The following is a 144,179-nucleotide window of genomic DNA, read 5'->3' on the forward strand; positions in this document are numbered from 1 at the left end:
AAAGAAAGTGATTGTAAATTAGTTGAGTCCTTTGGCCTTCTTAATGATGATTAATAATTAGGGCCAATAATAATAGACACCATTTATTGAGTGCTACCCGTCTGCCAAATTCTTAACATAAATTAACACTAATCCTCACAACAACTCTGAATACATATTATTCCTGCTTTGCAGGTGAGGAAATCAAAGAGAAGAAAGGCTATATAATGTATTCAATACTTCATCTTGGAAAAGTTGCTGAGGGTGGAATATAAGAGCCATGTCTCTCTGGTTTCAATGCCCATCCTCTTTGACTATCTTGTCCCCCACCCCTAAACCCTTCCATACAGCCAGCTCCCACAATTTGGAAAATGTAAAATTCCTAATGGAGTTTATATGCTCCCTAGTTCACTTATAAATAAGTCTTTTCCAGGATGCCTGGGTGGCTCAGTTGGTTAAACTTCTGCCTTCAGCTTAGGTCATGATCCCAGGGTCCTGGAATCCTCAGGCTCCCTGCTCAGCGGGGAGTCTGCTTCTCTCCCCTCTCTCTTCCCCTCTGTGTGTGCCCTCTCGCTGTGTAGCTCTCACTGTCTCTCAAATAAATAAATAAAATCTTTAAAACAAAGTAAGTCTTTTTCTATAAACCAGTCTTTTTCTTACAGATAGTTTTATTTATTTATTTATTTATTTTTAAGATTTTATTTATTTATTTGACAGAGAGAGAGAGACAGAGAGAGAGGGAACACAAACAGGGTGGGTGGGAGAGGGAGAAGCAGATTTCCCGCTGAGCAGGGAGCCCGATGAGGGGCTCTATCCCAGGACCCCAGGACCATGACCTGAGCTGACGGCAGATGCTTAACTGACTGAGCCACCCAGGTGCCCCTCTTACAGATATTTTTAAATAGGACCTTAAATCCTCATTTTTTTTGGATCTTATTTCAATCTTCCACATTGCATCAAAGTGGATAGCTTGACCTCTGACCCATCCCTCAATTCCCACAGTGAACACGGATGACCCCTTTCTCATCTGGCCAGTTGTTTATAACTGTGCTTGGAGAGACAGATGCAGCCTCCAGCTCCTCTGGCCAAGTGGGAAGCTTGTCTCGCTCATTTCTTATCTGCAGCATCTCTCACAATGTCTGGCACTAAATGAATGGGTGTTTTGTAGCTAATTGTTTCCCTACCAAGACCTAGAGCTCCTCCAGTGTCAGGACCACATCTAAGGGTTCTAACGTGTCTGCCTCAGGGCCTAGAGGGATAGAGCCAGCGCCCACACCCACATGGTAGAATGTAAGGAAGGGATGAGTTAATCACGCAATCAAATGATCAACTTCTTGGGCAGCAAGAGGCAAAGCAGAATAGCAGCCCTCCTAAAACTACAAGGAGAATGGTAAACAAACCAGCAAAAAGTTTTGCCACCAGCTGGTATTTTTATGGAATATTTTGGATAATAATAAACTAATACCATTAATAATAATAATAGCTCTCACTCAATGTCTTATTATATCCCTGAAACTGTGCCAGAATCTTTATATATGTTACCTTGTTTAATTCTTAGAAAAAAATAGATCGTATTTTTCTGTTTTAGAGGTGAAGAACTTGAAATGCGGAGAAGTTGCTGCTATGAAGTACCAAGCTACAATTTGAACCCAGGTTTGTCTTCCTTTAGTTCACAAGCTTTTCCACAATACTGAATCTGGAATTTGTCCAGGAAAATAAGATGTTCCTGCATCTTATAAAATACCATTGATACTTTCACGTATGCTTTGTATAGTTGCAGACTTACAGCTATTCAATGAATTTTTATAAACTGTTTATAAACTTAAAAATATAGTGTGCACCAAGTACATTGTTATTTTCATGAAATTATTAAGTGTGCCTCCAAGAATTGGAAGCTAAATAAGGCAAACATTGGGCACACTGATATTTTTAGGTCTGTTTTATGGAGGGGGGCGATGTATGCGTGAGTGTGTGCATGTGTGTGTGTGTGTGTGTGTGTGTGTGTGTGTGTGTGTGTGTGTGTGGTGTGTTACCCACAATACTAAGAGAGCTCAATTCTTGAGATCAGTGATTATTTCTCATTTATCTCTAGGGTTAAGAAAGGAGGAAGGTCCTCAAAACACATCATTTATATCGTAAGCAGCCTATGCTCTACCTGATGAAAGACAAATTGAGAAACATTTGAAATGTAGGCAGGCATCAATTTTGGGTGATATCTAGTAGAGCTGCATGTAACCTTATTATACTATTATCCGAAGAAAAGATGGATATAGAAGGGAAGAATATAATGCTAAGCAAACAACTTGTTCCTTACCCAAGTTCATCCTGGAAGATGTCTCCTTTCTGGTTCTACTTTTTATTTTAACCTCCTAATTCAGTTTGTGTTTTTTTAATTATTTATCCATTTCAGAAAGAAATTTACCAGTAAAATGACTAATTTTTAAAAAGAAACCAAATAGATTTCAGAGGCTCTGCCAATGTGTAATGTCTTCTAACACTGGCCAAAAATAGCAGTAGACTAATTTTGAAATAACTGTTTTCTCTGTAGAATTCTCAATGTTATTCTCATTTGCCCTCCTTTCTTGAATCCCCCACCTCCAAACTCCCACCCCGGAAAAAAAGAAAAACAGATTACAGTAAATTTTGGCAAGGAGTTCTATTTGCATCATTTTCTTAGAAGTCACGTGCTTTGGATTTCCTCTTGTTTATGATATATTAAAATGCCTTCCAGATGTTTTTAATTATGAAAAAAAAAGTTTTTAAGAAAGCAGAGTAATCCAAATAAAGTTTCCTCTTTTTTTAATGGCCAATAAATTAGTATATTCCAGCTTATCAAACTGCCCCATAATTCTGAGGATGACCTCTTTAAAGAAGGTCAGGCATTGAGTGAGACAGCTACATTTGGGCAGAGGCAGGGTTTTACCAAGAACACTTTCAGTTCCTGTTTCCAATTGAGCCTGCTCCCTGCCTGGGGCCTAGCCTGATGTACAAGTCCATTGGCTGGGATTGCTTAAATGTCCCACACAAATATAAACACCTCTACAGTGTTGGGAAGATGAAAGGAATCGCTTATTGATATTGTATATGCTAACGTTTGGATGTGGGACAAGAAAGACAGCATTTAGCTGCTGGTATGCAATGCTGAAGCTGGGCTGCATGAAGAGGTTTTCATTTACTGATGTTGGACGCGTGCCCAGACTGCCATAGTAGAATTCAGGGAGAAACACAGAAAGGAGGAGACCCACAGAATGGTTTTCCGTGAACATCCATGCAGGGCAGAAGAATAAATACATATGAAGACCATGTTTCCAGAAATGAAAGAACTGGCCACTGGGGAACAATTGTGAGCCACCCCCCCAAGTCCCAACCTGGTCCTCTTCATTTGTACTTGAAGGTAACTGTTCATCCTAATTTTGAATTGGAGCATGAGTAAGACTATAATTCGGCTGAAAGAGAAAGACAGTCAGGGCAGGGCAGGAAGAAACCTTAGCTTGCTTTTCTGTTGTTGTTTTAAGCTTAGCAAGGAGAATAAATGTGTTTTTCTTTGACTAATGTTACTAAAAGAGAAAGAGCTTTGTGGATTATAGACATGGTAGCTTTTTAAAATGTATCTGCTGAACATCTGTCATGTGGGACAGACCAGGAACCTTTTAGGAAGTAGAGATTTTGTGACTCACTATGTGAATTTAAACTTAAATGGGACATTCATTGGCCTCACTAAATGGAGCATTTTCTGATAATTAACTCTCTCATCCTCCTAACCCCACCTCATCTCTCTGTTTATAACTTTAAACGTATTTGCCAGCGAAGACCAAGTGTGTTAATGATGATAGTTTTGGAGAGATAGCTCATCAAAATAGGTGTCTGCCAGGAAGTGGCACTTGAGAAAATTTTAAATAAAGAAAGTAAGACAGTGTGACACATACAAACTAGTCACTCGATCCTCATTTACTGCATTCTGACAATATACAGAGAAGAAATGGAATCCTGTAGAAGAGAGACATTAAAAGAAATTTTACTAGATAAGAGTGGGTTGGGTGACAGAGGAAAGTTATGAGATATTCTAGAGGCTTCCAGTACAGAGGTTAAGGAGATTGGAATTTACAGGAATTGATTGGTGTCTTGAAGAGAGAAAAGGAAGCTAACCAATGGGTCAAGGATAGTTACCTTGCTATAGGCATTCAGAACTTGGGGTTTTGTGACCATGCACAAAATAAATGCCAGATGGGGCCAAAATATTATTTGTTTCTTCAGTCAAGATGTACCTGGTGGTGACAGACAGAAGACAGCAGAACAAATGAATATAGCAGGGGTACCTATTAATAGCAGTGTCATCTGCCATGATAGCAATGAGGTAAGAAAGCAATTAGATTAAAGAAAGCATCACTAGTGGCCATACATGATGACCACTTGATGCAATTTGAATTTAAAAACTGGAAGAATCTTCGGGACAGTGTCACTTCTGGGAGAAGAACAGGTCAACAAATGAATCATGTGAAATCGGACAAGTTAGGAAACTGTCATCCTCACCGAATTGATGAGACTTTTGAAGTTACCAATAGCATCCACCTGACGAACAGAGGTAAAGAAACATAGATCGAGTGGTTCGACAGCTCAGTTTCGTGAACATTTATTTCTGACTTACCATGTGTTAGGCAGAATTCTGAGTACTCTTGAGGAAATAAAAACTGACACTGGAGCAAGAATTCCCTTGGCTGCTCTAGCCAGAAAATGCACCTGCTGATGTGGCTTCAGCCAAAGGACATCTCCCTCAGATGTAGGAAGCCCACTGTAATCATTCAAGCTTTCATCTTTGGGAGGAACGCAAGTAGGGCAGTGAGGGAAAGAAAAACAAGCCCCAGCTCTTTCTCCTGCCAAATCAGAGCTGTAATCCTCGGAGAGATAAATGGCCCAGGCAGATCACTCTCATATTCAAAGAGTATTGCCCGCATCCTCTCGACAGTCCTTGCCCTAAGAGTTCATCGTTTCACATTCCAGGTATGACTTGCTCAGAAATAACCTGAATGCAGCCCCAGGATACCTCCTTCTTCTCTTCCTTCCTTCCCACCTTGCTCTCTCCATTCTAGGTACAGTGGCTTTCTTGCTGCTCACACTAAGCGTGCTCCCACCTCAGGTTGTTATCTTCATGATTCCTTTTACCTGCATGTATGTTATTACCCTCAATGTCTGAGTGGCTTCTATTCTTACTTCTAGAGGTATCTGCTAAAATGTGACTTTATCAAAGTGGCCCTCCCTGACTACCTTCTGCAGAACAGCTCCGATTACCCACTGCTATCTCCATCCCCTTTATCCTGCTCTATTTGTCTCCAGATTATGTATCACCAGCAGATAAACTATGTCATTTGGGGGTTATGTCTTGCCTTCTGCCACTTGAATGGGAACTCCATGAAAGCAGGACCTTTGTCTCTTTTACTCCTCACAAGTTTCCCAAACCTAGAAGAGTGGCTGGCTCACAGTAGGTGTTGAATAAACATATGTTGAATATAAGAATCTGTGTCCAAGGAAAAGCACAAAATGCTTTTGGACACAGATAACAGATAGTGGTTCTAGCTGGAAGTTCCATGAAGGTCTTAGGAAATATGATGGATATATCTACTGTGTGTCCAGGTCAGCGGTGGTAGGGCAGGGAGGAGAAGGAGAGGGAAAGGGCCAGAGACAGGGACAGAGAGAGGGAAAGAGATTCTTATCCAACAGTATTCTTCAAAGGCTATGCAATGTCCAATCATAACGATATCTGAGAATAATTACTAGAACTAGTAAAGGCTTTGGAAACTACATCATTATGAAAGGTAACTTAAGGAAATGATAATTTTCTTGATAACAGTCTCTGATCTCAGAAGGCTTAGGCCTCCTTTGGAAGGGTAATATGAGCAGAAGTGGAACAATTACAAGAAAATGGATTCAGTGTGCTATCAAGTTCTAAAAACAAAAATTTAAAGCATAGAGAAATCATGGGATGGAGCCATTGGGAAAGCTTCTCAGAGAAATGGTGGTTTAATGCGTGCCTTGTAGAATGGGTTGCGAATGCATACTTGGAGAGGAGGGCGAATTTAAGGCCAAGGAGAAGCAGTGTGCATAAAACTTTGGACCAAAACAAACAAACAAACAAATAAAAACAAGAATGAGGGTAGGAGAGGCCAGTGGTGACACAGAACGCAAGGAAAAAGTAGAAATCCTTCTGTTTGAAAATCATGGCACATGATCATGGACAGGAAGCGGTCCCATTGATAGGACCGTAAAGGCCACAGCACAGAATGTAAGCTCACTGTCACAGGCTGTATGGAGCCATCATATATGCCTGCCCAAGAAATGGGCATCAGGAGAGTGGCATTTCCGGTGGCATTCACTGTTAAGTCAGGTCAACAAAATCGACTCTGAACATTTCTATTATCCTAGCCAACAGAAACTCAGAGGACAGCAACTGACATTATCATTCTTTACGTATTTCTTCAAGAAAAGTCTTTTTTTAAAAACAGATTTCCAAGGTTGTAGGGTTTCTTCTATTCCAAATGAAGACTTCTCTCTGTGGTTACAAATAAATACTTAGGTCCCTGAGAATTTCAAGTGGGTTGGTGGCTTGGTGACCAGAAGGTGAGAGAAGAGATTGATCTTGACTGGTCGCCACAGGCAGATTCCCCACTGACAGCCATGGGGGTTTGGCCTATGTCTGGGTTCTCGGATCAGGCACCGAGATTCCTTTCTGAGTATTAATCTCTATGAGACCAGGCACGCTCTTCCGAGAGATGTCACGTCCGTACCATTCTCCCCCAACCAAAGAGGAAGGCATTTTTGTGAGATCTATTTTTGCCAGCTCGTCCATCAGAGAATATTTATTTGTTCATTAATTTGTTTTATGAACATTGTACAAGTTACACAGTACAGTACCTTCTGATCATTTATTGCCCAGATTTATGCTCCATGACTTGATGGAAGGAACGTGCAGCCCCAGCATGGAGCTCCCTCATTCCCTGTGTAAGTAGTTGTGCCGCGATTTACAGGGTAAAGACATTCTTTTTAGACACTGTAATTAGCACTTGTCTTATTTATACATCTTCCTTAACACTGTGTCCCCTTTAAAAATATTTTTATTTAAAATGGCATGCAAGGAAATAGCTCAGCATGCATTAGGGGAAAGAAAGAAGTAACAACAAACCACTGATAAATCCATCTGTTAAAAACCACAGTACACAAATTAAAAGAGTAAGTTAACATTATATGTCTTAATCCCCTAGCACCATGGTTCATGCTTACTGTTTCTTGTGGAATATTCAAAAGATATTTTTTCCAGTAGACCAATTCCTTTTAGTTCCTTGTTTTAAAACAAGTCCCTTGTTTTAAATAGATCCATTATGCTCTCAAACACCCACATATTTACTAAAGTCCGGTTTTAGTAAAACTAGCTATATGGTTTTCCTTCTCTATTATTTATTTTGTCTTCCCCAACTCTCCCTTCAAACAATTCTTAGTTACCCAAAGATGTATTAAATTCCTCACCAAAGTTTGCCTACTAAATGCAAACTGATTCTGCCTCTAACAGAGCAAGATGCAGTAACTCAACAGTTCTAAGATTTCTTGCTTAATTCTTAAATGTTTCCCTTCCTCCATCCCTTGTGAGATAGGTGAGAAAAACAATTGCCCCCACTGCTTAATGCATCACAACTCAGAAACTCACTCCATCCTTGCAAGTCTGAATCCCAGCCCAGCTGGCGGTTCCTGGATTCCAGGCTCTGAATATGAGTTCAGCACTTTTAAATCAATCACTCTGAACAGTATTTCTGTCAAATGGAAACCTTTTCCTCTTTGGCAGAAAAGCTTTCCTGATTTTGACTACAGCCCTGGAGAACTGAAGAGTCTCATAAAAGAAGCCAGGATGTAGGAGAAAAATTAAACTAGATATAATTTTCTAACGTTGTCATTGGAAGAGTCCTGTTCCATTTACTGTTTGAGAAGATGAAGGCATCTCTAGGCCCTGTGAGATTTTTCAAACAGTTTCCCCATTCCAGGTTAATGGCTTGTTGCAGTTTGACTAGCAAGGGGTTACTTGGGTTAGGTAGAAATAGAAGGGGGAAATGAAATACTCCTTAGATTCTATTCATCTAACTTCAAATTCTCCCTCCAAGTGTGAAACTGTTTTTAGAATCAAGTTATGTCACAAATTTTGCTATTTATTGCTCTTAGCAGATTATGTCCTCCTCTGACAGTCCTGCTAGGGGTGGGATGGATCGGGTGGTACCGAGGCCTCTGGGCTTAGCCAGAAGGGACAGTGACACAGCAGCTTCAGAAATAATGCTTCTTCCGTTTCCCTAGGACAAGTTTAAATCCCGGAACTTGAGAATCAAGAAATAATGTCAAAGCCCTGAAAATGATGTAAGAGACTGACTCTTTGGGGGCTTTAAATAATAATAAGTCAACAAAAATCTTTATAGTTTTTACCCTTCACGGAGTCAACTATTCCTGACTCTTGACATGTACCTCCTGTTGAGTACCACGTGTGCTCTATTGCACCCAAACATCGAGGTAACACAGAAACTAATGCTTCCTATAGTCTCAGCTTTCTGCTGTGCTCTTTCTTTTGTGTATACATGGGCCTCTCATCACCTAAAATGATATAAAATATGTACAGAAATATAGACAGTAAGATTTATTGAGAAAAGCCTACAGAGAGGTGCTGATTTCCTCTGCAAGAGAGCACTGGAGGATATTGACAAATGCCATTTCCTGCCACTTTTCATACAATGACTATTTCGTCTATCTTGATTTCTTCAAAATGCCCCCAATAATTCATATAATTCCTTAGATACCTTAAAATGATTTTATCTGTAGATAGCCATTGATTTGTGGACATTCAAGGTGAGATTTCTGAGTTCTAAGATATGTTGGCATTGGTTGTTAATAGGTAAATATGAACAGTGAGGAAGAAAGGTTTCAACATATATGAGCACAACTAACACATTTATGGAAATCATATTGCAATAAGTACATTCATTCACTCAACATTTATCCAGCACTTATTCATTAAGTGGTTACTACTATTGAGTGCCAGACCCTGTGTTAGCTATTGTATTTCACCAGTAAGAGAAACAGACATGGTCCCCAACTTCATGAATTCTGGACATTGACTTCTTTGAAACAGGAGAACCAAGCTCTTAAGTTCTTTAGAGAAACATCACTGGACTCAACTGCTATAGAGTTCTGAAAGTCTAATTTAAGGGTGCAGCAGTAAGCAAAGAGCACTAAGGAAGGGCCATATAAGAGGTGTGTTTCAAATGGATGGCTAAGAAAATCATAGAGCATTTGAGTTAAAAAGCACCTTAAAGATCTTATATCCCAACCTCCTTGTTAGAGGAATGAATTTCTTGTTTACGTTAGCGCAGTGGTTGATGGCTGAGTTGAGTGCATAACACACATCCCTTGACATCTAGGAAAGTACCTAACCAATCAGTGCTCTTTTTTGAATTGTTGTATGATAAATTCAAATTCAAATGTATTCATTGCACAGGAAAGTGTAGTGGGTTGAATTATATCCTCCCTCCCCCAAAGTTCATATGTTGAAGTCCTACCCTCCAGTATGTTAGAATGTGATATTAGTTGGAAGTAGAATCATTGTAGATGTAATTAGCTAAATTAAGATGAAGTCATACGGGCATAGGGTGGACCTCTCCTCTAATATGACTGGTGTCCTTGTCAAAAGGAGAAATTTGGAAACGGACACGTTCACTGGGAAGAGGCCATGTAAAAACTGGTATTATACTTTCACAAACCAAGGAACTACCAGGAAGTTAGGAGAGAGGCTTGGAACAGATCTTCCCTCATGCCTTCAGAGAGAGCATGAACCTACAGACACCTTGATCTCAGACTTTTAGCCTCCAGGATGGTGAGACAATTAATTTCTGTTGTTCAAGTCACATACTTTCTGGCCCTTCCTTACAAGAACCCTAGGAAACTAAGACAGAAGCCAATTGTATTTTAGGCTTACTCAGTTTGCTTTTCATTCATCAAACATCTATTTATTAAGTACCTACTACGTGCCAAGCACTGCACAAAACAGTGGAGATACAAAGATGAATAAGACCCAATCCCCCACCTCAAAAAATACATGAATATACCAAAGCATTAAATAATGATGTTGGGTTCCTCCCACCCCAATCTGCGATCCACTTCCATCTGTGTGGTTCTTTCCCAATAAATATGATGTATTCCCCTAATCAACACTGGAAGACTAGATTCCACTTCTATCTTGGGCCCAGTCTCTTCCCTGGAAATATGTGAAACTTGCTTCCCAGGCATAGTAACCCTCTCCAATCAGTGAGTCATGGGCTGGGGGTGGGATTCGGGCCAGTGACAATCCCTTAGTGTGCTATTAAACCAAGCATCTCAAATCCACCCACCAGAGGAGTGCACAGAGGCCAGCACTGAGTCCCTGTCAAGCTTTATCAGGGCCATAAAGTGAGTATTTAAAATTTTAAAGTTTTCAAATGAAATATACAAAAGTTGATTATTTAGCAATTTATCAACATTACCCCCGCTGTGGCAAAGGGAACAGACGATAAAATTATTCAAAAGAGGATTCAAAACTACTTTCTGCCATTTTACTGCAACTTTAAAGAGGTCTAAAAACAAGTCTCCCAGAAGGCCCCTGGCAGGCTTTGCTGCTTGCACCCCTGAGAGCATGTTTGCATTCCTACAGCTGATGCTGCTGGAGTCAGTCCCTGTCCATTCCCACGGGGGCGGCGCTTGGTGGCGCCTTCCAGGGCTGTGCCTGTGACAACCAGAAGCCGGAGCAAATTGCGAGAACTCTGGCCTGCAGAGTCAACGGGGAGACAAATCGTGATTTTTGGTTGTCCCTACTTCATAATAACCTGTTGCCTTTCTCCATCTCCCGGCGACCGTCTGCCCCAAACCTTTCTGTCCCCACTGCCATGATGGCTGCTTTTGTGCAAAGACCAGTAAGGATGGAATGAAAGGCATGCACAATTAGGCAAAAGTTATGATTGCCCTTCAATAGTTTCTCTCTATGGGGATGGTAGGATTCCCACATACACATGACAGGAAACGAGAGAAACAAACCACGCTTCTCCCAAGTTGTGAGGAACATCCACACTATTTATGCTTCTAGAAATCCCACCGGAAGAGCCTGAAGGATGAACTTTTAAGTGAATTTATGAGGGTCTAATTAGCCATGAATTTTAGTGCCGTTGCTATTTTTTCCTTGAGGCCAACTCTGCTTAAATCTTACCTTTTTATCTAGAAAAATAAAATATACAGACTCATAACATCCAAAGTATCCCTTTTAAATAACAGAGGATAAGCCAAAAGGTCTAGTACATCTGAGACCTCTTTAAGGCCTCTTGGCCCTTTTGTGTTTTTGTTTTATTGTCTCTTCTCAGCTGCTAGAGAGCACAATGGGAAATCAAAATGTTTCCCCCTATGGACTTATATTGGACTTCCTGGAACTAAGCCTCTGCCATGGTGGGTATCCTACCCTCACTTGCTACTCTGTGGAGGACAATGGAAGCATGTCCAATTGCACCTAAAGAGTGACTGACCCAAAGTGAATACAGACAAAAATCCAAGTTCCAGCACATGGTTATGAGATCACAGAGAGAGGGGAAAAAGGTAAGGAACATACTATTATTAGAGTTAGGTACTCATTCACTCAGTCATTTATTTATTCAAAAATGCTTATTGAGCACTTAGGATGTACTGGGTACTGTGCTTACCTCTAGGGATATGATGTTGCACAAAAGGAGACATGCTTACTATCCTCGCAGAGCTCACAGTCTGATAAGAGGGAGGCCTCCATCAAATAATGATAGAAATTAAGTAATTAAAAATACAAGTGTAAGTGCTGTGAACAATAATCCTATAGTGTTACTTGGGCATAAAATGAGCCAGTTTTACCTAGTCTGGGTGGGGGGAGGTCCTGGGAAGAGGGTCTCAGAGGAGCCTTGCCAGAAAAAAATCATCAATGAACTAAGATTTGAAGAAACTGAAGGACTCAATTAAACAGTCAGAGTTGGAGGTGGGGTTTGGAATGGGGGAGAGAACATCCCAGGCAGAGTACGCAAAGAGGTCATGCATCCTTTGTCAAAGGAAGAGGGCACATTTCAGGAACTTGAAGACCTGTGTACCTAAACACCTGGAGGGAAAGGTGGGAAATGAAGCTGGAGTGTAGTGGGAGGCAGCCAGTCCATGCAGGGCTTGGCAGACCCTATTAAAGCTTTGGAAGTGATCCAAAGAGCAATGGAGAGCTATTGAAAGGCTTAATGGAGAGAGAGTAACATGAGGAGGAAACCATTGTCCTGCTAGGATCAGGTAGAATTAGCTGCAACCCGCGAAAACTTCATGCTGCCCCCTAACTCCATTCCCAGCCCAGAGCCACATCTCCTAGAAACCCAGAGTAACAGTTTACCATGAGAGTCCTAAAGGCTCAAATGATTTTATTTTCTTGCGCACTGATTGAACAATTTCATATTCCCCAACAAAGGGGACAGTGAACTATTATTTAAGATGCAGCGATCTGGACTGCATACCTCACAAGATTAGCGACTACGAGTAGATTTAGAAAACAAAATATTCCATTTGGAGTATTTCAGCCGAACCACCTGCTAGAAGAGCAAGTAAAACTTGCTGAGAATATTTCTGTATCACCTTGAATTTACTTCAATCTCTATAGCTAACTTCTAACACAGTACATATTCCAGACGATCAAAGATTATCAAAAGTGATAGTAATGTAATGTAAGATGTTTACCTTCAGAAATAACGAGCTGATTCATAATAACAGAGCAATAACCACACTTCCATGTTACTGGCCAAGAAAACCTGGCTATTACCCAAATTTGGGTAAATCACACCACAAACACATGTTAATTTTGGCTGCCCCTCCTTACTTAACTCAATGTTTATTTCAAATTATCTGAGCTCCCTGCCTTCATTTTCATCCCCTCTTCAGTACACTGTGGATGGAGGGCTCTTTTCAAAACTTGATTTTGCTCGTGCCATTTTGCCACTGGCAGAGCCTTCACTGGTTGCCCCGTTGCCGGGGGTGGGTGGGGGCTGATGGCCAAACAGCAGCAGGGCCGTGAGGAAGCTCCGTGTTCAGCCCCACCTATGTCTCCAATTTCCTCTGGCCCTGTGCTCCCCACCACTTTCTGTACCTGGTGTTCCATGGGAGGGGAAAGAGTGCTGTGAACGAGATCCAGCCTCTGTCTTCAAGACTCATGTGGTCTGGTGAGAGATGTTATGTTACATTACATGGATTCCATTATTGCTATGTTAACAGGCAACATTTGACACAGTTAAATGCAGGATGCTAACAGAGCACAGGTGACCAACACTTAATCCAGGCTCATAGTATCTGGGCAGTTTTTCTGGATTCAGCGTCCTCTAATACGTAGCTCCAGGGATGAAGACCACACAATTGAAAACTTAATTATATGTGTTCTGATGCAGGCCACTCTTTTTTTTCTTCTTCTTCTTCTATGCTAATCTTGTTTCCCAAATTATATTGTCAACTCCTTGAAGGCAAAGACTATTACTTACACTTATGTATTCTGAGCATTGTCCATATAGTGCTGACCACAAGGTACGTGCTTCTAAATATATGGTGACCAATTAATAGGACTGTGAATTCTTGCCTCAGAGTCTGAGAGGCAAGGGAGAAGTGGTAAAAAAGCTGGATATACCATATCAACAAGGAATGGAAAGCATTTTTTTTTTCAGCTTAACAGTGATGTTATAATGACTGTATGATTTAATTGGCAAGTAGGGGCTAGGAAAAGACCTCACTAAGTCACACTAATGAGAGGTAGGCCCATTGCAGTCCAACGGAGGTTGCTCTTAGTAATTGATTTTCTATTTTTAAAATATGTGCTTAGCTCTCTCTGGCCAACCTACACACCAGTTGACTGCAACACAGAATACACTTTGTTCTTTCGTTTTGTCAAGTGTGGTTGCATTTTAATTATTTATGATAATATTTAATAGTATATTAGTAAATGTCCTGTAGTGTGGCATGTAAAAATAATGAAGTTTCAGTAATATGAGAACATGATAGAGCTCTCAGCTATTAAATCTTTGCTGAGAAGTGAAATGAGGCTGCGGGGTTCTTTGTGAGAATTGGGGGTTTGCATATTAGGGAAGTGAAAATTAGCAAAGTTTTTCTGAATTACATTTATGAGGTATATATATATGGTGGTATTTTAAAATGCATTGAATATGACTAATATGTTTGAGTATGACAAATATGTTAAGATATATGGTTCTTTTATGTAGGCTGCTTAGTAGATATTAAGACTTTAAAAAAAAAATAGGCCTCAGCTGGTTTTTTACTTGATGGTGTACTTTTATACACTTTATTTTTATTTCTGACTCCCACAAAACACATTCTATTTCCAGATTATTAAGAACAATTTGAGCATGTGAAGGTTTTTTAAATTTCAAATTAATCTTTCTTATGGTTATGGATGGAATTATAATCATTTCCTGGGGAAAAATAAGATTAATGTTTTAAAAGTTATATAAGACTTCATATTTTTGCTATTGGTATATTTTACATATTTTTTTTACATAAATATTCTGTTACATCCAACTTTCCAATTCTAAATTCCAGAAATAAATTTTACAAGATTCAGTTGAATAAATGTCTGCCAGAAGACTCCACCAAATTCTACCTCCAAACACCATCCCCCCTGGAAAAAAAAGGGGGGGGGCTCTTTCTCTGCAGCAGGCTCTTTGTTCTTTTCTACCATTTTAGAAGTGTTTGCCCAGTTTCTTTGTCTTGGTAATTGAAAATGTTTCCCAGTCCTTTCTGGCCTTCTCTGCAGACCGTTTCTTCTCATTCTTTGAATAGCTCCTTCTTCATTTCCTTGCCATTTTGTCCTCACACCCATGTTCTCTCAGAGCTCATCCCTCATTCTCTTAAAACCCTTGTTGGCACCATGTTCCTGTTCTCATTGGTTCTATTCCCTCACCCACTAATTTTGTGAGTTCTTTTTCTCTCTCATATTCATCGAGGACTAAAATAAGAGTTTTGTCCTATTACTAAAAGATTGAGAGTATCTGTGTTTTGAGGTTGTACATTTCAAGTGGCCAATTTTTATGGCACATTTTGTATCATGACTCTAAGCTAATTGTTGAGAGAATAGGAATTGAATGCTCATAATAAGAACACTCATGGAAAGCATAATCATATTGTAAAAATAAAAATTCAGAGATAAAGAGGTCTTATCTCTACTTTACAGATTGATAGCAAAGGCAACCTTGCAAATAAATTTCAAAATTATTAGCCCAGATTAATATTTTGGCAGCTTCTGTTTATGTGTTTTGTTTATAAAATGAAGAGAATATGTATAAATATACATTTAGTCACTCACAGGGATTACAGTTTTTATTTGCTTTATACAAATATTTAATAACTTCTCTGGAAACTTGGTTATAAGCACTCACGATACCTCTCACGAATAGGGAAAAGATATGTAGGTCTGTGGCGTCTCAAGAACATGGCTAGTACAAACAACTTAGAAAATATGACACACTAGGTTTCCCAAGAGGAGGCCCCAGGGCCTCAGGTCAATAGGAAGCTCATAGAGGTAGAGAACACAAGGTAAACAATACTTGGGAGAATCCTTCGAGAGGCTTGAAGACAATTGTAGTACCTCTATCATCATATCAGCAGCTGAGGGGAAGTATTTTGTTCTCAGGGCAAGACATTGGCCAGCAGAATCAGATTCAGGGCTAGGGTATTTCCAAGTAGGGATTTTCCAGACAGTGGGCAGAAACTAAAACAAAAGCATACAAACCTCAGTCAAGGAAATTTGGGCACATGAGGTAAGGCATTCACTCAGGAGCTCAATGGCCATTGTAGGAGCACTGGGTCCTTGATCTAATTACTAGCAAACAAAATGTAAGAGCACAGTGGTTAGGGCTGAGGTGATGAGATTCCACTGCACTAGGATTGTGAGAGGAAAAAAAAATATATTGATGGCTTTGGGAACTATGGTGAGTGTCACCCCTCAGGAGAAGTAATTAAGAAACACAGCTGGGTAAGACAGAATCAGAGGCTGACAAGCAGTGATTTCCAAAGTAAAATATCTATGGCTATATATGTATCCATTTAAGTACACAAATAAATATGCATTTATGATAAGTATGCACATATACCAACACAACACAGCTCCTTTCCATCTTGCATCAGAGAAATTTGTGCCATAATGGGTCTAGGCTAATATGTAGAAATACCACTCCTTTATATACTCCAAATGCATCCAGACACCTATGAAATTTGACATGTTCGACATTCTTGTGCTTTCCAGTTTCAAAGTAACATAGGTACATACTAGAGAACAAAGGAAAGAAATTTTTTTTTGAGAACTTCCATTTCCAAACAATGACAAATCAGATAGCTTAAAAACTCTCCCAGCAATGAAACACCTAGAAATTTTAGCAAAACAAATATATAACACACATCTTTTTAAATGGATAGGCCAGGAAATTGATTGATAAGCAGTGCAGTGAGCTTAAGCTGATACTTCAGTGCTAGTAGGAAGAGGTTACCAGATTCAGAAACCAAGGAATAAGAGGCAAGGTGTAGAAGCCATAGTAAAGGAGAGAGTAATAACTAAGACCTTATTTATAAATCTGAAACCAGACAGCATAAGTTTAAGGGCCCTGCCCACCTGTGCAGAAAAATAAGGATGCTTTTCTGTATAAACATAAGCTCTAAATGGGAGGGGGAGGGAATTACACACTTGAGAATTTACAATCTTCTTCTTTCCATGAGGCACATGTGCTCTCAAATTTATACTAGCAGTGTGAGCAAGAACCCCCTCAAACCAAGAAATGTACATGTCATGGGTCTAAGCTGGGATGATGTATACAGTCAAACACACACAAAAAAATGATGAAGGGACAGACCCTCCCAACAGGCTAAATACGATTCTCACAGATAAATCTTTATTCAAAACCAACTCTCACAATTCAGAATTTACAAAACACATGAGAAAATAATTCACAATGAACAAGAGTGATCACACACAGGAATAACAGGATTATATTTATATATGCATCCTACTGTCACATAAGAAGTTTAGATACTGTAAAATAATTATGTGTAAAATAAGTAAATACTTTCAAAAGCAGTGAGAACATGATACAGGAATAAGATACCATAAAAAAGACTAGACAGCTATTGAAACAGTGGAAATAGAACATGTAAAATTTTTAAATATAGTCCTTAAAAATATAAAACTAATGCTCCATTTAAACACAAGATTAGATCTAGCTAAAGAGAGAATTAGGAAACAGGAGGCTAGATCTCTGGAAAATATTCTCATGATGTAGTATAGAAAGATAAAGAGAAGAATAAAATGGAAGAGACTTTAAGAGACATAGAGGATCAAATTAAAAAGTCAAACATATATTCTGAAGGAGTCCAGAAGAAGAGAACAGAGAGAATGGAGATGAGACAATATTGAAATGATAATTGAGAAATTGTTCCAAATTTATATGAGTGTGAATTATCAGATTCAGGCAGTACAAGTAATCTCAAACATAATAAATATAATTGAATCCACACCTAGACACATCATACTGAAACTTCAGAACACCAAATTTTTTAATAAAGGTTTTATGTATTTATTTGAGAGAGAGAGAGATCATGAGCAGGGGGAGGATCAGAGGGAGAAGAGCCTGATGCAGGGCTGATCCCAGGACCCTGAGATCATGACTTGAGCCAAAGGCAAACACTTAACCAACTGAGCCACCCAGGCACTGCAGAACATCAAATTTTTAAAAAGCTTCTAAAAGTATCCAAAGAAAAGAAAGAACACTTTTGAAAGAATAAAAATATACTGACAGCAGAATTATCAATAGCAATACTAGCAATCAAAGAGAGTGCTTTCAATATGTTGAACCCAAAAAGTCATCAACTGAAACTATGCTGTTGTAATCACCCTGCAGAGATGGATGAAGTCTCCACCCAAATTTCAGGTCAGATATCATGACTGATGGTGCCACACAAACACCAACAGGGTATGAAAAGATTTATTGATCACACAATGAGGCTTTATGAAGAGAATAGACTCCCAGGCAGTTCTGAAAAGAGCCTGGGAGAGTATGGTATGGAGACTGTCTTATGATGGTTACATAGTTCGGGGCTGAAGTGAGGATTTCCTTGCATGATCCAGGGTTTACATGGTTTAAACTTTTTGCATATGAGGACCACAGTGTTATGGTTGTAGTAATCCATCATAAGACGTAGTAATCCATCATGCTATTCATTCTTTCCAGGTTAAAAACAGACCAAATTGGATTTTTAAATAAAAAAATGGTGAAGATGCTCACCCTTTCCTAATCAGTCTTATATAATAGGTTTCAATCCTTAGAAGCCTTATTTTAATTTATAGTGGGCATATTGACTGTGTTAAGTGGGGGCAGGGCGGTGAAAATGTTCATCAGATCTTTTTTGCCAAGCCAACTCTAAGTCCCAAAGAATTTAATTTTAATTTATTTATCATTGAGGCAGAGTATTTGTCTTCATTATGGGGTATTTTAGGGCACTGAGTAATATGGTTATGGGAAATTTAAGCAAGGTAATAGTTCCAGCGGTTAAAATGTATCATATCTGTTTGTGCTCTATATTTTGTTCAACAACTCCCCTAAGATTACAGGCGGGATATCATCCTTGGAATCTCCAAAGATAACTGTAATCTGAGCCCCAGTTTTGATTAAGGTCATGAAGTGTGCCCATTGACATATCTCAGTAAATATAAAAGTTAATTCATAACCTATGTTATAAAGGCACAAAAACCAATCGGTTTTGTCTTTTTGTAAGATAATTTCTTTTAGTAAGTTTGGATTTCTAACTGGGTCAATGTATAGACTTTTGTGTCCATATTTTTGTTTCCTTTACCCTGTATTCAGGTTTTTTTAAATTTAGGGTTTTTTTTGTTTGTTTTTGACTTTATCCCTTTTATTTATTTTTATATTTTATATATTGCATTTTATATTTATACTTATATTTCTTCATCCTTTGAATTTTATGTTAGTTTCAACAGGGTTAGGGGCCTCCCCCGTGGCAATGGCTGAATTTATAATGACTTGGGTGTGCCACAGGGGTGTCATGGCTGTTAGCCCTATAATCCTGAGTATCAAAATCTTTTTTGGTGACAGGGGCATAGTTAGCAGCAGTAACACTGGCATTTTGTTGGATCCCAACAAAATGGATGCCATTTTGTTGGATGCTTGTTGGAGCATGGATACCAGCTCCCCACATGGTGAATGTTGTTCTTCCTCCATGTGAGTGACCACCGAATGGGCCTGTATCATGTACTGGGTATCTGTCTTTCTCCTGAGAGCTCTATAGGATGGGAACCAATACCTGTTTGAGAGTCAAAACTAACAGGTAAGAGTTGTTCCCATTATACTAGCATTAGTCATGGCTTATGATGGAATCAAGAAAAACAATTCAATCTGAGACATACAGTTAGGTCTGTGCTGAGCACACAATTCAGGGTCCCTGTAAAGAGGGTCCCAATCCCACATCCCTGTCCTTAAATGCCAATCAGCAAAGCTTCCAACTTAGGTTTAGTAGGACTCAGCAAACCCAGTATGAAGAAGCACAGTTCAAGGCACAAACTTTCCAGGTTGCAGCCACACAAGTAAAAGAACATCCTAGTCAATGGGCAGCAGTGTCATTTAGCAAGCCAAAGCAAGAGAAGAAGTCATTGCTCAGATACTTTCACCAATTGCCATGGTCACTCCTCAAAGACAGAATGGATCCACTCTCAACCAAAATGTGGTTGAGATGTTGAAACTAACAATGCCACACATCCACCAAGAGGATATGGAAAAGATATGGGGAGAACGGGGCAGCTTCTCCAGCAGGTCCAATATATGGTTTGATAGCAGAGGGAGGCAGATGGCTTAGAGTTTATGGTGGGGTTAGGAGCTGTCTATGGGTTAGGAGTTCTCTTGTGTGGACCATGTGTGCATGGTTTGAACTTCCTGTTGACTCTAAAAGAGGGAGCCCCCAGGCTTTCTCATCAGCTTTCACAGATGAGTGGCAGGAGGAGCTGGGCAAGTGGTGAGACTTGAAAGGGACCAGTAGTCAAACATCAAGTATGGAACCAGACTATTATATATATAATTAATTAACTATTACTCAAGAATGGGGATAAAGTCAAATGTTCTTAAAAAATACTGAGTTTATCATAAGTAGAATCTCAGTGAAGGAATGAGGATTGAAGAATATACTTCCGGTCAAAGAAACATAAAACCAGAAGGAAGGTCTGAGGCGTGAGATGGAATAGTGAGCAAAGCTATGGGTAACGTCACCTGGGAGAGCCTATGATGACACCCAGTTCTCGCAGCTCCTGCTAACTTTGCTTCAACTCATCAACTTATTTGGTTACATTCACAGAGCACCATGTTAGTTGCTGACCCTGTGGCAACGTGCAAAGTACGGAATGTCCCAGACCTCATGGAATCTACATTCTCATGGAGAAAGGAAGGCTGTGTGCATCCAAACTGGCTGTTCCTGCTGCTTCTGCAAATTCTTGTGGTCCCAACACCATATTCTGTTGGTTCTTGTTCTTTGATTTGACAGGCTGTTCACCTCGGGTGCAAGAACACATCGATTGCTCTGCTACGTCCCACAAAACAAAGTGTGCTGGGTCTGATGTGCACAGAGCCTGGGGTGTTTACTCTGAATCAGAAAGGGGAGAAGGGCACCTCTGTTACTGCAACAACACCCAATCACTTGAAACTGACGCTCAAGACTCTTTGTAACATCTTGAAGTCCCTGAAACAGCTATGGATCAACAGCGATCAACAGTCACTTCCTAATAAAGCTGTTTAAAATGGAGTATCCCTTTCTTTGTTCTCTCAACCAACTTTTTCCTACCTTTTCTTTAGTCTTTATTCCAATCTGCTTCTATTATTATTCATTGTATTCTTGGTGAGCCACGATATCATGATCCTAACGAACATGATTCCTGAGTTTAGAAGATCTGTGCTTGATTCCTGTATTGCCTCTGTATCGGTTGTGTGATTTTAGGCAAGGTTACTTAATTTTTCCAAGCCTTAGATTCCTAATCTATGAGATGGGAATACTAATAGTACTTAACCATATAGTGTACAAAAGATTAAAAGTGATACAGCCTACCATGTGTATTGCTCAAAGCTTGACACAAATGACAAAAGTAATGTTAGCAAATATCATTGACCTGTTTCCCCCGCTGAAATGTAAGCCTTTGAAGGTGAGAGAGTACGTCACAATCTGCTTGATAAATCAACATCACTTAGGACTGTGATATGTGTGTGTGTGTGTGTGTGTGTGTCTCAGTAAAATTAACATTTATTCTCAAATTCATTAAGTTCAAATTCATATTTAATCCTACCACTAGATTTATGCTTCTCTCTGCTTCACATCCCTCTTTGTTTTATCTCGATTTTTTTTAATCTCTTTCAGTTTCTTTACCTTTTTGTCTTCTCAATCTCAATAGTCATGAAAGTCCCAAGAGATAGGTGAGAAGAATGATTTTAAAAAACCCTTTTCATAAGGCAAAGCAGTCATGGAATCTAAATGAGATTTAATTTTGGAACTGCACTGGAATAAGGACGTCTAGGCATAAACTCTGAACTCCTAGCCACAGCAACAAGCCTGTGCCCCAGCTCCCCAGTGGCGGGCCAGTGTGGGGTGGTGTCATGGCACAAAGGTAGTGAACTGTGGCAATGGCTCGGGTCAGCATAGCGCCCTGTGTGTAGTTGTCCTCCCAGGGTCTGGCAAAGGTATCAGGAAGTTCTGTCTCCATGCTGATTTCTTGAGTATAAAACTTCAAACTCTATCACGGTGGCTGACATTACCTGATGAAATCAATTAAGCGAGCAGCACTACCTGCTGAAACTGACCTAGCAAAGACGCAGGAAGGGAGGGCAGTGTAGAAAAGATGAAACAAAAAGATAGTGAGCCGGCTTTTCTTCGGGCTGTGTTTTTAGAAACGCATGTTCCATCAACGTGTTCTTTTACACCGCTTTAACAAGTGCTTCCCCAGCAACGCGAAACAACCCCCTGCTTGGCCTCATTCTTGAACCTCACTAAGTTATTACAGTTAATACTGTGGTTAATGGTTTCTGAAAGACGATATGTACGAGCATCTGAGTGTACACACTTTGGCCTAAATATTGAGAAATCATAGGTATGTAATGCAAAGCCTGGGTGTGCCCGCCTGTAGAAAGTAGCTTATTAGGATTAATCTTTTACAGAGTGACTAATGCACAGGGAATGAGGCCCCGTCCTCTCTGACTCGTAGAGGTTTCGTCCAAGTTCTCAAACAGGTCTCTTTGGAATGCAGCTGGTCGCTGTTGAAGACTCTGCTCAAAGATATGGAACATAAAAACCTTGGGGTGTGTGTGTGTGTGTGTGTGTGTGTGTGTGTGTGTGTGTTAACTTTTGTATACTCTAGCAAGTTCTTGAAAATCAAATGGCAGAATCTAAGCAGAAGACCGACTGCCAAAACGCATGCCCAGTCAGGGAAAAGTATGTGGGGAATCATACAGCATACTTCAAGAGCTACAAGAGCAGCCTGGTAGGACTCTGTATTACCTTCTGTTCGGATTCCTGAGCTCTGCCAGACTTTTGTTTGAAAAAGCATCTTTCTGAGGCAGTACATTTGTTATGTTGTATCTGAGAATACTTTGTTTTCACCTTGGTTCCTGCTTTTAACTTGAGTGAACTGACTTGCTCTCTTGAGCTGCTCTTAGAGGAGAGACCAAAAGGACACAAGGCAGGTGACATTATGCTGGGGATACCAGGCCGGCCTTATTAGGAGGATATTGTTTTCTGCTAAAATGAGCATAAGACAATAAGAGTTTTTGTACTAGTGCTGTAGTCAGCTAATAAAAGTCAAATCCTCTTCCAGGGAAAAGTAATTGTTACTCCTTGTAAAAAAAAAAAAAAAATAGCTGTTTTATCAATAAAAGCATACAGAGCTGAATACCTACACAAAGAAATTTTCAGTATAATTTATGGCATTTCATCACATTGAACTGCATTCCAAGTAATTCACCCTGGCAGTTTTACTCTCAAAATGGAAATCTTTATATTTTTCTCGCCTTCATCAAATGAAATAAGTTTGTGTTCAACCATAGTCCATATACTTGATAATTTGTCTGACTGGGTAAGGTTATTAGCAATTTAAGAAATAAACCCATTTGGATTTTCAGAGAGAGTTAACAGAAATAGGAGATTGCTATGATGATCTCTTAAAAATTACAATGTAACACACAACAGTGAGATTTAAGTAACAAGATTTTCCATACACCAATAACACCAAGGAAATTCAAACTCAAATTCCCTAGATTGATTTCCAGGGATTAAGAGGTTGGTATTGAAGTCAATGAAAGAGACATTTTACAAAGCTGAGAGGTCATTCAGTTCAGAAAAGCAGACCAAACACACACTATCTTTAGAGTTTCTGTGGTTAAAATGCACTCGGATCAGTTGGGTGAAAGATTTTATAAGATTCTCCAGTCTGCTCAGAATGAAGTAGATGGAGGCAGTCACAGTTAGAGGATCCTGAAAGTCTTGACTGATAAAATGTGAGGCCTGTGAGGGCACCTGAAGATTATTCAGCACAACCCCATACTTTTATGAAGGGGGAAATCAAGGCCTGAAGAGACTAAGTGACAAGGCTAACCCATTCTGCTGGTCTGTATAGGTGCTCACTGTCTTGCCTTTCAGAGAGAGATCTTCTAATTCTCCCATCAGATTCTTTCAAGAATTAATGATTTTCTTAAATTTTATTTTGATTCCTTTTAATTTTGTCTTTTGTAATGAAGATGATAATTTTTGGGTAAAATACTGATATAGAAAGTTTTCAAAATTGTTACTCTTTTTAACTTCCATTTAGCCTCTTGTGACATTACCAAGAAATGCCGATGGCATTTTACATTTGGATTCAACTCTTCAATTTACAAAATACTTGAATATCTAAGACTTGCCATAATATAAGCTACTTACTATTTAACCAAATGAGGATGAGCAAAATTAAATGACTTTGCCAAGGTCACACAATCAGGCAATAAAGAAGTCAGAATTTGAACCCAGCACTTTTTATTGTTTACACCACATAAACCGTGGATGGGTAACTAAGGTAAAGGGGTCAACTCATAAGATTCTCACTGAGGAGGAACCGAACTGTTCGTTTGCTATCTTTCTGTAAGAGCTTCATTTGGTGAAGAGATTTAGACCCAAACAGAAATCTCATTTTTACCTTATACTAGTTTAGGGACATTGATTAAGTGATCTCTTTAAGTCACAATTGTCTGTTTAATGATGATGATAACCATAGATTTTTCTGTAACTATTACATGACTAGAGAAAGAAAAAGAGAGTTGTGTTTCTATGAATTTCAGTTAACACTGTTGGTAATTATCCTTTATATCTTTCAGAATGTAAGCCCCTTCAGGGTGAAGATATGTGTTTTGTCTTTAATGCAGAATATCAACAATGACAAGATATGGGCAGCTATATATCCCCAGAACATAGCGAGTTTCTAGAAGAGAATAGGTGTCCAATAAATAGTTGTTTTTATTGTAGTAGAATTTAATATTGACTTTGAAAACAAACCCTACCCTGGGTTGACTGGCTGGTTGGCTTCCTATTTCTGTTTTTATTTAAGTATGAGATGAGAAGTGTGAATTTTCTTTCTTTTTTATTAAAGATTTTATTTATTTATTTGACAGAGAGAGACACAGTGAGAGAGGGAGCACAAGCAGGGGGTGTGGGAGAGGGAGAAACAGGCTTCCTGCGGAGCAGGGAGCCCAATGCGGGCTCGATCCCAGGATCCCGGGATAGTGACCTAAGCCAAAGGCAGACGCTTAACGACTGAGCCACCCAGGCACCCCGAGAGGTGTGAATTTTCTATTCTGTCTTAGGGTCTCATTTCTCACGTGCTTCTCAAGTGGTAAGCATCTTGCTCTGCCATTGTTTCTCTGGTGTTTAAAATTAGAGTATGTAAGTCTTGTAGCACGCTCTCTAGCTATTTGTCTGGCAAGATAACCATATTATCTGATGCTCAACCAAAGAAACTACCTAGTCCAGTGGTAGAGGAAAATTGGCTATGTGGAACTTAGTGATAAATTAGACTATACTTACTGTTACTTTTTTGAAATTTAAGGGTTTTGATGATATACAATTTTTAATTTACATACCAGCTTGAGCTACCTCATGAGATCCAGCTTGACCAAAAACTGATTTTGGGGGTTTTACTTATTTGCAAATCAGACTGAATATAAGACACAAATATATACACATGTATACATGTATATTTTGTATTACCAGTTGACTGAGAAAGAGAAAGCTCAAGCCTAGTTTACAGATGTTTCTGCATGATATTCAGGCATCACCCAAAACTGAGCAGCTGCAGCACAACACTGCCCTTTCTGGGACATCCTTGAAGGACAGTGATAACGGGAAATCCTCCAGTGGATGGAACTTCAAGCAGGACACCTAGATGCACTGCACGGTAAATGGCAAGAAGTGGGGGTTCATATAGATTCATGGGCGGTGGCCAATGGTTTAGCTGGATGGTTAGGGAATTGGAAGGAACATGATTGGAAATTTGGCAACAAAGAAATCTGGAGATGAGGTATGTGGATAGACCTCTCTAAATGGGCAAAAAAAAAAAAAAAAGTGAAGATCTTTGTGTCCCATGTCAATGATTACCAAAGGGGAACTCTGGCAGAGAAGGATTTTAATAATCAAGTGGATAGGATGAGCTATCCTGTGGATATCAATCAGCCTCTTTTCCCACAGCTACCCCTGTCACTAACCAAGGGGCTCATGAACCATGTGGCCATGCTGGAAGGGATGCAGGTTATACACGGGCTCAGCAATATAGACTTCCATTTACCAATACCAACCTGGCATCAGCTATTGCTGAATGCCCGATATGCCAGCATCAGAGATCAACACAGTGTCCCTGATATGGCACCATTCTCTAGGGTGATCAACCAGTTACCTGGTTGATTGCATTGGACTGTTTTTATCATGGGAGAGGCAATGGACACTTGCCTTATTCTTATTGGAATGGACACTTGTCCCGAGTATGAATTTGCTTTCCCTGTATGCAATGCTTCTGTCAAACCTACTATCTGTGGATGCACAGAATGCTTTACCCACTGTCATGGTATTCCACACAATTGCTGGTTGGGAGGGTGAGGGAACTGCCGCTGACCTCCAGTTTGGTAGCCAAGGGTGGGGCAGAAGAAACACACACTCCACACTAAGGCAAGTGGATTTTACCAAGCAGACCCTGGAGATGCACTGAAAGTTCTGAAATCGGGGGATGAAAACATCAGACTTGCACTGAAAACATTTAACTCTAGCAGAAGCAGAGATGGAGTGACGTATCACTTGTATATTCCAGGCCCTAATACCCCAGGGGTATAATAGGTTTGCAGGAACATTCACAAGGCATTATTTTCCTGACCATGCACAGACCACTCCTACCAATTTTTTTTTCATAAATAGATCTGAGAATCCTCAGCGATGTCTCCTTGTGGTCAAGTCCCTTTGGCCATTTTGTGATATTCACTATTCCACCTCTTCCCTGTTTAAGTGTGTCACAGCAAGGGCGCCTGGGTGGCTCAGATGGTTAAGCGTCTGCCTTTGGCTCAGGTCATGATCCCAGGGTCCTGGGATCGAGTCCCGCATCAGGCTCCCTGCTTCTTGGGAGCCTGCTTCTCCCTCTGCCTCTCTTTCTCTCTCTCTCTCTCTCTCTCTCTCTCTCTTTCTGTCTCTCATGAATAAATAAATAAAATCTTTAAAAAAAAAAGTGTGTCACAGCAAGGCTGCCTGGGACTAAGTCCTGCCTCCTCCACTTCCTAGCTAAGTAAATACAATCAAGTTATAAGGAATAAATAAGTTAGTATATGTAGAGTACTTAGAACAGTGCCTAGCACATAGTAAATGTTTAATAGATATTATATCTAACAGTTGTAATTCTTATTAGGGAAGTGTTTTTATACTATGGGTCAGAATCCATTAATGGTCCATAAATCAATTTAGTAGGACCAAGCAGCATATTTTTTAACACAAAAGAAAGTAGGATACAATATAACAGAAAATATCAGTTGAATGTAGAAAATATCAGAATGCATTGTATGGCAAGGGTCAGCAATTTTTCATGAAACTTGGCTTTGGAATACATGGGTAGGTGTGTATATATGCATGTATGTGTACTCAACTTGGATAGAAAATACATTTCTCACTGTACTTAATTATCAGAAAGGTAGATGTGTTATTTTTACTGCTTTATCCATAACCCCTAGTTCTTGGAATATAGCAGGAACTCATGCATATTTGTTGGGATCAGTAAATGGATGCATGAGAACACTGGCTAGCTGTGGTCATGTCCCTGGTTGTTGTCAATGTCCAAAAAGACAGTTCTGTTGCTAATGCATAGTCAAGGGGCAAAGCCTGCTGTTTCTGTGGCTGCCCATTGGCATCTACACCAAGGTCACTGATGGAACTGAGGTCTTTACCAAGGACACGTCTTCCCCTGGTGGCAGAAGATGCTGAAATCAATGTTGCCAAGGGCTACCCTTCCAGTGTTCTGTTGAGACTGAGGTGAAATTAAGTTGTGGTTTTCACCCATAGCCACCTGAGACTCAGACAAAAGTCTGCAAGGCTGGCTGCAAGACATGGACTGTAGATATGCTGTCGTCTTCATAATCATCTCTTTCCTCTGACGTTAGCTCATCTTTCTTGAACCAAAACTACCTTCTTTGTTTCTATCTTCCCTGAATCCTTTCTCTTTATTTTTTTTGAATGTACTTAATCTATCATAATAATAGAGCCCTGTAAGCAGCCCTGCCAACCTAGACCTATCTCAACATGCTTGTATCCTGTGGTGAACACAAGTGATCTCATGCCATTATCAGGGCCTTTGGCAATATTCTTGGCAAGATATGACTAAGGACTGAAACAAGTCGACGGCAATGTTAATTGAGACGTAGTAACATTAACCTGGGGAATTTAGGACACTGTGCATCCTTTCATGGATAATATTCAAAACATGTAACAACCAGTTTGGGAAGAACACTGACCAACAAATTTGATGTCACAAACAATCAGAAAAGACTCCAGACATAAACAACACTGTAGCTATCAGTCATTGTGCACTGGATGAATCTCAGCTTTAACTTCCATGATCATTTTGGGTCATGGTTTCAAAAGTTCAAGTTAACAGAGATTTCTGAGCATTAGCATGGAGGATAGAGGACAAAAGAAGAGTTTAATTATTAAAATGCCTTAGCAGAGGGCAGGTAGCTGACAGAATGATCAGTGGTTGTGTTGCTATGAATTGGGTCTAAATGAAGCTGTATTTGATGATCATAGCTTAAGAACCTCCAGAGGAGGCCTACCCTTGAGAATTCACCAGCAAGTAACTGCCTATATCATATACAGAGTTTTCCAAATCATACAAAACCATATAGTGCACAGGCATTTCGCCTATTGATCTGACTTCCCTGTGGAGTTAGAGAAGACAAGAGTTTTTACAATTCATGAAATTAGAACATCATTCTTAAGTTGATGATAAGCCTGCTAACTGTTCATTCTGACTTGGCCCAGAAATGCCCTATGACATTTTACAGTGCTAGACCTTTCGAACTGAAAGATTAATTCTGATATGGAAAAAAAAAAAAAAAACAAGTCGCATTCCTATTGCATTTCATCTTTGAGACAGTAAAATTCCTGATTATTTGAGGCTCTAAAACTTTTTTTTTTTAATTCACTGACCTTGCAATTTTTATCAGGACTACAGAGAACAAATAACTCACCCGATCAATGCCAACATCTCCTTTAGATTCTCCTAAGTATTAAAACATAACTTTAACATTTACATTGGTAGGAGTTGTATGTTTTTCATTTTGTCTCTGGATTAAACATTAGCTATTTTTACCCTACCCTATTCTGTTATCACATACAGATACAAAACTATACTTGTTTGTTGACAGAGAGAGAAAGAAAGAAAAAAAAAGTTAATGACAGAAAGCATTTTGTAGGTGTTTTGAGAGTCCAAAGAGGAAACAAGAATGTTGTTTGCAATTTTTCTGTATCTTATCTCCGTCCTCCCCGACTAATATTCTTTCTTCTAGATTCTTTAACACATTTTTTTTTTAAATGTCCAGTTCCTCCTTGTTCCTCATAAAAGAGATGTGGAATGGGGATTCCGACTCGGTTAGGCGTGCTCTGACAAGAACACTCAGAGCAACACATAAAGCACAAACCTGTTAAGGATTTCACCTTTTAAGAAATGACAGAATAATTACAGGACAACATGTCCTTCATGAGTAAAAACAACTAAACTAAAGTGCTTTCAAGGCTGGCGTGGCCTACTTCTCTCCTGGCAAGCTGCATAAATCATCCACTGGGAGAGGACTGTTTCACAGGCGCGCGTGCGTGTGCAGGCGCGTGTGTAGGCGTGCGTGCGTGTGTAGGCGTGCGTGCGTGTGCAGGCGCATGTGTAGGCGCGCGTGCGCGGGCGTGCCTGGTGGCATGCGCACGGACACCTCATGGGTTAATACACTTGGTTTCAGGTTAGTCGGAACTCTGATAATAAACCCCCAGTACATTTTATGTCCATCTCTCTCCCCCTTAATCTTTAAACCTCAGGCTTCTTTAAGGGGAAAATTTAATCCAAATATGCCTGCCTCATTTTCATTTAAATCGTCAAAAAGTTGTTTTAGAAGAGTTCTTTGATGTCCTAGACTCCCTTGAGCTTTTTCTTAGCCTATTTTCTTAAAAACAGGAATTAGCATTTTCCCAGGTATGGAGGGGCTCTAACTCTCCTCCTCCCCAAACACAACCCCCACCATCCTCACCCCAGATCTCAATTAGAAAAAAAAAGTTTGGAGTTACTGAGGGAGTGCTGGTACAGAAAACAGCTTATCTGAGGATCAAAAGCATTTACAAATATGAACTCTTAATGCAGGGCCCCACATTGAGGTTAATAATTAACATTTCTGCTCTTTTGGGACCTCATTCTACCCGGAGGACCTGCCCGGGGAAGTGCTCTTTCTCCTCATACTTGACTGGTGCCTGCCTTCTGGAGAACTCAGAGATGTGGATCTTAATGCAAGCAGTTTTTTCTGCCTTATCATATTTTTGATAGACCTACAGATATGCCCACGTTGAAACCCATATTTTTTGCCTTCCAGGTGGTATTTTACTTCTTTGCTTTGCACCTAATGTGTATCATTTTATTCTGGTTTTCACATTCAGGACAGACTTCTTAATCATTTTTAGATACACAAAAGTAGGCATATTCCATTTTACTGTGCACAGTATTATCCAAAGAGTAATCTATGTTTGGCTAAAACTCAAGGGTTCCCACAGTGAAGTCCTAACTTTAATCAATGGATAAATCTCAGAAACTTGTTTAGAAGAAATGCACAGTTAGAGAAAGAGAGCAAATGTTATAGTCCCATATTTCTCACTTTTTTGAAGACTTTTAAAATAAGGGAGTTAGATTTCAAATATATTTTCTTTTTCCTCAGCACTGTTGAAGCTTCCCATTTCGGATTAAATTCAATTAATATCAGAGGGGATGAATCTGTGATACTGGCTTCTATGAATCATCCTGAAAAAATCCACAATCATCATATACGAAGTGGCGAATCATTTTGGAATCTGGATATAGGATTCTAGTTTTAGAAGCTCAGAATCCATGGGGGGGGGCTTCTGTATTGTTTTTGAAATGCAAGGCTGATCATGCCACCCCACTTAAAATCGTCAATGACTGCTTGCTACATCCAGAATAAAGAGCTAAATTCAGCATTAAAAAGTCAACCAAGCTCAGGGGCGCCTGGGTGGCTCAGTCAGTTAAGTGTCTGACTCTTTTAATTTTGGCTCAGGTCATGATCTCAGGGCTATGAGATGGAGCCCTGTGTCGGGCTCACACACTGGGCGTGGAGCCTGCTTAAGATTCTGCCTCCCTCTCCCTCTGACCCTCCCCCCCTTAAAAAAAAAAAAAAAAGGTCAACCAAGCTCTGCAGGATGTCACGCTGTAAGTGTCTCTGCTCCACCTCCATGTGTGCTGCCAGAAGGCCCCCCTCTTCTTCACTGGCAAATCCTTGCCTGTCTCTGCGCCTTTGTGGAGGCTGGTGCCTACCTTAGGAGTGCTCTCCTGCTTTTTGTGCCTGCTGGATTTTTCTGTCATTCAAGGCCTAGCTCCTCTATGTAGCTTCCCTTAACTCCTTCAGGCAAGTTGATTATGATCTGTCTCTTTACCCCTTGGTCTTCCCCATGACAGTGGAAGCTTTTGTGTTGTTGCTTTGTTCCTTTTTTTTTTTATTATTATTATGTTATGTTAGTCACCATACAGTACATCATTAGTTTTTGATGTAGTGTTCCATGACAGTGGAAACTTTTGGAGGGGAAACACTGTAAAGCATCAATTGTTATATCTGCAGCACATTGCATGGTACCAGCCAGAGTGATGTTCTAGGGATAGCAATCTGCACACATCCTATCCACAGCTGTAAGCCTCGAATGCTGCCAGGAGGAAGCCAGACAGGCTGGGCTTAGGGTCCCCCAGCCCACTTCAACTGGAGTAGCCTGGCTTTCATCGATGTGCATTCTGGGCTTCAACAGCAGCACATGTTAGGCACTTATTGGGTATTTATTAAGTGGTTGGATGGACAAATGGATGGATGGGTGGATAGATGGATAATTACAATGCAAAATCTTAGAATACAATCCAATTTGACAAATCCACAAATATTTTATTAAGCACTTACATATACTATTTCAGTGCTAGGTCCAGTGAAATCTATAAAGAAGTAAATAATTCAACATCCACTTGTAGGAATTTGGGATTAGATAGTGAGTCTGAGCTTCACTACATAAAATTAATTAATTAATTAACAGGAATCCCAGAGCCAAACAATAATGTAAGCCCCATGGGTGGCTTTTGAGGCTAAATTAGCAAATGCAATCCAAACTGAAATAAGAAGTTCTAGTGGTGCTCTAAATAATGTCTTAAGTAGTATAGAATTTTTAATTTGCCATATACTTTTCCATAGATAACCCTCTCTAAAACTCACCACTACTATTCCTTGTAAGTATTGCTATGTATGCTTTAAGGAAACATGAGGTAAAATAACAACACCAACAATAATAGGTAAGTTAAGTGACCAGCCCAATTTTCACAGCTAGACGGCAGCAGAACGGAGAAAGAAGGATCCACCTCTGTCTACCAGGGGCAGGTCCAGCTTTTGTGGGGCCTAAAGCATATACAATTTGGGTGGGGGAACATCTTCACAAAAGAAAGATAGCATTACCAATACAAAATTAGAAAGTAAATATTTCTTTAGAACAAGAAAAAAAATCACATTAGATTTTTTATTAATTGCATGACATACATTAATGATGATTTTTTTCTCTACATTTTTTAAAGATTTTATTTTTAAGTAACCCCTATCTATACCTAACATGGGGCTCGAACTCATAACCCCAAGATCAAGAGTAGAATGCTCTACGAACTGAGCCAGTCAGGTGCCCCACGTTTTTTTAGCTGTATACTCTGTTCAGACTTCCAGCCCTGGGGTTTATCCTGTATCCATTTATCAGGACCAAAATTATGGTAATAAACCAGTTAAAAACAAAACCACTAGACTGGGTATAAGAACTGGACTCCACTCAAGCTGTGTGCAAGTTTAGAATGTCGTACACCATTCCTTTATGACCTCACTTGCTGCTTCCCTTAAGGGGCAGTCAGATCTGAGTACACATTTAAAACCAAAAAAGTTTGTTTGGAGAGTCATTAAATCATCCTTTTGATAATCAGAAAGCCCGTGGTGCTGGGATGGGGGACGGGTGTCATCTTTTTCAGAACTGCGTCATTCCTGAATCAATGTTAACCCAAACAGTTTCTCCAGACTATCACTTATTATTTTATGACCAGCTCTAAACACTGTACGTGGCATGCAGACAGCACGTAAACCATAGTTGGCCAGCAAATGAAAGAATGAATGACAAGACAGTGTTTTATATTAAAGAATATCATCCAGAGCAGTGATGCTTGAAGCACTTGCTCCTGAGGCCCAGAGAATTTGGAGGAGGATTCCCTACTAGACAGTCGCTGGGAAGAGGCATCCAACCATTGTCTAAGAAGTAGAACAGTTTATACAGAGAACACAAGCAGAGGGAAGGTAACGGGGTCAGTCCGTAAAGGACCAGGAGCTTCTGGACTTTTACGCCGTTCTCTTAGCTGTACCCATAGTAAAATTCTTCTTTTTGTGACATAGAAAATGGAGGCTCTGCTAAGTCAGCAGATATTTCGGTTGGTTTCATAAGCTTCTTGTTGATCTTCTAAGAAGACCTGCCCTGGTTCACCTTCTGTGCGTGTTGCCATCTCTCTCTCCAGCTTCCACACCTGTTTGTCAACTGGTGACATTTTTCCCCAGCCCCAGAGAGTTGATGATGTCACTAACGGCCCTGTATGCATCCTCTACTGCACTATCCCAAACCGAGGAAGGCATTCCACAGGGAGCAAGGCAGACAAGCTCGCTCTCTCTGCCCTCCCCGGTTGTACTCATTGCGGTCATGCACTTCCAGTTCTTCGCGGCAGCCCCCTTCTCTTGCTCAGCATGTGACACGGACGGCAGCCTCCTGCTGACTCCGGTAATCACTTCCCAAATTACTCCATGTGTAATGACATGGGTCCAGTGCCTCTGTAGTTCCTTGAATTTTTGGTCTTGCATTTATCTTTTTTTTTTTTTTCCCAGCCATGTAACTGCAGGTTTTCTGAGGCTCCAGATGAGGAACACCCCTCGATGCCCTGCATTCAGCTTTTCCTTCCACAGAGCTCAGTCACTAACTTGGCTGCATACCAAGACTTTTTGATCTTGGTTACCCTCTCATGCACCTTTTTTATTCTTCTCTAGTGTATATTTCCTGTAATGTGATATTTGTGTGGGAGCCTAACCGTAGGGTTGCTACGCTCTGACCTTTGGTGTTCAAATCATTTGTGAAATCTGCTGCATGGCCTTTTCACTTTCAGTTTTCCATCAGTACTTCCTTCCGTTATTTTGCTTCATTCACATCTGTGTTTGCTTATTGTGCACCCAAATATGTCTGACATTTTAATGGCGAAAGAAAAAAAAATACACAGACATACTATCATCTTCTTTTCTAAGTTATCATAGGTTGTGATCCCTAAACAGACTCCAAAGGACTCTACAGAAGATGGTTATTAAATAGAACAATCAAATACAGTAGAGACTCCGTGAACTTCTTGATGAAGTAGGCTGGCCTCAACATAAGGAGATAAAGAGCATTATGAAGATCTTTTGGGGACATTTCTCATGCAATGTTTTCATCATTTATCCCCCAATCTTTGCCTAAACCACTTCTGTTGGACCCTCCATTTTCAGATTCTAAAGTGCTTTGCAGAGCTTTAAAAACACTCTTCAAACTTAATAGTCTGGGGTCTGTATCTGCCTTCTCCCCCGCCTAACACTGTGGACTCCACAGGAGCACAAGGAGTTTTTCTGCTTGTTGACCGTTGTATCCCTGTTCTAGAAGATAGTAGGTGCCCAGTGCATGTTTGTTGAAGGAATAATGAATGGACCTCACCTCATTCTTCTCATTGTCATTGATCTTCAATATGGACATTTTCTGTTTTTTACTTCCTTTGTTCTAGCTAGTTTTCTCTTCTCTTTATTCTTAGAGTTGTAGCACTTTCTGACCTCCACTTCAGTCTTGCCTTATCTTTAATGTTCTTTTTCTTTTTTGTTGACTTTCAACTTCAGGGGAATCGTTATAATATATTTTCCTCCCACCATTGTCTACCACTTCCCAGGTCTCCGGGGGTCTAGAATAGAATCAGCGGTGCCACTTGGAGAGCAATAATTCTAAATTATGATGCAAAATTATAGATGGGCTCCTGGGTTGGAAAGTCAGCCTCTGCCCACTGAACACTTTTCTGTCAGTTTCTCTTAGAAGCGGCAGATGATACTGTGTAACCAAGATGCTGAGAATAATTCTGAAAGCAAACAAATTTACTTTAAAGTATCATTGAACAGAAGAAGGAGATAAAAGTGGTATGCAGGTGAAAGGGGTTGTGATGATAGATCAGCAGAAGTAGGAATGAGACAATAAATTTGAGAGTCAAGACTTCGGGAGCTAACATCCGTATGGCTCATGAAAATCTACTATAGCATAGAGATTAACGACTTTTGATTTATAAAGGCATGGGTTTCATTCATTAGCTGTGTGACCTCAGGCAAATTACTTAACCCCTCTGTGCTGCCGTTTATTTGTAAAGTACTTACCACACAGGGTCTCTGTACTGTTTAGGTTGGTTGATGCGTGATCAAGTGCTCAGTAAATAGCAATTGTTAGAGTTACGGTTGGTTTGAACCATAAGAAAAACCTTGGTTCAGGAATTACAGAAGAAGAGAAAAGAGCAAGAGGGGAGAAACGGTAGTAACTAAACCAGCTCCTAGTTTCCTTGGCATTACTCTACTTTCCACGCTACCCAACCACCACTCCCAGCCAGGAAGCGATGGAGACAGTAGAATTTCTAGCTCCTGAAGGCCTCGTTTCAATGAATGAGATGAAATGCTTGCATTCCAGGAGCTGACTATTGTCCCTGGCCAGTGCAAATGAGTCACAGCAGATCAGCTGGAAATGAAACATGGGCACACAACAATTCTCCCTCAGAACAGCATCACCAAAATGATGAGGTTCACATTGCCCAGGCCATGATGAGTTTGCTTTGGGGGCCCCTCACTAGTGGACGCTTGGTTACTGATGCTTTGACTAGAAGGCTCAAGGAAAAAGCCAGCTTTGGTCCTGTGGTTCCTCGCGGGAAGACTGGAGAAGCTGGAGAGGCCCATTTTTCTAAGGCAGTTTGCCTCCAAGCTACAGACTATATCATGTTGGTAAAATGATAAACACTGATGATTACCACCCACATTTGCATCTATATTCATAAAGCAGAATGCATTATATGTAGCAAACCCAGCACCCTTGTTTATTATTTCTTTGTGCAACATGAAACAGGGATCTGAACGAATAATCTTCCCCTCATGTTTAATCCTTAGGCTAGTCTCTTGTTTGGGGCTTTTAGACATTCTCGAAATGTTCAAACGGCCTGCTAAACACTATTTCTTGTCCTTGAAATATAATATTTTGAACTCTATTATTCCACCTTCATCTGCTTCCCATGTAATCTCATAGCATGGAGTAATTTAAAAGAAATATTGTTCCTGTGTGGCTTTCTTGTTCTAACTTAAGACCAAATTCTGGGCTATTGTAAAGTTTAGAAAAGCTACCTCAAACATCTGACTACTTAGCTAACTCACCACATAGATTTTTTTTTTTAACATTTCTTCAAGTACTAAACTGTAGGCAGCCTTGTCCTTTCCATTTCTCTAAACATTGTCTCCACAATTCAGAGGTTATTTTCAATGGCCAACACACAAAGTATGATTATATGAGACATTTCTGCCTATTTCTTTCATACCATGGAGGCTGGTCTCTTCCGGCCCAGCTCTGGAAAACCAGGCTCAAGGAGATCAGAAGAGGCATGGGAAGTCTTCCAGGTAAAGCTCTTGCCCCCACAGGGACAGCTGTGCTGAAGTGGGCCCAGCGTTCTCTGACCTCTCTATGAGTAGTTTTGGCTTGGTGTCAAATTTCTGATGTGGTCCTGGGATCCGCTAAGTATCTTTTGCTTCGGTCCATAGTAAGCCTAGGTTTTATGGGATTTCTGCAAATTGGAGTAAAATGTCTGAGCCTATTCTTGGCCTACTTTAGAACTAAACTCATTTCATACAGGTTATGGCAATAGGCCAATAATTACTCATCTCCTTATTTATTATTATTATCACTTCGGGAGGAGGGATTTCTTACAGGTTTCGTTTAAAGTTCCCTTCTCTTTTGCTTCTTCTGTCTGTATTACTGCCTATGAATCTTGAATTATGGCATGTCTTCAGTATGTATCTGTCTTCAATATGTATCTGCCTTTAATATATAACATTGAAAGTTACACATAGCTGTAGATGTCACTTATCTGATGATCGAAGAGCGAAAGGGGTAAAAAGAAGTGTCTCTTTGGCCAGACATGACAGGATGAAGCATCATTAGGTTGGTCTTGGTTTTTGAGGGTGGGACTCCTTTTTCAAACAGGGTAGAAGAAGCTGTCTTTAAAATGCATGGCCAGCCACCAAGGCAAAGCAGGACGGATGCCGTTTAAAAGGAGATTGTATCTCTGCAACAGCCAGTAAACTTTTTTTTGGAAAGAAGTGTTCATCGAGGACTTAGCATCAACTTTGTATGTAAATGCATACTAAAAATAAACCATGCATTATGGATGATAGGTACATGGCTCTGTCTCAAGGATTTTGCAGACTAGTTGGAAAGCAAGCCCCTTACCTACAAAACATTTCATCCAACCGTCCATTTCCATATCCAACCAATGTGTTGTGCTGTATTTTTTTTTCCCTACAAGAACCTCCAGACTAGCTGTCGGGGTGACAGACACTCTGCCTTATCACTAGCTCCATGTAGACCAACATATGGAAAAGTAAAAAAAGGATCTGCAGCCCAAACAATGTGCTTCTGTTGCTTGTTTCTGAGTGTTCTGTTGGGCTGGTGCTCTAGCTGTCCCACTGATAATGTTTTCTGGTCTTAAAAAGTGATGAAACCAAACATAAGTTAGAAAAGTATCCAAGAGGAACAAAGGAAAATGTGGAAAACATCTGTGGTCTCAAATGATATGTTTTCATTTGATTTCATTGAAAATGTTTGCAGATCTACAATATTTGAAATGTATGGCTCTCTCTTGGATAATTTAACTTTCAATATAGGCAAGTTCCTCAGCAAAAAACTCTAGAGGTATTAGTGGGTGACAAGTTAACACAAACTGACTGTTTTTGAGAACGCACTTTGAGCATTCTTAATATTTGACACTATTGGGTCTCTTCTATGTTTTTTTTTTTTTTTTGGCACTGCAGAGTCTCTTATTTGTTTTTTCCTCTCTTTTTGCATATTTGGCCTCCGCTTCTGCATTCAATATGTAGATCAGTCCTTTCGAGTAGCCCTGGACCCCAACTGGCAACCCCCAGTTCTGAGCTAAAAAGTTATTGTCCACCCCAATGTTTGGCTGTCCATTCTGAAGCTTCAGCCATATCCTATGTGTTTGGCAGAGGGACTGGCATCCAAGATAGGCTCCACCCTATCTGTGGTTAGAAAGCTGTGGAGAAATTTGGTTAGAAGCTGTGGAGGTTGACTGCCCTCGGGAACACTTTAATTTGGTCCTTTAGGATCCCATCCTGGAAGCGCAGCTGTGCGTGCTGTCTGCATTGCACTTTTCTAAGCACTGTTTAGGTAAATGGAGGTTCTTTCTCTGGCAGAGAAATTCTGACCCCATCCTTTGCCCCATTGGCTGAGTACATTGACACAGGCAAGAGAGGCTCAGTGCACAGATGATCAGCTTTCGAGAAATCCAAAGGGGGGCCAAGATGACAGCCTCTGACTCAGGCAGGCATGGCAGAAGGGCATTAATTATCCATAACTACAAGCATTTCCATGTGCACGCTTTCCACCTGCTGGGTCTAACTCTGTGACAGTCTGACTTTACCCACTGTGGGAATCTCTAAAAGGTATCATCCTTATGAACGTTCTTTGAGCACTTGCAATGTGAGAACATTATGAGAGGTTCTGCGAATCAAAAAGAGAAAAGACAGATCTCCCACTCTCTAGAGACTCAGAGTCTGGGTGAGAAAGAATTGAACAAAAAAGCCAAGATACCGGGGGGTCCTGTGTTTACTGCCATGCGAATGATGGAAATAATTCAGACCACAAGACTTTGGGGAAGGGAAGTACTGAAATCTGGAGTGTGGTTCTACCCAGATCTGAGGGTCTTGGAAAAGGCCATCACGTCCTTGCAGACAAGGACTTTGGTACAAAGCCATGGACTCTGACGGGGTTAGATATCCATAAGCTAGAAACGATAGGCTCTTAAATAAGAGCTTGCCTGCAGGTTAAAGCTGTACACACTTTTCATGGAAGTAAGAAACTAGAATATGGAGGTGGTCAGCCCTGTCTCAGAGTGTGTTAGGTAGAGCTGCTGGGGAGCCACGTAGATGAAGCTGCTGAGGCCCTTGTTTGCACAGGAAAGCCTTGGTAGATAAGAAAAAACACTGGGGCTGCAGGCTCCTGCTTTGAACGGTGCAGATGTGAGATGTGCAAAGAATGTTACAAGCCCCCTGCTTTGACACAGATAAGAGAAACAGAGAGAAGATAGAGCCCTAGGTCAGAAGGCTGAGGGCCTCCAGCAAAAGCAATGCTCACGCATTTCAACCAGCGAAGGCTTCTAGCAACTAGGATATGGGAGAGTCGGGGAAAAGAAGCATGCCAGGAAGAACTGCAGAGGGACGGATATATAGTGGCATAGGAAAAGCCAAGCATCTGGGGATCCCACTGGCCTTCTAGAAAAAGCATTTTTGCCTGGAGACCTCATACCCACACCGAGGATGAACTTTCCGAACGAATTTCTATGTCTCTGGCCATTTTCACCCTGGCTGCAGCCTAACAAACTCGTAAGCCCAAGGTGTCTGCTTGACCCATTTGATCGCATTGAAACTGAATTTCTAATTCCCCAGATACTGACCCAGGATTGACACCACTCCTTCAGATTGTATGAAAGGATTCAGTGTGTCCCCGGAATCACACACATTTTCAGGTGCTGGTGCATGTTGGCGCTTTATGTCAGTCTGGGAGAGCTGATGCCTTCTGAGAGACATAGATTTTCAAGTATTAAATTTGTCTTATTCTAGCCCAGGCATGATAGTGGAGACTTTAGTAAATTTTTAACTGGTCATTCAAAGTGCCTTTCATATCAGAATTTTCAAGGGCACTGATAGATGCACAAAAAGAAAAGGCAGACATAGGAATTATAAAAATAAGCAATCATTCCTTCTGAATACAAAAGGGAATGTACCTTTTTCAGGGTGTTCCAAGAAATTTTTTTGAAAGTGTATTTTTGCTGATAGATTACTATTAAGGACACCTCTAAACCTATCAACCCTAAGAATATTGCTTTATCACATTTTTGTTAAGAAAGAAAATGAATGAAGTTAGAAAATGTAAAACTTCCAATGTGTTTTCAATTGAAGATCATGGCACTTTTGTCCCGAAATTTGGGGAAGATAACTTTTAATTACTGTAATAAGAACCACATGGGCAATGATTGATGTGAACCTGATGTGTCCTATTCCTTTATTAATCTTTTTAATTAGAGGCAAAGAATGTTTTATCTGCCGAGAAAGAGATGAGATGGGCCTGATACTCTGCTGCACTTTGGGGCTGGAGAACCTGATTGCTCACCATGAGTCCCTGTTAACCTGGGGCCAGAAGGTGACGGACCCAGAGCTGGGAACACTTGTTTCCAGCTGGGAATGGCTTTGCTTATATCTCTTGCTGCAAATCATCTGCATGAGCAACTTTTTTTTTCTTTCTTTCTGTTGGATTGGTTTTTGCTGGCATTGTTAAACTAGGGAGTTAGGGAGGGAATTTAAATTGTTGCCACACCAATGCTCAGAGTTCACATCTGCCATGGAAGTAAGGAGGAAGAATCGAAATGGCAGATGTCAGGGAAGCTGGAACGGGAGCCCAGGGTATGCTAGAATCATGGTGGAAAGTGTACTTAGGCCACAGAAACAAAAATAATGAGGTCAGCATAACTGGGATTGCTGGCTAATGACAGAATTGACAAAAAAAAAAAAGGGGGGGTGGAAAGAATAAAAAAATATAAAGTAAGTAAGCAACAGTTATGAAGGATGATAAAAGGGGAGTCCCCTTGAATGGTAAAGGTTAATAGAAATCAGCTTTTTGAGCTCTGTGATAAGAATCATATATTCATTCAACAAATTTCATTAAGGTCTTACTATGCATCATACTGTGCCGGGCCCTGGGGATGCTATTATTGGGAAGATGACCTGGAAGAGTCACAATGTCAAGAATGATACAGGCACATCTGTGGATATAGAGATACAATAAAGGAATTATTGAATTGCCAGGTAGTGAAGAGGTCAGGGTAGATCTTGACAGAGTGAGTAGCCCATGAGCTTATGGCTGAAGAAGAGCAATTTTCTAGATATGTATAGAAAAAATTTGTTTTGGTAGAAAGAATAGCTGCTCAAAGCTATGGGGCTATGAAGCAGCATTTTCTGTTCAGAAAACTGTATTTAGTTTGGCATGGGTCTGGATTGGGTGAATGGTGCACAGTGAGGCTTGAGAGGCAGGAGGCCAAATCAAAAAGGGACTTTATTATGTGTGTAATGGGAATCCAGCAAGGGAGCTTAAATAAGGAGTCATTGGAGTGTGAGGGTTAAGAGCACGAGCTGTAGTCAGAAAGGCTCTAATAGAGTCACCCTTCACTGGGTGCCCAGATTTTGGCCACATGAATGACACAGGCTTGGTCTGAATAATCATAACTCCACTTACCACTCACTCCAAGCCTCACTGTTTTTGTCCATAAGGAGGGAATAATACCTCCCTGAGAGTTTCAGTGAGGAGACAATGGAAGTGTCTGGCATGTAGTAGGTGCTCAAGAAATATTCCTACTAGTTGCTTGTGTAACTCCTGGTTCAACAGAAATTAGCTGCTGAGAACTTCAATTTTAAAAATGCATGTTATTTTCTCATAAGTCAGGGTGCTGGGCCCATCTAGCAAGAGTTTTAAGGGAAAAATAGACAGAAGTTCAATTCCAGATTTTCTAATGAACTTAAGTGGCTCCCAAACAGCGAAATCTTTTATAGCCCACTCATCACATGTACTGCAGTCAAAATAGGTCAGTACAATAAATACTTCAAAGGAAAATGAAGGCTTTGGGAGAGGAGTGAATGGTTAGGAGCCACACTAAGAGAAGGGTCTTCATAAAAGACTTCAGATGATGGGGTGCCTGGGTGGCTCAGTCGATTGAGCACCGACCTGTGATTTCAGCTCAGGTCATGATCTCCTGGGTCATGGGATTGAGCCCTGTGTTGGGCTCCACGCTCAGCAGGGAGTCTGCTTGAAGATTCTCTCCCTCTGCCCCTCCCCCAATTTGCACATCCTCTCTCACTCTCTCTCTCTAAAATAAATACATAAATCTTTAAAAAAAAAGGCTTCAGATGATGACAACATCTATTCAAATAGGCAAGCTCTTACTTCTTCCCCTTCAAATCTTGAAGTCTGAAACCATCTAGAAAAGCCTTTCCTTACATAAGAGATATATGTAGTAGAAGGTGAAGGTAGTAAGAAAAGCAGGGCACAGGAGGTTTGCTGAGACTGAAGGCCAGGCCAGACAAGAGGAATGCTGAGAAGGGAGTGAAAATGCTCCTGTGCTGTGTAGAAGACTTCTGGGGTGCAGGGACCAGCCTCTTCCTGGGGCCCCTCAGTGAGTGGAGGGAAGGGTCAGAGCTAGGGGCTGGAAAATGGTTCTGTGACCATATCAGTGCACATTGTTTCCTGATACTCTTTTCTCTTGTCCTCTCATCGTCTAGTGCTGCTGTGTGTTCCTTGGTTTATGATCCACTTCGCATTCTTGGACTTTGATCAGATGGGACACAGAGCTAAAAGAGATAAATTTTGGCTTTTCTTGTTCAAAAAATTAAAAAGCTTTTAAGGCAATGCTCCTGAACATGACCTGCCTTTGGATCTTTTGGTATCTGGCATGATGTTCTGTGCATGTGTAGGGGAGAGGACCCACCAAGGGTGTGTGTGTTCCAATCTCTTCAAATACATTATCGCCCACAGCAAATGTCAAAATTTCTTGGCTCTCTTCATGTATATAATGACCTGTAGGAGTCAAACTGTGGAGCTCTGCAAGAGAAAGGAAATACAGCAAGAGAAAAATCAGCACAGGCTGTTCCATAGGGAACGGGAACTATTATTAAATAATCTTTTTCCAGATAACACGATTGGTTTCTTCTTAGTCCACTGTCATCTTTAGTGGGGTTTGTTTTCAATACACCTCCAAGAACCGGCAATTCTTTCTCCCCTGCCTCCCTCTCTCCTTCCCTCCCTCCCTCCTTCCCTCCTTCCCTCCACCCTTCCTTCCTTCCTTCCTTCCTTCCTTCCTTCCTTCCTTCCTTCCTTCCTTCCTTCCTTCGACAAACAGGTATTGGTTTGCTTAAGTTAAGAAGCACACAGTGAGGGTCCAGTGCTGGGTGCCACCTCCCAGGGGTGTCAGCAGTATCATTTGTGAGAGGTACTTGTATAAAACATGTGAAATTACAAAGTAAGTAATCTTCATTATAGCAACTACAGGCTCACTCATGTTTTAGGGTGCTTGAGGCACCCTCACGCTACTCCCTTAACAACTTCCTTCCCATACCCCTCTTGTGTTTCTATTTGTCCACACATACAACAAGCATCACTTGCTGGCTCTTGGGCATGTGTTAACCTGGCCATCAGAGTAGTAAAGATTCTGAGGATGGCATGTAATCAAAAAACTTGGATTTAACTCAGCATTTCATGTATAATCGCGTAAGCTCCAGTTCTGTGGGGCCAACGATAGGAATCGCTGGTTAGATATTCTGATAATATTCTGATTCTTCATGCTTAAGTAAGAAAGGCTGGTGGAAGAGAAGCTTGGGAGTTTCTGAGGGGTTTTTGACACCTGACCCACACCATATCAGATGCCATCTATTCATTCTAGGTCAGACCAGCCCTAGCTTGCTAACCAGGACAGCTGAGCCTGTGACAGGCGCACTTGTCAGTTGCTTTCCTCTTCACCTTGATCTTTTACTTCTGCATTTCCTCCACAGACTTGCTCCCCCATCCCCGCTCTTCATCAGATACTGAACAGTTTCTTATTTGTCTGAGATTTAAGCTTTAACTCTAGACCATTTAGGTTCTTTTGACTTGTAGCCAGCATAGAACCGCTCCAAGGCTAACTTCATCTCTTAAAGATTACTGACTTGATGGAAATTTGGAAGCCTAAAGGGAACCGTGGAAAATGTTTTGACTTGTATTTTTCCAACTATTTTAGTTCTGCCAACTGAAGATCAGTGGGAAGAAAGATAAAAGCAAATCTCTGGTTAATTTAATCTCATCCAACTCATCAATCCCAGGATCTTGTTAATTAATAAGCCATGTTATTCAACAAAGTTATTGAGCACTTTCTATAGGTTAAGTAATATGCTGGGAGTTAGAGCTACAAAAATCAATAAGATATGGTCCCTGGTAGATCAATAGATCTTGGTTGAGGATTTTGAATCCATATTTTTAACAATCAGGGGATTCTGATAGAGGTCCTCTGAGAAAAAATTTTAGGAAACTCTGGTTAGCAATGATTCCAATTTCTAAAACCTAGATTTATTTTCAAAATAGATGAAAGAAGAGAATGTTAAATGCCCTTTAATTCTGATGTCTAGTCCTATCTGCAACAGGGATCTTGAGCCCAGTTGGTGAAGGTTTTGGTAAACAAAGACCATATGTTGACAACATCTCATTTTTACTAATGACCCCAAATGAATCATCTGCTAGCGAAAATTTCCCAGCTTAGCTCTCCTGGTATCACAGATCTCTTCCTGTGTATGTTACCCATAAATATCCTATTGGTTTTGCAAATTTTTTTTAAATGGTGATCTGTTGGGGGCAGAGGGAGGGGTGATGCTCTCATTTGCCTTAAATGCTTCAACTTTGGTGAAAGCAACAGATCTGAGCAGTTTATAGAACTCTTTGCTCATGAGAAGAACCAGCTTTCTCTATTCAGTCTTGGCATTGGTCTCTAATGTTCTTTCCCCTTGCCTGTAATTAGAGTGTTGATTGAAGTCCGAACAAAGTACTTAAAAAGGTACAGGACACTCTGGACTTGCTGAGGGAAAATAGAAGATGCTGCTCTTCGAAACGAGTGTCTTTTGGACTGAACATGGAGAACCCCAGAATAGGACTGTGAGAGTGCCCTAAGCCAAACACAATCTACAGTTTCAGATCTTGGAACAGCTGTTGGTCAGAGGATTACCAATTCAGCCCCATAACCTGCTCAGATACAAATACAATGGTAGTAGTGTATTCATGGGATATTGTATTTAAAGAATTACTGTAGAAGTCTACAATCACATAAGTATATATGATTAAACAAGAGAGCTTTGACATTTGAGAACCTAACAGTTAAGATTATAGCTTTTTATGAGTGGATGACCCAAAGGGTGAGGCGTCTGATGTGCAGGGCTGATACTCAGCCATTACCCATTGGTTTATCTCTACTGGTTGTTCATGGCTGACATCTTTTATGATTGTCTGGGTGTCCATTTTGACTGGTTGATGGGCCTTGGGACTTCCTGGGCTTTACAAATTTTTGGTATCATTCCTGTGATTTGTGATTTTATGAAGATGTATTCTTGAGTCCCACTTATTCTGAGTGAATGGACCCAGCTGGATCACACTCAGCAGGTCTGAAGGAGATGCTTACATTTTTCAACTAGACTTCACAGAACAATATGCTTTATTGATGTCCACAAAAATAAGGGTTTTCAACATTTTGAGGTGATATATTTATTAGGAACATGAAGAATCTACCAAATTGCAGTTCAGATCAGGCTGTTTACATATTTTGAAACCTGAGCACACTATTCATTTTCATTGTACTCCCCACCAAACTTAGGTTTAGAAAGTGACTCTGTTAACCCTCCCTTTACTGAAAAAATGTAATTTCAACAACCTACTCGGCTAGCACTGGAAATACCATGAAGAAGATAGACAGGGTCCCTGTTACCAAAATTTATAACATGCCTCTCTCACCCCCACACATGTCACATGACTACCACGGCAGGTACTTGACTTCTCTCGGGACTCATGTTTGCCAAACTCCCTATTATTGTTCTCACCCTCTTCAAAACACTTTAATCTATTCATGTGCTTCTCCAGATTTATCAAGCAATTACTATGTTATAGGCATCATGTTAAGCATTTTTTATGTATCATTTAATCTACCCAATAACACTGTGGAACAGGTACTGTCACCAAACCCATTTTGCAGATTAGTGAATCTAGTTCCACAGAACTTAAGGAATTTGTTCAAGGTTACAAAATCAATAATGATAAAGCCTCGTTTCAAATTCAGACAGTCTTACTCGAGAGATGTAATTATTACCCAAACTGAGTGAACATTGAATAAGTAAATTTTAAATTTTAAGGAACTGAACTTAGTGTGTACTATGCAGTTTCTCTTGTTTGACTGCAGAGTGTCAGGGCTAGAGCCACTGACTTTCCTGGTTAAAAGGGATCTTAGAACTCTCAGAGGAGAACCAAGAAAAATTTCTCCAGCAATATCCCTAACTGAGGGTCATTCCTCTTGAGGCCAATGATAGGGCTCTCGTCTCTGGAGAAATAGAACCAATACAATATATATTTGAATATATTTGTATATATATAATATATGGAGAGAGAGAAAAAGAGAAATATTTATTATAGGGATTGGTTTACACAATTACAGAGGTCGAGAAATCCTATCATCTACTGTCTGCAAGCTGGAGAACCAGAAAACCCTGTGATCTAATTATGTTCAAATTCCAAAGGCTTGACCATCTGGGGCCAATGGTGTAAGTCCTGCCCGGAGTCAGAAAAGCCAAGAACCAGGAGGTTGATGTTGAAGGACAGGATAAGATGGATGTCTCAGCTCAAGCAGAGAGAATAATTTGCCCTTCCTCCACCTTTTTTGTTTTATTCATTCATTCATTTAGGCCCTGAAAGGATTGGATGATGCCTATCCACATTGGTGAGGGTGATCTTCTTCATTTATCTACTGATTGAAATGCTAATCTCTTCCGGAGACAACCTCACAGACACACCCAGAAATAATGATATACCAGCTGTCTGGGCATCTCTTCACCCAGTCAAGTTAATAGATAAAATTAACCATCATATGATGCTTGTCACTTCCTGAGCCGGCCTGTTTCACTCACAGAGTTGGCTTTGTGGACTGTTTTTCTTCCTGAGGCACTGAAATACTCCTTTTGGTAACTTTCATCCACTGTGGCTCCTCCTCTCTCCCAGGGTGATCCAGAGTAAGTCTACTCTATTTTGCTAGGCCTTCTTGCATGTCTCTAGCTCTGAATTTTTTCTTTTATAGTCCGTTTTTCAATGATGTTAAGGATGCCTATGGCAAAATTTGTCTCACAGATGTGATTTACTTTGCTTGCACAATATTGGCCTTCACGGAAGTGCTTTTCTTTTTAATTAAAGTATAGCTAATATTTAAAGTTAGCAAGTTGAGGGGCGCATGGGTGGCTCAGTCAGTTTAGCGTCCGACTCTTGATTTCAGCTCAGGTCACGATCTCAGGGTCTTGGGATTGAGTCCTGCACCGGGCTCTGTGCTCAGCACGGAGTCTGCTTGTCCCTCTGCTCCTACCCCCTACCATCTCTAAAATAAATAAGTAAAAACATAAAATAAAATAAAAGTTGGGAAGTTGAATCCCCAACTTCTCTTAATAATGATACTCTCTGAAGTCCTTTACCCATGTTTCTGCATAGCATCAATCCACCAAGTAGCCACTGCTCCATTACATGGAGAGTCTCCCCTGCTCTGGGCCCTCTCCATGATTCATCATCTTGCTTACCCTTTTATTTTGCCTGAGACAAAAAATATTTCTTGGACCCCTTTCTCTTTCAAAGGATGGATGGAAAAAGAAGTACTGAGAAGTGTGCATTTTCAGAAAAGTAGGAGCAGGAATAATTCTTTAAGGAAGCAAAAATTATTCTTTCTACCTGGCTTGCTTTGCTCACATTTATTATTTGCTTGGCTCTTAGAAGGCCTCTGAGTTCATGACCTGGGCTTTAATTTCTTTTTTCTTTTTTCCCTTCATATGACATGTTTGCCAAACCTCTTACCGTTGTTCTCACCCTCTCGAAAAACACTTTAGTCTGTTCCTGGGATTCTGCAGATGTGTTTCAACCAGCTCAGAAGGAGTGTGTCTTTACCCTAAAATGCTAGTTGGTGACTTAAACTTTGGCTTGTATTTTCCCTGCTTTTCCAACCAGAATCTTTGGTCCACTTCCTACATGTTAAATGTCAAGGCAAAGAAAGTGGCATACATCCAGGTACGTTTTCTTTGAGGTTTATATAAAAGTGATATGGAGACAAATCTTTGAGATGTAACCTGGTGAGGCCAGGTCAGGGTCAGGTCTTAAAAGACAAAATGCAGAATCTCCCTGTTGGCTTTCTCAACCAAGGTGTCAGGATGTCATGAACCAAATTGGAATCTCAATTGAGCGCCTTCAGGCACTGTATTTTTAGAAAAAAAAAGTGGTCTTTAATAACTATAACTGGGCAAGAGCTCATCTTTATAGCCCATTATATTGATAGAAAGAGCAACTAATGACCCCTCATTAAAATCTAAAGCCTCCAATTATTTTATTATTGTTATTTAATATCTATTGAGTTGTAGCTTTAATTTTACCCAGTTGGTCCTAAGGATGTAAATGTCTTAGTTGGTGTGGAATTTAATTTAGGCTTCTTTTTGGACTAATATCAAGAATCTCTTTCTAACTTTGGTAGTTCCTTACCCCTCCCAACACACACACACACACACACACACACACACACGTACACACACACACACACAGGTACACACACCTACCAGACACACATAAATTTGTACCTTTCCTCGCTACACTTTATTTTCTCTATTATTTCTGGAACAGAAAGAATGGAAGGAGCTTTCCGGAAGAAGAAGGAAACATGACTTTATTCTAATCAGCTATTGAAATAAGATTCTGTTAGCTCCTTTTATACTTACTACAGATAAAGAATTTGAACTATACCTATAAGATTTTGTTCAAAAATAAGTCAAATTTTATCCTCTTGTTGCCTGAACTTTAACTCCAGTTGATTGGTGACTGAATAACATATTTCTGGGAAAAGAAACTAAGATGGAGTTTTCAGGCTTTCAAACTAAACAGGCTGACCAGAGCGCCCATAGCTCACTATCACTTTCTGGTGGGATAAGAAAGGTCTGTCTCAATCTGTGACTTTAGCTTCAGAAACAGCAGCTAAATTTCTATCTCTGTAAGTTAAAATACTTTCATGACTATTTATGACATAATAATAGTGGGCTTCTGCAGCAAGGCATCCCTGCAACCTTGAATTTTGTGCCTACTTTCTCATGGAACATTCAGACTCCCCAGGTCATTCATTCAATGTTTTACACAAATTTGTGGAGTGCATCCTCTGTGTACCAGGCATTTGCTAGAGAGAAAGAATGAAGACCATGCCACCTGTCCTCATAAAGCTGCAGGACCAGTATCTCTTATATTAGAGATTATGTTCAAAATATTTAGCAACAGTAAAGGCCCTGCCTGGTCAGAGCCGACACGAACAATATTGGTACATATAGGCTGAATTACCAGCCCTCGTCCTACTTCCCAAGTGAGGAACTGTGAAAAAAAAAGTTCTAGCCCATTTTCTTGAAAGGATATTCAGAATCTTGCAATAATAAGGAAAAATGCAACTTATATTATGTGCAATGTTGTTTTCTCCTTTCCTCCTCCAACAGCTACTCTGGGTCTCTTCGCTTCCTGACAAAGCCTGCTCATCTGTCTAGAAAGGCCGTCCTAAGCTATCACCAGCAGATTTTACAGAATTCCTTTGGAATATTATAATTACTGTCCAGTTAAGCAAATAAGCTGAAAAATCTATCAAAAGATTTTTTTAATACCAAAGGTGATATTATGATTCTTAGAAGAAACACTCCCCCAGCACAGACACACAGAATCTTCTAAGTATTTGTTTATTCTTCGCTTAATCCCTCCCTCCCCTCTCTTGTTTCTCCTCTCCTCATTAATAAAATGTGGATCAAAATACTAAGAAGGAATTCTAGGAGAAGGCACAAGTGTGGGGGGACAGAAAGCTGCAGTTTTCCCCTTCAGTGTCGATGATCCCTTTGAAAATTATCAACAACCTGATAGTGGGGAGAATATAGTTAGACGTGAGGAAGTCCTCAGTATCTTCTTTAGACCCACATGTTTAGAATATTGTTCTCCTTGTAAGTGACAAGGAATAGAAGTAGCCTGGAATTATGGCAACACAAGATATTATTAAGTTATTTTAATGAAATAGACAATAATTATTATAACAGGAACACATAAAACTTCCCAAAGCATTTTAATTGTTGAAATGACTCATAAGGCATTAAAAATAATATTGTACCATATGTAAGACCTTAACGGACTAGAACAACAAGAAAAAACACACAGTGAGCCAAAGTGGCAAGTATTTTAGGGGTGACCAAATACTGTGTTTTTCACTTTTTTTTTAAACAACTTGAGTGAGGCAAATTTTACGTATCATGTAATTCACTTATTTCAAGTGTTAAATTCACATTGTGCTCAGTTAACCAAGTTGTATAATCATCTCCATAAATCTGCTTTAGAACATTTTCATCACCCCAATGAGATATGTCATGCCCATTCCCAACCCCCACCCCAAGCAACCATAATGTACTTTCTATCTCCGTCTATTTGCCTTTCCCGGACATTTGACATAAATGGAATCATATAGCGTGTGGCTTCCAGTGTTTGGGCTTCTTTCACTTAGCATAATGCTTTTGAGGTTTGTCCCTGTCAGAGCACGTATCAGTAATTGTTCTTTTTTATGACCAAGTGGTAGTCCATGGTAAGAGATGCACCATTATTTGTGTATCCCATTCACCAGCTGATGAACATTTAGATTGTTTCCAGTTTTTGCTGTTTGGGGGAATGTTGCTCTTCAGATTGTGAGTAACACCAAAGTCTGGGTGGATGTATATTTTCATTTCTCTTAGATAGACACCTAGGGGTAGGATGCCCGGCTCCTATGACACAGTGAATTTATAATGGGGGGGACGGCAGTCTTTGAATTAAGGCAGCTCTCAGTCTTAGCTACAACTCTTGCACGACACCGTATCTCTGTGAGTCTTATTTTTTTCATCTGTATGAAAGAAATCCAGTATCTATCACATGGGGTTATCATGAGATGCAAAAGATAAAACAGAAATTAAATTCCCAGTCTAGATCCAGGCACACGGAAGTTATTCAGTATTTGCTAACTACTATTAATGAAACATTACAAAGCAGAATTTAAAGTAATAATTCTCCTAAAATTATCAGAGCACAAAGTAACCATGTTTCAGACCAGGTTTAAACATTTTCTCACCGTTGGACATGGCAGAAACTGAACTTGTTTAAGCCTTTGGTTTGCCAGTCTGTATAATTTATCTTTCAGGGTTCCTAGAAGGATTTGGTGGGATCATATGGGTGAAAGAAATTAGCAGAGATCTAGCCCACTCTAGATGCTAAGTAAATGGTAGCCATGGAAATTATTTTCGGAAGTTTTCTTTTACACATTCCTGTTTTTGCAACTTGATTCTTCAAATGTATAAGGCTTTCCAGAAACCCAGGCAGGAATATGGTCACTTATATAGTCCTCCTTTCATAGGTTAGAAAAACTGAATTTCAGAACAAAAAGAACATCATAATTAGAATGACAGCTAATATTTATTGAGCATTCATTCACTCATATGTGAAGCACTAAGATGAGAATTTATGTAGCTATTACATGGAATATTCCCAATAACCGCATTAGTAGAAACCCATATTGGGAGACTCCCCTTCTTACAGGTGAAGAAACTTTGATTTGTTGAGATTGAATAAATGAGGCGAAACAAGGACCAAGCTGTCTGCCTCAAAGACCATATACTTATCCATTCAGTTCTAATGCCCTGGGCTCTACCGTAAGGAACGAACTCAACCCACCCGACTTCCAGCCTGCTTGGACTCTGTGGGACAGATTTGGTCTGTGAAATATGATTGCTGAAATCAGATTAAATCTGACTCTTGCCCCTCTTCCTCACCTACCTTGCTCACTTCATAGAGCTGGTGAGAAACTCGACCTCAGTTAGTTCCCTGGGGTCCCTCTGTGTTGTTCTTAAATTGTGTAAGAATCCTGGAGCTTATACCATCCAAGAATTTAAGAAATTGTGGAAGAGTATTTTATCCTCTTGCTTTCAGTCCACCACAGTCACTGCTGAGATGCATAACGTCCATGCCAGTCCTTATTATTTGCTAGTCCATCCTAGCAAACCCGTTGCTCATGGCATCCACCTTTTCTTTTCTCACACTCTGTCCCTGGAGATTTCTGCATGACTCCCAAAGCTTCTGTACTTAATGTTTCTGTCCCATCTTCAATCTTCCAATCTTGAGCGTGTTGGGATCTCTGTCATTGGGCTACTTCTCTTCTCCTCCTCTTTTCAAACAGACCCTCAGAGAGTGGAGTTTTGCAAAGCACAGACCTGTCAACTCTCCCCTGAGGAAAGGGGGGCTACAACCACCAAAACCTAAAGCCTTTGCTGCCCTCTTTGAAAAAGCGTTGGAAAAAAAAAAATTCCCAATAATTCATGGTAAACCCATTAGGCACAATTCATTTTCAGTGTAGTTATTCGGCCACATTAAATTTTCAGTAAACTGTTGTGCTACAGGTACGTTGGGTATTCGAAAAAGAAGATGAGAGCGTGAGCCGACACTGCTGATAATTCACCAGCTCTGAAGGGGCCTCGCATGTCCCGAGACCTTTGATTCTTGATATACAGAACAATGACACTGTCCCAGGAAGCATTTGTCTGAAGCATAGCCATGCCCTGGAGTTCCTGTTGGAATAATCGCCAGCATAGGTGCAAGTGTAAGAAGGACAGTTTAAAAAAAACAAAAAAAGCAAAAAAAACTTGTTCCCCTTATTTTCCCATTTTCCTTTCCCTAGGTGTATCTCTTTGTTTTTTTTCCAATTATATTCAGCAACACAATTAAAAAGTGGCAAAATAGGTGCCAAAGTTGTTCATTATATAAGAGTACAGAACAGCCATGTAGAGAGTGGTGAAAAACTCACTTGTCCCAATTAGGGCATGACAGAAAGTCCTGCAGCTCTGTCCCATATGCCCGTTTACTGCTGTGTTTTCAGGAGATGGCAGCAAGGGCACTGGGCTCAGTGTGAAAGGAACTGAGCGATGGAAGGAACTCCATGGTCTCAAGCCAAAGCTCTCAACCTTTTTTGAGACCATCTCCTCTGATCCTGACAACTTGTACAGCTCTTTCAATTTTAAATGGGATTGGGCCAATCCTACAGAGAGATCTTCTCAGTTTCGCTTTCATCACAGATGTGTCTCTTCATCTGAAAGAGTTTTAAAATAGGTGTTTTAAGAGCATTTTAGGAAGTGTAGGGCTAAACAGGTGATATCTTTCCCAAAAGGTTATCTCCCCTCAGCACAGGAAAGTTGGTTAACATTGGACGAGGTGCATTTAATAGACTTGTTTAGCTCTCATGAAAGGTCAGGAGATACTGCCTTTCTTCCTTGGTCCTTCCTTCTCCTTTCTTTTTTCTTCCTTTTCCCCCTTCTTCATTCAAATGCCTTTTTTTAATTAAAAAATATTGTAATTAAATACCACACACAGAAGAATATTTGTAATATTTGGGTAAGGTTTAAAAACAAATGTCCGTAGAATCTACCACATAGCTGAATGAATAGAACACATTTTTGAAGCTCCCGTGTACTCTTCTTTCCCTAGAATTAATCACTATCCTACATTTCATGCTCTGTGTTTCTCTATTTCTCTTCAGGGCTTTGTCACACATGTTGTCTAAATCCAATAATTCATTCTATGTATAAGATTTGCTTTTCTCATTTAACGTGTTTCTGAAGCCTATCCCATGTTTATATCTACATAGATAGATGGACATAGATACCAATATAGAAAGATAGCACTAGATGCATAGTATATATTTCAGAATATATAGTATTCCACTGGGTAAGTATATTATAAGTTTTTATCCATTTGTCAATAGGTATTACAAATTTGTCTAATGTTTTTGTTTGTGTTTTATTTTCTATTGCAAACAAGTGACTATGATCATTTTGGTGCATGTCTCCTAATTTATACTTGCAAAAGTCTGTAGTGCAGCAGTTTTCAAACCTTCTGGTCTCATGACCCCCTTTCACTCTTAAAAATTGTTGAGGACTCCTGAGAGCTTCTTTTTATGTGCTGGAGGCACATACGCCCTGATTTCAAACTACTTTACAAAGCTACAGTAATCAAAACAGTTTGGCATTGGCCTACCAAAACAGACACATAGATCAGTGGAATAAATAGAGAGCCCAGAATTAAACCCACCCACATATGGTCAATTAACTATGACAAAGGAAGCAAGAATATACAATGGGGAAAGGACAGTCCCTTTAATAAATGGTGCTGGAAAAGAATGAAACTGAACCACTTTCTTACACCATCAAAAATTAACTCAAGATAAATTAAAGGCTTGAATGCAAGACCAGAAACTGTAATACTCACAGAATTAATACAGGTGGTAAGCTCCTTGACATTGGTCTTAGCAATATCTTTTTGAATCTGACTCCAGAAACAATGGCAACAAAAGCAAAAATAAATGGGACTCCATCAAACTAAAAGGTGTCTGCACAGCTAAGGAAACCATCAACAAAATAGGAAGACAACCTGTCAAATGAGAGAATATATTCGCAAATCATATATCGAGAAGAGGTTAATATCTAAAATATATGAAGAACACATATAACTCAATAACAACAACAACAACAAAACAACCCAATTTAAAAAATGGGCAGAGGATCTGAATAAACAGTTTTTTCAAAGAAAACATATAGATGGTCAATGGGCACATGAAAAGTTGCTCAATATCACTAGTCATCAGGGAAATGCAAATCAACACCACAATGAGATATCACCTCACACTTGTCAGAATGGCTATTATCAAAAAGACAAAAATTGAACAAGTGTTGGCAAAGACGTGGAGAGAAGGGAACATTCATACACTGTTGGTGGGAATATAAATTGGCACGGCCACTATAGAAAATAGTATGGAGGATCCTCAAAAAATTAAAAATAGAAATATCGTATGACCTAGTAATTTCACTACTGGATATTTAGTCAAAGAAAATGAAAACACTAATTGGAAAAGATAAGTGCATCTTTGCAAAGTTCACTGCATCATTATTTACATAGCCAAGATATGGAAACATTCTAAATGACTGTCAATGGATGGATGATTAAAGAAGATGTGGTATACATATATAATGGAATACTACTTAGTTATAAAAAAAGAATGAAATCTTGCCATCCATCCATGGATGGGTCCTGAGGGTATTTTGCTAAGTGAAATAAGTCAGACAGAGAAAGATAACTACTGTATGATTTCACTTATATCTGGAATCTAAAAATGAATAAACAAAATAAAATTCATAGATACAGGGAACAGATTGGTGGTTGCCAGAGGAGAGGAGGTTAGGGGCTGGGCAAAAGTAGTGAAAAAGATTAATAGGTACAAACTTCCAGTAAAAAATAAGTCCCTTGGATATGACATACAGCATGGGAACTATAGCCAATAACATTGTATGGCAAATTTAAAAGTTGCAAATAAAGTAAATCTTAAAAGCTCTCGTCACAAGAAAAAAAAATGTAACTTTGTATGGTGACAGATGGTAAATAAATGTAATGTGTTGATCATTTTGCAGTGTATATGAATATCAAATCATTATGCTCTATGCCTGAAACTAATATAATGTTGTATCTCCATTATTCTTCAATAAAAAATAATCAAATAAAAATAACAATAACCCCTTTTATAAGTTCATGCCAATAACATTTTTATAAAAATAGCTATTTTTAAAAAATGAAAATAAGTTAATGACAAAGGTGACATTATTTTTAATTTTTGGAAATTGTTTAATGTCACTTTTAAAGCAAAACAACCAAATTCACATCTCTGCTCTTCACTCATTCTGTGGGGTTTGTAGTTTTGGTTGAAGTATTTCAAAAACATCTGGTCTCACACAAATATGCAGTTGAAAATGAGGGGACCTTGCAAAAATGCTGAAAAATTTCTTAGATCACACTTTGAGAACCACTGCCCAGGAGTTGAATTGCTTTCCAAAATAATCTCAAATTGTTTTTAAAGGTGGTTGTATCAATTTATACTCCTACCAGCAGCATATACAAGTTATTGTTTATACCCTCTAAGACATTTAATATTGTCAGGCTTTTATATCATTTAAAATCTGTTTGATAGCAAATGGTATCATATAATGGCTTTAATTTTCATTTATGTGATGACTAATGAATTGAACATCTTAGGGCTATGCATGTTTCTTCTTATTATAATGTTAGTCTAATCTTTTGAATATTTTAATATGGAGTTATTTATCCTTTTATTGACTTGTTCTTTTTTACATTCTGGATATCATTCTTTAGACCTCTAAACATTGCACATACCTTCTCCCATTTTGTGGCTTGCCTTTTTATTCTCTTTATGCTAACTTTTGATTAAAGGTTATAAATTTTAATGGAAGGAATTTTATCAACATTTAATTTTATAACCTGCCCTTTTGAGGATCTAGTTTAAAGAAGCCTTTCCTATCCCCAGAACATAAAAATGTTCTCCTAAACATCTTTCCAAAAGCTTTTGGTTTTTCACATTTAAGCTGTTAGGCCACCAAGAATTGTGTACGTTGTGAGGTTGGATTGTTGCATATCTCTAACCATTGGTCCCATACTAATTTATTGAATTGCCCATGCTTTCTCAATGGACTTAATCATCAGTTTTTTATACATTTAATTTCATATGTAGTTGGGTCTATATCTTGGCTCCCTATTGAATCCACCAGTCAATTCATCTATTTCTGACCAATACCATAGTATCTTTATTACTATAGTTCTAATTACTCTTGATATATGATAGTGCTGACCACTCCAACTTCTTTAGGAATATCTTGGGCTGTTGTTGTTCTCTTATTTTCCACATAAATTTCAGAATTACCATATTCACCATTATATCGGGGAAAAAAAACTTGAAATTTAGTTGGCATTACACTGAACCTATAGATAAAATTGGGGAGGATTGACATTTTGATAAAATTGAGACTTACTATCCTTGAATATAGTCTACCTCTAAATTTTTCTTGGTCTTCATTAATACTCTTTGAATAAATATCAAATTTTGTTCCATAAAATTCTTGTCTGATTTCTGTTAGATTTATTCCTGGATCCCTTACATTTTGTACTGTTATTATAAATAATATCCTTTTAATTTTTTATCTTTTTTTGGTTTCTAAATATTGCATATTTGAAGTATTAAATATTTTGCCTTAGTTTCTATAATGCATAGTAGATTACAGGAGTAACATTTATATGTTTGGGTAACATAAACAAGACTGTGTTGTTTCAAGATAGTCATGTTTTAGGAGTAAACTCATGTTGTTAGGACAATATCAAAATATCCTTAAGCAGAGATAGAAAAGTTGCAATTTCACTGCTAGCCACCCAAGAGTTTACCATATGAGAATTAGGAGATAAGAGTAATTTTAGTTCACAAATTTTAAATGTAGTTCAGCTCGTTTATCCTAAGGTACAGAGTTACATGGAAAATCATTCTGCCGTAAACGGGATCTTTCATTTTCATGAAGTGGTGTTCTCCAGTCTATGGTTTCCCATCCTGCCTCACGCAGGATTCACTGAGGCTTAGGAAGGGTGGAGCCAGGCATGGAGATTCCCCTGCGGACTCCATTTGCCTATCTACTTTTGATGTGGATGTGGTGTTCCTTTGTTCCTCCACTACTCACGGTTAGTTGTCCTTAATGATGGTGAAGACCCCAGAAGAGCTCCCATAAATGCTACAGGTTTTTTTTCTCTGTGGGTGCCCATGGTTCTTGGTCACACTGCTTCAAAGAATGGAAGAGGTAGACCAGACCAAGTGTGGTGGGAAACAAAGTGAAGTTTATTGAGTGATAGCAAAGTGATAGTACAAAAGCTCCCAAGGAGGGAGGGGATCCAAGAGGGTTGCCCTTAATTCTTTATCTTAATTATTACTGGTATAGACAAATGTAATTAACTCTTTTTTTATGTGACAGTTTAGTAAACCTTCTTATTAATCCTAATAATTTGTCAGTAGTTTCCTAGGAATATTTTTTGTGTATCTTTGTAGACAGCTATGTTCTCAGCATATTATACTTTTCTTTCTTCTTTCTAATTCTTATGTCATTTTTTTTTCTTATTGTACTGGTAACGGACTCAAATATAATGATGAATAGAAGTGTTGATGGCTCGCATCTTGTCAGGTAACTGATTTTAAAGAAAATATTTTCAAGTTTTACCATTAAGTATCATGATTTAATAAGTTTTTTGCAGATACCCTCTATGAGTTTAAGAAAAGCCCTTTCATTTTTTTAATTTTTAATTTTTTTAAAGGTTTTATTTATTTATTTGAGAGTGACACAGAGATAGCGAGAAGGGAGTATGAGTGGGGAGGAGAGAGAGAAGCAGCCTCTCGCTGAGCAGGGAGCCTGATGCGGGGCTCGATCCCAGGACCCTGAGATCATGACATGAGCCAAAGGCAGGCGCCCAACCGACTGACCACCCATGTGCCCTGCCCTTTCATTTTTATACTAAGAACTTTTTTCATGAATAAAATTTTACTATCATCAAATGCTTCTGTATCTTCAGAAGATTTTTTTTCCCTTTCATCTGTGAGATATGATAAATTATGCATTGATGGAACTTCTAATGTTGAGTCACACTTATATTTCTGTAGTAAACCTACAATAGATTTGATATATTTTCTTTGTTATACACGGTGGGATTCTGTTTGTTAGTTTTGTTTGGAAATTTTTCCATCTATGCTCATGTGACAGATGAGAGAGGATAGTGATTTGCCTCTGACACAGTTCTTGTATGGTGTTGGTTTTCAGTTTACACTAAAAATCTCATAAAATGACTCAGGATATGTTCTTTCCTCTGCTATTCTCTGTCAGATTTTATGTACAGAAATAATGTATTCTTTGAATGTTCGGTATAACTACTTTGTAAAACTACTTGGACTTTACATTTTCTTGGTGGGAAAATTTTTAATCTGTTTTAATTTCTTGAATAGTTAAAGGACTATATATGTTTTCCCTTTTGTTTTTCTTTTCCTTGACTCAAATTTGGTTGTATTTTCCTAGAAACATATCCCTTTCATAAACGTTATCAAATTTATTGGCAGAAAGTGGTTCGCATTAACCTTTTAATCTTTTAAATCTCTCTAGCTTTTGTTGTAATGACCCCTTAACTTTCAAATATTAAAACATTTTACAATTGTCTGGTCAATCTTGTCTTAGTTTTATGAATTTTATTAATCTCTTTGAACAACAAATCTTAGATTTTGTTGAATTTGTCTACATTTGTTTTCTATTTCATTATTTTCTGCCTTTATATGTTTTTTCTTTTCCTTTATTTCATTTTCTTAGGGCTTGTTCTGTGCTTTTTTTCTAACTCTAAAACTTAGATATATAGCTTATTAATTTTGAAACTTTCTGTTTTTCTAATTGTTAGCATTTTTAAGGCTATAATTTTTCCTCTAATGACCACATCAGCTGCATTTTTCAAGTTTTGATACCTATTACATATAGTATTTTTATTATTATTCTGTACTATTTTCTAATTTCTATTATTGTTTATTCTTTGACTCATTATTTATTTAGAAATATTTTTAATTTTGTTGAGTCTTGCTTTATGGTCTAGTGGGTGGTCAATTTTCAAATTCAATTGTTAGATGTTGTTTTATACGAGTATTTTAGTTTGCTATATGTGGTTTTCAAATTTATATTCTCATTCATTTTTGTCTGCTCAGTCTAGCAATTGTTGAAATACTTGTATTAAAGTATCCCCCGATGAAAGCATATTTATTATTTTCTTTATGTAGTTCTTTCTATTTTTGATTTATATACTCTTTGACTGTGTTAATAGTAATAAATACATTTAGAACATGACCTCTTCCAGGAATATTAGATCTTTTCAAGTTACATAATAATCCTTTTAATATCTAGTAATGCTCTTGGTACTGAAGTCTATTTTGAATTATTTGAATTACCTTATTACTGCAATATACTAATCCTTTTTTGTATTTTTTTCTCTTTTAGCCTTGCATTTTAAGTATTTTTTAGTCTTATATTTTAGATATTTTTCTTGTAAATAGCAAATATGTGGATTTTTAAAAAATTCCTTCATCCAATATTTGTCTTGTGTTCCCAACATTTGTCTGCTAACTGGAATGTTTCATTCATTTCAATGTATTGTGGCTACCAGTACATTCAGATTAATTTCTCTATTTTATTTTGTACTGTTTTGTCCAGATTTATGTTTGATAGAATTTTATCTAGGGAAATGCCTTGAGACTTAGTTTCAAGGGGTTCACCTCTATGGAGGATATTTACTACCAATTTGGAACTTCCAAGTCAGAAAATCTTTTGACATAGTTTTTTTATCTGAATTTTCTTTTTTGGTAAGATAGGTAGTATAAATATATGGGCTACAACCTTGAGTGAGGGCTGGCTTATGAATTAACAGGAGAAATTTTTCCCTCTACCTAGACATCAGTTTCTCTGTTGCTTCCCCTGTAAGACAAGTTTCCTGCTCCTTCATCCAATTCCCTATGGGTGAAGACCTTTGTGATCTTGGCTTTATGTGATGTTGGCCTGTCAGAATCCCCAAGTTAGATGGTCTCTATGGATTTGTCTCCTGTCTCAGATTCATCAAGGCTGAATTTCAGATCCCCAAAGAATAACTGTTGCCTCTCAAGTTATTTTGGTTTTGCTTGTTTTTATTTTGGGTTTCAAAGCCCTTACTGCTCTGGATTCACTTATGTTTGGTCCCTGAGGATTTCCTCTACCCTCTTGCCTACTCAGTTAAACATTTAAAAAACTTAGCATTTGTTTATATAGAATTTTTTATAGCTGGATAATTGTTTAAGATAACTAGCTGCACATACTCTAATATGGAAGTTCTTTTTTGCCCTTTTCTTAAGCATTTTTATTATTTTTGAATATTGAAAAGGTACAAAGTTCATCAAATCATAAAATTTTAGTTCTAATTCATGACAGAACTACCCAAGGGGATAGTAGATGTGTGTGGGGGGGGGGGGTTCCATAGATTTTGAGATTAAAAATAATCTGCTGTAAGTTTATTAGCATGCATATATGCAGTATGAGAAGTGAGAAACAAAAGTCAATCTGAGAAATGAAGGTAGAAGCCAGATATTCACCCATGTGTTCATCCAATCAGCAGATAGGCATTCTGCACTTGCTGTAGGTCAGAAACTAGGCTGTGTACCAAGGGTGCAGTTGGAGACAAAATACACAGGATTCTTGCCTTCACAGAGCTTACGTCTGTGTGAAAGTCTGAAGGTGCATACAACAAACCGAAGTGGTCTGAATGGAGAAAAACCAAAGTAGGAACAAGAGCTGGTGAGAGTAAATAGGAAATCCATAGACTATAGGAAGGGTGGCTGTTCAGGCAAAAGAAGGTTAAGAAAATAATCTTAGAAGAAGAGGAAATATCACTCTTGCATATGGCAGTGACATTCCATGTATAGACCTACATTCTTCAGGGGCAAATAAGATCTCTTAACGAGATCATGATGTCTAGATAAGGATGAGCATTTAGGGAAATGCCTTTACCAGGTCTGCAGAATTTTAAAATATTGGTAATAGGATTTTTGCATCTACTGTGTATCCAAATTACAGTCGATGAAGCATTGTGAAATAGTAATGAATGAGCTACAACTAAAATCCCAAGTGTCACTTCTGTTTTAGGTAGACAAAAAGTCTTGCATTGAGCTTGAATCTTCTGTAGGCGCTACACATCTCTGATCCTTGGTCACTTTTTGGATGTCAGAGATGTCCTTTTTTTTTTTTTTTCACATTTTATGCTGCCAGAATTGTAATCCAATAACAATTTTCCCAGTAAGTGCTTCTCACGTGCCACTAGGGAGCGATTGCTTTGCCGCACTGCACTTAAAAAGAGTTTAAACTAAAAAGACACAAATTTCACTTTCTTATCTACTGTGGTTGTGAATATGCTAAGAAAATAATATTTTAAATTATTGAATTTGCACTCCTATGAGACATCAACATAATTGCACAAAGGGCACCTTTAATTTTTTTATGTACTTATTTATTAATAAAGAAGAACTTTCTATTCATATACCAAAAGATTGGTCCAGTGGAACAAAACAATAATGCAATGAAACCTCTAGTTCATTAAATTGGAATGCTGGGATTGAATTACTAATTTATGTTGTTTTTAATTTCATGTTATAAATTATACTATTTTAAAATATGGGAGGAAACCATTCCCTTGGAGTTTGCTTACCTCCAACTCTGGCTAGGAAAGTTTTATTTGTCCCCAGGGAACTGGGGAGTAGAGGGTTCACTGAAAAAATGCGGTTTCACAGGAGCGTACCATGAAACATTCATAGACACAGCCCTGCAGTACAGGGGGCTTAATAAACATAGCCAATCACTGAAAAATAACACATGGCATTCTAAGGCTTTTGAGAGGCATTTTCAAAAGGAAAAAGGTTGATTTTGACTTCAGAAGTGTCACAGATCTGTTTGCACTGAGAGTGAGCACATGCTGGGTTGAGGATATGTCCACGGTTTATATGGGATCAGCACTTGGAAGGGAGGGAAAGGAAAGAAGTAGAACTGGGGTAAAGGGAGAGGTTGGGCTGTCGTGCAATCTCAAACAAGGCCTCAGCCAAGCCCCTGGGAGCTCTGAACTAGGCGGTCAGAATTGGGTGAGGAAACCATCCTTTTACCTCTGGATGGACTAGGCCTTGGATGCAGACTGACCCTAGGAGTGGGCATGACCTGGGGTGAGGTGGATCCCCACATCAAAGCAGTTTCAGAGGAGGGCTGCTGCTGAGGGCTGTCTGCTAGCAGGGCTGGCGGCACTCCCAGCATCGGGGGAAGAAGGCCTTCGATCCTGAATGTAGATTCAGGGGATGCATTGTAGATGCACTATTAAAAGGAATTGAAGTAAAATCAGACAAATATTTGTCCAAAACGTAATGAAGGACACAGATCTGACTTGGGAGATTTTAGTCCATTAAACGTGATCTTCATTCATTTAGCAACCATGCCTTTAGTATATGTTGTGTGCTAACATTTTACCAGACATTGTGGAAACACTATGGAAACAAATCAATCACAGGAGGAAGAAGACACTCTGAGCAGCTAGCACAGGTCAAGCATTTTATAGAGCTTTTTCGTCCAATCCTTGCAAATCCCATATGAGATCGGTATCGTTTCCGATGAGGAGACTGAGATTTTATGAGTGATATAAATTTGTTCAAGGCCACATAGGAAGTAGACGGTGGAGCAGGGTTTCAAGTTATTCTGCCCAAGCCCTAACTAAGCCCATGTCATTTCTCCTGTAGAGCACTGTGCTGCCACTGGGGCGGATGGACCGCCAGGACACAGGCAAATTAAGCTGTGCCACGTTCCATGCGCAGGCGAAGTGATGAGAGACACAGAGGAAGAAGTGACTAATTCCACCTGGAAGACTGATGATTGGAGTGACCTGGCAAACTGAGTTGGGATCCCCCCCACCCAGGTTGGAATAACAGGGACAAAAAAGTGGTAAGTCAAATTGTCTCATGACAATTTGTAAGTCTCATTGTCTCATGACAATTTGTAAGTCTCATTGTCTCATGACGATGAGAGACATAAGTACAATTAGAGATGTAATAATGAGAGAATCTCTCTGAGACTAAACCACATCATGCACAAAACTCTCACTCTGTACTTCAATCCCTTAGGAGTCAGCTCAAATCCGTAATGTGGCACAAAAGGCCTAAGGCCACTAGCGTGATCTGATCCTTGCTTCCCTTGTAGGCCCCAGTTCTTGACTTTCTTCAGCTTAAAATCAACACCCCAGCCAGGCTGAACTACCACCAGTTCACTCAGCCCTTGCCCTCTGTGTCTCTTCACTGGGTCTCTGTCACTGTCCATCTCTATTCCTATTTCTCTCCCAGGCTCTCTTACCCTCTCTATGTGTTTGTGTGTTTATCCTCTGTCCCTGGGGACACTCTCCACCTCACTGCCTCTCACCTGGATATTCCAGGACTCTGCTCAAATGTCACTCTGGGAAACCCACTCTGGGGTGGTGCCATCCTCCATGCCCCCACAGCACCCTGTGTCCACCTACCCCATCACGATGTTCCTCACACTTTATTGAAAGAGCCTCTTCCTAAGAGTGTCTGCTCCTCACTGGACTGTTAGCAACTTGAGGAAAGGGACCATGTCATAGTTATACTGTATCACTTGCCCTAAGCACAGTGCATAGTACATCTTCAATCCTGTTACGTAGAAGGAAGGGAGGAAGGAAGGAAGGAAGGAAGGAAGGAAGGAAGGAAGTCAGACAGGTGGGCAAAAAAGAACTGAGAATTATATATGGCAATTCAGATTTATAAAACATCTCTTATAAGAGGGTACTGTAAGGTTTATTAACAGCTTTTGGATGACAAAAAAAAGAAATTTAGAACATTCTAATTTCAGAATGTTTTCATGTGAATACTGAAGTGTGTCCCTTAGACTAGAACATGTTTGGCAGTAATTTTGAGAGAAAAAACTAAAAAGTTTTAATATCTTAAGTTTTTTGTAATGTCTGTACTGTATGTTCCTGACATTTGCTATCTTAGCTCCTTTGGAGTTTCCCTAAGAAAAACAGATTTTTTTTTTTAGGACCATTTTTGTTTGTTTTGCTTTTTTTTCTTTGTCATTCAAATTCACCCTCTTCCATACAATTTCATAACCTTTCAATTATAAAACTATCATATGCTTATTATAGAAATTTCAGAAACCACAGAAATGGAGAAGAATAAAATCCACCCAAAAGGTCCTACAAAGAAATTTCAATTACACATTTTCCCTCCTCTCCTTCTATTTCTTCTCCTTTTTCTTTATCACAAAATTGTGCCATACATTAAATTTTATTTTATTTTTTTAAAGATTTATTTACTTATTTGAGAGAGAGAAAGTGCAGGGGGTGGGCAGGGGAAGAGGGAGAAGGTATGTTCAAGTAAACTCTGCACTGAGTGTGGAGCCCGAAGCGGGGCTTGATCTCACGACCCCAGAATCATGACCTGAGCAGAAATCAAGAGTCAGCACCCAATCAAATGAGCCACCCAGGCGCCCCAACATTCAATTTTATATCCTGCTTTTTTTCCCCTCCACAAAGCATAATATAAACTTCTCCCCAAGTCATTAAAAATTCCTCAAAAGAGCATTTTTGATTGGCGTGAGATATTTAAATATACAAGCACATCTTAATCTACTTAACGATTCTTTTGTTTTGGGACATTTAGGTTCCATTTTTGTTGTTGTTGTTGTTATAAAAATGTAACTAAAAAATAAATTAGCAGTGAGACTTGACATAGCTTGGAAGTGCCTCGTATTTGGAGGGATGATTTTAGTCATACCAGTCCTCTCCATTTTAGCTACAGTATTTTGGGCTACTATTAATTTTAAAAACCTCAATTTACTATCCTGAAACTAATTCCACTAAAGGAAATTATGAGACTAGTCTGGTATCCCTTAGAAGAAGAAAAATTTATCCACATTTATTTATTCACTCATCACACGTTATTAATCGCTCTTCTGTGGTTTAGGTCAAAAAACTGTAGAAGCCTTCAGAAAGAGGCCATCTGAGAGCTTATGGTTTTCTGTGGCAACTGGTCATACACACAAATAACACTGATGGAAGACTGTGGGCTCAAAGTGGTAAGAACTCAGACAATTAATATTATAGAATTTCTGGAGGGAGAGATCTTTTCTACTGGGGTCTCACAGAAAGCCCTAAGATAATGACAACATTCCAGAGTAACTTGCTTGTCATTTGTTTATGGATGGATGGATGTATTTACAGATGTCAAAACATAAAATATAGTTATGATTTTGTTCAAAATTCCTATTAGCCGATTTAAAAGCTATAATCAAATAATAGGTAGTGATAGTCGTTCAAAAATACTGTTCAAAAACTACATTTTAGTTCTAAAGATCAGCAGAAAAGTAAATTGTAAAAGCAATTGTAACTTGAAGATATCTACAATTAGATATCTTATTTTACAAGATATATATTGTTTTGCAGTATTAAAGTTTATCTCTCTACCTTGTTTAATTTCTGAAAAAAATGGTAGATTTTTATGCACTTTTTTAAAAATTATGGGATGATTCAAACTTCTCCATTAAAATAAAAGGAAAATGCATTTCTCCAAGAAGAAACATCATGCTCTCCTCTTATAGCGAATGTCTGTAGCGGACCTGCCCTCACTGAAGCTTCCCATAGGTAGCATACTTTGTAAGTGCCCTCTACATGTCTTCGTCTCAGGTGAGGGTCTCCTTTTTCTGACCTGCCTTAAGGCCCAACTCATTATATGGTTATGGAGTTAGAAGAAGTTTCCATTTCTGCACATTCCTCCTCCAAACATGCCTTGGCTTTATTTTTGGAGGTCATGCTCCTAGAACACGCTAATTTGCCTGTTTTATATCATGCCTAGCCATGTTACATGATATGTGGGTTCTCTTCAGGATGATGGTCTAACACCGTGAGTTCTGAATATTTGTGAAGGTTCAAAGAGCATCCCAAGTCAGAATGCCGGTGTGAACTCAATGTTCAAGGCACTTTTAAGAGATTACCTTTTCATGTCTTGTTAGCTAGAAGACTCTTGGAGATTCTTTCCCTAAAATGACACATATGAATACAAAGAAGATGCCAATTATCAAATACGGACCAGAATTTCAAATATTACAGTGTGTACTTTTCACTATCCTTTCGACTCTGTTATTTTCTGCTAATATGGGGGGGAGTAGAATCGATGCTAATATGTTTTATATATATCTTTCTGGTACATATAATCTTTAAAGTGGTCTTCTCACTAAAAACACATTTTTTTCTAATAGAATTCTGTTCAGGAAGAAAGGCCTAGATGGAAAGCTGTACCCCTGTGGTAAGAAACACAGCTGTTTGTCTTGCCATGATTTGTTCAAAGATGAGCTCTGCTAATGGAAAACAAACGATTTATAACCCATGTGTTCACATATGAAAGGCATTGTGCTCGGAGTAAGTAATTGGCTGTTGGTCCAGGATAGCTAATGTGCTAAATCTGTGAGCATTGTTCATCCAGCATTAATACTCGAGGTCATCATTAGGCAGATAGCCAGTCAAGGCATACACAGCCACTTCTGTCCCCTGCTTGAAGAATATACGTCAAGGTTTTCTATTCTTGACCTCCATTTCTTTTCTATTGCCATAATTTCCACCAAAATACACTGTTTCTTGGCTTTACTATCTTCTTGGACTTTTCTAATTGGGTGTTTCCCATAGCTGCACATTAAGTAGTTTAATTGCTCTCACCAGCTCCCCTCAGAACTATGAATAGATTCATCCTCACCCACTTGTGGCATCCAAGAGCTAGCAATCCATCTATGAGATGCAGCTTACGGCCAATAAGAGGCCATAAACAGGGCCTGGATGGGCGGCAGGGCACGGAAGAAGAGAGAGCCATCCTTCCAAAGCAAAATTCTGGTTTTCTGTATAAGAAAATAACCTTGTGTTGGACTCTCAAAAGTAAAGTAGTTGCTCACAGATGAAAGAACTATGACAATTATTCTGAAATGTAAGAATTTCCTCATAGGTAGATTAATCAGGTTTAACATTTATTAAAATCATGGAGAATTACATGAGATCAAAATACATGGTCATCATTTCAGTCATTTACATATACATGGCACGATACAGCCAAAATATTTATAAGAAATATGTATTTAAATCTGAGTAGTGAGGCTATTTGGGGGGCGTAACAAGAGGAAAGGTCTAGTGTTTCCAGAGGTGAAAAGGTGGTTTGTTTGTTTGTTTTTTTCTGGTTTTGCTTTTAAGCTTGTAACTTGCCTTTGTTTACCCACTGTTCTCAGTAAAGTGGAAATAGATTTCCATGAAGAGGTTTTGAGGAATAGGTTAAATAGGATAACAGGTTTCTACACCTTTCGAGAAGAACATGATATGCCCCCCAGACTCTTATATTTGATTTAAAGCGATCTCTTCCCTCTTGATTAATTGACTGCTTCAGACAAGAAAACAATGTTATTTATCCTGATGTGAGCACTCCTTCCCCTCATACACAAAACTAATGGGTCAGCCACAGTACCAAACACCAGAGAAGTTAACACAGATATACCTTTAGAGGAAATTGGACATGAAATGTTATGAAACATGCCACATTCTCTTTCAAGATGTGGTGGTGGGTTCCACAAGACTTGTGATTTGAAAATCTAAGGATATACTCAATTATAAAGATATAAAACACATTATTTTTGATAGAAGAACTCTGAAATCTGCAAGTCTCTTCACTGGCACGCTTCCCCACGCTGTGCTGTACCGAACATGTGCAGTACTATTCTGAGTTTTCCGGAAGTGAAACAACTTTATGGAAATCATATGCAAAATGTTTCTCAAGTTTTTTTGCAGTTTACTTTTTTATGAGTCTGTTAAAAATTTAAGAGAAGCCTTGTTGACATTTTATATGCTTATTTTTCTTTCAAAGGAAAATGGAGGATTTTTAAATTTTCATATCTAAGATGATAAAAGGTGAAATAACATCATAATTCTTATCTTGTTCAATTTGATATTTGGTTGTTTTATTTTCTTTTATGAGTTTTATTCATCTTGTAACCAGTCTTGTATGTCTTCTATAAAAAAAAAAAAAGGTTTACTTCCCTCTTTCTGTTTTGAGGAATCTGCCTAGAGCTATAGTATCAAGGTAGAAAAATGATCGTAAGGTTCAAACTCTTAAAATACTACCTCTGAAAAAAAGGTTAATAAATAATATAAATATTTTAAATATTATCATTTCAACGTTTTAAGTACGCCAACAAGTGATTTTGGTGAATACTTCGTCCTCTGAGAAAACTAAGGAAAAGAACATATTGTCGTCTTGAATGTATTTGAATATCACAATCATATTGTTTCCCTCCAAATGCGCTTATGAAATGGAATATTTTTAGTGGAAGGATATGGCTCCAGCCATCTATTACTTTATATAATGTTTTATTCATCCAACTGACACTAAGATTTTTATAGTTCTCCAAATAGTTTACTGATCCAAGCACTCCTTTGGCCATCAGAGTCCCTTTGTGATCTCTTAAGAGAGAAACGTTATGACATTTGTAGATACAGCAATTCATTAGCTTTAACACAACTATTAGTTCTTTAATTAAATATTGACTTGAACCTCCAGGTTCTACTTCAGGTGAAAGTGAGCTTTATCAGCAAATGGTTGTGCCGATTCATTGCATTTATTCAACCAACATGTGTTGAGTGCTTCCTATGTGCAAAGCGACACTTAGGCGCTATGTGTATGCACAGAGGTGTGGTGAGAGATGGATGTAAAGACGAAAAGCATCCAAGTTTTATTTATTTTTATTATTATTACAAAAATAAGAATTAGAAAGCTATCGGAAAAAGCTGATGAGCTCTTTCTAAATAGGAAAGCGCGCAGCAGCTGTGGGAGGAGGCGATGGAATGGTGGCATTTTTCAAAAGGGGCGTTTGGTATTACAGACTGATGCACGAAAAATAAAAACAAGGATAAACTATTGAGTCAACAAATTATTATTATAGCTATTTTTATGGGGTGATCTTGCTCTGCTTTTGGATTAAGCCACAAATTTCAGTCACTCATTAGCATTCCTTCTTTGAAATGACTTTAATATGATTGTATATTAATTCGATTGCTACGAGTTTCCTGAAATAGAAGATTGACTTGACCTGTGGCTGGTGCTAGAGAGATCGCATCCTGTGTCACATCAGCAAATTAGCACTGAGTTTAACCCTTATATAGAAAAGCCTAGCACGGGCAAAACAACAGCATTGCTATTTTTCTAGCTTCCAGCACTTCATTAACTATGGCACCACATAGGGGTTATATAACTGTGAGCATAACTTTGTAAAGTTTATAAACATAACAGAGAACATTCTCACGGGTGTCCTAGGCCAGGCCGCATGCGTCGCTCCTTGAGGTCACCCAAAGTTCTCTCTCCAGACACAGCTCACCCTTCAGTTGCAAGGGGAGGCAGGCTGCCCACACTGGCTCTCCCAGCACTAACCCCCCAGTGATTCCACTCAGCAGCCCTGTACTCTGGCCAGCATGTCGCCAGAGGAAGATTGATTGCCTCTTAGTAATGTTTCTTGTAAGTTTCACCAATCTGGGTCTTTTTTAGTCCCTGGGTTCTTAGCACTTGACCCCCGCAATGTGGCATTCCTTGAGGCTCTGGCCTGACAAGCCCACAGAGTTCCTGAGAAAACTGGACTTGTAGCACTGCTGCAGTAAGAAATCTAGGACTGAGAGGTCTGTGAACACCACTAAAGGTGGGCAATCCCAGCCACGCGGTGCAGGGCACTGCAGCCGCATCCCCACCCTCAGGGGAGGCTTCTGACATTTCCGTGAAGTCCGCCATGCCCAGACATTCGGTGCGGTGGTGATAAGCTCAAGCTGTTCCTTAAGCAAGATTCTTCTCATCCTTAGCCTCCCTCACTACGCAGACATGCAAGTACAGGATTTTAAGGCCATTCGAAATAAAGGCCACCAGGGAATTCTCAGAGATCATTGCTCCCAGAGCCTTGGTGTTAAAATTTCAGATCCTAGACGACAGTCTGGGCCCCAACAATGTTTTGACGTTGTTATGACATTGTCCTAAAATACCAAATATTACAGTTCAGTGGATGTGTGGGCATGTCTGTACGTGTGTGTGCCATGACAGACAGACAACCCCAGCCCTTTAAAGTGTGGGGCCAGTGGACAGGACCCACCATCCACCTTATGGGGTAATTGTGTCACGTTAACTGTTACTCTTTGGCATTATATCTCAGGGTCATTATTTGAACCACAGTAGATTCAAATGGCCAAATCGTGACTTGTGCTTTATAGAACTTTGCTGGATTTCCTCTTATCCCATCTTTTTAACTTTTGGATCATTAGGAGTGGTTTTTTTCCCCTTTCCATTTCTGTACCGTGTTTTGAAACACATAAAATTATGTTTCCCTTTCAATTCTGTTTTCCCCTCTCAGCATGATTTTATAGACCATTTTTTAAACACACACACAAATCACTCTGTCTACCTTGCTGTCCAAATCTAACTGAGCTGCAGACAGCCATGTTCGGAGGAAGGGGGATGGCTTATTCCTCTGCCAACCTCCAGCCCGCCTTCAAAATGGGGAATTTTCTTAATTAAGAACTCACCCTGCTTGAGATCTTCTGGAAAAATTCCTTCCAAAAAGAATAGGGGATCATAGGAGGCAAAGAACTGGGTAGCAGTCAGGCTGGAGTTTGAATCCTGAATCTGGCATTTAATTGCTAGGTGGCCCTGGACAAATTACTTAATTCTTCATGCTTCAATTTCTTCATCAATAAAATGCAGGTCATAAGAATTACCTGACACAAGGATTTAGTGAGTTAAGGTACGTTTAATACCTAACAGTGGTTGGCATGCAGTAAGTGCTTAATAAGTAAGAGTGAGGGTGTGGAGGGCCACTCCTGACATAAAAGAGCTCCCTAGACTTTAACTCCCATACAATATTTAACCACCATACAATGATGGTGCATTGTCCATGTTTCACCATTTTTTAAACAACATAAATACCTTTGCTAACCTATCCCCTTAGGCTACTTACCACCTGTTCTTTCCTATGTCCCTTCCTGGAGTCCAGAAATGGTTAGGATGTGATTGAAGAAGTGACTTTTGGTCAAGGCGCCTACTCTGCCACTCCCTGTCTCCATCCACTGGTATTGCCCTAAATTAGAATGGCATTGAAGAAACTCTCAATTGATTTTACCTTCACACCTACCCAGACTAACATACAAGCTGAAGTTTTGTTCTCTCAATGTGGTGTAGACACATAGACTCTAAATAGAAAACTGGGATACATTTTTTTTTAATGAAAGAATAGTTGATTGTCATGGAATTGAAGGAAAAGGTGATCAACTTTCCAGATTCTTCTTTAGTGAATTTCCAAGTGCCAGTTACTCCTTCTGATGGTCAATTCTGTAGCTGTTGTCCAAACAGTATTGTGCCATGAGCTTAGAGGAAAATGAAAATTCCAATTACAGTGCAACTTTTGAAGGCCTATGTAGAGAGAAAACTCCACTTAGGGGCCAAAAAATCAGCATGAGTACCTATAAAAGTAGGGTATAAAGTTGTGTCCCTAGTGTCTTTCTTCTCATAACTTTGCATAACAGGAACTTGAACCAAACCATGATGCTAAAGTAAAACCTGCTCAACATTGAAGCAAAGTGATTTTGTTTTGGGTTTGTTTTTTTTTTTTATACCTATGCCACTATATAAAATACCACAAGCAGCCATTTGGCAAACCAGGGAGAGTCATAGTTATAACACAGAGGCTAAGTATATCCACTGATTCTTTCACTCGACAAGCAGTTTTGAGCACCTACTCTCTGCAAAGCATTAAGACAAATCTTCCTGTACCCTGGTGAAGAAAATCCATCACGGTTCTTGCCTTCATGGAGCTAAGAATTAAGAAGTCAGACAATAAACCATCAGCAAACAAGTAAACATATGATGGCATAATATATACAGTGATAAATGCCACCGAGAAGATAAGTTAGTGTAATGTGGAATACCTGGGCAACATACTTAGATCAGGTACGCCAAGAAGGCCTCCCTGAGAAGGGAATGCATCCATTCGGGATCACAAAATGAACTTGGGGAAAGTCAGGAACACAGAGCTCTGGGTAGAGGAGAAACCATAGGCTCTGAAGCAGAACAGACTTGTGTGTAAACAAACAGAAAGGAGAGGGATGTGGTGCCTCGAAGATTTGCCTCCAAATCTTGGCTTTTCTCTGTATTATCTGAACAAGTTACTTGGGAGGTAGTGAATATCACGGTTAGAAGTGTGAACCATGGAGTCAGGTTTATAGGGTTCACTTGGCTTCACTACTTACCAGATGCGTGTCCTTTCATTACTTAACCTCTCTGTTCGTTAATTTTCTTCTTTGTAAAACGAGGATCAAAATACCTAGTTTCTTGCATTGTTGTGAAGATTACATAAGATTAAATGTAGACCTGTAGAGTAGGGCTTACCACAGAAGAAACATAAAAAATGTTAATTATTCCTATTCTAGTAATAATAGTAATCATAATAATAATAAAACTTTCTGACTCCAGAGGGTTAAAATGAGTATAATTCTAAAAATAAAGCCTACTTCATAGTATTCTTTGAGGATTATATGAGATAGTAAAATTCTCAGCGTATATTGCCTAGCATATATCACTCAAAACTCTGGTAGCTATTACCCGTGTTGTTTTTAAATTAATAATAGTATTGGCTATAAGCTTCAACTAGTATCAAATCTATATGTTTTGTACATTGACTAAACCGAAAATATTCTTAGAGTATCAAAATATTCTTAGAACTGAGCTTTAGCCAACATTTCATTTGGTTCAAGTCCATATTCTATACATAAAAAAGCACATTTGTTATGCTCAAGTTTTCCTATCTGTCTCAAGGCCTTCCTCACTTGTCTCCTGTAAATGCTGCCTTTACCACTCAAGGACCTAAATGCATAGCTAAACGTGTCTGTTAGTATTGGTCATGTCACCTTATTAATATCGTTCCTTTTGGCCTCAGAAGGGAACAGAGAGAACACAGAGTTAGCTACGGCTGGTCTCCGAACCTCTCACAATCTCCATCTTGCCAACGTGTGCTGCAAATAAGGAAGTAAAGGACTCATCGGTGCCGGGTAACGAGTTGAAGTTTTTCTCACCGTCAGTCACGCGCTCTGGCCAGTTTTATGGGATATTCAGTGAGGTGTAGAGGATGGACGATGGACAGAAGGAAGGAAGGGAGGAAGAGAGGGAGGGAGGGAGGAAGAAAGGAAGGAAGGAAGGAAGTAGGGAAGGAGGGCAGGAAGGAGAGAGGAATCAAGGGTCAATACAGTAGGGGTAGACACACTGTATTAGAACATAGCCATGCTCAAAGAAAGCTATGGAAATTATAAAAGCACAAGACCTCTTGTGTGCAAATGAAATAGAAACCAGTCCACAGACCAAATGACAATCATGTAGTGGTGTAACAGAAATATAGTACTCTCACTACTTTAGTCTTTGTTCTATTTCTGTTTGATTTCATTTTCATAAGAATCTGTGAACAACCTTAAGGCTTGGTCTCTGCAATGCAAAAACAAATATAAATGAAACTGCAAACGTCCCTGATTCTAAGACACGCTTATCAGTTATTTTTCCCATTAAGTGACACAAGGAGACACCTACAATTCCTTTCCTTAGAATGCGTGCATTCACTTTCTCATCAGTGTGATGAAAGGAGCTCTGGAACTGAAGTCAGAAAACCCAGCCTGCCGCTGAGAACCTAGTAACTGTGATACTTTGAACGAGTTGCTTAAATGCTCAAAATGTTTCTTTCCTTATTTACGAAGTGAGAAAGTTGAATGGTAAGATCCCCAAGTTCCTTCCATCCATGAAGATTTAAGCCTTCCATTGTAATCAGTTGCAGGAGTGCTCCCGGTTATTATGTCCCGCGTTGTGATGAAATGCGTATTTCTATGTACTGAAGAAAGGTTAATTTTTGCGAATTGAAGAATGCTGTCGATGCAAGTCTTCTTGTAATAAACATCATTGTTTCGTCAAACAGAAGTTAAACGCAAACCTCAACTTTCCAATGAATGACTGCTGACTCTCAGTGTGTGCATGGATGCATGGTGCACCTGTAAACGCCACCCACAGGGGAGCGTATGATTATTTCAGGGTACAAGTCCCTCCAAGTGGGTCTAGGGCAGGGGTCATGAAAACGCCACCACCACCTTTCACTACACCTGTCAAAGAAATACAGTTTAGAGTCTAGTTTTCTTTTTCTTTTTTTTTGGTTTGTTTCCTTATTACCCTACTGGACTTACATAATTATCTCTGTCATTCGAAGTGAAAAGCATGTACAAAATAAAACAAAAATCACCTCTTACACTAAAGCATTAAGCTTACACGAGGATCATTTTCACATTTCCCCCTTTAACAATAACACGTAGATCCTGAAAATGTTTACCTTCTGTTTTTTTTTAACCCTCTTGCTGCTGGGGTGGGGGTCAGGATTTAATTAGTGTGCGGTTGAGTTCCTTTAGTATAAAACGCAGAGAAGTGGCCCAGCTGAACAGTATTCTTTATCAGTGCTGTGGGGAAGAAGAGGCTGTCTGCGGAGCATTCTTTTCCTACTTCGTAGCTCTAAAAGTAGCCAGTTAATTAGATTCCATGGTTACTGCTATTGTGATATCTCTTATTTGAAGTACAAAGATAATCATCAATTGTACACTCTTGACTACACTATTAATGGCTTTAATACTCACATTGTGTTTACATTTTGCATTGCAATGAACACTTAGCTATTGTGGTTTTTAACATGTAGTAATTCAGTGAATACTGTCTCCATGTAATGCCCTCGCCACCTCATTCTGCAGTATTAAGTGTTGTTTTTCTAGTGAGGTCTTGAAATGTGGGGCATTATGTATGAGTTATGCTAATTTGTTAGGGCAATGAATACATTAATTTCATTAGTAAATGGCCTCAAAGCAATAATTACCAGTGTAGGTGTGTCAGAAGTGATCATGTTCAGTTTTGCCAGTTAATTATTAAGATTTTGTTCTGAGGGGCCCAGATTTGACATCCAGCGTTCAATTTAGCCATAAATAAAACCTTGACGTATGTAGGGATGAAGAAATGAAGCCAAGAACTCGTGTTGTATGTACGTACTTACACTTTTTGTCCAATTGTGACTGTCAATAAGATGCCAAACTAGTGTCAGTGGTATAAAGTTTCAGTCTACCCCTCAAAAGTGCATTTTATTAAAAATAGCAATTATGTCTCCTTGATACCCTTTTTTGCCTCCCATAACTGGATTTTACATTATCCACAAAGCAGTGTGTGACTTGCTAAGATGAATTCCACTTAGAACTGTTGTCTGCAATTCCTCTTTAAAGCTAAAAACGCTTTTTTTTAAATAAATGGAATTTTCCTCTAATGGATTAATTGGCTCCCTGAGCCTGCCATATTATTATACTACTTAAACCATTTGCTGCTAAGCAGTAATAATAGAACCTATACTCCAATATTAATTTCCACAAAAATTTGACATTCTTTTTATAATCATACACCTGTTGGAACAATTTAATGCATCTCCATTTGCTAAAATGATGTGTAGAGGTCGTGTGAAACTGAGCAATCACTTGGGCTGTTTATGGAATCTTGGAATGCTAAGCTGTTCTCAGTGTCCTGGTGTTCTGCTCTAATGGGAAAATAATAGTCTCTACAATTTGGGGAGGAAAGGAATACAGTGGATTTTGAGAAGCTGGTGACACACATGTGTAAAGAAAGGACACGTGAGCCATAATAGGGAAAGGGACAAAGTAAACGCAGGATAGGCAGATAGAAGAGGAAGCCATTACGGGGGGGAAAAAAATGCAGGCAAGGTGTTGGCAGAAAGCATACTGCTCTTGGTGTTTAATAAGGCCAAAAAAGCCTGAGTCATTTCTGCCAGTGATTGTCGGTGAATCAGCGAGCAGCAGTAATCCTAAACATAATAATGGCAATGATGAGAGTGGAGCTGGCCAGCTAAGAAATTGGTTCTCTTTTAGATTCTTCTCATCTGGTGCTTCTGTTCCCCGGTCTGATTCTCCATGCAGTGACTCTGACGCTGCTGCACCGTCTAGCTTCCACCTGCCTTTAGCTTTGGCTGCATAATAAAATTTTGACTTTTTTAATGTTTCTAGACTTCAGCCACAGTCTTGAAACCTGAACCTGAGCTTCCATGGGCAACCAACCATCCTGGTCCTCAGGATTTAGAAAAGAGAGATCGTGTTTTACTCGGAAGCCAGATTTCATTTACCAGGATGGACAGCCAATGTTGGATACTCTTAGTTTTCACAGATCACAGCAGTTGGGACAACAATCATACACCCTATCAATTTCGTGGTGGTGGTCCTCAATGTTAAGGATTCATTGAAATAGGTCTCTCCCTTCCACTTTAAGTTAATGAACAAGTCCAAATTTTAGAAGTGATTCTGGTTTAGACTAGCAGAGTCTAGAATTTATTTAAGAATATTTGATTAACATGAATTTATCTTGAGCAGGATAGTTGGTTATGATTTTGACTTTTTTAACTATTGCCTACATTTGAAAGACATTTATAGACATGAATTGCCATTTTTGTGAAAAGTGCAGAAGAAAAGATAAGGCCAAGGACCCTCTTCTAATTGAAGACATTAAGTTAGGGGTGACATAAAGCTTTACTTTCTCATTTAAAGGGAGAGTTTAGAGGCATTAAATTTGAGTTACAGGGTAGAGATTAAGAACTAAGGCCTCTGTATGACACAGTTCCAGAGTTGTCCATTCCCATCATATTCTGAATGAAAGCCAACACCAGGAATTGTGCAGTGCACAACCTTCACAGCCATACATAGCAACCCCATTAAGGACTCAGGTTGCGGAGTGAGAAGGATTGGGGTTTGTCTGAGAATTGCCATTTACTCCCTGCGTTACAATGAACCAATCATATAATCTCCACAGGCCACAAACTTCTCATGTATAAGTGGCAATAATAAAATATTACCTGTGTCATAGAAGTGTCATGAAGGTTTAATGAGCTAATGCATATCTGCAAGCCTGTCACATGGCAAGAACCCAGCTAAAATTAGTTATCATTATTATTACCAGTAGTAGTGGTTTCTTTTTTATTAAGTGGTGATGCCAAAGCTCCATAAAAATAGGAGGCCTAAACAGGAAGGCATGCTTTCTCTGCCCCAGCTCCCAGTGACAGCTCAGATACTAGACACTTTGCTGATGTAACTCAGGTGCACATTCTCAGGCTTCTGGGTCTTTTCAAATTAATGCCTTGATACAGTGACTGGAAGTATTTCACCGGCTCTCTAAATGTCCTTCCGTTGTTTGCCAATATCCCTTTTCTTTCCTTTTCTTGTTTTTGTTTGTTTGCTTGTTTGTTTGTTTGTTTCTCCCTTTCTTCACAGTGTCTCTACCATCTTCCACTACCCTCTCTGCTCTCTCAGCTACAGACGCATCTGCAGGTCAGTCAGAGCCCCGTGGTGCTGCTCTTTGTCTCCATGTACTGACCAGCACACGTGAGCACTTCAACCTGACCGCCACTGAGAACCCTGCACAGTGAAGACAGAGCCAACTGATTTTGAGGAGAAAGAGCCAAAAGAAATTAAACTCTAAATATTATTCCCTGGAACCTCTTTCTTCTAACCTGTCACCAGGTACTTACAACTGTTACTACAATTGTTGAGTGCTACTATGCACCAGCAATTGTGCTAAGCCTTTACATAATTTTATTATTTAATAATCACTAACTTATAGGTATAAATATTATTGCTCCTTTAGGGATGATAAAACCTAGACTTGGAGAGAGTTAGAGTTACTTGCCCAAGCTCATATAGCTGGTTAAGTATTGAAATATTTATTTAAGCCCAAATATGACTCCAAAGCCTATTCTCTCGACCACTACCTTCTACTCCTCTTCCGCTACATTTTATAGATTCTTACCGTTTGGGTCAAACATATCGTTCAAACCTAAGCCTTGAAGCATTGCACCGAAGGAAAAGTAAGGAGAGTTCTTCCACTACACATAACCTATTTTTCACCTTTCTTCTCAGAATATTGACCTCAGTCCTTTTTCTTTCTTTTTCTTTTTTTTTTTTTTTGAGTGGTCGTATAATTAGTGTAGGAAACACCACAAACCTACAAGCTAATGACACAGAGATGATAGAGTTACCCATGTAGTCAGGAGGCATGCCATTACACATTCGCTGTCATTGGAGGGTGATCTTCTAATCCAGGCAGGCCCTGTTTTTGTGTATTGAGGGACCAGGATGATACCAGTAGGTAGATCCTGGACAATACCGAAAGCTCCACTCAGTTAATATCGTTGCACTGAGGACCACAGCAAATGCTGTCCCACAGCCACTTCCATTCAGGGAGTTCAGTGCTTGCCAATACGTGGGCTCCAGGCTCCTGGGAAACAGGAGAATGCAGAGAAGCTAAAACCAAGGATTATCTCAAATAGCATTATATTTCATACAGATACATTTATTATTCTTCGATGTATTTTCAAAGACCTGCAGAGGTGGCTGTGACTAATAATACAGATTTTAAAGCACATACATGGAGGATCATGAGACTGTAACAAAATTAAATGGGTTTTCCCAAAAGCAAAGATGGAGGACCATTGGATATCATCATATTGTGGCCTCAAGAATTTTTAAATTTAAGCAGGACAGAAATACAGGGAGCGAAGAGTAACTTGTATCTCTTTAATTAAAGAATTTTTACATCGACACCTCACAGCCCTGAAACAAATGGGTAGCCACTTACAGCTTCCCGTAGGGAGAACAGGCTCAGATCTGCAGGAAAACGGGAGAAAAAAGAAAGGGGAGTAGGTGGTCTCTACTATGCATCCTCAGTTTCTGCTGATGTTGCTGTTCTTTTCTTTACACTACCTTGAATTTCGTAAGAGAAAAGGTAAAATACCTCCAGAGCCAAGCCGAGTCACACGCAGAGGAAAATGTAACCGAAGTCTTTGTCTTCATGTTTTACCTGCACATGCACTATTAGCAGCCCCTTGCAGTCTGTGGCGCTTTGTACGATACTCTTCAAAGATTCTAGCTGGAGAGAGCTGGATGGAGCCACTAAGGGTCCTGTGAGGGCCTCTTGCCTCTCAGACCCTGGAAACAGAGCTCGGTTTCACAAGAGATACCCCTAACGTCCAGCCCAGAGAAAACATTATCGCAGGTGAATCGACCTCCCAGCATCTTCTTATCCTGGCACCTCCCAGGTCACTGCTTTGTTCGGTCATATTTGAAAACCGTCCCAACCCTTGAAGCATTAAATATGGCTCGGCAGCCAGGGCCTGCCTTAGTGTAGACCGTCTCCCTGGGTGCCAGGAAAGAACCGCCCGCCCTGCCCGGATGCCACCCTCTCTTTGCAGAGATCTCTAAGTTGTCATGGAGCCAGCTCACAGAGAGATAGATCTCTGCCTGTTGGGGAATCTACCCACTGGGAAGACAGCACAGTTGTCCCTCTGGTTTACTACACCCCAAATTTAAGCAGTGTTTTGCTAGTAGAGCTAGAATATGAATCTAGAACTTGTTAAACAGTTTGTCTCTCTGCTTATTCCCTTGGATTTAGGTGAAATCTGAACTTCTGAATTTTAAATTAATATTTATGGCACAATTTAATACACATTTAGTAATGTAAAGAATCTGATTGAAAGATGTGGTTTGCGTATAAGCCCCACCAAAAACTCATTTACTAACAGAATCCAACCCTAAGTAAAATAAACAGCTTTGCTTTCTACTGACATTTTATAACTACCTTAAGGGAAAGGTGGAGAGGAGAATTGGGTTTCCATGTGGATTTAATTCAAGAACTTCCCGAGAAAGTGCTTGAAGGCAATACGGTAGTGAGCCAACTTTTTTTCTGTTAAGTCACAAAAAAATAGATTGTACCAAATAGAGGGGATCAACCACAGCTGCAAAGAGGAAATTTAGAATTATCATCATACCAGTATCAGAAGGTCCTTTATGTTTATAGCTTCATAAAAGTTCAGTTAGAGTGTTTGCTGCCAACTAATAAAAAAGTAATGAAAAATTTTGCAGATTTTTTTGTGTAGACAGCAGTTACCTAATCCCCAAATCCTGATGAATTCATATATTCAAAATATTTAAAAGGCAAAATACACCCAAGAATTTATTTGTGGTCTCTTTAAAGGCATAGGTCTTAACCTCATTAATAGATAAGAAACAACAATATTGTTTGGCTGTACATCAATATGTGCTTGAAAATAAATTCTGATTCCTTTATTACCCAAAATTTGAGAAACCATAATTAAGCAATGACACTCCAGGGTGAATGTTATTAGGTAAAAAATGAAGGCCTTGTCCCTTTAATGCCCCTTGATGTGTGTTATTACCCAGGAACCCCTGGCTTCTGTGTCTTTTTGTGATTATAAAGGAGGTCTCTTTTACATTTATTTTTTTTAATGAATTCTAACAAGAGGGCTTTTGTATTTATTGTACTAACACATCCATCCATTTGGGGGAAAATAGTTCCTATTGGAAGGACGAAAGGAAGCAAATGAGAAGTGCTTGAAAATATTTTTTCTGCTATTTTTGGTGCTGAGTTTTTTTTCCCCTAGTGTATTTTTAATACGAAAGTGCAGACACCTTCTGTGTGTTTCATAAGTTTCTCCGTGTCCCCTTTCCTGTTCACATCACTCTCTGAGCCCTGCGCCATCAGCTGGCCTGCTCTGTCTAGTAAGACTTAGCCTCCAACAGATTGCCCTTAACCTTTACTTTTCATTAGAGAGCACAAAGCGGGAGGCAGTGGGGGAGGAGGAGAATTAAAATTGGAGGTGTTTCAAGCGTCTGTACTACATTATGCCACTATATGAAAAAGTCGTATAGTTTAAAATGAAAAGTGAAGTATGGTGCTTGTGATCTGGCATTAAAATTCATTGCTGGGTAGAGCTCATAAAAATCTGTATATAAATGTTGCTGTTATTATTTATGAATAATAATTGTATGATAATGCTTCCTCTTTAGTTAATTATTTGTGTGGAGGCTTAAGTACACTTAGCTATTATTGTTATTTATAAAATCTGGATGTTTATTGAGTGCCATGTGCCAGTCACTGTCTTAACATATTTTACATACATTATCTCAGTTAATCTTCACAAAAACTAATGTATATGCATAGACATTACATATATTATTATACACACGTGCACATACACACACACAAGTTACAGTTGGTAACTATCTTAAGTCACACGACTAGTGAGTAATGAGGAAAGATTCCTGCCCAGGTCAGACAGATCAAGAGCCCAATAGCTTAACTAGTTGACTCCATAAATCACTGCCATCCCGAGACCCATGTTAAATAAGTAAATAAAGAGTAGCCTTTTACAGCTGGAGAAATCAGGACTGAAAGAAAACAATTAACTTATAAATGTCACATAGTTATCCAGCAGTGGACCAAGGAGAGGAAAGCAGACATTTCTGAATATGGCTCACTGCCTTGACCGCAAAACCACGTAGTCTGAACTCTTTTGATGATCCTTTCTTTGGGAGTGGTTATTAACATTGGAAAGCTTGAACGACCATGATGGAAGTCCAGATTAGCACCAATTGCATTTTTTTTTTATTAACAAAAATATAAGCTTACCCAGAGCTGCTGCCTGGGAGGTATGAAAGAAATATCCAGACAGAGGATCAAAATAAAACAAACTCAATTTAAAAGCACTCCTTTTGCCATAAATTCGGTGTGCTGGAGGTCAAATCAGACCTCTGTGTGCAAATGAAGTAGAGTATCTCTTGCTTAACACAGATGTTTTACTCTCCTCTGACAACCACATTTTTGGTAACAGGATTCTATTATATATAAAATGGAAATGCTACCAGCTTGGAGTTTTCGCAAATTTTCAGCTTTTGTACATTCTTTTTCTAGTGAGCATGTGAATCAAGTAGGAACAGAACAAACTGCGCGCGCGCACACGCACAGCCACACACACAGCCACACACACAGACACACACACACACACACACACACACACACACTCCAAAACAGACAAAACATAAAAAGCTCTCCGGAACACCCCTCCTGGTCCCCACCCCGCTGTTTGTATCCCGTCCTGCTGAGATAGATTTTGTAAGAGCCAACCACCTAAGTACCCTTCGACTGGCCCATTGTTCTGATTTTGCAGGAGTATCATTTTTCACTCAGCGCAGTTGCCAAGCACCCGCAAGATGCCCGGGTAAAAAACCCATGCCTCGCAATCTGCCGCCACCACCCTGCGTGCCCCTTCGTCCCAGCCATTCGATCACCTCGCGTGGAACTGCCTGGAGCTGTTTGTTGAACTGCTTCATGTTACTCTTTGACTGAGAGAGAGACAAATGTTCCATATTATCTTTAATTTCCATAAAATTGTTTTAATCTTTGCTTTATAATAAATGTATAATGGTGCCCTGGGGGATCTCTGTTTTGTATTATAGGTGTCTCCATTGGAGTTATGTGCGAGATAGAACTGCTCAGCATTTGCCTTTCACCCAAAGGACTAGAAAGATACTTTGAAACAAAAGATTCCTCTGGGAATCATCCATAAGCATAAAATGGAAAATTTCCTTTCCCCCAGTATGCCTCCATTCCACCTCCGCGTTCTGGAGACGTGATTATTAGCCAGATCAGATCAGGAACAGAAGCAGCAGGAGCTGAAAGATACTTGGCCTTCTCACCGGCCCAGCTTTGGGCGTGATATTTATGTGTGCGTGCACATATATACAATTATAAATATATAATACTTAAATGTCGTCATAAAATATAATTAATTAGCTAAACTAAAAGCCTTTGCCACTGTGTCAGTTTTAAACTTTTTAGCTCCAATGATTTTTTTTTTTTTAATATACCAGCTTGACGATAAAGGAGAAGGGGAAGGGGGTGGGAATGGGGAAGGTCCCATGAATACATTTTTTTGACATTTTGTTTATTATCATGTTATCTAGGCTAGTGGTAAATGGATGGACTTGTCAGCAGGAATCTCTTGGTGAAGTAAATAAAGAATCTTAATAGGCAAGGACAATAGAACTAACGGCAAATTGCTCACAAAGAGATCTAATTTATTGGTTTCGTTTTCACTGAGATTCTGTTCTGGATTCTGGCTTTGCCAGAAGAAACAGCTGAATGATGACATGAACCCACACACAGAGAGAGTGCTCTATCTGGTAGAAAAGGGGAAAGCGTGGAGAGAGTCTCTGCATGGCCTCACCCCACCTTCTTCTGAAAGTTAGCTGCCCTTTTACTGCTGTGGTATCTCCACAAAACTGAAGCCTGGAAGGTCGCCTCCAGTTTTATTTTCTGGTCTCTCTTAATAAGCCCATGCTGCATTCATGAAAGAATAATATTGAATGTGACCACACCAGTTATAATATTATGGCTATTTGGGTTTAAGCATAATAAAGATGCCAACAAGGGCTCCTCAGTTATTAATATTTTTTCAGGTTAAAAGGCAGCAATAAATCATAAAGAGCATTTCCAAGCAGTAGCACTTTTATAGAAAATTGTTTGCTATTTAAACAAAATATTTGCTCTTCATCTCAGGAAAATGTGTGGATGCTTCTGAACAAGGAGCTATTTTACCTACTCTCTGCCTTCTATAATTAGTCCCATCTTATTTGAAAAAAAAAAATTTTTTTTTATTTGCTTGCCCAGTTTGCTTTGGCCAAATGAACAATTCCTTCATTAGTAGCCTATGTTTTTCCACAGAGTGTGGGGCACTGAATTTAAATATGTGTCCTTCCGTATCCATTCTTCCGAGAGTGCTGGAGACCTCTGTGTAGCTCTCTCTTCTGGGCATGGAAGAAACAAGATAAACAGAGAGGGAGTTTTGATCCAATAGACGTGGGTAGGAATTTCTCCCCACCCCTGTTCAATGTAGAATCTCCTTCACTTATGCACTTAGGAGAATACCTCTCCCATGAACCCTGATCCCAGAGGTCTGCTCAGGATGGGGTCATTTATCTCCAAAAGTTGGCTTTGGGTGGGAGTCGGGAGGAGAAGATCACCCAGATATTAACCTATCTTTCTTCGCTCTTGGGTTGGACTTGCTGGCTAGCAGGAAGCTATGGATATTTTAGACTCTTGGGTGGTGCTCATTTGACCTTCTCCACTTCATCATAGTCTCTTAGAGAAGCCAGCAAATTTGACTGACTACACCTCAGTGATCACATGGCTTACGATGGTTTATTGCTTATTCATTTACCCTGGAAAGAAAACGTAATCGTGAATATCTGTTTAAATATTCCCTTCGGCCAAAAATAACCGTGTCAGTGGCAGATGAGATCAGGACCATAGATGAAAAGCAAACGAACCCATCTTCTTCTAGGCCAACTACAGTGCCAATTTCATATTCTGAGTTAAACATGTTTTTTTTTCCTCCTTTGAAAATAAGTTCCTAAAAAGAGTTCCCGGCATTCCAAGTAATGATTGTAAATCTACCAAGTTAATTTATGAACCAATAAAGTCCTGTCAAGTCTCCTTCCCATCTTCTGGAAAACAGGTCTGCAGAGACGAAAAAAAGACCAGCTAGTTACTAAGGAAATATATTCTTGCTTCTCATATATTCCTCTTTAGCCTTGCTTCGGAGTCGGCTTCTGTGCACTGTGGAATATGGAAATCCTTACAAACACAGAAAGTATTTGGGGTGATAATGGTCTACATTGTTAGATAGTAAGGCTTTAAGGAAATTAACAATAAATGCATCATTATTATATCCAAACTGCCATCAGATTAAATTCAAAACTCTAAATGAAAAGCTGAGGCATTCGGTTCCTCAGACACAGAACATCAAATCAAGGCTGTTACCAGAAGACAGTATTTAAGATGTACCCCCCTCCCTTTCCTCCTCAGTAAACACCTTGTAAATTTGTCTGAAATTTTCAAATTTTGCATTAATTGAGGCTCCTTTGCCTGTTCATTTGAGTTTTGGTGTGAAAATATATCAAATCTTAACACACAAAAAGCTGCTCTCTCAAGCCACATTTCATAACATGATTTCATCAGATGGTCTTAATTTTCTGCATGACATTATCTTTCAAGCTGACATAAGACTGGGCTGTGATATTTGCATACTCAAGACAGAACCGTGCAGCTTAACTATGTTTCTGCTTGTGTGGGAATTTGGGGCATTTTACTTTCAGGAATCAAACAAATAAACCTTCCAAAAATAAAAATAAAAATAAAAATATTTTCTCTACTCTTTGAATGACTTTGTTCTTGCCTTTTAATTAAAGACACACTGAGCTATTTTAAACAATAACTGTAGTATCCGAATCCGTTGTCCTAGGATTCGTGAGGTGTATGTATCTCTTGAAGGCCTCTGAAATCCAGACCAATTAGTCAAGGAGACTTGGCTATTTTACTTGGCTGGTATCCATATCATTGTAAATGTACAAAAAGAGAGAGGTGTTTTTATGGACAGAAAGATTGTATATTTTACATCTTGCAATCTAGGCACAATCCACCACTAACCTTGGAGTTGGAGGACCAAGCACTTGGCTGCCCTACTTTCCACCTCTGACTAGACAAGTCACCTAACATCGTGTCAAGGTCTCTTAACATGTATATTCACTCTTTATTAAAATACATTTCTTGAGTGCCCACAACATGCTGGGTGCTGTTTTGGGTACTATGAATTTGAAAATAGCCATTAATTAGTTTAGAAATGCAGCAGATTAGAATAGGAAGGGAATCTTAGTCCGATCTTCTGTAGGGATGAGGAAATGAGCCCAGGTTGGGTCAATGACCCATTCAGGCTGTGACACGGTGAGAAGGGGTGGGGAAGAGCCAGAGCTCAGTCCCATCCTCCTCTGAACGCTCATCGCCCATATCTCGCTCACAAGGTTCATACCCAGAGAAGAAGACTGTGGAAATGTTATTATTATTAGCAGAAAAAGAAAGTCATCCTCTCCCTCACTAACTGAAATTCAGTCAGTGAAAACTGTCCTTTTGTTTGTTGAGATGGTTGATCGGTGGCTTTTTGGTTTTCATGAAAAGGGAGATAGTGTTCAGGTTAGTTTCTGATACGCATAGGTCCCATCAGAGTCTGGGCATAGTAGATACACAGTAAGAAGTCTAGCTCCGGCGCATTGACTTGCAAATGCTCTTGTCAAGGTCACCAATGACCTCCATATTTCCACGTCCGTGGATGCATTTTACATGAGCTCCCATTAACATCTGACACAGCCAATCACTCCTTCCTTGAAAGATACTCTTCAAGGCGCTGCTCGGACACCACATGGATCGGCTTCTCACTGGCTGGCCATGCCTTTTCCCTCTCCTTTTCTGATTCTCCTCTTTCTGACTCTGATCCCAGAGCTCCACAGGGTCCCCATTCAGAGTTGCCCCCCTTTGCTCCCCACGCTTGCTCTCCCTGTGAGTTTGTCCAGTCCACCCCACAGCTTTGAATACCTGCATGCTGCCAATGTCCTGGCCTATATTTTCAGACTTAACCTCTATATTTTTAAACTACCTCCTCATTATCTCCACTTAGATGTCCAATATACCTTTGTATCAGTTAAGAACGCATTCTGCTATGAGTAACAGAACACTTGATTGACATGACAGGCTTATTTTTATGTCACTCGATCCAGGGCAGATGTCATTGCTTTATGGTGACATCAAGAACCCACTCTCCCATCTTCCAGTTCTACCCTCTTCATGGTACGCATTTGGTTCTTATCACCAATGGCTGCTGCAACCCAAGTCCCCTTTCTGCATTCCAGGAAGAAGGTGGAAAGGCCAAAAGTACGGAGGGAAAAAGCCTCCTCATGAGGCTAGGCCCTGTTTTATTTTATATTGTTTCAGTAAGTTAAGCCAAGCAAATCTACCGACACCCCAGCACGGAGCTCATGACCCTGAGATCACAACCTGAGCCGTAATCAAGAGTCGGAAGCTTACCGGGCTAAGCCACCCAGGCGCCCCTGCAGCCCCTGTATTTTTCATAAACAGACTAGAGCCTTGTCGTCATCACTGACTTCTCTCTTCCTCTCATAGGACACATCAAATTCAGCAGCAGAATCTTTTAGAGTCACCTTCAAAATATATCCAGACTCTGACGATGACCCACCGCCTCTTCCATTCCCCGCCTAGTTTAAGCCTCTACTATCTCCTGCTTGCATTATTGCAAAACCCTCCTGTTTCTCCCTGCATCCTTACCTTCACCCTGCAGGTCATTCTCTACTCAGAGACCTTTTAGTGATCCTTTTAAAACCCAAGTCAGTTCATGTCACTTCTCGCTCAGAACCCTCCCATGACTTCCGCCTCACCCAATATCAAATTCCAAATCAAATTCCAACTGCTCACGAGCAACCTACAATGACCTCCTTGTTCGTGCCCCAGCTGCCTTTGGATCTGCCACACCCACGCCGGTCTCCCTGTGGTTCCTCCAGCACACCACCGCACTCTCCCACCCTGGGGCTTCTGCAGTGTCCCCTCTGCCTGAAACACCTGACTCCTACGTGTCTGCAGGACTTACTGCCCCATTTCCTTTAGGTCTCCGGTTAGATGTCAATAATCATAGAGGCTTTTCTCGAACTCCTTATATAAAGTAGTAACATCACCCAACTCCATCCCTTTCTGTCTCTTTACATTGCTTTAAATTGGGGGGGTCGAGATATATATATATATATATATATAGAAAGACTGATTGATAGAGATATAGATTTTTTTGTGTGTGTGTGTGTGTGTGTGTGTGTGTGTGTGTGTGTGTGTGTGTGGCCAATTTCCTATTCTCTCAACTAGAACTTACTTCCAAGATACCGGGGACTTTGTTTCATTAACTGCCTGCATATAATACTCACTCAGCAGACACAGAGCAAATTAATGCTTATAGGGTGTCAAAACAATGTGAGGTACACTGTATGCATTATCTGATTTAATCTTCACCACCTTATGAGATAGGTACCGTAGTATCCTCATTTTATAATCGATAAAACAGTGGTTCAGAGAAACTTTCAATGTACCCAAGATCTCACACTTAGTAAGTGGCAGAACCAGGACTTGACTCCTTGTGTACCTGATTCCAAAGCCCAAGCTCTTAACCCCACCCTTCTTTGCCTCTCAATAAATATTGAAAGAATGATTGATATATTTACAGAAAAACAAAAGCTTAACTGAATTTTCTTTGTTCCCTGGAGCTCTCCACAGTTTAATTCCATTTGCATCGGATGTTCAATTGTAGTCTTTTGTGTCCTCTCTTCTCTAATTTTTAGAAGGAACATTTCACAATCCTCCAGAATCCTCTAAAACGAGCCTCCTGGAATGAGTTTCCCTCCGACCCCCCATGGAGGACTGATCTTATAATAGTTTGGGTATTTTTCTCTGCAACTTTAAAAGAAGGAATAAAATGGTATTAGCACTACCTAGTCTGATGGACTAGGGTAGAGGGATTGGAGACATACCTGTAGGATTGTCTGTTTCCTTCAAATTCTCATTTTGTAATTTAGCTAGCTGCCTGGCATTTCTTGTGAGAAACTGGAAGGGAATTCCAAGCAAGTTTGAAGAATCTACTTCTCAGGAAAGTTTAAGAACAGGATTGATAGACTATGCAAATTAGCATGGGTTCCGGACCTCAGAGGAATTAGGCTAGATTTATGCAACAGACGTTTTTATTAAATAGAAAGTCTTAATTCTACTGGACTTAGAGACATATTTTCTGTGACCAGTACCTTATTGACAAAATTTGTGAAGGGGCCCCTGGGTGGCTCAGTCGTTAAGCGTCTGCCTTCGGCCCTGGTCATGATCCCACGGTCCTGGGATCGAGCCCCGCATCGGGCTCCCTGCTCCACAGGAGGCCTGCTTCCCCCCCACACACTCCCCCTGCTTGTGTTCCTGCTCTCGCTGTCTCTCTCTCTCTGTCAAATAATTAAATAAAATCTTAAAAAAAATTTTTTTTGTGAAGAAATTTGGCATGCATGAACTTAAATTTGCAGCGCAGGATAGGAAAGTTGAATCCAAACTGCTGTGTTCGTTTGTGTACATACATGCGCACGTGTGTAGCTTGTACTGTAAGTGGTGGTTTATCTCTGTCAGCCAGACAAGGCTGCTTCTGGCCAGACCTTCAAACTTCAAGGCTTTGTTGACCTGATCTATCAACGATAAGTTGCTCCCTATCAGAAAACCAGACTAATGAATGTGATCTGTTCTGACATCTTAACAATATCTGAATTAATTTTTAACTGAAGACTTTGAAGGTGAAATAAGAGTTAAGAGTTGAGAAAGACCATAAACTATAGATTTATTGAATCTTCAACTTAAACAGGTAAATACATAGAGCCGATTCCGTAGAAGAGTAAGTCGAGAGCACCTAGGTGCTTCTGACATTATCCACTCAGCCTCGGGCTACCAGGTGGTCAGCTGTTGTGGGTGGTTTTTCTACAGAACTCCTCCTGCTGTGCCCCTGATCTCTGATACTGACTTGCTAATTCCTCCATATTTCATGCCTGAAGCGGCTGAGAGGTTACTATGAGCCAGGCCATATTCCAAATAGCTTACATAAAGTTTGCTAAATGTAGGCCCTCTGTGGTAGGAGGTATTGCTATCTTCTGGCACATAGTAGGTACTCAGAAAATATTGAGGAAATTGAAGCACAGAGAGATTAGGTAGCTGCCCAAGGTCTCTCAGCTAGGAAGTGGCTGAGCCTCCTAAGGCCCAGGCGGTCCGGCTCCGAAGCTGGGGTTTGTTACTGCTGTGCAATATCGTGCCTGCAAATCACAGAGCTCCCTGCAGATGACCCAGCGGCTAGTGCCTGCTAGGTCCCTGAAATAAGCAATGTCTGCCTCGGCTACACAGAGTTCCTCACCTGCTATGATTGCTGACGTGCCGTTTAGGAGGATGTTCTAGACGGGAGTCCAGAGACCTGGTTTCAAGGACCAGCTCTGCCACAAGCTAGCGGCATGACACCGGACGAGTTACGGCTCTTGACTCTTCAGTTTCCTCAGTGGTAAAATGAGGAGGATGAACAATAGATGATGTTAAAGTCCCTTTCAGCTATAACATTTTATGAGTCTGCTTCCTCTATTATCTGCTCCTATTTCGATCGCTTTTTAAAAGTTATAGCAATTGGCTTTTGAACCAATCTGTGCGCCAGAAAAGCTGTAGATGGTACTTTGCAGTGATATTGAAGTGACTGCCTGTTGTCACTGTCCCTGGCTGCTTCCAGGGACTCAGTGTTTAGAGCGTGAGACAAACATAAACAAATGATGCTCTAGCACCGTGAGAAGACCAGCACAGCTTTTCTATTTGAAGATGATTTTTGCGAGAGGAGGACACTTACAGGGAATCCACATTAAGTGGGGACCAACTTTTCATAAGCAATCATGAAAAAGCATTTTACTGTGATTTCATATTGAAACAGAATCTAGAGCATAGGAGAATAAGTGTACTATTTTATCTAAAATAACACCATTTCAATTATATTTCCAACCAGCTTTAATTCTTAAAATGACCAAAGAATGGATCAAGTGATTACTTTTGGGGTGATGTTTTTCAAAGGTATTTGATGATAGCCTGATTGAACAACATTCATTTCAAATTTGACCTACTATGCGATCATAACCATTTTTGTAATATTCAGGAAACTTCAGTTTTCCTTGAGGCCTCTATTAATCCTTAAATACTAAAATCCTTCTCACTTGATGTTCCATTTACTCTTCTTGTCCATTTCTCTTCTTTATTTGTTAACTGATTTATTTCGATAATATTCTCCTTTGTTACTGGTTTTGGTCATTGTCATTGGCAATCAGAATCACTGTCATCAACTTAATTTTTTTAAGATTTTGTTTCACTCCATAATACACTTGTTTTGTTTTCCTTTTGTGGTACAATGTTTGATGGTCAATGAAATGATGACCAATAGAAGCTTTAAATTTTTTGGAGGGGAGAGATCCTGGGCCACCTTTGGTAAGCATGTTGGTGTGAGCATTAATTGCAAATGCTCAGTACATTAAAGAATATTTTCATACTATGTCAATTTTTGCTTCCCTGTAACTTCATAAATATAAGTACTCAGACAAGACTACTTCTGTATCAACAATCTCCAGTATAATACAGTAATTATGACAACTATATTTAATTAGATTTACAGACATACATGTCTCATTGATCTGCTTTTACTTGAACACTTAACTATACCCTCACACATAGTCGCAAGGCTGGGTTCTCTTTAGTCAAGTGAGTGATGATTCCGTTTAATGGCTAATGCCTTGTATATTCACCTTTTTGCTAGAACTACAAGAAAACTAAATCTTAGATGTTGCATGCTACAAAGTAAACTTCAGAGAGCTTCTTTGTCATTCATCACCAACATAAAAGTGTCTCAGCCATTTTGATTACACATTTGAGTAAATATTATTTATTTAAAATATAACTAAGGTCAATGACCACTTTCTTTATAAGGGATAGGTATTCCTTATCTTCTTAACAATGATGTGAGTGCCAGATGTTTGCCTACTGCTCCTTCCCTACCTTTCTCCTGCTTCCGTCTGTGTCACTGAGAACTACATTTCCCAGAATCCCTTGCCAACTAGTTATGGGGTAGTTTTAGCCAATGGGAGGGACTGGAAGAAGCCTGAGGGTAGGAAGAAGAGACTAGGGGAGAAGTTGGGGTCTTTCTCTGTCTTATACCTTCTAAGGTGACAGCTCTGGCTGTCTTGTATTTCCTCCATTGCTCTAGCTCCTCCTTGACAGAACTCCCTCTCCAATTCCAGCTTCTGCTAGGCAGCCCCCTCTGTGGTTCTAGCCCCAACTGTTTTTCACCAGCTTTTAGGTCTTAGTAACATTAGCTTTCCTTGTTTCCTCCACCCCTCAGTGTGGTCATGGCTTCCCGCTAATCTCTGGGTTGCCTGGCTATTTCCTCTTTGGCCTCTCAGCTCTTTCATCATCTAAATTACAAATTCTCTCTTTTCAAAATATCTACGGTGGTTTTGATTTTCTTGACTTAGTCCCTGACTAATATGATATACAAGCAATTAGATACTAGTGAACTAATATATAATATAGTTTATGACCTGGCACAAAAGCACTTCATGAAAATTTCCCATTCAAGTGAGTTGTGCTGAAAGCGTTGAATAGTTTGTGTAGCTGCTTAAACATGCAAGTGTCATTTAAAAAGTTTCAGTGAAACAGGAATTATCTCTGGCATGGATTGTACAAGATCCAAATGTACTTATTAAGGCCAAGAGTCACTTGCCTATTTTCCCAGGAAATGTGTTAGCGCTTCTTCCTTTGCTTGATCTTTCAAATTGTCTCTTACCACCCCTAGTTCAGCACACTAGAGCAGCATTCTCAACTGTGGCCTTATTGACCTTTGGGGCTGAATAATTTCTCGCGGAGGTGGGAGAAGGGACATTACCTCGTGCTTTGTAGGATGATTAACAGCATCCCTGACTCCTACCAACAAGATGCCACTAGCACCATCCCCCCCACCCCCTGCCGCTGTAAAACCAGAAATATCTCCAGCCATTACCAAGTGTCCCATTGAGGGGCAATGCCACCCCCAGTTTAGAACCATCATACTGTAGTTTATCTGTTTACAGACAGATTTCTGGTCTAGATTGTAAATTAGTTTATGAAGAAATTGTAAGTTGAACATATTTTTGATTCGAATATAATAATCAAAGCTTTACTCAAAACTTAGTATAAAAGCACCCAAAATTTTAGTTAATCAATGCATGCATAAACTGACAATTTAGAGCATTACTAGTCATATGGATTAATTATATCATATTACGTTTTTCTCACAGAAGTTATAAGGGAGATAAAATATACATTTATGCATATATTTAAGTAAAAATTAGGAAACTTCAGGGCAATTTTCATTAATGTTTGAATTAAATCAGTTTCAGGAAGGAGGGTATAATAATAAACACACTATAATAAATGTTTTATACTATATGATAGTATAAATAAATAGCATAGTATAGTATAAATAAAAAATAAATAATAAAAACATAATGAATGTTTTATACTATATTCAAGATGGTCCTCAGAAAACTTCTGGCCTGAGCGCTATAAAAACCTCTTGTGGTACATAAAGATTATTACTATTTTACAATGAGGAAACAAGCCCTCGGAGGGTGAAGTGACCTTCCCAAGCCCACACATGTCAGCGTCATGACCAGGACTTGGGAAGTCTTCACCTCCATCCCCACCCCCTTCAGCACTCTTTTCAAAAGGCAAGCTGCCTGGGGTCACGTCCTCCTGCAGCTCTCCTCTCCTGGGGCTGGCAGGACAGCAGGCCCTCAAGATCCCCATCATTTCCCCACCTTTGCACCATCCTTCGCTACCGTCTCCACCCGGGTCTGCACACTACATATGTCCACTCCTCAGCGGCTTCAAATCCCGGCTTCCCCACCACTTAGTTTGCTACCCTGGGGAGTTATGTAACGTCTTTATGCATCAGATTCCTCATCTGTCAAATGATGATGGAAAACGGACCTACCTCACAAGGGGGCTGCAAGGGCTACAAAATAGCATAAGTCACGTATAGTGCTTACAAAAGTGGCTGGCAGGTTGTAAGAGCTCACTAAATATTAATATGTACTAACAAATTAAATGAAACAAGGCATATATCCCTCATATCCCTAGGCTGTCTCTGTCCTGGGCTCCAAACCCAAAGCAGGAGAGGAGGTGGGGAAGGGAAGAGGCCCCGTGGACCAGTGAAAATGTTAATGGAGAAACGCATCAGGAGACAGGTAATAAAATGACAAAGAAAAACTTCCAAAAAGCTTCTTCACTGACTCACCAAGAGACATAATGTCTCTTTTCCCCCCGCATACTTCTAGCCTTACCCTTACCACGGGGGTGCTGCCGAGCCTATCACCTTGCATTGTAATTCATATTTAGAGGAGCCTTTCCCTACTAGACGGGGAGACCCTTCATGGAGTTAATAGGTCATATTCATCCCCCTACTCTCAGCACCTAGCAAAGTGCCTGACGGGCCATTAGCACTTAATAAATCTCTGTTGAATGGAGGAATGAACGACCTGGTGAATGAGTAGGGATAGCTATTAGAACCGCATCTCCCAGGCAAAGCAAGCAGTGGGCTACAGGGCTTGGATCAGTGTGTGTGATTGTCAGAGTTCTGAGCAGTGACGAAGGAGACCGCTCCACAGCCAGATCTTTCCCTTTTAGAAACTCTCATGTACTGTCTACTGCTTTAGAGCTTTAGCAAAACTATAGCCTGGGTCATGGCCTCTTGATCTCCAATTCTTTTAGAAACCTTTATTTAAAAAAAAAATTTTTTTTCAGTACTTCTGTTACACGCAAGCTTTCTTTTTCTGCTCCTGATGTTTCCTAGTATTTCACAACCAGACTGTGATGTCTTGCCTCTATGTGGCATGAAAGCCTTTGTAATGGCATCAGCTAAGTGCAGTCGTGCCCAGAGGCAGAAGGGTAGATCCGGGTGCCCTCGGAGAGTTCCTTTTAGCATTAAAAGTCCCTGATGTGGAGCCTGACAGCAGTACTCCTCCATTTGCTATACTTCTGTTGACCAGAATCTAGTAGTTAAGTACATTTCCAAACAAGGGCTACGGAGAGAAAAGGGGAGCCAAGCAACGTATTGGTATATGCCCTACAAAGTGACGGGGAACTGGAGAAAAAAAATGTCTATGTTTGTGTCCTGACCGGATGAGAAACAAGGAGAGAAGGGAGGAGAAGGGGCCCAGCAAAGATATTCCAGTCAATTTTCTCCACAAATAAACAATTCCACTGTTAATAAAAAGAGGTTTCTTTTTATGATCGCCAGCTAAAGTACACATTCTCTGCAGTAAAGCAGCTTTTAAAGCAAGTTTAAGGGGTTAGAAGGGTCTAGAAGATTTTATAACTAGCTGCCTTCTACTTTTATGCCCTGCTAACATCACCATCCTCCAAATCCTTCCCTCTCCTCCACCTAAGGGAAGAACACATTTCCATTGGTCCAGATTCGTGCTGAGTGATGACTTTTTTGGCATCCAAATCAGAGTCAGCTCAGTCTACCAGTTCAATTTCAGGTTCACAGATCCAGGGGTGATGTTTTGGCTACTGACTTAAATGTGTTAATTTTTTAACACTCACCAGGTCGCCTTTTGAAGTTAACACCCTTTTAGGGAAAGTAAGGGAAATTCACACCTCTTCAAAGGCAACTGTTTTCAGAAGACTTCCAAGAGTGTAGTGTATGTTGATCTATACTGAAGCTCATCGCTCAGAAAAAGCATAAAAAGTTTGCTCTTGAGTGTTCTTTTGAAGATCACATATATAAAGAATGAGTTTATTCATCTGTTAAAAAAAAATACAAAAGATGCGGCGTACAATGTCCCAGTGCTAGAAATTCGCCAAGGGATCCACGGTCTCAAGGGGAGTCACTATTCTACTGCACACATGTTGTCTTCCCCACCAGATTCCTGCAGGCAGACTCCTCTCCAACTCCTCCATTTTACTTATTTTTAAAAATCTCTAACCCTAGCCCAGAGCCTCCTCTTGAGAATATAGTCAATAAATGTTTGTTGATTGCCACTCCGAAGTTCTGAGAAATTTAGGAAATTTTTTCCCATCCTTGCCTTCATGCCTGTTTTGGTCAAAAGGTATCGTATAGGCCATTAGCACATGAAAAGATGCTCACCATCACCAATGCAAGTCAAAACTGCTGTGAGATACCACCCCACACCCATTTGGTTGGCTACTGTCAAAGAAGAAGAAAAAAGAAAAACAGAAGATAACAACTGTTGGCAAGCTTGTGGAGAAATTGTAACCTTGGTGCACTGATGGTGGGAATAGAAAATGGTGCAATTTCTATGGAAAACAAGTGTGACAGTTCCTCAAAAATTTAGAAATAGAACTACCATATGATCCAGCAACTCCTCTTCTAGGTATATACCCAAAAGAAGTGAAAACAGGAGCTCAAGCAGATATTTGTACACCCAAATGATTCACAAGAGCCAAAAGGTGGAAGCAGCTTAAGTGTCCATCAACAGATGAACAGATAAACAAAATATGGTACATACATACAATGGAATATGATTTAGCCTAAAAAGGAGGGAAACACTGACACATATTACAACATGGGATGACCCTTGAGGACATTACGCTAAGTGAAATAAGCCAGTCACAAAAAAGACAATGTTGCGTGATTCCACTTAACCGCAGTACCTCCAGTAGTCAAACTCACAGAGACAGAAAGTAGAATGGTGGTTGCCAGAGGCTAAGGGGAGAGGTAAATGCGGAATTGTTTAATGGGTGTAAAGTTTCAGTTTTGCACAACCAGGAAAGCGTTCTGGGGATTGGTTCCACAACAATGTGAATGTTCTTAACACTACCAAACTGTGCACTTAAAAATGGTTAAGATGGCAAATTGTATAATACGTGTATCTTACCACAATTTAAAAAAGAACACCTTCCAAAAAATGAATGAAGCAGTTCTGTAGGTGAAATGCAAAAGGGTGTCCTAATTCCCTCTGGATCTTAAACGTGAATGATGTAGGTCACAAATAAAATATCACCCTGATTTTTATGAGCTGCAATATTTGGAATTGTATCAATTTCAGAGTCCATTAACTTTTGATAACCAGGGTGGTTGGTGATCTACAGTGGATTCTTTGTGTATATATGTGTGCAGGTGTCTGAGCACACCCAGGCCCCACCCCACCATGTGGGCATTAACTGTGGTGATGTTTAAAGGCAGGCAAGACACATGGTAAATACGAAAGGGGGTAATAACGCTTGTTCTTTTGGAGCAAAGAGCTGGCAATGGATGTGATCTAAATGCAGCATGGCAAATATTTAGTAGTAAAATATACATTTTATCAGTAACACTTATCTCTAAAATGAGGCCTGAAAACAAAAACAAAACAGCAACAACAACAAAAGACCCCGCAGCTCTGTTTCTAGTATTGCTCCCTTCATTGTGCATTTCTCAGTTTATTCTCAATTAGACACGTCAGTTTAGTTTTGTAACCCTGACATAGAAAACATCGTTGCAAATAATATAGCTGGGGATTTGGAGAGTAGATGCTATTAGGGAAGAACTTTTTTTCCCTTTCCCTTCCTTTCATTTTTCTGTTAAGGAAAAAAAAAAAATCCCTAAACACTGCAATGAAATGTTTTTTATCTGCACACTGTCTGCAGTAGGAAGATGTGGAATTAAGGAGAGCTATAAAATACAAAGACTCTAGACCTGCATATGATTATCCATATTAAATTGAAGTAAATTTACTTTATATTGCTCACTGAGTTTTCTCTTGCAAAACAAGATTCCACCCCCGCCTTGGTCTTTACAGTTTTCACGAATCCAAATGCCTGGGAAGATTTGGGAACTCAAGGCAAGTTTTGGCTGCTTCTAGGCTTTCAAAATGTTAAATTAAACTTTATGAAAGGTAATTAACTCAAAATAATCAAACTGGATTGGCATTGGCATTTTCCGGCAGCCGAAGAAGAGAGGTAGAAATTCAAAATATCTGGATCCTTTGGATAAAATACTTTTTGGTCCAAAAGTTGCGAAGAACATGTTTTCATGAAAAAACTGTGCCTCGGTTCTTGAATGGGGAAGAAAAAAAAACAAAAACTGCACACATATATACTCTTCCCTCCCATCGGCTGGAACCAAGATTAGACATGGATGCCTTATACTCCAGGAGTTGCCGATGTTTTGCAGGAACCCCTATCAACCATCTAGCTTTCTTTTTCTTCAAACCCATACCTGACCAATAGCCAAGTAGTCACTGTCTCATGTCTCCTTTTCTTGGCCATTATTGTCTTCCTAGTTTACGATCTAATTATTTCTCTGCTTAAACTAGTGCAGTCTTCTTTCTGACTCTGAGATTTCTCCAACCAATATGTATGTTTCACTGGTGCAAAATTAAGCTGCCTTCGGTCCTCTGGTTTTCACCACGCTCTCCTCTGGCTCATAACATTTCAGTGGTCTACAGACCCACTACACTGAGTCCAGCTCCCTGGTTTTGTTGGAAGTCCTCCGCAATCTGGACCTACCCACTCTTTTCAGGCTTGCCTTACTATCCCCTGTGAACCCTCACTTTCAGCTGCACTTGGATTTTTGAAGGTTTCAGAATCCTTTCTCCTGCGTTTCTGCTATTTCTTCCACTTGGAATCCAAGCACCAGTTTATTGCCTCTTGGAATCTTCTCATTTTCTCAGAACCCAAAGTTAAATGCCATTCTTTCCCTGAAGACTCCTTTTATCATTTTGAATGAAAGTGATGCCTCCTTCCTCTGAATTCCTGAATCAGGCTTCTCCCTCCCCTGCCTGTGACTGATATTTTGTACCTTCACTTTTTGCATATAAGCCATTAGCTCCTACATTTTTTTTTTTTCAGGAGTTGGGCTTTATCCATGCTGACATTTTCATAGGACCTAGTGCTCTGGGTTATGTATAATACATATTTGTTAATGGGATATGTTTAGTTTATTCCATTTCCATAGTTTATTGATTAAATTTGTTGAGTTGGTTTAATTAATCAAGTTCTCAGTAGAGAAGAAATATCATGGACTTTTAGACCAGTACAACAAATTCAGGATGCACTTACTGGAACAATTTCTTTGCTCCAGGCAAAGTGGGGAGATGAAGAGGCTCTGACACACCACTGCCCAGGCATCGGGGGAACAGAGTGAGGAAGCCAGCACATAGGGAAAGCCTGCCAGCATGCAGCCTTCACTCCATCGGGACCCCCACGCTGATGGAGCCACAGCGAAGAGGGTATGTAGCTTTCATGACTCTTCTGCACCTGACGATACTCCATTAGATACAGAACACAGATCTTCTTTCTGGACAAATCTTGCTGTTCCCTATTTTCTTGACTATTTTTCCATCTGCTCAGTGAAGTCTGATGTCAATCAAGCACTTTCCTTTCTACTGGTCTGCTCTTTCTCTCTAGCAACTTTTGGACTTGACTTTTTGACTTTGATGCTCTTAAACCTAGCTATCATGTATTCAGGTGTAGGGTTTTTGCTCTTTCTTGTTTGGTAATTTGTGAGTCTTTTTAATCAGATGTGTTTCATCTCTATTGCTGGTAAATTCTTGGGTATTTCATCAAATATTTTTTTCTCTCATTTCCTTGTACCTCTCCTTCTGGGTCTTCTATTACCCATATCTTGGTATCTCCTCTATCCTCTGTATCTTGTAACTTTTCTCTTATGCCTCCTCTTTGTCTGCTGAGAGAACCTCTTGATCTGATCCTCCAACTCACTAATTTATTTTCTTCATGTGTCTACCATTTTACATTTTTATGAAGTTCTTTGGTCTGCCATATTTTCCTTAGGTTTCGAGTTGATTTCTCTTTGTCATAACTATTTCATGTTATCAAAATGCCAACTTACCTATTTCAGGATGTTTCTTATGATTATTTTAAATTCGTGATTTGTGTTCTCTTCGGCCCATTAATTCCACTTCATGTGTAAAAAATATATAGCTTTGGTTTTTATCTTTCTTGGCTTGTGTACCTCAAATAGGTTAGTATTTTTAAGAAGGAGAATAATGGCTATACTCATGGCCTTCCACTCTCCCATCCAGCCAGACCTCTGTATCATCTTGATGTCACCCTATCTTTCTGGCTGTCACTGGGCTGGAATGGTACTAATATTTTTCTCCTCATGGTGGTTTTGGAATGGGCAATAAGTACATCTTAGAATCTCACTCCCAACCTATTACTTCAGTATTACGCAAATATTTGTCCACTCTGGGCTGCTCATCTTTACCTTCCCCACACACAGATGCCCTGATCCAAACATTTTCTTTATCCCCGGGGGTTTCACACAGTTTTGTTTTCTCAGATCCATTGACCTCAATCTTCCTTTTGTGGCATCTCCAAGGTAGGATTCATGGTAAGCCAACAGGTATGTTCATTAGCCTCTCTTAGTTATTTTCATACAATTTCCCAATTAAAAAATCTTACCCATTTTTTAATGTCCCTTTGCCAAATGAGCTTTTTTAGGAAGAAGTGTTTTTTGCTTTTGGGATGACAGTCAAGGTTCAGTCTTGGCTAATGTGTTCTTGGCTGACAATATGAAGAACAGATCCAACTTTGAAGGGACATGCCTGAAGCTTAGGGTACTAAAAAGCCTTAGTCAGTGTATAAGTCAGGATGAAGTCTGAGAAGTAGAACCAACAAGATGATAGATAGATAGATAGATAGATAAGGACAGACAGACAGATATAGATATATATATAATGAGTAGAGACATCGCAAGGTCTTAAATATATGAGATATATATATATATATGTTAAATACACACATGTACACCACTGAGATAGAGGGAGAAAGAAATAAATTTATTAGAGGGATTTCCTTCTTATACAATGAAGGGAGCAAGCGAAACAGTCTGTGTAATGCTGCTCTCTTTACATTTTATGCTGGAGGTTGAAGTCCTAGGGGCAGGGAATTGAGAAGGGAGGTTGGATGTAACATGTAGAAGAGCAAGAACAAGCTGGCACCTGCCAACGCAAGTTGGAAGCCACATGTCAGTTCTCTGCACAGGAACCCCTACCGGTTCTTAGTGCCCTACAACCTTGATGATAATCATATTTCACAGAAGTTAGTTCCCCTCATTATTGAGCTTGACACCTGTGCCAGGAGCTGAGGAAGCTGAAGGAGAACCCAGAGGGAGAGAGTGGTTGCAGGTCCCGCTGCTATCCCACAGCAGTGAAGTAAGCCAAATCAGAAGTAGACAAAAGCATGAGCTGCAAAATTGCCTGGCAACCCTGCCCTGACCTTTTGAAAATATAAGACAACGTGACCACTGTCACTTCCATCCTCCAACTGTGGCCCACCATTGCCCATGGCATACAGGAAGGGAATTCTGGAAAATGCAGTTCAGCCTTGCGAATTACTGTGGCTCCTGATTCTCTCATCATATTCCACCTGTCAGCCTTATTAAATTAAATGTTAGAATGTGTTTCCTGTGCCAAAGAAAATGGCTAAACTGTTATAGGAATTAATAAATCCTCCAACCCTTCCTCAGAATTTCTCCCTTACACTGACTTCTCGAGATTTCAAAAATCAATTTCAATTGACAAAAAAAAATCTTGTGGTATATCAACCAGGGCCCTGGCAGAGGACAGATGGCACCCTCAACATAAGTAGACTTGAAGACAATTTACTAATTAAAAATTAGTGGGTGGGGTGTAAGGAAGCCACAGGGATAGTACAGTGCCCCAGGGCTAGTAACAGTGGTGCTCTTGCCATGCTCTTGCCCAAAGGGCTGGGACAGGCCAGTTACTGGGATCCTATGAGAGAGAGGCACATAGAAACACTACCTGGAAAAAAAACCAGGGACTTTCAACAGAGTGACATAGCCAATTCAAGTCATCCCTGCAAATTGATGAGCCAGAGGAACAAATATTTTGACCTCTCTTTCCTTCTTTCTGTTCCCCCACAGGGACTTCCCATTGACTAGACACAACTAGAGGCAAAGGGCAAAATGGCCCATCCTCACTCTCCCGAGGCAGAGAGTTGGGTGAAGAAGAGTGGAAAATATCGGAGGAGCAAATAGACAAGATTCAGCAAAACTGTCATCATCATCCACACAAAAATTAGAAAGACCTAAAAATTACTTAGGTCATCTGAGTCCTTTTAGAGGTGAAGAAGAGCATGTGTTGAGTAGATGTGACTTACCAGAACTTAGGATCCCTTGAAATCAGTGATATCATACTCATGTCATATCCTTCATGCCTAGCACAATGTCTGGCTCATAGCAGGTGCTCCGTGTTTGTTCACTGATCCGATGGAATTAAATCAGATTGTGTAAGACAAAGCCACAATTTAAACACTAGCGTCCTGAGGGCCAATTGTATACCACTACCTCCAGATACCATTTTAATTTTCAAATATCAGAAACACTAGAAATTGAATAATTTAGCTTCCTTTGTTTATTCCCACCCCTACCAGTAATATAAGTCAGAAAGCAGGAAGGGAGAAAATGGAAGGGCCTGTGTGGTTTACCAAATGTGGGATCAGCCTCCAGTTAGACCCGAATAGGCTGCAGCCCCTGACTCCTGTTGAATATTCTTGCATTGAGCATCTTGCGTGCTTTCTCATGCCTTCAGAACTCACAAGAGCCAGCCAAGTGCGGAAGCTTTCTTATATTTGGAAAATGACTCCGTACTTCCAATACTAGCTTTTCTTTTAAACTATGTGTAAATGATTTATTGTAGTAGCAAATCAGATCATGATAAGATAAAGCTTTTTAGAGGTCATTAAAGAGTTTGGGGGAAGTTCCTACAAAGATGCTAGTCTTACACTATCTGAGTGATAAGGCAACTTAACAATTTATGTCAAAGTTTGCAAAATGTGTTTGATAAAGTTTGCTCTGCAGGCATCAATCATACTTGCTCTCTGTGGTGTGTTGTATTTTTCATGACGTGAACTTTAGCGACTTTGCCCATCTACAGGTCTTTGAGATTGTGGCATGCAAAGGAGAGCTTCTCATCTCCCCCTGCACAGTCACATCTCCAGCCTCATAATGCGGCCACCATAAAGCAGCTTGCCAAAGCAGGCAGTCTCGATGGGCTTGGTAAGAAAGGAAAGTCGAAGGAAGCTGGTGTTGGGAAGGGATGATTCAAACAGCCCATAGATCAGGGAAAATAGACGAACCAAAACGATGAGGCATGCCCACGATTGCACAGTTCCTCATGCACCACGGATCCGACGGATGTGATAACATTCTGTAAGACTGTAAATATTCAAAATATGAGGCATTCTATTGAGAGACATTCTTCACGCGAGGTAGAGAGCCGACTCCCACTTTTCACTCTGGTCCTTGCCAAGTGTCCTCATCTGGAAAATGAGGATCATAACGCCTGCAACATCCACCTTGTCGAGTCGTTCACAGGAAGCCCAGGAGCCCACTCCGCAAACTAAATCACTATGCAAATAGGGGCCATCACGTGTTGAGTGTTGGCTCAGAAGTGAGGATATATTTATTGTTCCTCCGTAACTTAAAAAATAAAATAAAACACCCAAGACCGCAGGACAACTCGGTTAACGTACCTTCAGCTTTCTCAAACCTTACCATTTTAGAAGCATTTGCAACTGCTTATAAATCACTTCTCAAAATTGCCCTGAGCTGAAATGATATTTCTGAGCGCATGTTAAAAGCCTGTAAGTGCTTCTGTTCTTGAACAAAGTGAAATCAGGTTACGTTAATAGAAGTATTAATTAATTTGCTCTAATTTTATTCAGCAGAATTAGCATTATTGAAAAGTCTTTCCCATTCTCGAGTACCCTAAAGTGCGTGAGGCTTTAGCGATGGGGCTCCGGCTGCAGCACCTACGAGTGAATGTGAGAGCATGGGAGATTAGTCTCTAATTTGGAAACCTGAGATGTACTGGGAAATGCTGTGGGGTGTGTTATAATGAAAATACCAATCCACATTAGCTATGGTTGCCATAAGCAAAAATCTTAATATCTTGGCCAAACCTACTTAAGGTTCATGTAATAAACCCGCATTCCTAATTTTATTAGTGATGTGCCAAGTTAAGCACTTTGCTGGCCTTTGGACAGATTTATAGCTTGACTGGGCTGAATTAGTGGTGACTGACAAGAGGACATTGTTTTATAGGATGCTATTTAGATAAAGACCTGCAGGGTGTTTCTGTAATGTTGTCACTTCAAGTCTAAACAGGAAAAAAGAAATGTGTATTAAGGAGGACTCTTCATTAGCTTTTATGAGTTTAATCTAGTGCAGTCAAACGCTTCCTTATAAGGCAAGACATTTTAATGTACAGAGACAACCTTATCTCTGTTCCAGGTTTCAGAATAAAACGATCTTTTAGGCTTAATAGTGCATCAAAAAAGAAAATTCGATGAGTTAATATTTGTTCAGCACTTAGAACCCTGCCCTGCCTGGCACATAACAAGGCACACTCTCCGTTTGTTAAAGAAGTTAAATAAAATCGAAATCCTCGTTCTCATTCCACAGTGTATACGCATATGTTTATTTTTTTATGCATATGTTTACTTAAAAAAACCGCATTTAGTCACTCGTCCCCTCTTCTCTAGCATTTTCTTGCTAGTGGGGTTTTCTAAATTGTTAGTCATTATTTCTCCCCATGGTTTTTAAAATTCAGATCCCTCTTGTTACAAGGAGGAAGATCAGAACCTTCTTTCTATTTATTCATGGACATCAACGCTAACATTCCTGCTGGGTTTTCACACTGAAAGCAGTCTGCCTGTGAGTTATGGGAGATGGTATTGGCTTCAGATGGTTTTGGTTAGCGTTATAAGGAAGTTTTGGGTCTCACTGTAACTCACTCATAACAGCTAAATGATTTCATGAACACAGACCCTGGGGGAGAGGGATAGTTCCTTGCGACTGGGGGAACAAGTGTTCTTTACAAACTAAAACCACTGGTCTATAAACGTGCTTTCCCTGTGACCTAAGTAGCCCTTTGGCCTGAATGTCAAATTCATTAATCCAAATCCTGACCCCTCTCTTTTTTCATATATACAGTCCCACTTTATATAGTCCCACTACAAAGACTTTACTTGAAACTCAAACCTGAGATGTGAGGCTCTCACATTTAGAAAATAGGCTCCTATTGCCTATATAGCATTAGCAGAGGTCATATAACAAGCAGATTCCAACATCCTGAGAGGTAAGTTCTGAAAAGTGTCTTTGGTCACCATGAGACTTCCTACAGACACTTTGGGTCCAGGTGGGAATTTTCAGGGGTGCTTTTGTATCTTTCTCCAGCATTTTCATACCTTATCTGAGGAGCTCAAAATATCCCCAAAAGCATTCCTCCCAGCCCTTTTCTAGCTGTACATGATTATCTTAGTTTACCCAAGCAATAAACCCAGTGGCTAAACAGCTTACTCAAGGCCACAAGGAAGTCAGCAGCCCCAGCCTCCCAACCTCTGCCTTTCATAGGGTTCATTTCCATAAAACATGCCCCTCCCTGTGGGCTCTCAGCCACTTTGGTAATGCAGGTGCAAGGAATACAAGCTAGCATCACCTGTTCTAACTCCTAATGTTTTCAGTCAAATGTCTAGTTATCAAGTGCAGACGGCCCAGATGTGTATCCGGCCCCCTGCATGAACCAGCGGCTGCTCTCTGAGGCTCACTTTCCTCCTCTGGAAAATAAGGTTGGTAATAGTTTATCTCTCATTGGGTTATTTTGAAGACCGTGTACAAAAATAAATGTAAAGTTCTTAGAACAGTGCTGGCACATACTAAGTGCTAGCTTAAGCATTATTATTACCATTACTACTATTACTATTATTAATCTCTTTTTTTGGAATAAGGAAAAAAATTAACTTAGATGAGACCTTGCTCCTGCTCTGTCTTATCTGTTGGGTTGCCTTCTAGGCATGCACAAGGGTGAGCTTAGCGTGTGGCAAACACAGGCACTGGGGATAAAGTCCTGAAAATTGTCGCTTTATCTGATAGCCAAGGCCTAGATCCCTGCCTCCATAATCAACATCTGCTCCAACACTCAGATTTGTGTGTGTGTGTGTGTGTGTGTGTGAAAAGTGTCTGTGTACATACACGTATGCATAAATGGATACATGAATATATTTTTATGGTAGAATTAGGTGATAACAATGAATGGGAATAGCAACCTGGCACTAAAACATTGCCTCAGGGGTACTGGGTTATAACCCCTAAAAGCCTGCTTTTATTTTGCAACTTTTTTGTTCTGTGTTCATATATTTTGACTCCTTGGTAGAGGGTTTATCTATTTGAATTCTGGTTTGAAAAGTAGTTCCTATCAGCACACATTGATGTTTTGGCTTCTCCCTTCGTTTCCCTTCCCTCCCCTCCCTTCCCCTTCCCTCCCCTCCTTTCCCTTCACTTCCCCATCCCCTCCCCTCCCCTTTCCCCTTCCCTCCCCTCCCCTTCCCTTCCTTTCTCAAGTCCTAGATGGCAGAAGAGCCTTCCATTCCATCATCTGAACCATTAACTGTGCTACTTTCTTTCTGGGGCCTGGATAAAGTCACACGGCAGAGATGCCACCTCTAATCCCATTTTCCATCTGTATACTGGATTTTTGTTAACCACTTTTTAAATAAAAATACAGCATGATTCTAATGTACTAAGGAGTTCCATGGAAAACCATATAATTTCAAAATGATACTGATTTTGTTTATATGCAGCATAATCTTTTACAGTCCTTAGTCTTTATTTGAAGCATTGCAAAGTGGATTTTTATGAAAGGTATTATAAAGGACTCCTTGTTTCTTCATAACAGATCTGAACGTTAACTGATCAGAGTTCAGATAAATAGTCTTTACTCTCCATTAAAATATTAAAAAGCCTTTGGTAAGAAACTGGCATAAAGATCCTTCATTCTTGTTTAATGAACACTTGTTGGCAAGTATAACACTTTAATAGCTTTGCAGAATGAATTTTGTGTGTGCATCCTCCATTTCCTTGTCAGACACTTGTCCAGGTGCTGGAAATTTATTGGGGGAAGCATATTTTTACTCATTAGTTTTGTATTTGATTACAGAACAGTAAAATATGAACCACCGAGTCCCCGAGGCATAGCTGTGTACATTGAGATTAATAATTGCATGTCATCATGTTTTGCATTGGAATTTATATGGACAGATAGGATAGGTGCTTCTTAAGTAGGTTTAAAAGCAAAGCAAATTTGTATTTAATCTTTTTTGCAGCTATAGTTTCCCTAATGGAGAAAAGGTTAGGCAATATCATATATTTTAAACATAGTTTTAATTTATTTTTTCTCTTTTCTATTTTTTCCCTTCGCAGTTGCAGCATATCAGATTTTCATGCTAACCACTACTAAAAAAAAAATCAGTGCCTATAAGGACAATATGATATAAAACCTGTCAACAGAGACCAGTTTTGCCCACATTCCAGCAAGCACAATGAAGAAGGATGATTATAGGTGTAGACAAGTTTCACCATTCAAACAAGGAACTTAAATACAAAACAAAAATTACAGGTTGATCTTCAAGATACATCTTTTTTTTTTAATCTACAAAGTTGGGTTTTTTTTTATATGAAGATTATAATTTTCCCCTTAAACAAGGTATGTGTTTGGAGGCTGAGGTTGTAAACTATTTTTAGTTATGCTTGCAAAAAAAATTATCATTTTGTTGTTTTGTGGCATAATAATAATAAAAGAGGTGCACTAAATAAGTGATTTTGTTTAGACTGTGCTACGGTTAAGCAATGCCAATCAGATTGTGCTCTTTTCTGTAAAGATGCTCATAAATGCAATTTCTGAAACAGAATCTAATGAGGTACTTAATGGTCACAAAACTGGCACATTTGATAATTAATGTCCCTTACTGATTTTTGCTGATGCAGCATAGTGATAAACAGGGGCACAAGTTAACTAAACATATTCTTGAACTACTAGTTAAAATAAGAGCACACAAAGAACTTTAGTACCATTATTTACTATAGAATGAATGAACACTTGATGGCATCCTCCTAGGGTCAGCTAGAAAACTCTAGACAGACAAAAAGAGTCTCTTCTAAGAAGCAGAAACCCCTTTTCACTTGGAGGAGGATGAGAGGGTTTCTGTGATTTGTCTGCTTATACTATATCCCGCTAACAAACACCAAGATACTTCGCTTCTAAGATTCTCAGCTACCAAAAAAAGAAAAAAAAAAAAAACAATTTTGTGAACACTTACTATGTGCCAGGTACTTAATTATGTATTTCCTCCTTGGATCCCCATAATAGTTCTGCATACAAATAATTGTCCTCATTTTAAAGATTAAGTTACTGAGGCTTAGCAATGTTAAGGTTTTCACATAGCTTATCAGTAAAAGAGGTCATTGATAGGAAAGGCAGTGACATAAAAAGAGAAGACTGTAGTCTCACTAAGCACATGAAACCTGAGTCTGGATCCAGGAACCACTGTTTAGTTTGCAAGTATGTGAGACACTTAGACTTTTTTGGCCTCAGTTTTCTTACCTGTAAAATGGGATAATGATATTTCATAGTGGTTAAGGATTGGAAATCATATCTGTAATTCAGCTTGAGAGATGACTCAAAGACATTAAATGATCACGAAATGGTAGTTCTTTCTCCAAACACACACACACATGCGCCCATGCGCACTGCTTCCAAAGAATTCAGAAGTGGAATTAGAAGACAGATATCCCCACCTCCAAATCTTGGGACCTTTGCAATATACCAGTCTGTCTTTTGTAAACATGAGTTAAAGTAATTCATTGTCTCACAGCACACAAAGCAAGTTTAAATTGTAACTGATGAACACCTGAGTCTTCAAATGTGGCACATGACTGGATGAGTATCTTTAATAAAAGTGCATTCAAAGGGCTCATCAACCTCATGACTCCAAACCTGGCTTTGTGTGACTTCTACAACCATTTGTAATAATATCGGATGAAATTCTGTTGTTCAAAACTCATTTGGAAATTGATTTCCCTTTACCCCCAGTTACTAGTTATAGAATCTGATTTGGGGCACGTGAACGTGTGTACAATTCTGGACATTACATTGAGTGGTTGACTTGAGACCCCCTTTTAATGGAGAACGGTTTAGCTTAAAATTAAAATGTAGAAATGATTGGGGAAAATATGATCTGTAATCTTTACTAGATATTATTCTTTCAAAAGAAGGAAAGATTAGATACTGTAGTTAAAAACTACCACTTCTAGTTTTCTCTTAAATTGCATCAATGTTTTATGGCAGATGGATCGTGTTTATTTTTTATTGTTGTTGTTTGTAAATTTCCAATGACTTCAAAAGGGGCATGCCTACTAAGAATAGTATGCTTTTCACAGCTGAGATTTAAGGGATTTGAGGGACTCAGAAAAGCTGAGAGATAATTGAAGACTCACAGGGGAGGCATAGAAGGGATCAGAACAGCAAAGGGAGGCTCAAGGAGGATTGTAGGGGCTCCAAAGAAGCTGTGAGTGGATCAGTGTAACAAGCAGAAGTCAAAGGAACTCCTAATGGCAGAGGAATGATGAGAGAGAATTAGAATGTCTTATGGGACAAGAAAGAGGGCACAAGTATGGGCTAACTATCCCCAGAACAGTCCATTCATGCTGGGCAACCTCACCCATCCCCATGGACTAGGTCCAGCCTGTATGCTCATAACTCGTTCCCTTGCACTGGACCGTAAATCCGGCTGCGCAGTGAGCATCTCCACTGGGCTGGCCAATAGACTGTGCACACTCAGCATGCCCTAGACTGAATTCATCATCTCTCCTCTCTGGCCCATAACGTAGGTGTGAGAGTAGCTCAGAGAATCTCTCTGACTTGTACCCGCCCCCCCATATTGAATCTTCTGGTTCTGGGTTTATGGTCTTGTACTTAGCTTCTCTCTCCACTAAGCTACTCCAGATCGATGCTTTTGTTGCAGTGCCTGCGTGGCTTTCAATTCCCCTTCGTGCTATGCTCTCATCCCTGGGCCTTACCAAGACCATATCCCTGGAGAAATCCAGTATCTGGCTTTTTTGCTCATCTAAGAGAGGAATGCATCCCTTGGTCTAATCTAGAAATTAGGACTTGTTCTAGATTCCTCCCTCCTCCTCACCTCCTCTGGCTAATAAGCCACCAGGTCTAATCAATTCTACCTCAAAAAGATTTCTCCCAGTCCTTTATATCACCTTCTCTTTCTTCCCCCCACTGCCATTTACTTGAATTCATTATTTCATCAACACTTGACTGGAACATGGCACTAGGCTCCCACCTGTTTACCTGACTGCATGTTCAGTCTCCACCTCCCACTCTATTCAAATTATGGTTCTAAAGTACCTATACAAGTAGATCAAATTAATGAATCCAATTAAAATCTTTTGGTGTCCTCCCATGGCTTTCAAGACAAAGCCCGAACTCTTTAACACGGCCTGTGAATCCCTTCTCAGTTTGTCTTCTTCGTTCTCCAACATCGTTTTTGCCATGCCTCATCTCACATGTCACCCTCCTGCCGCACTGCACTGCCTATAGCTGAAAGCCATGTCACGCTTTCATACCTTCGCTAGTCCCTCTATTTGAAATGTCTTTTGCTCCGTGCTCTCTCCTCCCACTGACAAGCTGATGAAAAACTTCTTTTTCAAGACTTGGCTCAAGGGTCGCCCAATCGAGAAGGCCCTCCGAGGGACTCTTCCATTCATTCTGTATAGTCATGGCTACATACCCACACTATGTCACCACGGTCAAAGCTTGGATCTCTTTGGGGGTGAGGCCATGCCTCGCTAAGGAGGCAGGGAAGAAGTCTGGCCCAGGACATTGAGCATGGAGGCCTTGGGACAGATCCATATGCTGCGGATGATAGTTCAGATCTAAAGAGAGTCTTTGAGAGTCATGGGTTTCCTAATAGGGAGATGAAGTTTGACAAAGGAAATCCACCCGTAGCAGTTGATTAACCTGAGCAGGCAGATGATTATTTGATATATGGGAATTTTGTTAGAGCAGAACTACAGTCCCTGGGCTTAGGGACAGCTGAATAACTTCATAAAATGGGGTTTAGGTTCAGGAAACAAGACAGATAACCAGTAACCAGGACAAGGGTAAAAAGAGGAAACCAGATCTAGAAATAGATAAAAAGGCAGTTGTAAGAAACAGAAGCCTACATGAAAGAGTGACTTGAAGCACCAGAAGGTGACATGATGCTGTGCCCCAGCACTCTGTGTGGAGAACACTTCCACACTGGCCAAAGGCCCTGACTTGGGCACTTAGTGGGGTTCATCTCCAATGGCAGAAGTATGTCTGCAGCCTCGCTACAAAGCGGGGCTGTGAAGCCAGAGTCAGGCAGACACCCTCCATGCTCCAGCTGATATTAATTCTGTCAGGGTGGCAGTTTTTCTTGACATTTGGCCTAATTTTTTTCTTTGCTTAATTTTATTCAATGCAATTTGAAGAGCAATTATTATACCATTATGCCTTACTTTTGTTACACCTTTTTTTACTCTGCTTTAGCAAATCTCTCTCCTTGATATTTGCAGACTGCTAGTGTTTGTAAATTGTCAACACATCCCCGTTAATTGTTGCTTAGTCAGCTGTCTCTCCAGTTTACATCCTTAACCTTTGTCTGTATTCCAGGCCACTCGTTACATAAACAGTTGCCTAGCTCAGGTTGGCCCTCATCTTTCTGATCTGGAAATGGGGGACTCGGGGTGCTCCTTCACTGTTGTATGCATCACCGCTGACCCCCATGGGGCAAACTGCTACAGAAAGAAACACCTTGTCCCCTCTGCAGGGGGCCCAGCTCCACCCTGTTGCTGGGGGGGTGGGAGGGGAAGAAATGTAGTCTCCTTTCACAAATGATAATGATCTCCTTGTCTGGGATGGTAGTAAGCGATCAAATCACATCTTATACCTGAAGAGTTTAGTTTTATTTCATGGCTTAGTGATTACATGCAGCAACCTTAAAGACAGAGTCCAGATTTGGGGTCTATTTTTGCTGAGCAAACTTGGACAAGTTCCTTAACTGCTATAGGCCTCAGTTTCCTTCTCTGCAAAATGGGCGTGATACCTAATTCAAAAAGCTGTTGTAAAGAGATAATATATGTAAACATTTAGTACAATGTCACTTATATAGGAATTGTTTGGCAAATGGGTGAGTCCAGTTATATGTGGAAAAGCTTTCAGGTTCACGTTCTTCTTGAGGGTGACTTTGTTTCTTTTTCTTTTTTCTTTCTTTTTTTTTTCAGTATTATCAAAGCCGACATTTCCCAAGACCATAACAGTTGAAAGAGCATGTTTGCCAAGCTTTGGGGTTTCAGTCCCCCAAATTCATCATGTTCTCCTTTTCCCATGCCAGCAAGGGCAGATCTCTCTGCCAATTTCACCCACTCTAGAAAATTGGGAAATAGGAAATTCCTTTTACTTTTCTGTTAAAATCCTTGTCAATATGTATCATTCCTCGCTGGAGATTCATGGTTAAATATATTTGGCAAGTGCTACCCCTCTCCCCCTCAGCTCCCACCAGAGACGTTGAAAGGCTGTTCTAGATGAAAGCATGAGAGTGAATTCTGATGGCCCTGAAGTGTGTTGAGCATCGAGGGCCTGTACGGTTTGTACACGTCTGTCATCTCGTTTCTTTTCATCTTCATGCCAAACCTGTAAGGTCGGTATTATTAGCCGCTCATTACATAAAAGGAAACTGAGGATCATGGTTTTTCTGTTTATTAGAGCTAATTAACTGCAAAATTTGGATCTCTTCGTACCACGTGTCATTTTAAGGCAGTCTCCCAGGCAATGAATAGGCTCTAAATAGTTTTGTCACCATATTGTCCCTTAAGCAGCTTTAAATTCGCAACCAACATATCTGGATTTGAATCCTGGCTCTATGTCTTATGAACTGTGTGATCCTAGGCAAGGGTTTTAGCTGTTAGAAGCTTCATTTTTATCTGAAAAATGGATATAACGATCCCTTCATGGGATAGCTGGGCACACTTTCTAATATTTATATGAGGTGGTAAATAGTGGCCCTCTTCTGCTCTTTCCTTTCTGTTTCAGGTCCTTGGCAAACATTCCAAACTCTCTTTTGTTCTTCCTGGAAAAACCTCTGTTGTCCATGAAATTGTTAATGATTTTCAGATATATCCAAAGTAAAGCCCAAATCCTTGACTCTTGTGTTAAGTGTCCAAATACCTTGAGATACGCCTCGCTAATTTCCACCCAAAACACTTCGTGATTTAAATAAACATGGTTCTACCTTGCTTTAGTTAAACAAGCTGCCATCCAATGTTTAGGAAGAAGTGAAAAATGATATGGTGTTAGTTGGAGTGGGGAGTGGGTAATTAATATTTTTATTTTTAATATCATAAAAAGTAGTCCCCACCTCACCCCCACCCCCACGGTGTTTAAAATTTGTATTCAATTACATCATGCTTGTCATTAAATTATTTCTGAAACCTCAGCACTGCTTTTCAGAACTGTTTGGGAAATAACCAAGCAATTTCACTTCCTACCCAAGTTAGGTGACCTTTTTTTTTTTTTACCTGGAATATTAAAGCCAATTTCCTGAAACCAATAAATTTCACCATATTTTTTCTTTCCTGATTTTGATCTGCCCACAAACTGATAAAGCTGGGAGCTGGTATTTGTCAGTTCTTAAATGAACACATAACCTCTGTGTTGAAAGCAGTGTGGCTCGGCGGTGCAAAGAAGACCAGACAATCCTCAGACTTGGTTCAAAAGGCAACTCCTTCTCTTAAAGTTCTGTGTGACCTTGGGCAGGATTCTCCGATCCTTAATCACCTCACCTATAAAACCAGAGTGGTGGTGGGCATTCATTCTTCCCTGAACAGTCATGACACGAGGGGCCCTGCTCTAGGCACCAAGAATACCGCAGGGAAGCCCACACAAAAACCCTTGCTTTCTAGAAGCTTGTATTCCAGATGAGGAGGCAGACATTAACAGGCAAAGAAATAAATAATACATAACCTATAATATATCAGATGGTACAAAATAAATGGAGCAAAGTAAAGCAAGCTAGGGACACTGCAGAGTGCTGGGAGGGTGGGGAGGGGCTGCTGTGGATAGAGGGACACCAGAGAATCAGCATCCTCTGCCCACCACCAGGAGCCATGCACAATGGCTATTACTTGTAGAAATAGCCCACATCATAGAACTCGTGGGATAAAAGTTAATCTAATCAAGCACAGGATGCTGCGCCCTCCCCTTCCATTTTAAGCATCAACGTAGTATTTATTGTTCAAACTCTGATAGGCAGACGTCTTCACTGAATTTTAAAAGCACTTGCCCTCTCCTCCAACCTGCAGAAAACTGTCTTAAACTCAAAGGAACGCCAAGTGTTTTCTGTGGCGTGTTAGTTATGTCCGTGAATGAAATTGAAGTCACTCCAACAAATGATACAAACAGATTGTTGTAGCCTGGGTGAGCTTTATAGAGCTAAACAGAAGAGAAATAACACAGAGGATTCTCAGATAGATCCTTCCCTTTTCTGTGGCTCAGTCCCTCTGCCTGTCGTCATGGGGGATATTCGGCTGGCAGGTGCTGTCACCTGCCGCTTACCATTACGGAGGGTTTTCAGCCCAGAACGCTTGGGAGAGCTCTCAGAAGAATATTGCCATTCTGAGATCCCATACTCACCTCTCGTGAGGTTCATCTCACTTGAAACTGAACGGAATCCCATTAATTATCACTTCAGATAGTAAATCAGTTTCTCCTATGTGAACAGAAGGCTGCAAACTGAGTCCCTCTTTTTGTTTGGGATCACCGGAGAGTTATTATAGCTGGTATTGAACTCATAAGAATAATTTTAGCATTACTGCAACAACAAGGCGTTTTGTAAATGTATAACCTTGTTTTGTTTTTTTTTTTAAAGCCTTGAATAACTGTGAAGTCGCATTGCTGGCTTAAGTGTGATAGCTCTTCTCTCTCATTCTGCGCCCTCCAACTTTAAAAGCATGTATTCAGTCCCCAGCTTTAAAGTCAAGGCAATGTGCTGATTGACTGTGCTGACATAATTGTGTTAATGACAAGACACGACGCTACATTGTTAGATAGGTCGCTTATCATCACTATTTATTTAGCTCACTCTGCCAAGTCTGAATTATACTTTTTATACATTGTGGTTAGAGTCAGTCATTTAAAGTGCTTCAGTGTTGAAACAACATTTTTTTACAAGTCTTTTAGCTGTAGTTCAAGAGAAAGAAGTTCTACAGCATCATTAAACAGGGTTCAAAGTAAGTCCTTGCTGAAAGATGTGAAGTTTGAGCTCTTAGGAAATGAAATCTTTGATCTCCAAAATGATTAGTGAAATCATTTTTGTACACAGGCCCATTTTTATCTCATGTTAAAGAAAATAATACAATTTAATCTACATAATACTTCTCGTTCTGATGCCTCGAGTCAACCTTTGTCACTAGTGTCTGGAACTGCCCGAGAGCCCTCTGCTTTTTGCTGAAGGAAGGAACTAGAGACAGGCCCATCTTTCAAGGCATCAGAGCCATTGGGCTGAATGCAGAAGGACCTTACATGGTGCCATCATCTTATCTCAAAAGGATGCTATTTCAAAGATGTGACCTTCTCAGGGTCTTCTTTTTCCCCAGGTAATAGTAGAGAATATATATATATATATAATAACCATGAGTCATTAGACTGAACAGCAATAAGCTCTCCCCAAGCCATTCTGTGACAACCAAAAGTATGACCTGCAGGATAAGAAAAGACAATATATGCTAAAGTAGTTAGCACACAGGCTGAGCAGATTCTACGTTCGCCTGACAAAAAGGGGAATAAAAGCAGAGTGATTAAACCAAAAGCTCAGATTGTCCTTCAAGTTCATAGAACTTTCATTCTTATCTTTATTTTTATTTACTTTAGATGCATTTTAAAGTTTTATTTATTTATTTGTTTGTTTGTTTGTTTGTTTATCATTTGGCTCCAGACACTGTTGTTCTAGGCTCTGAGACATGGTAGTGAATAAAACCAACCTCCCATCCTCATGAAGTTTCCATTCTGTGGAAGACCCTCATGAGCATTCTTGTATGTGAATGCTAGGCTCCCAGGCTGGAATTTCTCTAATTGCTGGGTCATATGCTATGCTCATCTTTGGTTTTACTGATAGTGCCAAACTGTCTCCAACGGGGCTGTATCAGTTTATAACTTTCTACCCTGTTATCTCACCAACTCTTGATATTTTCATACTTTTAGATTTTGCAGATCTCATGGATAAGAAATTGCATACTGCTGTAAATTAAACTTGGAATTCATGGCTACCAAGGAGACGGAGCATCTTTTTGTTCAATCAGAGTTTGTTGTCTTGTGTTGGCCACTCTGTTTCCTATTTTGCCTGCTCATTCATTTTTTTCTCACTTGCTCATTTTTAAAATGGAATGCTTTCCTTTTTATCATTGATTTGTGAGAAGTTTTTATGTATTGAGGATGATAATGCCTGTCAGTTACATATTACAAATCATTTCACCCAAGTCTGTATTTTGTTGGATAGAAGTTTTCAATGTTGTTAAATTTTTCCTTATGGCTTTACTACTAAAATATCTTGTCCTACATCGAGATCATAAAGGCATTCTCTAATTTCTTCCAAGTGTTTTTAAGTTTTGCTTTCACATTGAGGTCTCTAATTCACCAGGAATACATTTGTGTTTGTTATGAGGTAGGAATTCAGTTTTTTCCCCATATGGTTATCTAGTGTTAACATGGCAGACCATGGATTTGTCGTGCCATCTCAGTCATAAATTAGAGTTCTATATGTTCTTGACTTTCTTCCGGAAAACTCCTCCAGTTGCTTCTGCTCCATAGTCCAATGTGTCTATTCCTGACTCACTATCATACTGTATTAATTACTGTGAGTATAATTATTATAATAATCCTTCTTGACATATAATATCACATGCACCATCTTCTTATTATTTTAAATCATCTTAGCCCTTTGCATTTCCATATTAAATTTATAATAACTTGTCAGATTATGTTTTAAAAATCCTATTAAAATTTTGACTAGGCTTCATGCTTTAATTTGGAGAGAAACTATCATTATAATGATGTTTTCCTATCCATGAATTTGGTCCCTCCATTTGTTTAGATTTCCTTAAAGCTTTAAATCTTTTTCTTTCAAAATTTTTGTTGGAATCTCTTTTCTAAATATTTGTCTAATTGTTGCTTACAGGAATGTACTGCATTTTTGTATATTGATCATTTATCCAAAAACCTTGCTGAAGTCTCTTTGAAGTCTTAAACGTCAGTATGTACTCTTTTCTTAAAAAAAAAAAAGTCATTAATGAATTATAAATCTTTTCCTTCCTTATTTTTAGTTTATTTTTAAAAATGTATTTATCTAATATAGTAAACATAGCTAGGACCCTCAGCATACAAATGAAGGCAAGTTAGTATTCCACCATCTCTTATCTCTGAAAGTTTTAAAAATATTTCGCCATTAAGAATGATTTTTGCTGCTGATTTAGCAGTTTTTTTTATCATTTTGAAGAATTTCCTTTCTATTTCTAGATTACTGTAACTTTTTCTCCCATTGAAGCATTGAATTTCATCACTTTTTCTGCAACTGATGAGTGATCTCATGTGTTTTTTTTCTCCTTAAGTTCGTTAATGTAGTGCGTTGCTTCAGTAGATTTCTTAACATTAAGCCAAACTTGCAATTCTGAAACATCCTCAGTTGGGTCACGATGTTATTTCTTTTAATATATTGTTGGATACATTTTATTTACAATTTGTTTTTTATTCTGGGAAAATATACATACCATAAAATTTACTATCTTAACAATTTTAAAGTGTACAGTTTAGTATTAAGTATATGGACAATGTTGCATGACCAATCTTCAGAAGTTTTTCATTTTGCAAAACTGGAACTCTATACCCATTACACAATAACTGCCCTCCCCCCCACCCCCACCGCCAGCCCTCAACAATCACCATTTTACTTTTTTCCATATGAATTTAACTATCTTATATAAGTAGAACCATAGAATATTTGTCTTTTTGTGACTGTCTTATTTTATTTATAATAAGGTCCTCAAGGTTCATAGGTTCATCCATGTTGTAGTATATGTCAGGTTTTCCTTCCTTTTTAATGCCGAATAATATTCCACCTGTATGTATATGTTTTATGCATATATACCACGTTTTATTTATCCATTCATCCATCCACGGACACATGGGTTGCTTCCACCTTTTGGCTATTGTGCTATGAATGTGGTGTACAGGCATCTCCTTTATTTGTGATTTTTAATTTATAATCGCAAATAAGATTGTCTCAATATTATTTTCTCACAATGTTCTTGTCTGATTTAGATTTTAAAGTTGCAATAGGCTAATAAAATTAAGGAAGAACTATTATTTTTTTTCTTCCTAGAACAGTTTATTTATGATTGGGGTTATCTGTCCCTCGAATGTTTAGAAAAGATTATCTTTAAAATCATTTAACATCTGGTGTTTTATTGTGGTAGAATTTTAACTATTTATACAATTTATTTCTTTTTCCAGGCCTAGTCATAATTTCTATTACTTTTGGAGTCAGTTGTGGTAAATTATAGTTTTCTAGAAATTTTTCTATCCCATCTAATTTTTCAAATATATTCGCATGTCTCACACTATTTTCTTAATAAATTTGTACTCTTTATAGTTATACCTTAATTGTTATTCTTAATATTTTTATTTCTATTTTATGCCACTTTTGTTTCTCTTCAATCAGTTTTACCAAAGTTTTGCCTATACTTTAGTCTTTTCAAATAATCCCCAGAATTTTAAATTCTTTCTCTTGTATCTTTTATTTTAATTTCTGCTCTGACTTTTAACACTTCCTACTTCTTCTTTCTTTGGCTTTACTCCGTTGTGCTTTCTCTAACTTCTTGGTAGAATAATAATTCAATAATAGTCAGTTTTCTTAGAAGAATTTAAGGCGATAAATTTTCTTCCATGTACTTCTTCAGCTGTACTCTACAATTTTTGTTACATAGTATTTTATTTTTATTAAATTTAAAATATTTTCCAAATCTATTATAAGTTCTTCTTTAATGCATGTTATTTAAAAATATAATTTTTAAAATTTTAACAAGAAATTTTAAAAATTATTTTTAGTTTTATTTTGATTATTAAATTATTCCCCCAATTAACCACATTTTTCTTTAGAAGTAATAAATTTCTAATTGTACGAAGTGGCTCTTTTCTCTACTAATTTAATTTTAAAATTGACCTCTATCACGTAGCTTCAGTGGTATTTTATTTTGTTTTTTGTCAATTTCAAAGCAAGTCCTAGAGCACCAAAGAAGTTCTACAATGTGCAATGTTCATTATAAACCCTAAATAAATTGTCGGCTTTTGAAAATTTCTCTCATCATTTTCTATCCTTTTAAAAAATCTCTTCCTTTGATGGAAGTTTAGTGCTGTTAGTCCTAAAAGTATGTAGCCTAGAACAGAGTCTCTTAATGATTAAATTCCATCTACCCTATCATTCTACCAGCTTCCTCAAGAATATAATCATAAAAAATATTGTAGGTAAATACAGTTTCAGGCTGCAGCCCATATCACATCTGGTCATCTGGTCTACTGTTCCCTCTTAGCCCATGTGTGAGAGCCAGTGGCTTCTAATGCCCGCCTAGCAAACCCAGGAGAGGAAGATCTCTGAGTAGCTTTTAGTATTCACTTCTCCTGGGACCTACTCTGCTACTATGTATTCTAGTGGAAGTGTTCTTTGATCAAGAGAAGTCTTGGGGACTAGTCCTGCCATACCAGTCTCATGCGAAGACAATCAGAGAAGAGAGAACATGATGGAAAGTAGTTAAGAGAGGGAAGTGATTATCCCAGGCTGGTTCATTTATAAGCTATTCATTCCTTCCAATAAGAGCACCACACTCCAGTAAAGTAGGGACACTTTCTGTGGATAAGGACTTTGTTTTTGTCTGTGGCACACTTCAAAGCTCCTTTTCCTTGAGGAGTGATAGGGGCAAGAGCTCCACATCTCAGTTCCCAATAATTACATTGTTTCAACAACATTATTTGCAGACTAGTGACCCCCACATCCAAAAAGGGATGAACCAGCACTGAGAGATAGTAATCCTCCTATGACCAAATGTTCTGCCCTTGGCCTTGTGATCAATTCAGAATTGAAGTGGAGAAGTGATGATATCAAGTGGAACTCGGGTGTCTAGGATTCAATAAAGGAATTAAACAGGGGGCAATATGAGGCTGGGAAGGAAAAGATGGATGGTATCACTAGAGGGAAGGGGATGTGTAGCACTTAGGTGAATGTAATATTGAGATTGGTTAATTCATTTATTTACTGAATTAACTGATTAACCAATACTGATTAATTCATTTATTTATTGAATATTTATGATAATAATAGCAAGTATTTACGTAGCATCTACAAGGTACTAAGACCTTTACATTTATTAAATTACTTAACATTTACAACAATCCTCTGATGTTATTGTCATCTCTGATTCATACATGATGCAACTGAGGCATGGAAGAAATAACGATCACATATACTAGCAGGTGGCAGAACTGAGATTCTAACGCAGGCAGACTAGTTACAGAGTCCAGGCTCAACCCAACCACTCTGTTATATGGTCTTAATATATTATTATACATAGATATATTAGAACACATATACATAAAGAATACAGAATACATCAATACAAAAATGGCATATAATCTTGAACAAGACATCAACCCCACTCTCTACCCTAATGAGCTTACAATCTAGTGAGAGTGATGCTAAGTAAATAGCCAAGTGAAATACAACATTGAAGTGTAATATACCTAATAACAAGAAGCTATTATCAAGGAACCTAAGAGGGGAACCCAATGATTTTTAGAGATTCATGCCAAAAGGTGGAAAGTATATTTAAGCTGAGACCTAAAAATGAATAGTAATTATTCAAGCAAAGACATTGAGAGGAGAGAGTTCCAGGCAGAGGAAGAAGACTATGAAAAAGGCCCCCAAACAGGAAACAAACGTGTTCAAAAGTTTCATTGCAGAACATTGTGGAAAAGCAATGAGAAAAGGCATGAGAGCAAATGCTGGCATAACCCTACTCAAAAGGTCGTACCACTGTTGGACCCAACTAGACTAGAATTAGCTATGCAAAGAAACAAAACAGACAAAAGTTCATAAAACTCAAGGGAAGTCATCTTCGTAGTGGCTTCAATGCCTTGCATTTAAGAAAACATAGCATGCAAAAGACAATGATAGAAAGAGCTTTCCTGACTTCTGACAAGTTGACGGATTGCAACATGTCAGGCAGATCAATTATACTGTTCAATAATTTTTCATGTATTTCTCCTTCATGTTCTCACTACCAGACTCTAAGTTTCTTGAGTACAGAATCATGCCTAAATTATGTCTGAATTTCCTTTAAAAATATAGCCCAGAGAAGACATCATAGATGTTAATAGTACTTTTCCCTGGTGAACAGTAAATCTCTACCATGATTATTTACATCTCATATGCTTTGTTTCTTAACATGCTTTAAGACCTTAGCGTTTTTGACCTCTAAGGAAGAAAATAATAAAACTTTCAAGAAAGGCACAAAGTTAGTGTATTCTTCTTATTTCAAACAATTTACAGTGAATTTGAAATGTGAGTGAATTTTATCCCTCATAATAGAACGGCTCCTTTCTGTTCCTAATGGTGTGAGTAAATGTGGATTTCCATATGAATATAAATTGACATTTTTTTCTATATTTGTGCACTGCTATATGAATGAATGGGCAATATATTTTTACAGCACATTATTTTCCTTGTTCTTTCAGACAAATTGTAAGCAATTAGGAAAATCAGTAGTTTTGACCCTTGTTAAGACAATGTACACATTTTAGTCTGTAGTCTAAGATGCAGTTTCCTGCAGACATATTGGGTGCTTTCTCTTTAATATAATGGGGACATAGTAGGCAATGTGTCCTTATCTAGCCCTTATTTAGTTTGCAGAACATGGAAAGTGCATGACACAGAGTTGGCTTTTAGAAGCTACTGTAAAAAGTATTCACAAATTATATGTATCTGTGAATACATATATGTATTCTCTCAATAGAAAGATAGATGATAGATATAAATATATAGAAACAAAGATCCATAAATTAACATCAGACTATCAAAGGTTTATTAACTATGAAGAAAAGATAAAAAGGTCATCAGGGAAAAAAAGACACTTTTGTCGGAAGTCTTATTTTTGATTGATACAGGTGTCAAGAGAAAAACAGACCCAACTATTATCGCTAGTAGCTGATCTCAGGTGTCATTTATTCCAAATATAGTTATTGAGCACCTACAATGTGCCAGGCTATGGGAGTGGAGTGGTGCATAAGCCAGACACACCTACCCCTCAAGAGTTAGGCCATACTGTAGTGTAAATAGCCTTAAGGGAAATCTCTGAGAAGGTCACATACATGGCAAGCATACCTCTTGTGGGAGGCCAATTACTAATGATTCCTCTCATTACCTTTGTCTTAAGTAGACACTAACAGCTAAAACAATTATTCTCCTAAATCCATTTTGTTCAATCCTCTCTACTGGTATTAACTCGTTCAGACAGGGTAAATACCAAAAGAAATCTCTACATATATGCAAATATTCAACGAGGTTTGACAGTTTTTTCTAAACTGTTCCATGTTAAATTTCCTTATGTGTCCCCTCTCTCTTCCTATGACCATCTCTAGATGTCTCCACCCCACCTGCGTGCAGTAAAGAAACTAACATCTGGTTTTCACTAATCTGACTCCCACATTGGACCCTATCTTTCAACCCACTCCAGATTGTAGACTTTTTCCTGAGTCCTCCTGCATTTACAAAGATTCTTCCTCATGGCATGTCAAGTTTGGTAACTTACTGCATGGAAAAATATGACCATCCTACCAGAGAGTGGCCCACTTTACACTTAGGTGCACATCAGCTGAAGTGTAACTGACTCAGGGTTTGGTTACAAGGAAGTTAAAGTCCTATATCCTGCAGTGAAGTTAAAGAAAAAGATCAGCCTAAGTGGGTATTGTGGCATTGTTTTCTTTATTATAAACCTTCATCATCTAATTATAACTAAAGGAATGCTAGTAGAATTTTGCTTTCAGGTTTGGAAGAATAGTTCTGTTGTTCTAGCTCCTTCCCCATTCTTACTATTTCTTTAAGCAATAAATTTCTTCAGGCGTATTGTCTGCCTCTCAAAACAGAAACTCTAAACCTTTAAATGATTTATCTATTCTGAACTCATCCCCTCATGAGGCCATCATATGCCTTTTCTTTCCCCTAGACTTTGAGTTATACTTTCTACTTGAGGGCCCATGATTTTTAAAAATTTTTAATCAGTGATGAAAAAGTTTGTCTTTATGTCATAATAATTCATTAAGTATACTTAGAAAAACACATAAATGTTCAGAGCAAATGTACTATGTCCTGTCAGATATGTTTACAGAATGAGAACAAAGAGAGGCAAGTTCTTTAAAGGAACTCAAGAAGTTTCCTAGTATAATGTAGGGAATCACCAACTCTAGTCTAGGAATGATGACAGAACAAGCTAATTCTGGGGAATTAATAACTGATTTGGATACTAGTTAACCTGTTTAAAAACTCTTAGCTTTAATCCCTGATGATCCATAATTTCCCAGAGGCTGTGTTGGGTGATCAGCATTTTAAAGGAAGCCAACTATCTCGGCAGTGCTTAAAGTCATATGGTCAATGATTTTGTAAAAATAATCTGTATCAAATTAAGTAAATTCTCTTCTATTCTAATTTCCCAACACTTTTCATAGTCATGAATGGATATTAAATTTTATCCATTTTTTATATCCTTGAGGTGATCGTATTTTTTTCTTTATTCTATTAATATGGGCGATTCACTGATTAATTTTTGAATATTAAACTAACAATGAATTCTTGGGATAAACTTGACTTGATTATGATGTATTTATTATTTTAATATATCACTAGATTCTGTTTTTTAATAATCACTTAGGATTTTTGCAGCTATTTTTTTTTTAAGATTTATCTATTTATTTTACAGAGACAGAGAGAGAGAGAGCATGTGTGTGAGTGGGGGGAGGGAGAGCATCTTCAAGCAGGCTCACCCCCGTGCCCCCCGACAGTTGAGCGCGGAGTCTGACTTGGGGTCCATCCCACCACCCATGAGATCATGACTGAGCTGAAACCAAGAGTGGGACACTTAACTGAGTGAGCCAGTCAGCAATATTTACATGAGAAATTGGCTTGTATTTATCTTTTCTTTTAAAGTCCTCTACAGGTTTTAGTATCAGGGCTATCTTAGCCTTTTTAAATGAATGGGAAAGTGTTTTCAGTTCAGTTCTCTGGGAGAATTTGTATAAAAGATTGGTGTAATTTTCCTTAAATGTTTGGAAGAATTCACTGCTGAAGCCATCTGGGTTTAAAGATTTTTTTTTTTGTGGGAAGGTTTTCATTAAGGATTCAGTTTATTTAATGGATATAAGAACTACAGGAATTTTCTATTTAATATTGCATTAGTTTTGAAAACTTGTATTTTTCTAGAAATTTATCTATTTCATCTAAATTTTCAAGTTTATGGGCATAAAGTTTTCCATATTATGCTCTCAGTATCCTTTCAATATCTCTAGAATTGTAGTGATATCCCATTTTTCAGTTCTAAGACTGATAATTTGTATCTTCTTCCTCTTTTTGATCAGCCTATCAATTTAAGTGTCTTTTCAAAGAATAAACTTCTGACTTTGTTGATTTATTCTCCTTGTAAATTTTGTCTGTTTCATTATCTTCTGTTTTTGATCTTCTGTTTTTGTCCTTAGTAGTTTTTCTTTCTTTTCTTTCTTTCTTTCTTTCTCTTTCTTTCTTTCTTTCTTTCTTTCTTTCTTTCTTTCTTTCTTTCTTTCTTTCTTTCTTTCTTTCTTTCTTCCTTTCTTTCTTTCTTTCTTTCTTTCTTTCTTCCTTTCTTTCTTTCTTTCTTCCTTTCTTTCTTTCTTTCTTTTTTCTTTTCATTTGTTTTGGTTTCTTACCTTACATTTCTTTAGGTCAATTCTTCCATTATTGATTTTCAGCCTTTCTTTTCTAGTGTATCCCTTTCAGGCTATCAATTTCCCTCTGATCAGAGCCTTCACAAATTTCTATAAGTTTTGATGTTATATTTTCATTATCATTTAGCTCAAAATATTTTCTAATTTCTCTAGTAATTTCTTATTTTTATGAGGGGATTTTTTAAATTTATCTATTTATCTGAGAGAGACAGAGAGAGAGTAAGCAAGCGTGGGGGGGAGGGGCAGAGGCAGAGGGAGAAAGAAACATAAGCAGACCCTGTGCTGAATTCTGAGCCAATGCAGGGCTCCATCTCATGACCCAGAGATCACAAGCCCCTGAACCAGGAGCTGAAACTGAGTCAGATGCTTAACTAACTGTGCCACCCAGGCGTCCCTAGATAGATGATTTTTAAATATGTTCCTTGATCTCCAAAAACTGGGATTTTTAAAAATATTTTTATTAATTTCTAGCTTAATTCTGCTCAAGTCAGAGAACACACTCTGATCTCAGTCTTCCAAAATTTGAAACTTGTTTGACAATCCAGGATATGGTCAACTTTGGTAAATATTCCACATGCACATGAATATAATATGTATTGTTAGATTCAGGTATTTTATGTCTTCATTGAATTTTGTCTGCTTTATCAATTAATAATATGCATTATACTCTCTTACCACAGTTATAGATACATCTATGCACATTTTTGTTTCTGTTAGTTTTTGACTTGTTATTTTGAAACTATGTTATTAGGAGCTTAAAATTATTATATATACTTGGCAGTTTGATCCTTTTATCATTTTGAAATGTCACTGTTTCTCTTAAAAATACTTCTTTTTTTAATATTATTATAAATACGGCAGCTTTTTTTTTTTTTGGTTAGGATTTGCATTATTCCTTTGTCCATCCTCTTACTTTCAAATTATCTGTATATTTATATCTAAGATGTGTCTCCTATAAGCAACATATAGTTGGCTTTTGTTTTTCATCCAATCTGACCACCTCTTTCTTTGAATGGGAGCTTTGGGCCATTTACATTAAATGTAATTACTGATGTCTATAGTTTTATAGCTATAATCTTACTACTTGTTTTCTATTTGTTCCTTCTGCTTTATATGTGGTCTTCTCTCCCTTTTTTCCTTCTTTTAAATTATTTTTTGTCATCCCATTTTCTATTAGTTCATTAGTATTTTATCATTATTTTTAATGATTAGAGATTAAAGTATGCATCCTTGTTTTATTACAGTCCATGTTTTTACCCTTTCTCAGATAATGCTGATATTACCTTTATACTTCCTTTGTCCTTTCTATCACTTATAGTATTTTCTATGCATTTTAATTCTCCATATATTTTATACTACACAAGACATTTGTGTTCCTATTTTTTTTTAAAGATTTTATTTATTTATTTGAGAGAGAGAGAGAGAGAGAGAAACAGCATGAGAGGGGAGAGGGTCAGAGGGAGAAGCAGGCTCCCCGCTGAGCTGGAAGCCCGATGTGGGACTCGATCCCAGGACTCCGGGATCACGACCCGAGCCGAAGGCAGTCGCCCAACCAACTGAGCCACCCAGGCGCCCTGTGTTCCTATTTTTTATAGTAAATATTAATTTTCATTTACCTACACTGGTCAATGATTTCTTCCTTTCTTTTCTTTTTCTTTTTTCTATCTTTCTTTTTTTTTGACACTGAGCTTTCTTAAAGATTGGCTGGTCACTAGCAAAGAAACCATTTACAAAACACATCAGAGTTTTAGCAGAGCAATTTGCCTCATGCAGGCTGAGGCAACATGACCAAGAAGGAAGTCTGAAAACCTGAATTTTATGTTGGGCTCACCGCTGGCTGACTAGAGAATATTGGACAAGTTTCTCAACTTGTCTACAACTATATTTCCTGATTCTTAAAATGAGTGGTTGGAATTATAGAAAGTTGACTCCAATTTTAGTTTTTTGTGATACTAAGACATTTTTCTTTGCCGGGGCTACATTAATAGACTGTGCCATTAGATCATAGTGTCCCTTATTATTTTAAATTATTTATTTTTATTTAATTAAATTATAAATTTTAGTATATTAAATTAAATAATAGCTTTAATTTTATTAAATTATTTTAATGCAATTAGAGCCACAACTACAGTTAACAGGAATTTTTTATTATTGCTATTCAAATCTAAAAGTTGAACAAACTAAAATACTTCCATTTTCTCCAAGTTATTATATGAAAACTATATTGTCAGTTACAGTTAACTTTTTTTAAGTACTATTAAAAATTTTTGTTGCTTTCCTGATCAAGTATTATCTAACTGATTAGCTGTGAGGCTTCTTTCCAATACTAAACACATACTCACACACGCGCAGATATAAAGGCAAGTTTTCTTCTATGGTATGTTATTTTGTGTTTCCAATTATCTCAAGGGATATAATGAAATTTTTAAAAATTTATTTTAATTCACTTTAATTTAAAAAATAAACATGCCACATGCCATTTTGGGTACCGGATGGAGGAATAAGAGAAAAATAATTAGTATTAGGTTCAGAAGATCCCTAAGAGGTTGGAAATAAAATTTAAAGAGTGAATTAAAGGTCTTGTTTCTTGTTGCATAATAGGAATTCAGTAAATATTCAATAAATGAGTGAATGTCAAGTGTGAAAACAAGGGAATTAAATTTTACAGAATCATATGAACAAGAATATAATTGAGAGTGAATGACATTGCATCTTGGCAATACCTAGGAAAATCAAACTTACTTGATTCATAGGTTTAAACTAAAAAGAAGCATTTATGGAATGTGTCAACATTGTTAACAAGCCAATGGTATAGTAATTAGTATTTGCCAGCATTATTCCATTGTAGCCATGTAGAAATTAATACTTATCTAGGGAAGTCCAAAGCAAGGAATTTTCACATCTGCTTTTAATACTGCTTCCTTTTATCTCCTCTTCTCTTAAAAACTTCATACTAAAATCTATTCATAATGTTTGACTTGTTAAAGTTAGGCATTATCACTTACAAAGCAAAAAGCAATCTATAGTGTATGCCTATGTCCACAGCCCAGAAACTAATTTACCCATACAGCAATTAGAAATAACTCAGTCAGGAAGAAAATTTTCTGTTTTCTAACAAGTTCTCCATATCAGCTTGCTTATATTTTTCCCTTGGAGATATATCCCAAATACCCATTCCCTTTCCAAGTTCTTCTAATGGCTGTTCTCTCATACCCTATCAGGAAGTTCCACCTTTCCTACAGTTTACTGCGGAAGGCTGAGGGAAAAGGCATCACTGATTTTAGCAACTGAGAGTGGACACTGAGAACAGAAGGGACAAGCCTTATCCTCACAGAGAAAGTCCAAGGTCTTTCTGGATGGATCTTCAGCATGTCCACAGTCTTCTATTTTTTTTTTAAAGATTTTATTTATTTATTTGAGAGAGAGAGAGAGAGCACATGAGAGGGGATAGGGTCAGAGGGAGAAGCAGACTCCCTGCCGAGCAAGGAGCCCGATGCGGGACTCGATCCCGGGACTCCAGGATCATGACCTGAGCCGAAGGCAGTCGCTTAACCAACTGAGCCACCCAGGTGCCCTCCACAGTCTTCTGAATAGGACTTTATAGAGGCGCTTGGGTGGCTCAATTGGTTAAGCATTGACCCTTGATCTCAGCTCAGGTCTTTTTTTTTTTTTCAAAATTTTTTTTCCCAGCTCAGGTCTTGATCTTAGCTCGGGTTTTCATCTCAGGGTCGTGAGTTCAAGCCCCACGTTGCCTAGCATGGAGCCTACTTAAAAATAAATAAATAAATAAATAGGACTTTGTTTCCTTTTTATTCACAATATAAAAATAATACATGTTCATGGTATAAAATTTGAAAAAAATAGATAAAATGTGTAAAAGAGAACAACAAGAAGTATCAGTATTTTACCATGCAGGTTAATATCTGTTTACTCTGTGGTGCATTTTCTTTATCCTAAATCAAGACAACATTGTATGTACAGTTTTGTACTCTGGTCTTTTTTTTTGGATTTTATTTTATACATGTGCTAAAATGTATTTATTCACTTCCCTATTGATGAACATTTAGGCTATTTCTACCTTTTAATATTTTAAATAATTTTAGATGTGCATCAGTGTCCACAAATCTTTATGTTCATAGCTAATTATTTTCGTATGATGAATTACTAACCATGAAATTAGGTGTACCTTTGGCATAACATTTTATAGCTCTAGATGAAGTTTCCAAATTACCATGAAGGCAATTTTTTTGTACTTCATGCAGTGATGTATAAGAATAGCCATTTGTCAGCAACCTCAACAAACTGGATATTACAGCTTTCCTTCCTCTTTGACAATTTTTAGGAGAATAAGGCTATCTGTTAGTTTCATATGCACTTTTTTCACAACTTTTTTTTTGAAACAAGTTTAGCTGTATTGTGGAGAAAGGATTGAAGCAGAGACTGAACCCAGTGAAATGCAGGTATATTCCCCACCTGGGGCACATTCGGTTTCCTCACTTTTCCAACTGAATGGCTGTCTGGGTGTGGCTCACTTACTTGCATGGATGGTACCATTGCTTATTCTTTACCCAGTTGGTCTACCAATTCCCTACAATCTATGCCACTAAGAGGTCCTATTTTCGCAGACAAGATCAAGCTGTTGATCATCTTTCGAACTAGATGTCCATGATCCCCCTCTGACAAGGAAGGATCGTTCTGCACTTCCTGCAGAACACCAAGGGTGCTGGAGACTCAGGAACATGGAATCCAAGTTTACTGTATGGATGTGTCTCATTACATTGTGCAATGAGAATGGACTTGGTGCCAAGAGCAATGATGTGTATTCATCCAACAGTATAAACTATTTTCAAAGAGTATCAGCGAAAGTCAAGACCCTTTAGATAATCCATAACCTGAAGGCTTTTTAGAGAACAAATATATTGTGGGCAAGCACTTGACTCTCTTGCAGAGATTAATAATTTAATCATAAACTGATTTTTATGCACCCTGATGATTTTTTTTGTTTTGTTTCCTGAGCTAAGTGTTCTTAAGAAATTCTGCAGTGGTAGATGAAATCACATTATAACTGCTGAGAAACTCCTGCTAGCTTATTTAACATTCAAACAATGTTTATTGACCACAGGCAGAGTGTATGGTGAGGAATGTAGTCTCTGCAATCAGACCAGACTGCCTTGGCTCCAGTCCACCTTTTCCACTTAATAGCTGTGACCTTGGGCAACCTAGTTGACCTCTCTGTGCCTCAATTTCCTCTGTAAAATGGGGGTAATTTGGATCCTACTTCAGGAGGCGCTACAAGGATTAAATCTGATAACATATGCTTTTAACCATGCCTAAAACATAGTAAGTTCTCTATAGATGGTACCAGTTCTAGAGACCAAACATTCTGTTCAACGTAATAATATGTAAAGATATAAATTAGACATAATGAATAATCTCAACTAATTTACAACATAGCAGAGAAGATAAAACATCTATGCAAAGCTTACACGTTTTTCAAGACTCAGCTTAAATGCATCAAATCTTCATTAATTCTTTCTTGTTCAATGTAATCTTGCCCACTGCAGCTTAAATGGACTTCTCCTTATCACATTTTACCACGTATTATAATCAATTATGTACATGTCTATTCGTTCTTACCAGATTCTGATCTCCTTGGAGCAGCTTTATTTCATCCTCCTTCTCCATGCCTGGTCTGTTGGCTAACACATAATAAGTGCTCAATAAATATTTGATGAATGAATGACTAACAGTATAAGGACAGTATACGGCCATGGCCATCAAGAGCATCACAATCAAAATACTATAGACATTCACCTTCACCTTCATCTCTGCTATGAAAGCTGGAGAGGTCCAGCGACATCTACTCCTGATTTGCATTATTAGGGAAAGTTTTAGGAAAAACGTGGCACTGAAGGAGGTTCTTAAGTGATCGAACATGGCACTCAGTCTCACTGAGCCTCAGCTTCTCTAACCAGGCTTTTCCAACCCTCTCTCTCCGTCGTGAAATTCAGGAACTATGCATCTCTTTACTGAATACGTGCCACCTCAAATTTACCGAAAGAGTCCAAGCACTGATTTTGAAGACAGAATTCACCCCAGCACACACGGCCTAGAAAATGGAGAGGTCTGTGACAGAGATACATATATATCGTGTGTCCAAAGATAACTTCATAATGGTTTCTGGGTCTTTAAAATCTGAGGAAACCATTGCCTTTTAGAGGAATATTACAATAAATGTCATTATATGAATAAACGCCGGAGTGACATGCTTAAGCCTGGTTTTACATGTTATGATTATGTTGCCTGACTCTTACCACCAGAAGTGCTTCCCTCATATTTTCCTTCACATTAACATTTACGATGAAGGGCCAGCATTCCCCATTGCTCACATTGGCCAAAATGAGCCCCTTTACACCCGGCAATATTTCAACAGTCACAGACCAGTGAGAGAGCAACGCAAACCCAGCTTGCTACGGACCTCGGCATGCTTCACCAGCTTTACCCCAGCCAACAGAACTGCCATTCGAAATCCATCTGTTACAATTCATGGACCTAAATTCTGACCTAGCAGGTAGTTGCTGAGCTCGAAGTGAGCAGAAAGGACCAGAGGTTCTAAAGGGAAACATTCTTCAAATGCTGCTGTGTATTCCCTAAGACATGAAACACCTAAGACAGCACCACAAGGCATATTTTTCAGTGCAGAAGCAGCAGAAAACAGAAGCTGACTCCCCACCCCTTCTTTATATTCCAATGAGATTTGCTAGTTTAACCAGGGCTGCAGTACAAAAGCACTTGTGGTTCATGTTATATTAATAGTGTGGCCTGATTATCAAAAACCATTACTCTTGGTTATCTTGCAGTGGTTGTACTGAGCTGCTATAAGTCAGAGTGACTGCCCACACGGCGTTTGCTCCATGCTTATGATAACAGTATTCTTAATGCAAAAGTGCATTTGTAAAATTATTGCCTTTTAAAGATCAGATTTCTTATAAATGAGATGTGATCACACAATTTCTTTTCCCTGTATAAAAAAATTAAATACATAAATTAAATGTCAGTATCCTCCACCGTCCTGGCTTCACATGGGTCACTCTACTTGTGGTCAAACTCAGAGGTATGGCTTTCAAAGCAGACCTGGAGTTAGATGAATCCTGGCCAGGGGCACGGGCACTTGCTTTTCTTCTTTTCTTTGATGTCCTCTTCTGTAGTTCTGATTGTCACCTTGTGGATCCAACCCTTTTTCATGCTGGTGGAGGGGTGCTTTGTTTAGTTTAGTTTAGTTTTTTTTTTTAAAGCAGTAATGATAATGGATCTCGGAAGCCATAGCATTTCCCTGTAGAGTCAAACATTGTTTCCGGTTCTATGCAGAACTCCATGTGGCTGGAGGGGCTGCATTCACAGCTCCTTAATGCTAATGGGACTGTGGCTGACTTTTTAATTTCGCCCTCCCTGACTGTGACACTTTCTCAGGCTTGGGTTTTGTGTGGAAGAAGAGACAAAGCCAGGAAGGAAAGCAACTCTAATAAAGTAAAAGAACTCAGTTTTAATGCTCACTAATCTCCTTCTCTGGGTTATACGTTTCATTATACACGTTATGCCAACCGGGAATAAGAGAGATATATGGCTTTACTGGTGAAAACGCAAGGGACCCTCTTCACCGTGCATCTTTCCAAAGCTCCCCAGTTCCTTTATAAACAAACGGAGAAGGGGTAAATACACAGGACTCTCTTTCCCCCTATGCTTTTCCTCTTTGAAGAGCATTTTAGAATCCTTGATTGTTATAGACAGTTAAGCTTTTCAGCCCTAATTCATTAAAAAAGTATATTCATGACAAGTTGTTTGAAATGTGGTCCCTTAAGCTTTTTCTGTCTTTTAGAAACTGTTTCATATCGCTATCTAAGAAGAAAAGCCAGCCAAGATTTACATTTTAATTTAGTTAACCAAATAGTTCAGACTGTGTTCTCCAAAGACAAAGACTGGTCTGTAAGTGGGCCGGATTTTCCTGTATTTTATTGCTGTAATTTGCATGAGAAACACCAGATCCTGTATAATTGTTGCTTTGTTGTTGTGATCCAAGTAGCTGTTTCCAATGTCAATAATTATAACTTGAAATGAAATTTAGTAGCAGTTAGGGGGTGGGGAGTGGAAGCGACTGCCAGCCAGTCAGAATTTCACATCAAACTAACCACAGTCTAGCCTTCTAATGTGATGCGTGCAGCAAGCCGGCTTCCAGCAAAACTCCATACAAAGTAAATAGAACGAGTGAGTCACTTGAGCCCCGCCACACTATGCATCTTGTGTGATGCCATTTTGTTTGGTATCTAATGAAGAACTAGCATGTTTTATATATGATGGCGGCTAATTGCTTCATTACCCATGCAAATCATAAAGGCAAACTGTGTCTTATCATAAAATCAGTAACTAGGCCATTTAAAAGCGAAGCTCAGGAAAGCATTATTAAGTCCATGCTTCTTTTGCTCCTGCATTCTCTCTCTCTCTCTCTCCCCCTTTTTTTTTATGACTCTGTATTAAGTTGGAACATTTTCTCAGTGGTCATTTGTTCCTTTAGATTAGTCTTCAGTTAAGATAAGCATGTAATGGATGAAGCGAGATTGCTGCCTGGGCTCCAGCTCAGGGCCCTCCGGTGTCAGCGGACCCACCCACCACTTTGCCGGGCTCCCAACTTATCTGCCGGGGAAGGGAGCCTGCGGGATCTGCGGGATCGGGGAGCTGCCCCCGCCGCCGGGCGCCTGCATCGGCCTCTGTCAACAGGGGACAGGCCACTGCTGGGCCTCGTTGCTGTTCCTGTCTTATTAAAGGTAACACGAAACCATCAGAGGGGAAAAAAGAAAATGAAAGGGTAGGCTCGAAAGGGAACTGAACACCTTCTAAGACCCCCGGCTGGGGGGGGGGGGGGGAGGTAGTGATAGACAGTTACCTCTTCATTACTCAGATTTGGAACCTCCTGAGCTCCTTATTCCAGATAATTAACACCTTAGCCTTGATAAGGCTACTTCCCACATTTGCTTGGTAATCAACCCATAGCTAATAGGCAGCATTTTATTGTCCTTCACGTCGTCTTTCTCATCAGAGGGAAAAGAGAAGTCTCCACTGAAGGGACACAAAAAAACAAATAAATATGTGAGCGCATACCATTTCAATCTTCCGCGGCAGTTTTCATCAGAGCACCCAACTCGCGGATGGCAGGCGTGTAAACTGCAAGCCGGAGGCTTCGACGACATTAAAGAGAATTCTAGACTAACTAGCAGAGGTAGCGTCAAGGTAACAAAGAAATTCTGCCCGGGCGCTAATCCCTCCCCGCAGCTGTTGGGGGGGGTTAGAGGAGGAGGCTGCACACCTTTCCCAGGCATCTGAAAGCAGACTGTCTCACCGCCTGTGTTTGTCCTGTAGCCTCATTCTTGCTGCTAGCAGAGCATGTCCCAACTGTTGTCAATTTATCAATGTAACCTGCACTGGTGGGCACAGTGTGAGCAGCCATTAGGACAGGTGCCTCTATCCATCACAGCCAGTCACTTATTCCACCTTGTCAAGGAAACTAAATGGGGCTTTTGGAGAAATGTAAACAACTCTCTAATGGACAATCAAAGCGCCACTTTCTGAAGCAAACAAGAGGAAGAAATCTGACATTTTTAGGGAGGGGATAATATTGAAGTGTTTTTTAAAAAGAACTTTTTAACGGCTGTGCTTTCAAAGAGCTGGGGTGGCGTGGGCATGAGAGGAAGTAAACTGGAGACGGAAAATGACGACCAAAGCCAAGTCCTTCTTGTGGCCGAAGATGGAGAAATTAGGCTTAGGAAGCGGGGACGCACCGAGCGAAGGAACCATTGACTATTCTGGGGGAAGAGTCACGAAGTTGAGGAGAAAATTAACTTAAAAAAAAAAAATTAAAGGCTTCCAAGTAAAAACCGAAGGCTTGTAGTTAATCACTTGGGGTTTTTTTTAGTGTGCTTTTAAAATTCTAAATGTATATGAAGAGAGCAGAAAAACACTCTTAAATATCTATTCCCCAAGACCACCCTTCATGGCAGAATCCGAACTAAACAGATGGCTTTTCCACTGTGTCCCTGAACGCAGAAAAGTCGGCTTTGTCAAACCAGGAGAGGAAGCAAATTCCTCAGGAAATGCTCCGACTCTCACCCCCAGCTCCGCACCATTCTCAGCTGATCAGCATCCCCCTGCTGTGTTGGGGCTAAGGAGGAGGAGACAACCTCCAACGTAGCCATTTCAAGCGTGGGCATTCAGGACTGCACCTTGAATGTCACTGCAAAGTGACGAGGTAGCCAGGGCAAACTGTGGAGCGCAGGTGTTCCTGGTGCGGGATGCCCAGTGCCTTCAGGCAGATGGATAGCGCCACTCTGAGCCAGCTGAAGCTTCTGGGTGGCCTTCCAGGGATGCTTTGTGGTTATCCATTCTGGAGGCAACAAAGACTGGAGTAGCTGCCAATAAGTGCATCAGGGGGGGAGAGGTGGCCAATCTCAGAGCTATGCAAATAAAAAGAAAAGAGACATGCTCTGGGAAGAGGTTTCCTTCTGGGAAACAGGTAGCAGCTAGGGCCGAGAGGTCACTCCCACCTTGCCAGCTGACATGTCTGGAAATAAAAAGAAGTCTGAGTTGGGAGCACTGAAATTGGCCCTGACACTCTCTCACAAGAGAATGCTTGCCTGAGTCAACTCGGTCTTCCCTGGTGGGTGTCAGCTGCTTTGTTCTCATCAGTGTTTCTAATTTATGGTTACCCTGGGATCTAGAGGTCAGTATCAGATTCACATAAGGTGAGCAAGAGTCGGGTCTTACCAGATATCTAGTGGTACTATGACCCCGATTCTCTAGCTGAGTCTTCCTAACAGTCGGGACCACACAGGAAGGTGGTGGTTAACAAGCCACCCCACTGGTGTGGAGAAGGCGCATGTTTGTTTCTTTCAGGTGAGCCATTCTCCAAACTTGTGCCATCCATTAGAACCTTCTGTGATGCCCAGTGTGGCACCCACCGGCTGCATCTGGCTTTTGAGCATTTGAAATGTGGCTAGCATGATTGAAGAACCTAATATTTAACTTTTATTTCATTTTAATTAATTTAAATTTAAACAGCTCCATGTGGCTAGTGGCTACTACTGGAAAAGACAGCTCTTGACCCATTTCCTGAAAAAACTAGACTGCATCCGAATCTAATAAAGTTCTTCCAGAACTATGTTGTCCAGTAGGGCTATCCGCATGAGCTATTTAAATTTAAATTAATTATAATTAGAAATAAGTAAAGATTTAGTTCCTATAGTGACACTAACCACACTTCCAGTGTTCAATGACCATATGTGGCCAAGGGCTACTGTATTAGCCAAGCACAGGCACAGACTCTTCCCACAATCGTGGCACGTCCTATCAGAGCTGAACTGGGAGCCGCCGGTGTAGACGCCAGTGCAACGAGCAACTAAACCACTGAAAACCAGAATAACCTAACTCCATAAAATGCTTCCTATGTATTTACTTTTTTACCAAATGTTAAGGCTATGATGGTAAACAGGAAATGGATGGCCCTGCCCACATGAAACTTAGAAACCAGTGGAGATTCAAAAAGGTAAATGATTGTAGTATTATAAGAGGGTGTTATAAGAGGGTGACTATCGAGAACTATGGTAGCATATAAAGATCAGGTAACCAGAAGGCAGCAATGCCAAAGCGGAGACCTGGGGATAAGGAGGCATTAACCAGCTGTGTTAGAAGCTGTGCTGTCTTTTGTAAGGGCAGAAATGGCTAGAAAGGTAAGCAAAAGCTAGATCACACTGGGCACCTTGGAAGCCCAAAGTGTTTGACTTTGATCCAAGAGCACTGGGGAGCCACTGAAGGGTGTTAAGCAGGGAAATGAACCAGTCACGTGCCCACTCTTGAAAATTGCCTGATTCCACTTGAGAAAATGATCTGCCACAAGGGGCAAGACTGAAGACCCATGAGAAGGATGTTATAGTAACTCAGGCAAGACATGATGGTGGCCTAGAGTGTGTAGGAGTAGAGTTAGAGAGAAGTAGATGAATTTGAGAAATACTTGAAAATTAGCACACTTAATCCTTTTTCATTGTTCCACGAAGTCTGCTCACCTACCCAGGTTACAATTATTTATTCAAATTTAGCCATCTGGAACTGAAAATCACAAACAATTGGAAGCCTCCATGTTGCTCCTTCTATTAACATTTTCCCATAGTGTAATATGATCTTTATCTGCATCAGTGCTGTATATTGGGGCAAGCTTATTTCAGTTTGTTCAACACTCAGTGTAGTATCATAAGCAGATTGGTCATAATTAGAGCTTTCTAGTACCTTGGAAAGGTAGTTCAAATACTCTTAAGATAAATGACTGTGCTATTGTCTGTCCCAAGATGTATTTCTTCTTAAAATAGGACTTTAACCTCAATTTTCCAAAAGAAATTGACACTTTGGATCATCCTAGGAAGGACGATTTCTTGATTTCAGAATTTTCAATGGCTTGCCTATTGACTTGGCACATATATTATTAGCAAAATAAATTATGCTTATGTAGTTTAGACATTAATTGATTATTAACTATTTGATATTAATTGATTGCTAATTAATTGGTCATTGGGTAATTGTTAATTAATTGGTGATTTACTGGCCACAGCTTTACAGCTTCCAATAAGATACTAGTTGACTTCGTTTCGATGGAGTGATTTTATTATACCCAAAGGCAAAGTAAGAAAGAACAGACAGCTAGGTTCTAGGCTAGTCTGGAGAGAATCATGTACAAGTGGAAGATACTCCAGAACCACCTCATGGCTTCTTTGGAGATTTGAATTCTGAGTGTAGCCACCTCAGAGGCAAGATTTGAACCAGGAAACCTAGGAGTTTATTCCTACCTGCAACCAATCAGCGGCTTTGGTCCCCAGAGCTGTCCAGAAGCCTCAAAACATTTGAAACCTGGGATACTTAACTGTATTTTATTATTACCATTTGAACCTTAAAACTGCATCATGTATCTTTGCATTCATGGCTTAAACATTCAGGGCATTCCTTATTTGTGAGTGACCCTGAACAAAGTTAATCACCATGGCACACCTTTTGAGTACCACCATGTAAACAGACTCAGAGCAGTTATGTCACTAGCCCCCAGTTAGTCAATTTGCAAACCCAGGCTGGTCTAACTCCAAAGTGAGTATCTTCGACCACATTATCCTGCCTCCCAACAACACAGTGTTTTAAATCGTACCGAGGCATGAAATTCGCTGGCTTACTCTTGCGGCTGCAGGTAGAAACGGAATCATTTGACTGGTGGAGGGCCGGGCTGACCAGCCAGGAGCAACTCTCCCCGAGGCTTTATTGGTCTGCACTCCCAGCAATGAACAAATAAACGAAACAGCTTCGTGGGAAGCACTGCTGGAAAGTAAACTAATTGCTTGGGACTGGTGATCAAACTGAAAAGAAAGTCATGATTTTTAAGAATTTAAGGATTGATAGAGGCCTCAATCAACGATAATCTCATGGTGCTCAGGGGAACGGGGCGTGGAGAAAGGAGGCGGTGCAGTTTGGGAACAGCTCTGCGAATGGAGGTTGTCCCGGCAATTTACAGGCTGGGTCATTGCCTCTGTGTGTGGGTGGAGAGGCTGTGATTTGTGTCTAATATCATGGGCCGGGATCATACAGGTCTCAATCGTTTCATGAATGCCACATTATTACTGCCGAGAAGATGCATGTATATTTTCATGTATCAGGTGTCCCTCAAGATGGGAAAACTTATTGTAAAACTAAATTCCCTAAATCACATATTTTTATATTGAGTTACAATAAAAGGAAGAAGATAAAATCTAGGTGGGGGGGGGGCTCTCCTATGTGCTCATCATTTCAATCCTGATGGGAAACGTATCTGGTGAAGGTGTGGAAATCAGACTACACTTCAAAAAGCATGCATCGTTTTTTTAGTGAATGAAAGCAAAAAATTACCATAGACATTCTCTTCCTCCTGAGACATTTGCCCAGGTTCTGTTTTAACTACCCATGTCCCAGATCAGCCGCCACTGTTGGGAACATGTTGTTCTGTTTAAATAGGAAACAAAAACAACAATGACAACAACAAAAATGAGAATGTAGAAGGCCACAGTGCTTTAAGGACAATTCCTGAAATGATTTTCCCTCCCCCTGACCCAACTCTCTACTTGCCTTGTTGAAAGAAACTGTACTGTACATAGGATTCTTAGTTTGTCAAATTATGCATGCTGTTGTTCTGTTTTGTTTAGTTTTTAACCGTGGGCCATAAAATTAGACGGTGACACATTTGCCTCCCTTGGTCTTCTTTTCCTTGTTTTTTTTTTTATTCTAGCAGCATCTGCAACAGCACCCTCCATTTACACAGAGCCCATTTGTTTTCTTATTGAATAAATAAATCCTGGGCACATACTATGAGGCAAGCATTGTTTTCGATCCAGGGGAGACATATCTGAAAGAAAGATAAGAAGACGAAATCCTGCTCTCATGGAGCTTGCCCTCTGTATATACCAGTGGTTCTTAACAAGGGTAAGTTTTGCACTCCCTGCCCACCCACCGCCACTCCCCGGTGACACTGGGCAAAGTCTGGGGACATTTTGGACATCTTTATTATGACAGAGGGAGTGGTGCTACCAGCACTCGGTGACTAGAAGTCAGGGATGGGGCACCTGGGTGGCTCAGTCAGTTAAGTGTCTGCCTTCGGCCCAGGTCATGATCCCAGGGTCCTGGAATTGAGACCCACATCGGGCTCCCTGCTCAGCGGGAGCCTGCTTCCCCCTCTCCTCCCCGCTTGTGCTCTCTCTCACTATCTCTGTCACTATCTGTCTCTCTCTCTCAAATAAATAAAAATAAAATCTTAAAAAAAAAAATAGAAGTCAAGGATAATTTTAAATATCTTGTGCTGCCAGAGAGTTATTCAATCCAAAACGTCAGTAATGCCAAGGTTGGGACATCCTGATGTATACATGTAATGTGCTCAGAACAAAATGTCAGATGGGTGTGTTTATGTAACACCAGCATTCCCATAATTAAATATGCAACTGTTCTGGACTTTGGGGTGAGAGAGGGTAGGGGCTCTGAGGTGGACGTTTTAGAACCATAGCCTGAATGTGTTAGCCTCTTTTAGTTGCAAGCAACAAGACACCCAACTCAAATTCGCTACCAAAAGAAAAAAAAATTGATATTCACTGGCAAGGCTGGAAAAGATGCTGCATAGCTTCCAGAAGTGAAGGGAGGACATCAGCAAAAGCCCAGCAGCTGAAACCAGGGATTCTCTGTTTACGGGACTCTTGCACTCTCCTTTTGTTTCTCTCATTTTGCTTCTTCTCTTTGCTCAGTGGTGCCTCTTGTGTACTAGGACTGCAGAAAGGATTCAGTTAGTGGAGAATAACCTCTGGAAGCCCCAGCCGAGAAACCCGAGAGGAAAAAAATGACTTTTTAAGCATGACATTCCAAACAGTTTGGTTGGCCTCGTTCTGGCCACGTGCCCAACCATGCCATGGACCGGTCTCTGTGACTGGAGGATGGAGGTCCTTTGAGGGGTCACATCATTCTTTAAGGCTTGGCTGTGGAGATTTGGGAAGGGCACCTGGAGTATCATGATTCACAATTCATTCATCACACCACAAAGAATGGGCACAAGGTAGCTCTGAAAAGGAAAAAATGTGGGTAGGAAAAAAATATGTATACCTAAGCACCCTACCACAGAGGATGTCAATTGTAGCCATGCTTTAAAGCAGTATTTTCACACCATTTTGGCACTGAGAGCCTTTTTATTTACTCTCCTCTCTTTCCCAACCTTTTGCCATCAGAAGTGTTTGAGATGATATTGGTATATTTATTATATTACAATGGATTTTTTCTTTTAAAGTATACTCTGAGCATTACATGGAAACTTCTGAGATAACTAGAGACACCTAGGTTACTAACAATGACATCCTTCCATTGATCAACACATAGTAATTGGACACCTACTATGTGTAAAGCTTTGTGCTGGACACAAGGGAGAACACAACAAAGAAGAAAACACAGCACCTGCCTTGGAGCTTGTATTCCAATTGGGATATAAGGGGATATAAGGCAGATGCACCTGAAAGTTTCCATAATGATATCGGGTGGCCTTCGTCCTAGCATCTTCTGTTCCTGCCTCAAAGGGCAAACGTCACCTGAGTTTTATTTATTAGGCCAGAGAGAAAACAGCCCCTGCTTTAGAATCTTCTCCTTGTTTTTACTTGTTTCTCCTTTACTTGATGTGTTTCCTGCCGAGCCCATCACACCTGCCAAAAACCCTAGGATCTGGTGGATCTCTCCACTCTGGTCCCACCTGATGAATAACAACAACGAAAAGCCATGTGTTCTCGGGCACTCTGAGATGTTTGCATCCACATCACACTAACTCTTGTGGACTAGACTGTGTTGATGCCCATTTTGCAGAGCTGGCCAAAGAGTTTAAGGAAGGGGCTCAGCCATCACAAGACTTCTGCCCCCAGGCTCAGGACAATTACTGGGAAGTGACTTCCACATACCCTGGGGTAGTCCAGGGAGGTGGTAATGCCATCCATACCGTGATCCCCAATCTTGGCAGTGGAAAGGAATGGAGAAGAGCCCATTCGTGTCAGGTACGGTGCTAGACTCTTCCACACACTCTCATCTAATCCTCCCAAGGCCCCAGGAGGGAATCGTCTTATCCCTTCCTTATAGGTGTGAAAACTGTTATCCAGAATGACCAACCAATGAGAGCAAGGTTACAGTCAGAAGTGAAGCCACTGAGATTGGAACACAGATTGATTTGTGTGCTTCCACAGCCTATGTTCTTTCAACTTCATCTCCCCCCTCCCCTGTCACCGTCCTCATCCCTTTGCATCCCCCAGAAAATGCTGAGCTGTTCAAAATAAGGCATTAAAAACACAGGACTGACCTGTGCTACCACCATGAATTTCTTCTAAGTAAACGTAGAAAGCTCTTTGGGCAATAAAGATTCCCTCCCTCTTGAGAGTGCTAGTACTACCCACATTTTGTAAACCTAATAACTAACTTCTGTGGGGACACCCGGGTGGCTCAGTCGGTTAAGCGTCTGCCTTCTGCTCAGGCCATGATCCCAGGGTCCTGGGATCGAGTCCCACATTGGGATCCTTGCTCAATGGGGTGTCTGCTTCTCCCTCTGCCTTCTCCCCCTGCCTCTCCCCCTACTTGTGCTCTCTCTCTCTCTCTGTCAAATAAATAAATATAATCTTAAAAAAAATAATTAACTTACATCAAGCTTCTTAAAAATGTTCATGGGGTCCTGTCACTCAACACGTACAGCAACATTATTATTCTTTAAATATGAGACAATGGTTTCCTCCAGTGGAAAATACATTTGCTCTCATAGTCTAAGGTGTTCCATCACTAAAACCATCAACAAGGAAAACTGGAGGATGCAGATGGAAAGGTACGGCTTGCAGATCTCTTATTTTTGAGATAAAGGATGACTTCCAAAAAATGACATGAGTAAAGAGCTTGTATAATCTCCATTTGCAGTGATTTTTCTTTGATTGATGTGCCATTAATACTTTAATTGGCAACAGGTGCAGCTGATTGTTGGTTCCTAGGCTGAGAAATCTGAAATTGAACATAAGGGTCTGATAAATTAATAAACTCCTCTGCTCCAAACAGTTGTTGCTGTGAAGTAACTTTCCATGGAGTGTTGCTCCATCAAGCACACTGAATTCTTTATGTTAAAAAGCAAAGTGTTACTTAATGATAAATTAAAATTACACAAAGAGCCACAGAAAGAACACAATAACATCCCCTCTCCCAGGGAAAAGGGAAATTGCTGGGAGGAGCAGAAGAATGTGATTTGTGAAATAAATTGGTTCCCTTTTGTAGACCAAAGTGTTTGTCTCTGGATTCCATATCACATTATTAAAATAATTTTGTGTTATTAAATATAAATGGGGGAAGGGAGGATAAGAGATTTTTGCATAAGGTCCTTTTTCTCCCTGAGGTAAACATTAATATTGAGTAGAAACCTAGGGGAAAAAAATCCTGAAGGTTCTATAAAAGATCTTAAAGTTACATTTTATTTTATTTATTAACCCTATATGTGTTGAGGCCACTTACAAGCATTTTGCTGCAAAATTTAGTCTCTGATGCGTAAAGAGCTGAAGGCCTTAATTCCTATTAGTGAGAGACAGACCATTTATTCACAGCCCTGGTCATGATGGGCTGTTGTCTCCATTCCCTGAGCTGAACATAGATGACTCAGGATATAGAGGTTGATGAGTGTCAGAACTTCAGCCTCTCATTCACCCAAGAATCTTAAAAGTGGTGAGAAATCCTAACAGAGGGGCTAGTGTAGGGGGAGGGGAATGGTAGCTTGAGCAGGAGAGGGCATTGAACCCCAGAGGGTAGACTAAATGGGGGAGAGATTTCTAGTTGTGCCCTTTTTGCCCCCTAAATGGATCCTTTCTGTACTGTGGCTATTAGGGACCAGAAACCAGCTCTAGAAGCCTACAGCCATCTTGGGGCATGGGAGCTAAATCAGGTTAAGTAACGCCAGGTGAGGGTGGGAAGCCAATGTCTTTTGAGTACAGGTGCACTGGCTGGCCCCATAAGCATTTCCACCCCTCCCTTCTTTCCTCCACTATGTGAGGTGTGAGATTAAATTTGTGGAAAGAAAGAAACAGGAATGAGTTAAACCCGGAAAAGTCATCTCTAGAAGTTCTTGCTCTCCATCATGCCCATCTCAAAACAAACAAGCAAACAAATGAAGGAAGACCTCCCAAAAAACAAAAACTCTTCCCTGGAAGAGCACAGGCCAGGATCTAGACTTTTGCTACTCCTCCCATATTGACAGGACTAGCAAAAGAGAATAAGGGTGAACTCACCGGAGAGAAAAATAAGACATCTGAAAAGTATCAGTAAAATGAACAAAAATTGGAATGACCTACGCCAAAGAGAGTCAAATAAATGAAACAGATAGAACAAGAATTTGAAATAAATGTAATAAATGTCTTCAGAGAGAGAGAGAAAAGGTAGATAATGTATCATAAAGTGGGAGCAAATTTTTTAAAGGAAAATCAGAATTACTGGGTATAAAAATCTAATAGTTGAATTTAAAAACTGATTGGATTGGTTGAAGAGAAGAATAGACACAGCCATAAAACATAAGGTCTTAGTAGGGATAAAATGAAAGAAATCAAAGAAGGGGGCATTGAAGCAAAATATTCCAAATCTGACCAACAGGAGTCCCA

Source organism: Eumetopias jubatus, unplaced genomic scaffold (genome assembly GCF_037043125.1).
Source record: "Eumetopias jubatus isolate StellerSeaLion01/CBP00866 unplaced genomic scaffold, mEumJub1_p1.0 scaffold_4, whole genome shotgun sequence".
In the NCBI taxonomy this organism is placed as follows: Eukaryota; Metazoa; Chordata; class Mammalia; order Carnivora; family Otariidae; genus Eumetopias; species Eumetopias jubatus.